General features: G+C 34.5%; 1 protein-coding gene across 1 annotated transcript; it reads right to left on the minus strand.

Annotated features, from left to right (window-relative positions):
• Positions 1-46,723: 46,723 nt before the first annotated feature.
• On the minus strand, positions 46,724-110,548 carry LOC129226926 (uncharacterized). Its single transcript, XM_054861554.1, has 2 exons — positions 109,281-110,548; positions 46,724-46,793 (listed from the first exon to the last, which is right to left on the minus strand). The coding sequence occupies exons 1-2, from the start codon at positions 110,546-110,548 to the stop codon at positions 46,724-46,726; spliced, it is 1,338 nt and encodes a 445-aa protein (XP_054717529.1).
• Between the last annotated feature and the right edge of the window lie 33,631 nt (positions 110,549-144,179).

Raw genomic sequence — 144,179 nt, forward strand, 5'->3', positions numbered from 1 at the left:
TCTGTTAAAATAAATAAGGTGTATAACAGGGGTGGTTGTGTTATGATTATTCACTTGAAATCCAGTAGTGTTCGTTTTTATGCTTTTACCTCCCTATATCTCCAATTTTCCCCCTTTTCCTCAAATGTTCAAAATTACTACTTTATTAAGGTTGTGGGTACTTGGAGCTTATACCCTGTTCGCACTGCAACATTTGATCCTGGTTACCGCTGATCCGAGTTAAAGTTAACCCATTTCCCTTTTCTCACTGTTCGCATTAGCTACCGCTAATCCGGGTTAAAAATACTCTAGAACCAGGTTTTAAGTGAGAAAACTGACTGGTGTCGAGAGCATTCTAAAGTTTGTTTTGGTTTTGCTTCTCGAAGTTTGCTGCTTAATACGATGCACTCGCTTAATTTGAGAAGTGTTAATTCTTTGGGCAAAAACGACAGTTCGTGGAGTATAATGTCTGATGAAGAGTGGGCGAAGAATTTTCGCATCGGGAAAAACTTGTTGCTTCCCTGTGCGAAAAACTTAAGTTTATTGGCCGCCAGGATACAAATTTTAAATACTGCATACCAGTTGAAAAAAAGATTCGTTATACTCTATTATTTTTCCCAATAAAGATGTGGAGTTAAGGAGTGGACATTTAAGGCTTTAAAAAATAGAAATGTAACAGTTTTTTACACATACACAGAATATGCACTTTCTGTTTTCCTAACACCGGTAAGATATTTTAATATGGACCTGAAAAAGTGTGATCATCAAGCATAGCTGCAAGAATTGCATTCATTTGAAATCAATACAAAAGATTTTAAATATCTATTTGCACTACAGAAAAAATGAGGAGAAATAAATTCCTCATTTTCATGTTAATTTTTTTTTTCATTGATAATAAAAAACTAGTTCGAATAAGCGTTTATATGTTATGCACGAACAAAAACAAAGAACTAAATAATTAGTAGCCCAATACTTAGCGAAAAAAAATAAATAACTAAATGCAAAAGTAAGATTTCCATACATGTTTCTTCGTTTTAAATGTGCAAAATAAAGTAGTAGTGTAATTGTTAGCCTAAATTTAAAAAAAAGTTTGCATACACAAAAGTTTATTTCTCCTCAATTACTCATGATTGATTATTTGCATCGCACGAAAGAGAGAAAAAAACAGAAATCACAGTCATGTTATAATGACTTATTAATACATGTGATTTAATAAATTAACACGTAAGAAACACAGATAAAAAACAAATATTGACACAAACCTGTAGAGTTTCATCAAGTTTTCAATTTTTGTTTTGATTTCCTCCGCACTGCGGATGATAAACAGTGACATTTCTTTGCTAATTTTTTCAAAAATCAACCGATTTCTTTTTGACTTATTCAAATCGGTTAAGTTTTCTTTCCACATTTGGATCAGGAGCTTTGCCCATTAACAAATGAAACTACTTGATTTTTTGTTGCATGCTTTGCTGTTTAAAGTTGATAGAATTTGTTGAAATCAGAAATAACAGTAGGTCTACAGCCAGGCTCTTGATAAACTTTAAAACTGTCTATCAATTCAAACTATCTTTTAAAAATATTCTGCAAAACCCCGCTGCACTTCTCCCAAGTCTCATATCATGGCCAACAGCAAAAATGTCAGTGAGTTAGAGTACCACAATGGCATGTTTTTTTAAATTACATTTGTTCCTTTTTCAACATTATTAGTTGAGAGAATCTCAAAATTTGTGAACAACGTTTGTTGCTCGACCAGAGGTTATGTACGCCTAGTCGGGAACTAGAGCCCCAGTTTGGAATCTGAGAAATTATTGAAGTTTTATTGGGACCTGGCGACCAAACTGACAAGGGCCCGCCTTGGCTCTCTGCGGCCAAAAAAGTAGTTATACAGAATTAGTTTCAATAATGTAAAACATTTTGCAAATTTAGAAAATTTCCTGTGAATGGCATTTGCCTCTTCGTATGTATTATCCAGAGCTGGCTAATTTCGCTCTTTTCTAACCAAGTCCATTTTCCTTGAATTTTACTTCCTAGTTAATGTTTAGCTTAAATTAGTTAAATTTTGCATACATTAAGGATAATGCAGCATCAATCGTTAAATATTCAATATTTCAGTTCCTGTATTCTATCTTATAGGCATATTCAACTAGATTGTGTTCGAATTGATCAAATTCTGTCGACCAGTAGTAGCCAGAAATTTACTTTTATGTGGGGAAAAATAAATTTCTGGCTGTGCTATTGGTAAGTACAATTTAATCGTATTTGATTTCATCTAATTCTGTTACAGTTGAGTATGCCCCTTAATCTAACATTTGAAAAATCGTTATCGATTTCGTTCATTGTGCCTTGTTTCGTTAGGCATTAAGGATAATAAGAGCCCCTATAGCAAAAAAAAAAGATTAAGAGGACTGAGACAGCACTGAATTAATTCCTGAAATAAAATGTAAAAAAGCTTTTCTAGCTGGTCCAGTAAATGCATCAGTAAGAGTCTAAAGCTGCTTCCCCCCCCCCTTATTCAGCAAGAATGTATCGCTGTCCCATTTCTACATTACAGAAAAAAGATATTGGAGAATATTCTCAAATCAATAAGTGATTAAAAATAAGTTGATACATAATGGTTTCCAACAAGTAACAAATAATACTTTTTCACGAAGAATCACTAATGATGATTAATTAAGGCAATTGCACTTGTTGCGATTTGCAAAGTAACGATTCTGTCTCGACACATGATATTATCCTTCCCTCTGCAACATCACCACCGTTAGTACTTAGCAGGAAAAGCTTTATCTTTCTACTTCTTTACTAATAATAAAGCTGAAAGTCTCTCTGTCCGGAGGATGTGACGCGCATAGCGCCTAGACCGTTTGGCCGATTTTCATGAAATTTGGCAGTTAGTTTGTAGCATTAGGATGTGCACCTCGAAGCGATTTTTAGAAAATTCGATGTGGTTCTTTTTTTATTCCAATTTTAAGAACAAAAATATCATAAGACAGTGTTCGCGCTCAACTATTCGTAACATGGGTCCCAGAGACCCATTAATGAAATAGATTTGGGTCCTTTGGTGGAAAAAATGAGTCCCTTAAATTTTAAACAGAAAATCTTAGTGTGTAAATGAATAATATAAAAATATTTATACTTGGGGGGGGGGGGGGGAGGCATGAAATAAAATAAGTTGGTTATTTTTGCCCTAATTTTTTTGTGATTTTATCATTGTAAAATTATTTTCAAATAATACACTTGCAAGACTCATTTATGTGAGAAACTATTTGGTCAGTTACAATGAGATTAACTCAAAATTTACTTTAAAAAATGGGTTTTACCATAAAATATAAAACAAGTGCCTCTGATTGATCAAGCAAAAAGCACTCTCTTAACTTTTGTTTTCCTGGAAATTTTTCTTAGTGAAAAAAGCAAACAGATCCCCCCCCTCCTTCCCAATTATCATTGCCAATTACATAATAATAATAATAAATCGCAAGCGAATGAACCCAACGCAAAAATCGCGATCGCAAAAAACGAAACATTTTCTCATATGAGTGTGAAAATTGCTCATTTGCAATCTTAAATCAGTATATTTGACTTTATTTTGACTTGTTCAAAATATCTGTTTTGATTTTTGTTCTATTTTTAAAATCGCGCCATTTTGAAAATGGAGCGCAAAAATGGCGCGATCGATTAATACCCGACTTTTGCAAGTCCAAATAAAAATAACCCATCAGAAAGAGATGAATTATTAGAAAAAGAACAAGGTTAAAGTGCTTTTGTATAAAATTCAAGTATTCATAAGCAATTTAACAAGAAAAATGTAAAAGTTCCGGACTCTTTGTGTTTAGCGCGATCTGGAAAATGTTCGCCATTTTTTTCTCCCCTCTTTTTATTGGGGATGCAAAATGATGATTTTCAAAAGTAATTCTGGTTACATGAATGCCAAATTTCAATATTTTTACTGTACAATTGTCTTGTATTAATCCTGAAGATTGCATTGAAAACCTCTCTCATTTTTAGTCTTCATTTCTGTTTTTAGGAATTTCCTCAAGATAAAAGTTGAGGGAAAGCTTATTCTTAGAATACAGCACAATGGGCTATTTGTGAACTTGCTCCCTGAGCTCTGCCCAGGAGGTCACTCTAAGCTCCAGTCTCATCACTAAAATTCCATTGACTGGTCCACAATTGGAGTGTGTTTGAATAGTTGATAAACAGATAGGGTCATTTTAATCCCTTTCTGTTGATTCTCCTGGTCATTTTGAAGCTTAAAAGCATTTACTAAATAGATCTTTAGCATTTTCTCCCATTTTTTTTTCTGGTTCTTAACTTTTGGGTTTTCTGGGTCCCTGGAACCCGATTTTTCGCGGAAGTTGCGTCCCTTTCCCGCGAATTTGCGTAAAAAACCCGCTATAGCGCGTAAACGCGAACCCTGTAAGATAGACGAGTAAATTACGAAATTATCATAACGTGGAACCGTAACACGGGCACAAGTCAATTGGAGAGATACGAAATTATCATAATATGGAACCGTAACATGGGTACAAGCCAACTGGCGAGAAAATTCACCATACATTATTTGTAAATATACAGACGAACCAAAAGACCTTTTAATTTTTCTATTACGGGCAAAGCCGTGCGGGTACCACTAGTGATTAAATAAAAGCTCTTTCTTTAAAAGTAGTTTTTCTGATTTTCAATATTTATACAGTAAGTAGATTAAAATACATCCCTTTTCAAAAAATCTCGCAATCCGAACGGGGTGTGGTTGATTCGGATAATTGTAGTTGTACTGTAATTTACAAGTTTTTTGATCTTCTAAATGAAGTATATGTTCATAAATTCTGGTATTAAACATTTTGTGTGATCCATATTTCTAATTACCGTCAGGGCCGTCGTTTGGGTGAGGATACCGGGCCTATAGTACCGGGGCCCGGAGCTTTGAGGGGCTCGCATGTCATAAAGCTGTTTTTCAAATAATAATGTTAATAATTCCATCAAAAAAGTTATGCTACTTTCTAAAAAAAATAAATAATAATAATAATTTGAATTTTGACATCTTGAATTCAAATTATGTTTTTCGCAATCACGAGTGTGTGTATGTAGGCGTGTGTGTTTGTGTGTGGTGGGTATGTGTGTGTAGGCATGTGTGTTTGTGTCTGTGTGCAGGCATGAATGTGTGGGTAGTTGTGTGTATGTTTTTGTGTGTGTATGTGTAGGTGTCTGTATGTATGCATGTGTGTGTGTGTGTAGGTGTGTATGTGTGTGTAGTTGTGTATGTATGCGCGTGTGTGTAGGACATGGATGCAGCCTGGAGACGGCTTTCGCTATAGGAGCAGCATTGTGAGGAGCCGGTCGACGGTGATGGTGCAGAGGGTGGCGGTGGGAAAATAAAATGATAGGACGCCAAAAACAGTCAAGTGAGAACAATAAGCAATCGTGATTGCTCAAAAAACTTGCATTACATTACCATTTATCGATAGTATAAATATAAATGAAATACTCTTCGGCAACGAAAAAATAGCAAAATTTTTTGAGTACAATGGAGGCATAATTTCTTAAAACTAGAGTCGCATATGGTATTCTACTTAGAACTGATCAAAGCGAAAACCAACCTGATAAACCTAAACCGCCAGAAGTGAATACAAAGGTGGTGGTGGGTAGAAAAAGACAAATGTAATATGTATGTGTGATAATAATTTCAACACTTCATTCAATGTGCCTGAGTCAAGTTTTATTTAACTTGATTTACTTTAATTTTTACAAAAAGAACTTTTTATTTCGAAATCAGATCTTTTTCCTTGGTCCGTCCAACTTCGCCTTACTGAAAATTCATAGTTACTTTGCTTACCTCAGACATGACAAATTATCCAATTTTTACACAATAAAGGTACACTATTTGTAAACATATTTTTATGCTAACTTCAAATTACAATTTTAAAATTTACATTAAAATTTAAATATTCAGTTATAGGCAAGTAAACAATGCAACGTCACATATGAATGCAATTTTAAACTATTCATTTTGAAGTTCTTAAGTGTGTGAGGGAGATTAAATTAAGCAGACGGGCATAAAATTATGCATTGGGGGGGATAGGGGCTCATGGAGGGGGAAGGATTAAAATTGGCATTGGGGAGCATTTCTGATAGCGGCAGCCCTGATTACCATCAAAGTTTCAAAGAGTCAAAAGAGATAATTTTTTTTTACCGCAAATGACTTGTTTTCAATTTAATACTGGAAAATGCAAAGGTGGTATGGTTTTGCAGTAAAACTTGGTTTGCTGCATCTTGCAGATTACGGAAAAGGTTATTCCGCTGATGGGTGTCCTTCATTACACTAAAAAATATTTAAGGGTCCTTGCATTCAGTTTCCGTCTAAAGCGACAAAAATCTGTCTTTTGAAATTGTTCAACGGTGGCATATAATAAAGATACTTTCAATCTAGGAATCATCCCCCAACTTGTATCTATGGATATACAGTGAAAAAAGTTTAACATGATAACTCTTAACAGAAAATATGGTTAACACGAAATGATATTGTAGTCTGGTCAGAGTACTGTGTAATTTAATTCAATTCTTTTAACATGAAAATATATTTTGGTCCTTTCTCTCTCAGTTTGTTAAACTTTTTCACTGTATTTCAAAATCTCGTTTTTCCCCCCGCCAGAAATTTTTATAGTCTAGCACGTCCAACTACTTTTTCATGTCACAGGAAAATGTAATAAAGTATAAATCCAGATCCTATTAAACTGAACTTCGTGTAATCCGAACAGTCATTTAGATGTACATACTGTATAAAAAAAGTGAAAAAATGTGCTATGTATGAGGCCTTTATTATGGTGTCAATAATAGCAAGTTGGGGGGTGATTGTAATTTTTACTGTGTACAGTAAAGGTATCTGGTTTCAATTTATAGTTCATTTTGTTTAACTATTACTATCATTAATTTGGACAACCTGTATCCTTTATTAGTCCAGATTAATGAGATTCTACTGTATATGCGGTAATAAAGTACTAAAAAAAATGATGGCAAGTAATATGTCAGCGTTTTGGCAAAAGTTATTACGTGCATTAAAAATAATTGGCGAATTATTGGAATAAATACATGTTTAACAGTTGTCAATAAGAAATTGGGGGGTTTGTAAAATGATTTTCGCTACTTTTAAAACTGGAAGAATATTGTAGTATTTGATGAAACTTTTCTTCAGAAAAAAACGAACAGAATTTTCTGTCAATATGTACAAAGAATGGAATTCAAAAAGAAATAAATGACATATGAAATTTCCATTTAGCTTGAAGCAAATAAAAATGAATCGTGTTCATGAACACCAACACACTAAAATACTTTTTCAACAATCTTAAATGCCGATCTGAAATGTGAAATTTCAAGTAGACATTTTGTCAGTAGTTGAAAAAAATTAAAATGATTTAAAATTTAAGACTGAAAATACACTTTTCCCATATTGCTCTAATGGCGCCTGGTCTCCATGCGCTTGGCGCGGCGGCCATGCAAAATGTAAACAAGTTTCGCGGCAGCTCGAGATCACGTGATCCGATTTAACTAAGATCAGAGGCTTGACCCTGTTTGCCAAAGTGGGTTAAGTTAACTCACTTTCCGACGAGGGTTAAGCGAAATCGTTGCCAAAGATAACTCACTAAACTTCTTAACCTGGGTTAACTTGTCAGTGCGAACAGGGTATTTTACTGAAAGAGGCTTTAATCAGCAAAGGGGTAGATAGCTTAAGGAGGGTCATTCATCTTCATTTGGATCTAATAAATTGACCAGTACCAGCCTAGCTAGGCCCAGTGCCTGTTGCTGGTTATCAACAGGCACTGGGCATGGTATTTCTATGCAGAATATTTTGACTTAATAAACTATTTTATGAATTGTACGCATAGCAAAAGTTATTGTTGTACATATGTATATTCAAGTAATAGGGGCCTTAGTTTTAAAAATTATTCCCCCCCCTCGCTCCATTTTGCTCTTTGAAACTTTCAGGTAATTTTTTATGAACTCACAAATCACAATTACACCTGAATATTATTGCCTTTCTAAATTTAAATTCTAATTTCAACAAAAACCCATTTTTTCCCAAAATAAAACTACTTTTTTCATAATATATGTCAACTTCTTGTGAATCTTTTCAATTTCGAAATATGGCTCTATAAATCTCAACTTGCACATTTATTGTCTATTGCAAGTTAATCAATGAAAGTTGAATATACTCAAGTTTGCATTCAGAGTATTTATCACTGCTTAAGCTGCTTTTGTATATTTTGAGGTGTAGGGACTGGACTGTGGACTTTCATAAACTTTTCTTACTTCCTAATTTTTAAATTTACTCGAGGACAGTTGAAATGCCTTATTGGCTGAACAGCTAATAAATACATATGAATAATTGATTTGCATACTTATAAATGATTTGCAAACCTAATATTTTTAGAACTTTATAGTGCATACTGAAATAACTTTCTGGGTTGTGTTTTTGTCCTAACCGCCCTTATATTGTACCACTGTATAGATATTGGAAATAAATGTTGAAACCGGGGGGGGGGGGGGGGAGTGACTTCAAAAACTCATCTATCTCTGGCAATGCCATTGAACTTGGGTATTTTAGTTTCTTCCCATAAAAGTTAAAAGCACTTATGAAAGGTTTTTTTTTTAAGTATTAATTTGCTGATACTAGAAAATATACAAACCTCTGACTGCTGCAACCTTTGAAAAACCTCAAAATTAAACCTCTTGGTATCTGCTTCTCTTTATGACCAAACTTTTCAAACATTTTCAGAAAAACTTTCAACGCAGTAGATCTTTCATCAAAGCGTCTCTCGTTGTAGGAAAAGCAATTTTGTTTTCCTATACTTTTTTGTATTATTGCCTTATTTCTATGTGTTTGTAGTAAATGAAATCTGCATACAATATTTTTAGTACAAATTTATGATATTGCCTTGAAAACAAAATTTTTTACCTTGAAAAGTACTTGAAAAGTGCTTGAATTTTTTTCTGCCTAAAGGGTATGAACCCTGATCAAGAATTTTTACCTTTTCTTAAATTGTCAAAAGTTTTCGCTATTTCTTTTTATCTTCACTAACTTTAGATGAAACAGCGTGCCTAGATGACACAATATTTCATTACCTTTCATAAAAATAAACGAAAAAGGTGTTATAATTTATGGTACACACTAACAAAGTAATGTAATTAGACTAGTGCAGTGAGAACTTGCACAGTCAGAGATACTAAAAGTACATGAATGTGTACATGAAACCAATATTTAGAAGTCAATAACGAAGCCGACACTGAGCACCACGAATCCTTTCCAAATATTTCCGTGTTGCGAGAGAGAAATTCGCTTTAGCTCTAAAATTCATTACTCATGAAAAACTCAAGTTTAGCCGTTTCGCGTAAGTCGAATCGCGTTGTAGCGGGAGTTGACTGTAGACCTTTGAGACCAATCTTGACATCATCAGCAAGGAGCCCCAATCAAAAGAGTTATTTGGTTTTTATAAGAAGATGCCTAACATTAAGGGAGTTAAAATCTTCATGATGAGAAATAATTAAAAATGAAGTGGAAAAAGCCCTATGATGTTATCACAAAACAAAGGACCTCATTGTTGAGCAAGGAACTCCCAATCATCAGAGTTGTTTTAGTGACACATTTTATTTTTCAGTAAGATTCTACTCCGTGTTACATCTCTAAATAGACTCATAGACTTTAAACCGAAAGGGGAATTTTTGTATTAAACTAATCAAGAAACTCTACCAATCTTGACACGATCAAGAATTTGTGGTACAGTCAAATCTAAAGAAAGCGGTTCAAGACCTGGTGCCCGCCAACAAAATTGAGCTCGTTGCTTCATTGAAGAGGGTATGGAAACAGTGTCAGAAACGATTAATGTAAACAGGTGGTAGAATGCGTGTGAGAAAGGATTAAAGCATTGAATCCAGCAAAAAATGACACATTCTAGCATTGATAGTTTCTTTTTAAAGTGTTGTTCCCCCTTTAATTTTAATATCCTAATTTTTTGACTCAATGTAAATCTTCATCACTATAAACTTTTGGATTATTCTGTCTAAGATTATTTTTAATTGAGTATATTTGAAATGAAATGCACACTTTAAGGTCTAAGAAAGGTGGCACATTCATTCAAATACCTGATTTGCACTTATATTTGGTTAAAATAAACTTGTTTCCGAAAAGTGGGAAGTATTCTATTATTTTGAATTTGGGTTGTATAATTATAGCTAAAGCAAGGGTGCCGACCCAGGGCAGGGGGGGGGGGGGAGTTCATGGAGGAGACTACAACATTGAAATTTTTGTAGGTGTTTCAAAAGGATATCATAATGGGTAAACTACTGGGCACTACTGGGGGATGCCAAGTAAAATGGGGGGGGGGGGGTCTTTTCACCATCACTCTTAGGAAACGTCTGTAGATTAACTATTAGCATATTTGTTTCTGTTATGTAGAAAATCAGTCTGCCATTTCGGTAAGTAAATATTTCAGCAATTTAATTTTAATTATTTTACTTAAGCGGGACAGGAGGAGGGGGTAAGGCTCTGTTTATGCCATACAAATTTTTACAATGGGTGCTATAAAAAGACAAAAGTCGCATTTTGGGGGATAACATTTTTGAGGGGTGGGGTGCTTCGTAAAATTTGGGGATGTGGATGGGTTGCACGTTTGCTCTTGGGGGGGGGGAGGCATCCATAACTAAACCATCTGCATTTTTCAAAACCTATCGGCTATTTGGAAAAGTAAATTTTCTAGTAAATAATTTTAATAATTCAAGTAAAGCTAAAACAGGGATGAAAAGGAGGGGGAGTGGGCGTGGTCAGGATGCAGGTTAAACCATCAAAACTTTTAGAGGCATTTAAAAATATTAAAGTGTCATTTAGAAACTTTTTTGGGTGCGGTGGGCTTCGAAAAATTTGGGAAGGGCGGAGTGCTCTGTCGTTCTTGGTGGGGGGGGGGGGGGGAGGACACCCCAAACTAAATCTGCAATAAAAGCTATCGGTCATCTCGATAAACCAGCGATTCGAGCAATTTACCCTTAGCTGCGCAGGGGTGCCGAGGAGGGGGGGGGGGGGGAGGGAGTTATGGTGTAGAGAGAACCATTGAACTTTTAAGAGAAAATCAAAGCTCCATTCCTTAAGTCAGTGGCGTCACTAGGGGGGGCGGTCTGGCCCGTGTGTCACCGTCTGGGGGGTGACACCCAAAGTGGAATTGCTAGTTTCTGAAAACATATGAAGCTAAAATACATTTTTAAAACTACAAATTTCAAATTTTTCCAGAGGTAAATCCTCCCGGGACCCCCCCCTCTTTCACCCCACATCATGGGGTGAATACTATACTCAGGAATTGGTTCATATTGTCAGTACTTGGTCTGAAAATTGTATGAATTTCATGCTTACAAAAAATACTAAAACCTTTTTTTTTTTTTTGGTTTTTGTCGAGGGGAGGGGGCGTGACACCACAAATTGGTGCCCCGGGTGTCATTGATGCTAAGTACGCCACTGCTTAAGTTTCTCCTCATCTTCAGTAACTTTGAAAAGCGAAACGTTTTCTTTGCCTGATCCGTAACCACTTTTGCACGCTGGTATAAAACAAGATGTAGCATTTTAACATTCCGTTCCACGTGTTTTCTTACAAGCTTCAGATAGTTTATAGTGTAATGTAATTTTGAATAGAAAAGAAAGCTTCCTACAAACACTATGATAAATTACTGTCATTCACTAATCTTCAAAGCAAGTTATAAGTTACAGCATTTGTTTGTTTTACCTTTTTCATCCGCCATTAAACAGTAGCTGCAGCGCCCCCTATAGTTTATTGGAGTTGCGAATTGTTTTGGTTCCTTCGTTTTCCTAAAATGAGTCTTACCAGTAAAACTGTTAAGTCGCCGGATCGAGTTCAGCCTTGTCACCATTAAGCTTTTCCATGCATATGAAACACTAGCAAAAATACCCGGCGTTGCCTGGGTCAGAAATAAATGTAAGAAACAATCACTACTTCCTTTCGTTTTCTGTTTTAACTGAAAGAACTCAAAACATATCACTTTGACGTGATTAAAAATGGAGCTTCTTCCTTACCCATTAAAGTAAAATAGCAATAAGTATAAAGAACGAACGAATATTCATTTAGAAACAAAAGCACGAGTTTAAGCATATAAAAATTTGAAGAATTTCCAAAATATGAACTAACAAAAACAAAGATCACTGAAACAACCGTGCGCTTTATTTAATTAAATAGTACACACTCAAAAGAAAAAAAAAAGCTCTCTACTATGTTTCTTTAAGGATGCAAAAAGTAGAGTTTCCAAATGTTTAAACGACTTTAAACTCATGTCTGCTCCGGAGAAGTCTTGATTCAAACTTTTCATTGTGATTACTTTTATTATTGCTGTTGTTAGGCAACGAATTTTTGTAACAATGAGTTTTATATACGCAACTTCAAAGCTCGAATACGCTACCTTGCGGTGATTACCAATACTAAAGAAAAAGGTAAAACATTCTATTCCACGAGTTTTCTTTGGGGTAAATTTCCGGCTTCGAGCAGTTTGTGGTGTAATGTAATTTCAGAAGAATAAAAAAGAAAGATTTACACAAATACGATGAAAAAGTACTGTCATTCGCTAAACGTCAAATCAAGTTATAAGTTATGGCATTTGTTTGTTTCACCTTTTTTCATCCGCCATTAGACAGAGGCTGCTGCGCCCTCTATAATTTGTTGGAGTTGCGAATTTAATTATTTAATGGGAAAATGAAATTTACTGTTTTCCACCATAACTTTTTACAACTAAGTTTTTAAGGAATAAATTACAGCCTAAGTTGCTCCCTCATAATGTATCTATCTATGGTGAAAAAATGGTTAAAATCCCTTCAGTAGTTTTAAAGTTTACCCCGGACATCCGGACAGAGATTAGCCCTTTATGTATAAAGATGAGGATGCAATTCCTAAGAAAGCAATGTCATGCTTGCTCCAAAGAGGCCTTGTTTCAAAATTTACATTATGATTACTTTTAATATTGCTGTTGTTAGGCAACGAATTTTCGAAACAATGGGTTTAATCTTTAATCATTTGATGTGGAAATTCTATGACATTTACTGTTTTCGATCACGACCTTCTTAGACTAAGTTTTTTAGTCCTAAATTATAGCCTAAGTTGTTCCCGGATTATAAAGCTATCTATGGTGAAAAAATGGTTAAAACCCCTCCAGTAGTTTTGAAGTTTACCCCGGACATCCGGACAGAGATTAGCCCTTTATGTATAAAGATTACCAGAACATATTATCAAATAATCATGCCATGGCGCGAGTTTCATTGTTGAAACACGCGGGCTACTTTATCATCGGCTATTATTTATATGAGGATTTAATTTTGCCTACAGGTTCTATACTGAAAATCGAACAACCTGACTAGTCTCGGACAGGGTGTCTGCTACTGGTCCAAAAGGGTGTCTGATACTCATGACATATTTTTTTGGAACCTTAGAATAGTGAATTCACCTCTTTTTTTTCAGTTTCAGGATGCCCCCCCCCCCTCACCCTTGCCAAGCAGCCTTATTCAATGCAAATAGTACTGGTATGAGTGTTGCCGCTTCAGCAAGGAAAAATAGAGTCCCACGAGTTACTTTTGAACAAAGTGAAAGGGCAAAATATTGCAGACACGTTATTGTTCTTAATAGAACTTTTAACACTAAGAATTTAGTTGTTCTGCCTTTCTTCCCTGGTATTAGTTTTCAGGCTGCTAAGATTCTGAAGCGATTCCAATTCCAAGTGGTATTTTCTCTTATTAATAAACTTTCCTTCTCTTCTCTTAAAGATTCTATTCATCCTCTTAATTGTTGTGGGATCTATAAAATTGTTTGCAATTGCGGACTCGGATACATCGGACAGACCCGTCGTTCTTTGAAATTTCGGTTAAAAGAACATCAAAGCTATGTGTATGTGAGGAAACAACAGCTGAATAAATCCAGTATTAACGAATAAATACCTTTGTGCTGAAAATTCAAAAAATCAGTAATCCAACGTCAGAAAGCACAAATATTGCAAAATATTGCAGACACGTGTTTCGGTGTTACAAGGAACACCTTTTTCAATGCAAAGAAATGTGAGCTTCTGGATGAAAAGTCATCCGAGAAAAGCAACACGGTGGAACAGGAGATAGTATAAATATCAAAAACTAGAAATTAAACAAAACAAAAAAGATAAAATGACACCTGGAGGCAAAATTTATTACATAATTCCATCAGGAAAAAACCCGTTAAGTAATAAATTTTCCAAGAAAACCCATAAACAATGCAAAAAGTCCAAAAATGAAACCACTCTGAATAAATTAGCAATAAATTTACCAGCGGGAAAAACTATGTATGAAAGCAATGTATCAAATGGAGAAATGCATTTAAGAACAAAGTGAAGGATAAACATATTGGAATTAATTAATCACAAAACGAAGTAAGAAAGCAAAAAATGAAAAAAATAAAAGTAAGAAATGTACGACGTTTACATAAAAAATAATATAAAAACTAAACCAATTTTAACAAAGGAGTCCACACAGAAGAAAAATAGGGAATTGCAGTAAGATCATTGACTAAATTAGAACGGTTCCTCAGGATGTGGAAAGATTCCCAAAAATCAAGATCCAACGAATTGGGGCATTTTTGGATAATTTGATAAGAGTTAAAATCAAAAGAATGATTTGATTCCCAACAGTGTTGGGCAATACTGGATTTATTCAGCTGTTGTTTCCTCACATAGTTTTGATGTTCTTTTAACTGAAATTTCAAAGAACGGCGGGTATGTCCGATGTATCCCAGTCCGCAATTGCAAACAATTTTACAGATCCCACAACAATTAAGAGGATGAATAGGATCTTTAAGAGAAGAGAAAGAAAGTTTATTAATAGGAGAAAATACCACTTGGAATTGGAATCGCTTCAGAATCTTAGCAACTTGAAAACTAATACCAGGGAAGAAAGGCAGAACAACTAAATTCTTAGTGTTATAAGTTCTATTAAGAGCAATATTTTGAGATTTTTTGCAAAGTTTTTTATAAATGGAATCAACTAAGGTGGGCGGATAGTCTCTATCAACAGCCACAGCTCTTAAATAGTTGCGTTCCGCATTAAGAAGCTCAGGTGAAGAACAAATATTCATTGCACGATAAACAAATGTGTTGAAAGCTGAATATTTTTGATTAGGAGGGTGAGACGAAAATCTATGTGGGGGTAATGAAACAGCAAAAGGTTTGCGATAAACTGTAGTTTCAAAACCGGACTCAGTTCGAGAAACGAGAACATCCAGAAATGGAAGGCAATTATTCTGTTCTTTTTCACAAGAGAATTGAATATGAGGATCAATGGAATTTAAAATAGATAAAGCATCATCAATGCTTAGTTGATCGTGATTCATAAGAACAAAACAGTCATCAACATAGCGAACATAGAATTGAAACTGTAGTTTCTGAAACAACTTGAGCTCAAAGTAATGCATGTAAATATCACTAAGGATGGGGCTAAGTGGGTTTCCCATTGCCAAACCATCCGACATTGTATAAAATTTAGCATTAAAAACAAAGGAACATTGCTTTAGACAAGTATGAGTAAGGAAAACTAAATCCTCAATTTCCTTAGAAGTAAAATGAAATTCAAACAGTCTATTCTGAAAGCATAACAATGAACCCTCGACCGGAACGTTCGTAAATAATGAGTTCACATCAAAAGAAGCCATAAAAGAATTATTTGGAACGTAATTCTGAATTTTTTTGACAAAATCGATAGAGTTTTTTTACAGTGAATACATTATGACTCATAAGAGGAGAAAACACAGAGACTAAATATTTTGCAAGTTTATAAGAAGCCGTACCAATATTGGAAACAATCGGCCTGAAAGGAATGCCAGCTTTATGTACCTTAGGTAAAGCATAAAATCTAGCGCAATTAGCAATAGAAGGAATAACAGAGCGTTTAACGTTTAATGGAATAGACTGAACAGACTTGACAGCAGAAGAAATAGCCTTTAACTCATTTTCACTCGGATCTTTAGAAATGTCTAAGTATGGACCAGAAGAAATCAAATCATTAGTTTTGTCAACATAAGATGATTTGTCAAGAACAACAATTTGACCACCCTTGTCAGCTTTGGTAACAACAATATCTGAATTAGAAATTAAATTCTTTACAATACGACTAACAGTATTAGTAAAGACGGGTTGGAAATTCTAGAATTAAAGTCCACATTAGAAGCAATAAGATGCCTAACGCAATCTTTTTGATTGGATGATAAGGCACTAAATTTAAAAGCTTTCTCAATCGGAGCAATAAGCTTAGAAAAAGAAGGTTTGCTGGCCAGAGCAAAGTTATCATTGCATTTCAGAGCATTAATTTGAGAACTGTTTAAAGGTACACTTGAAATATTAACGACAACATTTTTATTTACCACTGGTAAATTTTCCGAAGGAACAACTTTCGAATTTCTACAAAGTTTAGCTAATTTCTTTTTCTAAACAACTTGATGATTCTCCGAAGAACGAAGGGTTCTAGACCAAGAAGTTCTATTAACATAATCAAAATCAGAAATAGAATTTGAAATAGAGAGATGCAAATCATAGAGCTCACGTTCAATAAACGAGAGGCGTTTCCTAGTTTCTTGGATCGAAGCTCTAAGTAGAGCCAATTTCGACCGAAAAATAACTTTATCAATTTTTACAGACCGTGGTAAGTTACATTTCAAAGAAATAAAATTCGGAATAACCTTCCTGCGCCTACATTCTTGAAGAAATTTTAAGTGGTTCAAAAAGCGAAACTTCTTAATACGAATTTTGCAAAACCTATTAATTTGAGACATTCCAAAAACAAAATATCAAAGCACATAAGAACAAATTATTATCAAAAATACAAATCAAATTAAAACAGTAACAAGGCAAAATGTGAAAAAAGGCAATGGGTTTGGCAATGGGAAACCCACTTCGCCCCATCCCAGAGCATTTTTTAACATAGGGACTGCGCGACACTAATGTCGCCTAGTGAAAAAAATCTGTCGCCTAGAAGATGCGAAATCAAACCACTGGGCGACATTGGAAAATCTAAAATTGGTACACTCATTTTTGTAAACGGATTTCAAATCTTTGTAAAAATCTTAGGAAGACCCTTGCCTTCTTAAAAGAAAAAAAAAAAAAAAAAAAACCGTCGACTCGTACATGACGAAAGCCTTCTTTTTCTTCCCTTGGGTACCGGCCCACCACGCACTCGGCGCCAGATTAAGCAATCGATTAGCACCCCACCTCATTAACTCTGCAGGTGACCCTGCAGGGACACTACTTGGTGGGACGGGACGGCAATAAAAGCAGTTTGCGGAACGAAAACAGCTGTTTTTCATTCAAAGATGCAAAGAGAGAGGTATTTTTTCGAAAGAAAAGCCGAAGGCTGAAGGGTCGGGGTTGTTTCCCGGAATTCTTTTCAGTAATTTTTGCTTTAGGGTAACTGAGGATTATACCACAACTACCACACTTCCTTTTTTATGGCTTTTTGAATAAAAGGGATTCGCGCGTTGAAACTTGTAGGCACTGGCAATCTATTTATTTTTTCTCCAGTTTCGAGGCAACAGGACTGAAGAATGATGGAGTCATTTGTAACACGTTTTAGCTGTAATTAAAAATCCTTTTCAAGTTATAATGAAATTGAAACCCATTTTGATGATTCAAACAAAGGATTTTTAAGGGTAAGTTTGGTTCGTAAGAAAATTTACTTATTTCAAAAACTTTTACTTTAATTATCCATTACCGCTTTTAATTTGTAAAAATGTTTTTGAGACATTTGTTATTTATACTATCATTTCCAGGGCCCGGATTTACATTTTAGTTGAAAGCTATTGCTTATCACGAAAAGTTGTGTGAGTTGTCGTTCCTAAAAAAAATGAAAATACTTGAAAAAAAAAATGAATTTCATTTTCAAATGCTTGAAATTTTACAAAAATGTGGCTACAAGCCTTGAATTTTAAAATTTTTAACAAATTGGAGTTGATAAGGAGGAGTGCCAAAATATGTTAAATTCAGTGTGTGCTTCAATGGAATGCCGGACATCACATAACGTCCAGATCCAAAACGTCCATGGACATAACGTCCAGGTCCAAAACATCCGAGGGACATAACGTCCAACGGACACAATGTCCGACGGACAATAGGTCCAAAGACAGAACGTTCACATTTTTGGACCCAGCTAGGACATAACCTCCAGTTTTAGAAGTTTATTTCTTGAACTTCTCAATTAATTACATGATTTGCCACTGAACAATAGGTTTTATGGAAATTATACTCTTAGCATCGTTCATTATTCCGTCAAACTCTATTCCCTAGTGTGTGTGTGTGTGTGCGCGCGCGCGAGGGGGGGGGGGGTTGCTCCTAACATTGGATTAAAGTATATTCATAAAAAGAAGTATGCTTCAATTTTATTTCTTACTAAGCGTATAAATTATGAATTGTTCAAATGGGCAGTATGTTACTCTCTTGCTACCTATTTTCTAAGTGTGTACCCTATTTCTTTTAAAGCACTTTGTAGATGGGTTGCAGAGGTGATTAAAAACTAACTGTATCGAAAGTCCATGAGAGCAAGTAACAATGCATTATACTTTCTCCTCCCTCGCTCTATCTCTCTGTCGACTGCCTCATTCATGTGTCGACCCCTAAAAAAATGTTACTGTGTACTATCTCAACTTGCAAGAGTACATAATTTAAAAAAAAGTTTTGTTTGCCTATTTTTCTCCGAATATTTTCGATTCCAATCTTCCTTTATATGGCTTCAAACTGCAGAATTTTACTAGATTTTTTTTTTTCAAAATTCCCTCTGGGGGAACCCTCGGGACCCCTAAATTGGGAGCCCTGTATCATTCTCTCAATGCTGTTCCCCTTCTTAAGGGAAATCCAAAAAGGCAGGCAAATACACATTGAAAAACACACACAAAAAAAAAAAAGAAAGAAAGGAAGAAAGAAAAGAGAGCATATGTGTCTCAGGGGAAAAGACAAATATAGAGCAAAAAAAAAAAAACATTAATAATTTGCTTTTTTAAAAAAAATAGCAGTCTTTGTATTTGCGTATGTTCTATTGTAGCACCTAAACTATTTATCCGACTTTCATGAATAAGTGTCAATTGATTCGTTATTATGGCTCAAGTAACGTACGCTATCAAACGACTTCAACAATAGGAGGAGTTGATTTTACCTTGCAAAACTCGATTTTAAATGATTTTTTTAGCGTGGGTTTTAAATAAATTTTAATAACCCGACTAAGGGAACAAAGGGTAAGAAACAAGTTTGGTGTTGATTACTATTATAGTCTTATTAAGTAAAATCAATCTTTTATTGTTTAAATTTTCTATCAGCTTCATGTAATAGCAATAAATTAAGTTTACCTTTTAAGTTTTAAGTTAATGATATTCTTGTATATCAAACTTACCGTAAATTACTCACGCTATTATTTTTTGTCCATCTTAGATTAAAACGAAAAATATTTAAATAAAATAAAAGAATAAAAAACTGAAAACCGACTACGGCAAAAAATTAAAAAAAAACTAATTTGAATTTTGACATTTTGAATTCAAATTATGTTTTTCGCAATCACGAGTGTATGTATGTGCGTGTGTGTTTGTGTGTGGGGGTATGTGTTTGTGTGTACGGGTTATGTGTATGTGTGTGTGGGAGGGGGTATGTGTATGTGTGTGTAGGCATATGTGTTTGTGTCTGTGTGCAGGCATGAATGTGTGGGTAGTTGTGTGTATGTGTGTGTGTATGTTTTTGTGTATGTATGTGTAGGTGTCTGTGTGTATGTGTTTGTGTATGTGTGTGTAGGTGTGTGTGTGTGTGTGCGTGTGTGTGTAGCTGTGTATGTATGCGCGTGTGTATAGGACATGGATGCAACCTGGAGACGGCTTTCGCTATAGGAGCAGCATCGTGAGGAGCCCGTCGACGGTGATGGTGCGGAGGGTGGCAGGGGGAAAAATCAAAGGAACGTCAAAAACAGTCAAGTGAGAACAATAAGCAATCGTGATTGCTCAAAGAAAAAAAAAACCTAAAAGATAAGAAACAAGGTAGGTGCTGTTTAATACCATCGTCCTATTGAGTAAAACCAGTAATTTGATAGGTTAGATATTCCTGTTTATTTAGTTCTACACTGTAAAAAAAACCTGTAAATTTTGAAGAAGTTATCCGTATTTTTTACAGAAAAAAACTGTTCGTAATAAAATACAGGATTTCTCTGCTTTTTTTTAAATCTGGAACCGGTTATACTTTGTTTTTCTTCGAATCTTCAAAATTTCGCCCGCGTGTTTGGATTTTGGTTCTCGTGCTCGAGTTTTTGATCTTATATTTATTTAAAGCGAGTAAGTCTTAAATCGTTTGCAACTTCCATTTCATTGCATTCTAATCAATATTTTATTATTATGTTTTTTTTGTCATCCGTTACTGAGGCATATTCGGAAATTTACCTTTGTATACATGTATTTCGTAGTAGTATAGTAAATATTGAAATTTTCCTTTGATATGGGCCCTCAAATCTCCCCTCACTCTAACATCATCAAAAAGATCGTCTAAAACTGCATTCTTAGAGCTAGAAGTTCGAAAAATAGACAGGTGAGTGACACCGAACCTCTTCAATCCTAACATTACCAAAAATCGTCTAAAATGCGTTTTCAAGACTAAAAATTTCGAAAAATTTTCCGGGGGAGAAACCCCCGGACCCCCTTTACTTCGGAATATTCTTAAGGTTTGGTTCATATCGGCTTCCTTTTAAATCAGAAGATCTATACAGCCGCCACAGAACAAACAGTACTTACAGAAATACCACTTTGAGGCGACGATTATGCATACATTTGTTGAGAAAAAGGCTGTAACCTTCTCAATAATTTTTACTCTTATGATAAACTTGTGTCGCCTAGTAAAAATTCCTTAAAAAATGCTCTGCCCCATCCTTAGTGATATTTACATGCATTACTTTGAGCTCAAGTTGTTTCAGAAACTACAGTTTCAATTCTATGTTCGCTATGTTGATGACTGTTTTGTTCTTATGAATTACGATCAACTAAGCATTGATGATGCTTTATCTATTTTAAATTCCATTGATCCTCATATTCAATTCTCTTGTGAAAAAGAACAGAATAATTGCCTTCCATTTCTGGATGTTCTCGTTTCTCGAACTGAGTCCGGTTTTGAAACTACAGTTTATCGCAAACCTTTTGCTGTTTCATTACCCCCACATAGATTTTCGTCTCACCCTCTTAATCAAAAATATTCAGCTTTCAACACATTTGTTTATCGTGCAATGAATATTTGTTCTTCACCTGAGCTTCTTAATGCGGAACTCAACTATTTAAGAGCTGTGGCTGTTGATAGAGACTATCCGCCCACCTTAGTTGATTCCATTTATAAAAAACTTTGCAAAAAATCTCAAAATATTGCTCTTAATAGAACTTATAACACTAAGAATTTAGTTGTTCTGCCTTTCTTCCCTGGTATTAGTTTTCAGGTTGCTAAGATTCTGAAGCGATTCCAATTCCAAGTGGTATTTTCTCCTATTAATAAACTTTCTTTCTCTTCTCTTAAAGATCCTATTCATCCTCTTAATTGTTGTGGGATCTATAAAATTGTTTGCAATTGCGGACTCGGATACATCGGACAGACCCGCCGTTCTTTGAAATTTCGGTTAAAAGAACATCAAAACTATGTGAGGAAACAACAGCTGAATAAATCCAGTATTGCCCAACACTGTTGGGAATCAAATCATTCTTTTAATTTTAACTCTTATCAAATTATCCAAAAATGCCCCAATTCGTTGGATCTTGATTTTTAGGAATCTTTCCACATCCTGAGGAACCGTTCTAATTTAGTCAATGATCTTACTGCAATTCCCTGTTTTTCTTCTGTGTGGACTCCTTTGTTAAAATTGGTTTAGTTTTTATATTATTTTTTATGTAAACGTCGTACATTTCTTACTTTTATTTTTTTCATTTTTTGCTTTCTTATTTCGTTTTGTGATTAACTAATTCCAATATGTTTATCCTTCACTTTGTTCTTAAATGCATTTCTCCATTTGATACATTGCTTTCATACATAGTTTTTTCCCGCTGGTAAATTTATTGCTAATTTATTCAGAGTGGTTTCATTTTTGGACTTTTTGCATTGTTTATGGGTTTTCTTGGAGAATTTATTACTTAACAGGTTTTTTCCTGATGGAATTATATAATAAATTTTGCTTCCAGGTTCCATTTTATCTTTTTTGTTTTGTTTAATTTCTAGTTTTTGATATTTATACTATCTCCTGTTCCACCGTGTTGCTTTTCTCGGATGACTTTTCATCCAGAAGCTCACATTTCTTTGCATTGAAAAAGGTGTTCCTTGTAACACCGAAACACGTGTCTGCAATATTTTGCAATATTTGTGCTTTCTGACGTTGGATTACTGATTTTTTGAAATCCATTATCGCCCAGCACTGTTGGGAATCAAATCACTCTTTTGATTTTAACTCTTATCAAATTATCCAAAAATGCCCCAATTCGTTGGATCTTGATTTTTGGGAATCTTTCCACATCCTGAGGAACCGTTCTAATTTAGTTAATGATCTTACTGCAATTCCCTATTTTTCTTCTGTGTGGACTCCTTTGTTAAAATTGGTTTAGTTTTTCTATTATTTTTATGTAAACATCGTACATATCTTACTTTTATTTTTTTCATTTTTTGCTTTCTTATTTCGTTTTGTGATTAACTAATTCCAATATGTTTATCCTTCACTTTGTTCTTAAATGCATTTCTCCATTTGATACATTGCTTTCATACATAGTTTTTCCCGCTGGTAAATTTATTGCTAATTTATATACAGAGTGGTTTCATTTTTGGACTTTTTGCATTGTTTATGAGTTTTCTTGGAAAATTTATTACTTAACGGTTTTTTCCTGATGGAATTGTATAATAAATTTTGTCTCCAGGTGTCATTTTATCTTTTTTGTTTTGTTTAATTTCTATTTTTTGATATTTATACTATCTCCTGTTCCACCGTGTTGCTTTTCTCGGATGACTTTTCATCCAGAAGCTCACATTTCTTTGCATTGAAAAAGGTGTTCCTTGTAACACCAAAACACGTGTCTGCAATATTTTGCTATTTTTGTGCTTTATGACGTTGGATTACTGATTTTTTGAATCTTCAGCACAAAGGTATTTATTCGTTATTTAATTCCAATTTGCTTAACCTTCACTCTGTTTTTCTTCTGCATTTCTTCATTTGTTCCATTGCTTCTATACATAGTTTTTCCCGTCGGTAAATTTATTGCTAATTTATTCAGAATGGTTTCATTTTTGGACATATGCATTGTTTATGGGTTTTCTTGGAAATTTATTGCTTAACAAGGTTTCTTCCTGATCAAATTATATTTCTACTTTTTGGTATTTATAATGTCTCATATTTCACCGTGTTGCTTTTCTCGGATGACTTTTCATCCAGAAGCTCATATTTCTTTTGCATTGAAAAAGGTGTTCCTAATAACACCGAAACACGTGTCTGCAATATTTTGCAATTTTTGTGCTTTATGACGTTGGATTACTGATTTTTTGAATCTTCAGCACAAAGGTATTTATTCGTTATCAAGTGAAAGGGGTTTATCCTAGCATAAGCAGGATGGGTTCAGACTCAGTGCTTTCAGAGGACAAGGAGAAAATACTGGTACTCTGGATAGCCTCATCATCTAAAGCATGGTTTCCAATTTTAAAAGAAGAATTTTTAGACACTGTGCAGCTGCTCTTAAAGGAATTGGGGAGAAACAATTCTTTTACTGATGGAAGACCGGTACAATGGTTTTCTTAAACGGAATCCTTCAGTCGCTCATAGGATCAGTGAAAACATCACATTGTCCCGTTCAAAAGTAACCACAAAAAGCATAGGCAACTGGTTGAAGACCGTTTACGACTACTTAAAAGACAACAATCACCTTGCCATTTTAGAAAATCCAAATCGAATTTTTAATTGAGACGAAACTGCATTTTTTCTCAACCAAAAGGAATTCCAAGTGCTTGCAATTAAAGGAGACAAAAATGTATACCAAGTTGTGAACAATAAAGAAAAATAATGTGTCACAGTTTTATTCATTGCAAACGCTACTGGGCATCTTCTATCTCCAACCAGTGTTGCCAGATTGGGGGAAATTTTCCCATTTTGGGGAAATCTGGTGCTCTCTGGGGAAATTTTGGGGAAATGGGTTTTGAGGGGAATTCTTTGGGGAAAAATTTTTTCCTTGGGGAAAACCCAGGGAAAAAATATTTTTTTCGTATTTAAATTCGCGTCTTGACCTCTGGTAGTTATATTGTTTGTATCAAACAGTGTTGGTTTAGCTTTGCTCAACTTTATAGAATTCGCATTATGTGGAATATAATGCTACGGAATTCGCATTAATAGTTCTGCGTGAGTAACTAGTTGATACGTGAAACAGGCAAAAATAAGTGTGATGAAGAATGTTCTTAGATAAATATATACAAAAATCATAGTTTAAATGTACATACAGAAGCAGAGTAAGTAAATGCGAGTAGAAAAAAATATTTGGTTATTTCTTATCAATCAATCAGGCGCTTGTATTTATGACTAGTGTGGCACCCACACGGCTTTGCTCTTAGTAGAAAATTAAAAAGGTATTTTGGTTCCGCTCTATATATTTACAAATAATGCATGATGAATTTCTCGCCAATTGGTTTGCTCACGTCACTATTCCGCATTATGATAACTTGGTAATTTAGTCGTCCATTTTATGATAATTTTGCTCGGAAAACTGTTCTTAAAATTAGAATAGAAAAAGAACAAAATCGAATTTTCAAAATATCGCTTAAAGATGCACACCCCCGTGCTACAAACTAATTCTTTGCCGAATGTCATGAAAATCGGTCGAACGGTCTAGGTGCTATGCGCGTCTCAGAGATCCTGACAGAGAGAGAGAGTTCTGCACAGAGAGACTTTCAGCTTCATTATTAATAAAAATATAAAAAAGATAAAAGATAAAAAAGACAAAAAAAAAAAAAAAAAAAAAGCGAAAATGGGAAGAAAAAAAAGATGGGGAATTTTATAAGAAAATTTGGTTATTTGGGGAAAAAATGTTTTTTCAAGAGAAAAAAATTTCAGAGGAAATCGACTCATTTTATGAAAATATTAGTGGAAAAATAATTTTTGAATTTGGGGAATTTTGATAGAAAGCATCGCTTTTTGGGGAAAAGTTGGTAGGGAATTGGGGAAATCTGGATTTGACCATCTGGCAACACTGAGCCATAAATACGCAAGAATCCTAGGCAGCATTAAGTTCAGTATGCCCCGTGTTTGGCGATTAGAAAAGTCGGATTCAGGCTGGATGATAAGCAAGACGTAGTTTGAATTTCTGGCCGACGTATTTCAGACATGGCTAAAAACTCAAAGGCTGAATTCATAACCAATAATTCTATTTGTAGATGGACGTGTATCTTATTTAACACTTGAGACAAGCAGATTCTGTGAAAAAGGGAAAATAATTTTGACTGCTTTACCCTTCTTGCAACTCATAGTTTACAGTCATTGGACGTTTCGGTTTTCAAGCCCTTGAAAACAAAGTGGAAAAAAAGTGAATCGATGGAGATAAATCTCTTCAGATGGACCTATTTTTTAAAAGAATAATTTTCCTGTCCTGTTGAAACAGACAATAAGTAGATGCTCTAAGACCATAGGAGGATTTGAACATTGTCCTTAGAATCCTAAAAAATTAACAGCTGCTTCAGTTGAAAGAAAATTCAGTACATTGGAGAAGGAGATTCTCGAACAAAGCCAGTTGAAAACTACAGTAAACGTTATGGAGAAGTACATTCCTTCAGAAAAATTAGTGTCGTTTAAAGAAATGGGTGCCTTCCATTCTGGGGAAATTGAAGAAAAGTCCCTTTATGAACTGTGGAAATTAATTGAATCAGCGTCCAAAGTATCATGGGAGGAAATAAGTAGTAGAGTCAAGTGCTGAAACAAGCGATTCAGGAGATGATGCGGACATTTTGTAAACCAAAACAAATGCAACTGAAACGGGTAACATTGATTCTGTTCAAGAACATCTACCATCAAACAGAACTCAAGATCAGTTACTTGTAAGAGTGTCACCTTAAATCCTTCCCCTAATCATCCAGTAATTGGTCAGAACATTCAACAACCGAGAATGTCCAAAACAGAAAAAACCAATAACGAAACCACGAAATTACAGAAAGAGGAAAGTGTCATCATCTACAGAAGAAGAGGAGTACCATCCAGCTTCGAGTTTAAAAGGTGGTGAAGCATTATGAAGAAGACTTTTTACCTATGTATTTTTACTTCCTTTTACAAAAAAGGAAGTATTGTATTCGCGAAAAAATTTTCACTCAAAAATTGGCCCTAATTTCCATTTTTCTCACCCCCGAATGAATTTTGAGTTTTATTTTCGACCCGACCACACGTGGATACATGCCTAGGAACGTACAGACACCCGAAATATCCATTTTGACGACCCCCGAGTTAATTACAACGAATTTTCTCGTGACGTCCGTATGTACGTGTATGTGCGTATGTGTGTATGTATCTCGCATAACTCAAAAACGGTATGTCTTAGAAAGTTGAAATTTAGTACGTAGACTCCTAGTGGGACCTAGTTGTGCACCCTCTCTTTTTTTGCATTCGGATGTTCTTAAGGGGGTCTTTTGCCCCTTTTTGGGGAAAAATCATTGTTAATTTCGATGTAAACTCAAGTGGTGCTATAATTTGTTAGACAATTGGTGATATATCACCAGTCTTTTGGTCGCCAAGTTTTATCGCCAACTTGGCGACAAATTTCGCGATTTTTTTTATTAATTTGGTTCCAATTTGACCATTGTTGGTGATAATTAGAAAGTAAACAATTGAATTATAAAATTGCCAATAATGGGGAAATGACATTAAATTGGAGTAAAAGGAAATCATGTGATGCACACATCAGCTCGTTATTTTTACATTTGCATAGTTTAGTAAAGAGGCTGTTAGACAAGTTACCTTCCTACTTATATTACAAGTAAAATGTTTCCAATTTGGAAGTTGAAATCCAGATAATTGCACGAGTTTAAATCTAATTTTTGTTTGTAAAAACTATTATTGTTTATTTTGTACAAAAAGGCTTTTGTGCTAGAAATAAAGAACGTCTGCAAATTTTTTTAAGAGAAAAAGGGAATTTTGTCTATTACTCGTCACACACATCCTTTTAGCCTGTTTGTTACTGGGTATCATCAGATATTTCGGTGTCTGTTACTGGGGTTCGGAGCTTTCTTCGAAATTCTGCAAATAAAAATAGAATTGACTAATTCAGAGGATCCAAGAGCAGCCAAGCATTAGATGAGATGTTGTTGCATGGGAGAAAAATAGTTTTAAAAATTTAAAGGGTCAGAAAATTGAGTTAACCTGAGAGCGATGTCTTAAGCATGTCTGCTACTAGTGCCATTACTATAGTTTATTAAAAGTATAAAAGATACAAAAAGGAAAGAAAAAGAAAAAAGAATACATTTTCCTCGAAATTGAACGTTTTAGAAAGAACGTTGCAATAACACCCATTATACGATACGAAAATAATTTACTGAACATGACTCCGTAAAAACAGAGCGGCGGACAAAAAATAAAAGCGGACGATTTTTTTAATTTAATGATTGAAATGTTTCAATTTAATTCAATTTAATAAGATGATAGAGCTTGAAAAAAAAGTAAAAAAAAAATCTATTTAGAAAATGTTAAGGTAAAAAAAGAAACGAGCTGATGTGTGCATCACATGACTTCCTTTTACTCCAATTTAATGTCATTTCCACATTTTTGGCAATTTTAATGTGATTCAATTGTTTACTCTCTAAATATCACCAACAGTGGACAAAGAGAAACCAAATTAAAAAAAAAAAAAAAAAAAAAAAAAAAAACCGCCAAATTTGTCGCCAAGTTGGCGACAAAACTTGGCGACCAAAAGACTGGCGATGTATCGCCAAGTGTCCGACAAATTATAACACCACTTGAGTTAACATCGAAATTAACAATGATTTCCCCACAAAAAGGGGCAAAAGACCCCCTTAGGAACATCCGAATGCAACCAAAAGAGAAGGTGCAACCCTAGACCCCACTAGGAGTCTACGTGCCAAATTTCAGCTTTCTAGGACATACCGTTTTTGAGTTATGCGAGATACATACACACATACACACATACGCACATACGCACATACATACGTACATACGGACGTCACGAGAAAATTCGTTGTAATTAACTCGGGGGTCGTCAAAATGGATATTTCGGGTGTTTCTTCGTTTCTAGGCATATATCCACGTGTGGTTGGGTCGAAAAAAAAACTCAACATTAACTCGGGGGTGAGCAAAATGGAAATTAAGGCCGAATTTTGAGTGAAATTTTTTTCGCGAATACAATACTTCCTTTTTCGGAAAAAGAAGTTAAAAAAAAACCCACGAACGAGTGCTTCAATGCTTTAGCATGCGCTGACGCCAATAGCTGTCACGTGATCAACGTGACATCTATTGTGATCAATGAACGCAGGCAGACTAAAAGACTAGTGCAAGAATTTTAATTTCAAAAAAATAAAAATAAAATAACTTGAACTTTGAATTTTTGAGTTTAAATTATGTGTTTCGCAATCACGAGTTGCGACAGGGCCCTACTCATTGGGGGCTATTGTTTCTAGAAACAGCTCCCGTCTCCCCAAGCCTACCCCTCCTTCTGGGCGGTTACGTGTGTGTTGTGTGTGTGTGCAGGCGCGCGTGAGTGCATGTGTAGGCTTATGTGTGTGCCTAGACCTGTGTGTAAGCACGTATACGTGTGTGTATGTGTGTAAAGTCTTGCGTGTATGAGCGTGTGTGTGTGTGTGCGCGCGCGCGTGTGTGTGTAGGACAGGGACGCCATCGACCAGGAGAAACGGATTCCAGGAGGCTGTGCTCGGAGCCGCACCTGCAGAGGCCGGTGGGCGTTGGTGCTGGTGTCCTTGGTTCAAGCTGAAAAAGGAACCAGAACATCAAGGACGGTCAAATAAAAGCAATAAACAATCGTGATTGCTCAAAAAAAAAAAAAAAAAAAAAAAAATAAAAAAAAATAAAATAAATAAACTCTAATTTGAATTCCGAAACTTTGAATTCAAATTATGTTTTTCGCAATCACGAGTTGCGACAAAACTCTACTGGTTAGAGTTATTGTTTCTAGAATTGGCTCTCCCGCCCAAGCATGTCCCTCCTCCTGGGTGGTTACGTGTGTATAGTTGTATGCGTGTGTGTTTGTAGGCTTACGTGTGTGCACGTAGTCGTGTGCATGTGTGTAAAGGCGTGCGCGCGTAGGCGACTGTGTATGAGCATGCGTGTGTAGGACATGGACGCCACCGCGACGAGTTGCGACAAAACTCTACTGGTTAGAGTTATTGTTTCTAGAAATGGCTCTCCCGCCCAAGCATGTCCCTCCTCCTGGGTGGTTACGTGTGTATAGTTGTGTGCGTGTGTGTTTGCAGGCTTACGTGTGTGCACGTAGTCGTGTGCATGTGTGTAAAGGCGTGCGCGCGTAGGCGACTGTGTATGAGCATGCGTGTGTAGGACATGGACGCCAACGCCCAGCAAAAGTGGATTCCGGGGGACAGTGCTCGGGACCAGCCGCGCCGCCGCCGGTGGACGGTGGTGCTGCAGCCCTGGTCCAAGCTGAAAAAGGAACCGTAACGTCAAGGACTGTCAAGTGAGAACAATAAGCAATCGTGATTGCTCAAAAAAAAAAATTGAATTTTGACATCTTGAATTCAAATTATGTTTTTCGCAATCACGAGTGAGTGTATGTAGGCGTGTGTGTTTGTGTGTAGGGGTATGTGTATGTGTGTGTAGGCATGTGTGTTTGTGTCTGTGTGCTGGCATAAGCGTGTGGGTAGTTGTGTGTATGAATGTGTGTGTGGGGGGTATGTGTATGTGTGTGTAAGCATATGTATGTGTTTGTGTGTAGGCATGAATGTGTGTATGTGTGTGTGTATGTGTAGGTGTCTGTATGTATGCGTGTGTGTATGTGTTTGTGTGTGTATGTGTGTAGGTGTATGTGTGTGTAGGTGTATGATGTGTTTGTGTGTGTGTATGTGTGCGTGTGTGTGTGTATGTGTGCGTGTGTGTGTAGTTGTGTATGTATGCGCGTGTGTGTAGGACATGGATGCAACCTGGAGACGGCGCTTTCGCTATAGGAGCAGCATCGTGAGTACCCGGTCGACGGTGATGGTACGGAGTGTGGCGGTGGGAAAATAAAATGATAGCACGCCAAAAACAGTCAAATAAAAGGAATAAGCAATCGTGATTGCTCAAAAAAAAAAAAAAAAAAAAAAAGAATTTTGACATCTTGAATTCAAATTATGGTTTTCGCAATCACGAGTGTGTGTATGTAGGCGTGTGTATTTGTGTGTGGGGGGTATGTGTGTTTGTGTGTAGAGGGGTATGCGTATGTGTGTGTAGGCATGTGTGTTTGTGTCTGTGTGCTGGCATAAGAGTGTGGGTAGTTGTGTGTATGAATGTGTGTGTGTTTGGGTGGGGGGTACACAAAAGGGAACCCCGCTCTGCTACTACCATGTGTGTGTGTAGGCATATATGTTTGTGTCTGTGTGCAGGCATGAATGTGTGGGTAGTTGTATGTATGTGTGTGTGTGTGTGTATGTTTTTGTGTGTGTATGTGTAGGTGTCTGTATGCATGCGTGTGTGCATGTGTTTGTGCATGTATGCGTGTGTGTATGTGTGTGTATGTGTATGTGTGTGTATGTGTTTGTATGTGTGCGTGTGTAGTTGTGTATGTATGTGCGTGTGTGTAGGACATGGATGCAACCTGGAGACGGTTTTCGCTATAGGAGCAGCATTGTGAGGAGACGGTGCGGAGGGTGGCGGTGGGAGAATAAAATGATAGCACGCCAAAAACAGTCAAGTGAGAACAATAAGCAATCGTGATTGATCAAAAAAATCAAAATAATTAATTTGAACTTTGCGTAGACCTGTGTGTATGCACGTAGGCGCGTGTGTATGAGCGTGTATGTGTGTGTGTGTGTGTGTGTGTAGGACAGGGACGCCATCGAATAGGAGAAACGAATTCCAGGAGGCAGTGCTCGGAGCCGCGTCTGCAGAGGCCGGTGAGCGGTGGTGCTGGTGTCCCTGGTCCAAGCTGAAAAAGAAACTACAACATCAAGGACGGTTAAATAAAAGCAATAAGCAATCGTGATTGCTCAAAAAAAATGAAAAAAATTAATTTTAATTCTGAAATTTTGAATTCAAATTATATTTTTCGCAATCACGAGTTGCGAAGGGACCCTTCTCTTTGGGGGCTATTGTTTCTAGAAATGGCTCCTGTCCCCCCCCAAGCCTGCCCCTCCTCCTGGGCGGTTACGTCTGCATAGCTGTGTGTCTGTGTGTGTTGGTTTGTGTGTGTGTGTAGGCTTGCGTGTGTGCGTAGACCTGTGTGTATGCACGTAGGTGTGTGTGAGTGTATGTGCGTGAAGTCGTGTGATTGTATGTGTGTGAGTGTGTGAGCGTGCGTGTGTGTAGGTTTGTGTGTGTGTAGGTTTGTGCGTGCGCGTAGACCTGTGCGCACGTCACGTAGGTGTGTGTGAGTGTATGAAGTCGTGTTTGTATGTGTGTGAGTGTGTGTGTGTGTGTGTGTGTAAGACATGGACGCCTCCAACCAGGAGAGGCGGATAGCTCAGGACCGGGGGACAGCTGCGCCTGCAGAGGACGGCGGGCGGTGGTGCTGCAGAGCCCTAGTCCAAGCTGAAAAAGGAACCACAACATCAAGAACAGTCAAGTGAGAACAATAAGCAATCGTGATTGCTCAAAAAAGAAAAAAAAAGTTGAATTCTGAAATTTTGAATTCAAATTATGTTTTTCGCAATCACGAACTGCGACAGGACCCTACTCATTGGAGTTATTGTTTCTATAAACGGCTCCTGTCCCCCCAAGCCTGCCCCTCCTCCTGGGCGGTTAGGTGTGCATAGTTGTGTGTGTGTGTGCGTAGACCTGTGTGTATGCACGAAGGCATGTGTGAGTGTATGTGTGTGAAGTCGTGTGTTTGTATGTGTGTGAGCGTGCGTGTGTGTAGGACATGGACGCCTCCAACCAGGAGAGGCGGATAGCTCAGGACCGGGGGACAGCTGCGCCTGCAGAGGACGGCGGGCGGTGGTGCTGCAGAGCCCTAGTCCAAGCTGAAAAAGGAACCACAACATCAAGAACAGTCAAGTGAGAACAATAAGCAATCGTGATTGCTCAAAAAAGAAAAAAAAGTTGAATTCTGAAATTTTGAATTCAAATTATGTTTTTCGCAATCACGAACTGCGACAGGACCCTACTCATTGGAGTTATTGTTTCTATAAACGGCTCCTGTCCCCCCAAGCCTGCCCCTCCTCCTGGGCGGTTAGGTGTGCATAGTTGTGTGTGTGTGTGCGTAGACCTGTGTTTATGCACGAAGGCATGTGTGAGTGTATGTGTGTGAAGTCGTGTGTTTGTATGTGTGTGAGCGTGCGTGTGTGTAGGACATGGACGCCTCCGACCAGGAGAAGCGGATAGCTCAGGACCGGGGAACAGCCGCGCCTGCAGAGGCCGGTGGGCGGTGGTGCTGGTGTCCCTGGTCCAAGCTTTAAAAGGAACCACAACATCAAGAACAGTCAAGTGAGAACAATAAGATAAGATAAGATAAGATAAGATAAAATTTATTAACAAACAAAATACACATACATAACAGTAAGCAAAATTAAAAAAAGTAAAGTTAAAAAACTTACAAATTATAAAACATAAATTACAAACTTCATAACAAAACATTAAGAAAATCTTGACTATAGTTCAACACGAGTTAGTATTAAATTTAACACTAAAGAGCGCCAAAGGCACTGTCCGCAGTGTTTTTTAATTGATTTAGTATGGAGTACAAACACAAATATGTATTAACAGAAATATTTACAAATTAATTTTACACAAGTAGTAAAAATTTTACACAGAACAATTATTGGACTGTTTGACTCCAGAGAAAAAAAAAAACACAATAACTCGCATTGAAACATTCAATAGTATAAAAATTACAATACAATACCCCCCCCCCCCCCCGGTTGGCAAGTCAGTATATTTTATCAGCTAAAAGTTAATTGTTGATACAATGTCATTATTTTGTATATATTCATTGACACCTTTTTTATATTTTTTATTATAAGCAATCGTGATTGCTCAAAAAATTAACTCTAATTTGAATTCCGAAACTTTGAATTCAAATTATGCTTTTCGCAATCACGAGTTGCGACAAGACTCTACTGGTTAGAGTTATTGTTTCTAGAAATGGCTCCCCCGCCCAAGCATGTCCCTCCTCCTGGGTGCTTACGTGTATATAGTTGTGTGCGCGTGTGTAGGCTTACGTGTGTGCACGTAGGCATGTGTATGTGTGTAAAGGCGTGCGCGCGTAGGCGACTGTGTATGAGCATGCGTGTGTAGGACATGGACGCCACCGCCCAGCAAAAGTGGATTCCGGGGGACGGTGCTCAGGACCAGCCGCGCCGCCGCCGGTGGACGGTGGTGCTGCAGGCCTGGTCCAAGCTGAAAAAGGAACCGTAACGTCAAGGACTGTCAAGTGAGAACAATAAGCAATCGTGATTGCTCAACAAGCTGAAAAAGGAACCGGAACATCAAGGACTGTCAAGTGAGAACAATAAGCAATCGTGATTGCTCAAAAAAAAAAAAAAAAAAAAAAAAAAAAAATTGAATTTTTGGCATCTTGAATTCAAATTATGTTTTTCGCAATCACGAGCGTGTGTGTGTATGTATACGCGTGTGTGTTTGTGCAGGCGCATGTGTGTGGGTGCGTGCGTGTGTGTGTGTATGTATGCATGTGTGTGCATGTTGTGTACGCAGTGCTGTGTGTGTAGGCGTTTGTGTGTATGTGTGTATGTGCAGGTGTGTGAGTTTGTATGTGCGTGTGTATATGCGTGTGTGTGTAGGATATGGACGCAACCTGGAGACAGTTTTCGCTAGAGGAGCAGCATCGTGAGGAGCCGGTCGACGGTGGTGCTGGCAGAGGGTGCATGTGGGAAAATAAAATGATAGCACGCCAAAACAGTCAAATGAGAACAATAAGCAATCGAGATTGCTCAAAAAGGGTTTAAAACCATTTAATTTTTTCAATTTGGCTTTAAATTACGACAGACGATTTATTCCCTAATATCGGACGATTCGCGTAAAACTGTTGCTTTAAATGTGCTTTCTGCGCATAAGTTTGAGTAACTAATTTTAAATCAATAAAAATTAACTTGAATTCTGAAATTTTGAATTCAAATTACGTTTTTCGTTATCACGAGTTGCGACAGGGCCCTACTCATTGGGGGCTATTGTTTCTAGAAACAGCTCCTGTCCCCGCAAGTGTACCCCTCCTCCTGGGCGGTTACGTTTGTATAGTTGTATGTGTTTTTGCAGGTGTGTGTGTATGTGTAGGCGCGCGTGCATGCATGTTAGGCTTGTGTGTGTGCGTAGACCTGTGTGTATGCACGTACTGTCTGACCACGGATTGTATGGAAAGACAAACATCCGTTTTACAGCCGAAAATGGACAAATCTATTATTTTTAGCGATGTCAGCTTTAGCAGAAGCAGAGTCTCATTCAAATGAGCGGAATACGCTCATCAAATTTTTACTTTTCCCTCTCATTCAGATAGATTCGTCTCATCTGTACGTTTGAAAATTCCATACAATCCGTGGTTGGACAGTAGGCGTGTATGTATGTGTGTAAAGGCTTGTGTGTATGAGCGTGTGTCTGTATGTGTATGTGTGTGTATATGAACGCGCGTATGTGTAGGACATGGATGCGATCGACCAGGAGAAACGGATTCCAGGAGGCAGTGCTCGGAGCCGCGCCTGCAGAGGCCGGTGGGAGGTGGTGCTGGTGTCCCTGGTCCAAACTGAAAAAGGAACCACAACCTGCTGACCTCACTTTAGGAAACATCACGAAGAGTCTAGCTTTAGAGAAAGGCTGTCCTCAAGGATCTGTGATGGGACCTTTCGTGTTTAACATCATTATGAACGATTTGCTTCGTATCCTCTCAAACTTTCAAAATGTTTGCAAAATTGCCTTTGCTGACGATTTGCTTATTATTGTCCAGAGCAAAGATTTTAATGATGCTTGTGTTTTAGCTCAAGACATTCTCAGCCAAGTGTCTGAATGGTCTGAATTGCATAAGTTGGCTTTGATTCTTCAAAGTCTAAAGTTATGATGATACATAAAAAGTCTAGGCCAGATCAGAGCATTAACTTAACTATTGGTAATGAAGCAATTGAAGAAGTCCAGCAGATTAAGTATTTAGGGGTAGTTCTTGATTACAAGTTGCACTGGCAACAACATATTTCTCATGTCTCCAGTAAATGTGAAAAGGTTCTACTCGGCTTATTTCGTATTTCTAAAAACAAATTTGGTCTTAAATCTGATGTTCTCAAGCTCATTTATAAGCAAGGTATTGTTCCAATTGTTTTTTATGCTTCAAGAGCTTGGGGAAAGTCCTTATGTAAGAAAGTAAATTGTAAGTTTCTTAGGAGAATCCAAAGAAGATTTCTTCTGCGTATTGTCCGAGGATATAAAAACTGTCAGTTACTCCTGACAGTTCGATATATTCGGTCAGTCTCAGTACAGTCTGGTCTTCCGCCTTTAGACTTGCTTATATTGAACAATATTCAAGTTAAAGACGACTGTATAAAATCTAACGTTTATGACACCCTGGATGGGAAGCTTCCACTTTCATGTTTGCCTCACCCTTCATGTAGGAGACCAGTTTCGCTTATTTCTTATGGAAATGCCGATTTTCAGGACTATGAATTTATTTGCTTTACAGACGGTATCAAGTTAGAGGGAAGGGTTGGCCTTGCCTTTGTTGTCTGTGAGGATGAAGTGCAGAAAATTGCAGTTCAGCACCGAATACGGGATGAATGTTCTGTTTTCCAGGCTGAACTCTTAAGTTTAAACCTAGCTGTGAAGTGGATCCAGGATTATAGTCATGAGAATTTGGTGCGTAAGTTTCTTGTCTGTAGCGATTCACTTTCCTCCCTCTTTCTCTTACGTGACTTGGCTACTTCTGAGAGACTTGCAGTTGAAGTTCAGTACATTTTGCATGGTCTTGATGGGGCTACTGAGGTACATTTTTCCTATGTTCGAGGCCACAGTGGTAACTATGGGAATGAAGAGCGGATAGACTAGCGAAGGAGGCAACTTGTTTTGATGTTACTTTGGCGATGTCTGTGCCGCTTTCTCATTGGAAATACAGTGCGAGGGAAAGAACTGTTACGGACTGGAATGCGGAATATCTTGCCTCATCGAAAGCATTATGAACAAAGAGATTTTTCCCCACTATTTTTCATCGCATGAAGTGCAATTTTTTTTCCTCCGACTTCCTGTTAACCCAGGTTTTAACTGGACATGGTAGCTTCAATAGCTACTTGTTCCGCTTCAAGTTGGTAAATAGTGATATTTGCTTTTGTGGTGAAGCCAAGGAGGATATTGAACATTGTCTAATGAGCTGCAAGCTGCATCGTGAGGCCAGATGTTCCTTCAGGGAACGTTTTTATAGTCTGTTCTATTGTTGGTCTCCTGTTCTTTCAGATCTCGTTAAATGTTCAGAGAGACTTGATGTTCTTCGGAGTTTTGTTTTATGTCTTGGACTCTAGTTGTTTTTGTGTATTATATTTTTCTTGTTTGTGTTTTTTTGGTGTTTTATATTGTGTTTTTCCTTTTTCGATTGTTTGTGTCTTATGTTATTCTTGAACGTGTTTTTTTTTGTTTAAGCTTTTGTGATTTTTACTTACTTTTGTAAGCCTCATGTTATACTTTGTGGTGCATGAGGAGTTCTGAATAGCTCTTAAATAATAATAATAAAAAAAAAAACATCAAGGATGGTGAAATAAAAGCAATAAGCAATCGTGATTGCTCAAAAAAAAAAAAAAAAAAAAAAAAAAAAAATAATTTTGAACTTAAACGGAGGTATCTCCGGATCCAAGGGTATTAAATAATGATGCGGAAGAAATTTCTATTCTATAGTGCTGCCATCTATCAGCTGTTTTTGAAAGGTTGTCTTTAGTAGGTCCTAGGAACAGTTGGGGTTGATGCAATAAAAATAAGATTTCTACATTTATGATAAAAGTGACTATAGATATCAGATTCTTATTGCTTCTCCAGTATCAGGTAATTTTTTTTATAACTTTTTCACATTTTATTATTTAACACAGTTATCTTTTCAATTCAAGAGAGTGAAATGTAAAACTTCATAACAGAAAATTACAAAAATACTAAATACGACCTACAGATGTACATTATTGCTTTAACTCGCCTTTTACATAGCCTTGTCAGACGTCCCGATTTTCAGACAAAATTCCGGTGTCCCTTCCGGTTTACTTCATTTCCCGGTAAAAAATGAATTTGATTACAGATGATTAAAAAAGTCTAAAAGTAATTAACCGTGAAGGATTATTTAGGATTATTACTTTGTTATTTGTAAAATTGACTTGTAAAATTAATATATCGGATTAGTTTGTAAGGATTTTTAAATAAGATTAAATCCAAAAAAGAGTTCCTAGAAAAGTCCTAGCCAGGTTAAAGTACATGCAAATATTGTTCAAATTTTTATTCCGCATTCAAAGTGTTTCTTCTTACTAAAGTAACCTATAAGTACAGTGGACACCGGTTAATTGAATCAGTGGTTAATTGAGCCATCCACTTTCATGAATCAAATTGTCAAAAACAGAATAAAATCCAGCTTTATTGAATTAGCCGCTTTATTGAATCAGCCGCTTTATGGAATCAAAACTGATTAGAACGAATGTGGTTCATATAAACGGCGGCCATTGTAGTAATATGTAGCAAATAAAAGTTTATACTTCATCTGCTTACGTCATTTACTATTACCCCTGATTTAGGTCTCTTAACCATTTATTTACAGCATTGAGAATGAACTACAGGCGTCCCTCGTATAACACGGTTAATTCGTTCCGTGTAGTATCAAAACAGTGTTATACGAGACTTAAAAAAAAAAAAAAACTTTTAAACTTATTTTTCACACTAATCATATACATAGCAAAAATCATGTCAATATGTATAGTGTTGTATCGAAACCGTGTTATACGAGACTTATAAATAATGTGATTCAAGGGATGTGTACCGTGTTATATCGAAACCAAGTTTCAAAAAACGAAGTAAAACCTAATAAGAGTTATTATCAAAAATTGACAGCATTTATTAAACAAAAATGAAATTCCATCTTTTTTATAAATAACCTTCGTGTTGTATCAAAACCATGAAGCATTAAATTCAAGTTTCGTAACGTGTAATATCGAAACCGTGTAATACTAATCGCAAATTGGTACCGTGTAATATCGAAACCGTGTTATACTAATCGCAAATTGGTACCGTGTAGTATCGAAACCGTGTTGCACAAACACCGTGTTATACGAGGGACGCCTGTATACCATCCAAAAACACTCGAAAAACAGACAGGGGTATGTACACTTTTGATAGTCGCGACGCTGGTGAGGGGGGGGGGGGGGGAGGGGGGTACACCTAAATGGGCTGTCCGGAATAAGCAAATGCCGATTTAAAAGATTCCACAAATTGGTTTGGTTGTTTAAAATTGATTTTTTTTGTTAAAAAAATGTGTATACGTTTAAAAGGATCTTTCTCATATACTTAAATAAACTTCTAAATTGTCTACAATCACCAAAGAACCCAGGGGCGGCAAATAGGGGGGGCAAGAGGGGGCGATCGCACCCCCAAATTGTTTGAGCAGAATGATAAAAAATAGGTAAATTCAATCTTTGTAAATTCCAAATCAACGTTCATTAAAAAAAATCTCTCTCGTTCTCAGTAGTAGTTGATGAAACTTGACACATTTCCAGGCACAAGCATGTGTTCTCCGTTGAATTCATGGAGCACTTTCTGGCCTTTTCAGCACAGAAAAACTGACGTAGAACCATGGTGAGCTTTAACTAAAGAAGTAATTTTCCTATATATAGGCTAAATTCTTCATTTTGTGTGTCCAATGGGATACACAAAACACCCATCAGGCCCGGATCTATAAATTTCGGATCCCCTGCAATAAAATCTGTAGGGGCTCTCCCCAAAGGCCATCAGTGTATATTTGCAACGTTAATAAGCCTTAGTGTTAGTTTCTTTTCTTTTCTTTTTTTTTCAATATCTTGGGCCGTTGGGCCCCTTAAGGACTTGCCCCACCCCTCGTTGCGGGATCTATGGGAACGCAGATCCGGGCCTGGATCTGGACCGATGGTATGTACAGTATGAGCGGCTCGTGCAAGTAAGTGGTATGCATGATTTTCAAATGAAAATTCTTTGGGACTTCACATTGATTGTTACCCTTATATTTTAAGTGTATGTTTATTTATTGAGTATGTATTGCTTTCTTCAAGTAGAAACATTACAGCTACTCAACGTATAGCCTTCTTTTGCAGAAACTTCTAAAAATACATGCTATTTTTGAAAAAAAAAAAAAAAAAAAATATCGCGCATCAAAAAATTTCTCTTTTGGGGTTCTTTAACTGTGACTTGAGTGAAACTGTGACTTCAATAGTTATTGATTGTGACTTCAATAGTTAAACCATAAAGTATTTCTCGACAATTTCAAAGCAGTGATTTGACGCCTGGCAGAATTATTGCAAAACGATTCTTTCAGTGGTGAGAAAGGTGGTGCCCTCTAAACATAAATGGCTGCGTTTAAATTTTATTTAATTTATTTATAGCGTGGAAAGTTTTTGAATGATGAAAAATGAACCCCCTTACAATTTTTAAAGTTGCCTGGGTGGTTTTGAAGAATAAGATCTGAAAAGTATATTTTTAAGCATAACTTTGTTCCCTCAATTATTTGCTTAACCATTCCAACCAGCTCCGCTAGTTGAGCAAGATCATTTTTATGTCTCAGGTGCTTAGAGAATTACTTTCGAAGCACCATGGGTCAAAATGTTTTTTATCTTATCTCTAATGGCAAAGGAGCATGGCATGATGGATTAGTGCATGTTATCCTGTTCTTCTGAATTCTGAAAAGTATGCAGTAAAAATTCACTAAAAGGTAAAAACTGTTGTATCAAGGTGTTTCATAAAAAACGAATTAAAATTTTGTCATAAATTTTAATTCATTTTATAAGTTATCATGTTTTTTAAACATTATTTTTTGTTAATATTAGACCCATTTTATGACCACCTCTTGTTAGTGTGTGTTTTGTACCCTACCATACTGAGGTAACTCATATTTAAAAAACTCGACCCCCCAAATGAAATGCTGAAGTGCCGCCCCTGAAAGAACCCAATCAGTTTTCTTTTGTTACGTATGTTGGTTTAGAATTTTCTGTAACCTGTAATATTTTTATGCGCATTATCATTCTCTCCGTCGACGCAGCAGTTTACTACCCTTAACTATTTTTCATTATTTACTATTTTTCTTCGTTCAATGTTTTTCAAAAAGTTCTCATTGTTGTCTACACTTACATTTGTGCACACCTAAAATAGTGAGACATTTATAGACAACAACATATATTTAAAATACATTTTATGCACTAGCTGCATTTTGCGCTGGTTAACATGCAGGACATTTTATATTTTCATCCTTCCTATGTATTATATAAAAATGAAAAATTAAACCTTCATTTTGCTTTATTTGCAGAGGAAAATCCAAATAGAATTTTACAGAATTCAATTATTCAATTTTAAGTCACATTTTAGAAAACTCAAAATAGTCGGATCTCGATTTAACGAAATCATAGGGACCGAAACTTTTATACGTTAAATCGGGGTTATTCGTAATATCGGGGTACGAAAAAATTTCACTTGTTTTATCTGATACGCAAGTACATAAAAATAGCTATAATTAGAAAGTGTAAACTTTTTATTCAGCATTCTGTGACTTATTACACACTAGTTCACTCGAAATTTTAAAGTACTACTGAGTAATAGGTGTTTGACAATTTCCTTGATAATTGACTCGAAATAGTTCTCTTTCAACTCTATGGAGCGAAAAAAAAACTGTGTTATTTACAGCCTGCTGCACGATATATGATTTTACAGTTTCCAGGCCATGCAAAGCATTAGAAAAAGTAACAGCGCCATGCCCCCCCCCCCAGGTGGGCCCCCTGTAGTTTTAATGGGAGTTTCATTTTCGCTTTCTGCATCATAACCGCTATTCATTGGTAGTCACCTCCCCCTTTGCCCTTCAAAAATTGCTGATTCCAAAAAAAGACTTTTTCTGCTTCGGACAAGATGGATATGTACCATTTCGAAAACAACCCAGTATTTCCAAACTCAAATTAATAAAAAAATTTTGTTTTCGGCTGTTAAAATAGTTCGTTAATTCGGGGTTTATTATTCGTTAAATAGAGGTTTTTGCCTTCATTAAACTAGGGGAAAAAGAAAAATTCGGTGAATTGCGAAATTCGTTAAATAGAGGTTCGTTAAATCGGGGTCCGACTGTATTTTCAACAGGCAATACGCTGCGAAAACATAGCATTTGAAATAAATAAATACCTCTATGCTGAACAGTAAAGTAAGAAAAAACAACGTCAGAAAAGCACAAATTCGCAGATTACTGCAAATTGCAGTAATTGCAGTAATCTGCGAATTTGTGCTTTTCTGACGTTGGTTTTTCTTACTTTACATAGTGTTTCGTTTCTTTTATCTTCCCTAGATGGCATTACGTACTGTATTAGCTATTACGCTATTACAAACGAGGATCGTAGTCTTCGGTTTAAGCATCTACGAATAAGAAAGAAGGTTGGAGGGAAAAAAATTAAAAATAAATAAATAAATGAATTTGAAAAAAAAAAAAAAAACTGAATTCATTTCTGTTTCTGAAAATATAAAGTTTTTGCAGTCAAGAATTGTCGCTGGATGATTTTTTTTTTTGGTTCTTTAATTTCATAATTTCATCTTGCTTTGTATAAATCGCAGTTTACCTTTTCAATTATTTTATTCATTCCGAAATCTGAATATGATGCAAAAAGAGCGCTGAACACTAAATGAACTACAGGGGTGCCAGTGGAAAAACCACTGGTGATTATAGTTTAACTTGTACTTGATCAGTTATAATAACAATAATAATAATTGTTATTATTATTATTATTACTATCACATACATTATTTCTCAAAGGTGTTCCTTCGTGGGAACGCCTTCGTATTTTATGAAACTTAATAATTAAGGCATCATTTTAAAGATATTCTTCACAACTTTCGGCGAAATATAAACACATAGTATATATTTGGTTGTTTCCTCGAAAAAACCGATTTATTCACCTTGTTATTGCGCATTGCTTTAATGTATTGCATCCCGCAATGGTTTACCCATTGGTTAGAGTGTCGAGCTGATAATGCTAAGTTTGTAAGTTCGAATCATCGCGAGGGTCTAAAAATGTCGTTTTTATAACCGTGTTCACAACACACTTTCGTTCACACACAATGCGTTCAATGCACATTTCCTCGGCAAATAACCGGAAAGCGGTGAAAAGCAGGTTACATTATGGCATTTACAGTATGACATTATTTCAAATCGTTTTTCACCGCTATCAGTGAAAAATAGTTCTAAAGTTCATTTAAAATATAAAACTTCGGCCTAAGAAATCAATGGGATCGTTTCCAAAATTTTAAAAGTACTTTTTTCTGAAAGAGCATGCTTAAAAAATTAGTATCTGACCATTTTTTAAATAATTTATTTAAGTTTAATACTTTAAAAAAAATACTTAAACCGTTGCGCTTTCATTGTTTACACTTCTATCGTGTGACATCACAAATGATGAAATGCGATTCAATGTTGCCATTTTCACAGAACAAAATATTTAATTCGCATCTTTACTCACGTGTATTGGCAACGATATGGTTGATAGCAAGCGTAGGGCGCAATTTTAATTCGCTGCTTGATTATCATAACGTGGAAACGTAGTAGAAAGATGCGCCAAATTGCATCATTTGTGACGTCATAAAGACCACGCCTTGTTTGAAAAATCGGACATTTAAAAAATTAATTAAAAAAAAACTGTTGGGAAAATCAAAGTATTTTCTGGGTTCATGTAATTTTTTTTTGCTCATTCTATCCATTTCAATGACTAAAAGTAGTACTTTTGACTGAAGAATGCCACAGGACATTATGCCACAACCCCCTCCCCCCAACTGAGGGTTTATGGCCTAGAGCAGGAATTATATATAGAAGGAGCAAGTCCAATCATTGGCTTAGCAAAAGCTTGGGCAAAGATCTCAAGTCACGTTACTCAGCAACGACGAATGGTTAACACGTTTTGCGGGAACTAACGAAAAAAACCCGATTTCTCCTAATGCTTCGTTTTAAAATGTATCACGTGACTTGACTTGGTGTCTCTCTTTCACGAATGAAAGTCTTCACTGCCTCCATTTTATCATTTCTCGATGGTTTAATTACATTTTAAGATAATTCGCCAAATAAATAAATTATAAAATTGCATTAAAAGCTCCACTAAAGAGGAAAATAGTTCGGCAATTCCATTATTTATCTTCAATCTCGTGAAAACATCGCGTTTGCTGTTACCTTGCCTCATTCATAATTGCCGTATCTAAGCGTTTAAAACGGTGCACTTTCGAAGGATACAAATTCTTTGCATAATTTCTTAAAACTTGGATTTATTGATAATCGTATGCCAAAAGATTTCAAATTTTTTGTGTTATATTTATCTTTGGTTAGTTTTATGGAGAAAAGATAGTATAGAGGAAAGTTTATCCTTGCTTTGATAGCGCTGTAGATGTAACGTATTTGCTTGGGTCAAAGTTTAATAAAAAAAAAGTTAATTTTTGAAAATCCCTGAAGTTTTTAAAAGAATGTAAAATTTTTATGTCAAAAATAGGACTAATTTTTCAATGAATTTTAACCATGAAGATCAGGTTTGTGTGATTATTTTTGCAAGAGTTATCCAACGAACCGAAAAGAATCATGTGATTTGTAACCACCAATCACGAAGGCAAGAAAGGCGCGTAGAATAAGCAAACATAAATTGTTAAACGTATGTATGTTTGCATGCTACTTCCTCAAGAACAGCAGCGAGTTACGGGTCAAGTATGGTATAAAAAAATTAAGGATTTTTCAAGGAACTCCATTATTTCTATCTCATTTTTATGATATTGTCATTAACGAAGACATTAATTGAAAAAGTCATTAACATTCTTTCACGAGTTCGGGGATAAAAAGATACTCGCATAATTAACATTTTGATACCGATGGAATCAGTGAATTTCCTGCAAAAGATGGAATTTGCTTAGAGCTTCTACGATCATTGGAATTAAAGTTATGTGTGCTTTCACGCGAAAGGTTCCCCTCAAAAAAAATAATTAATTAGCTCTTTTCCTTCTTCTGCTTTTTAAAAATTGGATTTTATCGTCTGCGAGAGATTCAACTAAATAAATAAAATAATTCGCAACTCTTATAAACTATAGGGGGCGCTGCAGCGACTGTCTAATAGCGGATGAAAAAGGTTAAACAAACAAATGCCGTAACTTATAACTTGCTTTGAAGCTTAATGAATGACAGTAATCATCCATCGTGTTTGTGGTAAGCTGTCTTTTCTGTTCTTCTGAAATTACATTACACCACAAACTGTCCGAAGCCTGTAATTTACCCCAAAGAAATCACGTGGAACGGAATGTTTTACCTTTTTTGGTAGTATTGTTGACCACCGCAAGGTAACGTATTCGAGCTCTGGAGTTGCGAATTTGCAATATTTTGCCAGTTATTAAAGAGCTGTTTTGTATAATGAACTCCTCAGTGTTTACTGTTTATATTTAACTCCACTGAATCCATAACTATACCAAATGTGTTTCGCATTCAAAATCATGTAATGGCTGAACAAATTTGCAAAACTTAGATCTCTCAATTCATCCAAGAAAAAAAAAAAGGTTGGTCTGTCGGTATTTAAATAGTTTGAATTTTTCAGAAGTTCGCCATTTTACTATTTAATTTTAAACGCTTTGATACAGCAATTATAAATGATGCTTGGTTACGCTAATGGGGCCACTTGGCGATATGTGATAGAGTTGGAGGATTTATTTTCAATTTAAATTGAAATTTTAATGTAATTAAATGGCTTTGTTTATGTTATTTGGCGCATCATTTTCAGTTTCAATGGTGCTTTTAACTGTTTTTCCTTTATTTTTTTTGAATGTTCATATTTTAATAAATCTTTTGGAATGATGTGGTGCCAAGATTTTTTTAAACTCGACGTTGCCTCGCTACCGTAACTCTGCCAAATATTACGATTACGCACATATTTTTACCCATTTATTTCTTTATGATTGTTTTATGTATTGTGGCATCATTTTTAAAATACTGCGATTCACGAGTGTTCTTTTTGTGTGATATTCAATATCAGTAAAAAATCAGAAAAGAGAACCTGAAATGTATGCAAAATTATCAATTATAGAAGCACGGATTGCACTTGAATGCAATCCTTGATTGTATAAACTCTAATTTGTCAGAAGCGAATTCAAGTTTCTTACTATCCCCACCATCATCATAACCACCGTCACAAACCACCACCAACATTATTATTTTTTTTAATTTTTACTATTATATTATTATCGTTATTATTTTAATAACTTCAATTTGTGAAGAGCAATTTCAAGTTGTGATTGTTATTGGTAATACCATCATTACCAACAACAACAAAAATAATGATTGTTATTATTATCATTCGTTTAATAACTTCAATTTGTCAGAAGCTATTTTAAGTTGTTATTATTATTGTTGATATCATCATCATTACCACTATTAATATCATCATCATCATTACTATAATACTATCATCATCATCATAGTCCTTGTTGTTGCTATTATATTATTATTATTACTATAATTATTATTATTATTATTATTATATCTTCAATTTGTAAGAAGTTTTTATTATTATTTTAAATATCATCATCAAATTATTATTACTCTTAATATCATTCTTATTATTATTACCATTATTATTGTTTTAATAACTTCAATTTCTCAGAAGCTATTTCAAGTTATTGTTATTATTGTTAATAGCATCATCACCACCAACAATAATAATAATGATTATTGTTATTACAGTGACCGCCGCTTATTAAAACCACATTCGTTCTCAGGACATTTGATTTCATAAAGCGGCTGATTTTATTAACCGGCATAACTACATTTTAAAAAATGAACGGTTTTGAAGTTTAAATACTTTAAAAAAACGAAATGCATTACGTCCTTTATTTTTGTATTAAGTATTTCAAAATACAGTTTTCATTTTTACTGAAAATTTTTTTTTTCTTTAACACAAGGGTCTTAAAATATTGGCGTATTGCAGTTTGATTAACAGAATTGGAGAGTAAAGGTTCAATATCGTTTACGAGTTTACTAATTCTTTTGTAACGTTCAACATTATATTTTCTTCTTTGCTCTAAAGTGCATTGTATGTCATTAAAGCGCTTTTCTGACATCCATCGAAGAGGCAAATTTGGCACTGAGATTTCCTCATCTTCTAAGACCAATTCCTTCACTTTATGATTCTTTTTTTTATCAATTTTTTACGTACGATGTCCAAAGTTTTGACTTTATAAAACGGCGATAGTGATTTTATTAAAGGTTGGTTTTAACATGTTTTGGTATTGCAATGATTCTGTTCCTCTAGATTTGATTTTAAAAAGCGGCTGATTTTATAATCCAGTGATTTTATTAGTGGCGGGTGCTGTATTATCATTCGTTTAATAACTTCAATTTGTCAGAAGCTATTTCAAGTTGTTATTATTGTTGATATCATCATCATCATTACGACTATTAATATCATCATCATCATTACTATAATACCATCATCATCATCATAGTCGTTGTTGTTGTTATTGTTATTATTAGTATTACTATAATAATAATAATTATTATTATATCTTCAATTTGTAAGAAGTTTTTATTATTATTTTAAATATCATCATCAAATTATTATTACTCTTAATATCATTATTGTTATTATTACCATTATTATTATTTTAATAACTTCAATTTCTCAGAAGCTATTTCAAGTTATTATTATTATTGTTATTAGCATCATCACCAACAACGATAATAATAATGATTATTGTTATTATTATCATTCGTTTAATAACTTCAATTTGTCAGAAGCTATTTCAAGTTGTTATTATTATTGTTGACATCATCATCATCATTACGACAATTAATATCATCATCATCATTACTATAATACTATCATCATCATCATAGTCGTTGTTGTTGTTATTGTTATTATTAGTATTACTATAATAATAATTATTATTATTATGTCTTCAATTTGTGAGAAGTTTTTATTATTATTTTAAATATCATGATCAAATTATTATTACTCTAATATCATTATTATTATTATTACCATTATTATTATTTTAATAACTTCAATTTCTCAGAAGCTCTTTCAAGTTATTATTGTTAATAGCATCATCATCATTATTATTATTATTAATATTTATAACGAGTACGTTATTTTATTGCTAACTATTACTCTTTCTTCTTATTATTATTATTCTGATTATTATTTATTTCTATTATTTTAATTACATTAATTTGTTGTTGCTGTTTATCTTCGTTCAATTCGACCGGTACAATTCTGTATTTCGGTCATCAATAGAAGAAACGAAGTTGCACCGGTTTTTTTTTTCCTGCATCGCACATTGGAAATTTATTGCTTTCGCCCGGCATTTTCCATGTCGGCAACGTTTTATCTGTAGCGCACGTTGTAGCAACAAACAAATTCACGGGCACAAATTCAGGTTTGACCTAATTTTTCTCGCATTTTAAGTGCACCAATCTTTAATTTCATTTGGAACGTTTTTACAAAAAGAAACCCTGCCGCGGGTGGCGACGAGATTAACAGGGGGTCACGCGCAATAATTGCTCCATGAGTTTTACCGAAATGCCCTCACGTGGGGTGCTTAATGGAGATCGTGAGCGAACAATAACGGTCTTGTACTAGTATCTGCTTTTTGATCTAGGGGATGTAAAGTTATGTTTTTTGATGTCAGTAAGCCACGGTGGAAAAGAGAAATTGAAAATATCACATGTTCTTGTGGATTAGTTCGGCCCGAGAAGCAATTTGATGGTGTGGTGGATTGATTTCCTTGAAAAACATTTTGCTGTTTTAAGAAGGTGATCATGTTCCACGAAAATTTGGGACAGTCCCGATTTTACCAGGAGAGTCCTGAATTTTGGTCCCTGTCTCACTTTTATCATGTTTTTTGATCCAGAATTTCGGACACCAATTCCGAATTTTCCTAAAAAGTAGTCATTTTACTGATGGCTATAAATACCAGTGGTACAACTCAGCGAGTGTTTAGAATTACGAAGAGCTTTTAGACTAGTCATAAGAAACAGTTGAGAATGGAACCTTTGAAGAGGTTACGTAAATCACCAAAATAAATTTGGATGAAAATTTCACCAACTTTTTGAGAAGACTTAAAAAGAAAAAAAATGAAAAAGATATTCAAGAAATATTTATGCTTTGGAGAAACATAGCATTCAAAAGTTTTTAGGTCAAAGTTTCAAAAATAGTGATATTTTCAAATTCCTGACAATTAACTTCTCTCACAATCTCAGCTTTTATATTGTGAAAAATAGGAGTCCAGCCTATTACATTTGATTTAATCTGTTAAAACACATTATTTTTTTATTTTTGTTATATTTTTACAGATTAAATCAAATTTGTACACTCTTTTTGCGGATGTTACTCAATGAGATTAAAAAAGAGGTAAAGGCGGAGGTTAATTTTCAAACCATTTGACACATTCGTCATGCAATTTACATTTTTAGTAGATATGTATGCGCGTAAGAACTTGATGTATATGCACACTTTTTTCAATCATGCACGAGCCCAACTTCGCTTAAAAGAGATACTATTAAATTGGTATCAAGAAACAAGATGTTCTCTCTTTGTTTTACTATATTTCGCAAATGCCACCAGGTTCACTTTGATAAATACCGCAATGAGCACGCAGCCACACAGAAGTGTAAATACAATTTTATAAAATCTTGAAATAAATGACTAATGGAAAAGTCCCAATGACTAGGATATAAATGAATTGTAGCTCTTAATGACTGATGGAACACTCTCAATGACTAGAAAATAAATGAAGCATTATTTTTAATGAACAATGGAAAACTCCCAATGAGTAGGAAATAAATAAACTGTGACTTCGTATGACTGACGGGAAACTCCCAATGACTAGGAAATAAAGAAAGTGTCGCTCTTAATGACTGATGGAAAGTCCCAATGACTATGAAATAAATAATTTATAACTCCTAATGACTGATGGAAAACTCTCAACTACTTGGAAATAAATGAAGTATTACTTTTGATGAACAGTGGAAAACTCCCAATGACTGGTGATTAAATAAGCTATAGCTCCTTATGACTGATGGAAAACTGCTATGGTTGAGGAAGTAAAGGAAGTATTACTCTTAACGGCTAATGGAACACTCTTAATGATCAGGAAATAAAGGAACTATTGCTCTTAATGACTAATGGAAAAGTCCCAATGACTAGAAAATAAATAAATTATAGCTCATAATTACTGATGGAACACTACTAATGATCAGAAAATAAATGAAGTATTGCTCTTAATGGCTAATGGAAAAGTCCCAATGACTACGAAATAAATAAATTATTACTTAAACGACTGATGGAGCACTCCCAATGATTAGAAAATAAAAGAAATATTACTCTCAATGACTATTGGAAAAGTCCCAAACACTTGAAAATGATTAAATTATACCTCCTAAAGACTGATGGAAAACTCCTAATGACTAGGAAGGAAATAAAGGTGGTATTTCTCTTAATGAAGAACGGAAAACTCCAAATGACTAAGAAAAAAAATAAAGCATAATTCTGAATGACTAATGCCATTCCACCAGTTATCCCCCAATAACCGGGAGAGGAATTGATAGTTAAGAGGAGACCTAAGTCTTATTCTACATTTTAATTTGCATGTAGCTTTTTTTTATTGCATGTAGGAAAAAGACTTATTATAGCTCAAATTTTAGTTCGCCATTATTTTATAACGACAAACACGACGCGCGACGGAGAGAAAGTCATTAATGACTTCAATCATAATATTGCTGTTTTTATAAGTGGCCACGAATAGACATTTTGACAAAATGTAATTTTATAATTTTTCGCAATGCATGGTACGGTTATTACGTAATGCAAAATGCGTTGTGTCATCAATATGTTATAATTTAACGATTTAACGATTTTATTTATGAATGCATAAAATGTGACATTAGAAAATAGAAGCAAATAACAGATTTTTTAAAAAAAATACTAAGTACTTTTCATAATGCACTCAAAATGACTAAATAACTTTTCTGGGTCAGAAAGGACAATTTAAGTATTCCTGTAGTTTTCAATTATTCCAAGAAAAAGACTTCTCAAACGAAGAAAAGTGCGGCTGAAGTGATGTAGAGAATGTTTTATCATTATCTAGCTTACAATGATAAAGTTGAGTGTTGAAACATGCATATTTTTCTTAATGGGAAAGTTTAGTTTGAAATGACTTGAGTGCACTTTTCTTCGTTTGAGAAGTCTTTTTCTTGGAATAATTGAAAACTACAGGAATACTTAAATTGTCTTTTCTAACCCAGAATAGTTGTTTTGTCATTTTGAGTGCATTATGAAAAGTGCTTAGTATTTTAAAAAAAAAATCTGTTATTTTAAAGTTTTTTGTTTTCAAACAAAATTTTTATGTCCAGAGAAGCTTTCATTTAAAATTTTCATTATGATATTACTATTAATATTACTGTCGCAAGCCAACAAAAGTTGTGACAATGGGTTTTATGTTTAAACATTTAATGGATAAATTAAATGAAATTTTCTGTTTTCTGTCCTAACCGAAATAATAATTTTGTTTCAGAATTTAAATTTTTCATCGTTAAGTTGTATCTTGCGAGTAAGCAAATCATTTAGTGAAGTCCCGAAGTCTGTAAGTGGTCTAGTTTCTGAGATATAAGCAAAACTAGGCCTCAGATTACTCCGTGACAAACAGGCCAATTATAATAAAAATGCTTAAAAAGAAAAAAAATCTCATTGAAAGTCAAAACATGAATAAGAAAAAATAATCTCCATTTTTGTTTCACTGCTAAAGTTACTTTTATATTTTCTGTAAATTAAACAAGGAAAACAGAAGAGAAGTAACGCTTGGTGTAGATCACTGATAAAAAATGAACCAATTTTCATATTGCACAAATGTTGCTCTAGTTTAGTGTTGATGATTAGTGAAGAAAGTAAGTTACATGTGCAACCAGTGATTTAAACAGAATTTCTTTTAAGGGGGCTCATAAAGATATGTACAGTGCTGGCCAAATTATTAGACTAAAGAGTTTTTTTTGTTTTTTGTACACTATTTGTACTAAAATACTATTTATTTTACTGTTAAAGTACAGTGCATACTGTACTAGGGGTGCGACATCGATATCGATGTTTTGGAAACATCGATGTTTTTGTTAAAACATCGACGTTTTTAACATCGATGTTTTACTTTCGATGTTTTCGGACCATCGATGTTTCGGTTTCAATGTTTTTTCGATGTTGATGTTTTTGCATTTTAATTGAAAATTATCATAAAAGTTGCTCCAATTTTCTCGCTTGGTAATTAAGTTTACTTATAGAGTTGCCAAAAAAAAAAAAATCTTTTTTTTTTCACCCATTTTATAAGATCAATTTTTCAGTGTAGAGGACAATTTTTGGGAAGATCACTACAAGGTAGTAGAAGACTAACTAGAGAATGAGGAAGAGGTCAAAGCTATGGGAAGAACCTGACATTGGTAGTCTGGTGCCAGAACTTGCAGTCTATTTCAAGGCCCCAGTTATTAAACTATAGGAAAATCGTATATGTTACTACGGTGAAAATTATAACTTGAAAAATTCAGAGCTGGTAAGAGTTGCTTTAAAGTATTTGATAGTGATGGCACTTTCTGTTCCATCGGAAAGAGATATTTTTCTGACTGGTGGGATAGTCTGCGAAAAGAGAAATGCACTTCTGGGGGACAAAGTAAACAAACTACTTTTTCTCAAAACTGTCAACACCAATATTCGGGGTTACTTATCGACTTTCCCCAACAAGTCGTCCCTCTATTCATTATAATTTGTGTTTAATTATTAACTAATAATACAACACATATTTCTTGTTCTTAAAAATAATTGTTAGAATTAATTTTGTATTTTTAAAATAATTAGCACAACTTTTTCTCGTCATTAAACTGACGGTAAGTGCTATGATACATTTTTCTTAGATTCTTTTTTGATGTAAATTTACTTTTAGTTTCATTCAGTTTGAAAATAATTCCTCATTACTATAACTAGTTGTATTAATCTGTGCTTCTCTTATTATCAATTTTTGCCCTACTATAATACCAAGATGTTGCGAAATTATTCTTATTAAATTATATTCATGATTTGAGGTTCAGTATTTTCAATATATTCGTCGGATACGTATTCTTTTGTATTGCTTAAATTAGTGTAGTATGTTCAAAAATGTATGTTATACATTGATAAAAAGATCGATGTTTTAAAACATCGATGTTTGGAAATATCGATGTTTTTTGGTCGATGTATCAATACCATCGATGTTTTAATTTCTAACATCGATGTCGCACCTCTATACTGTACACTGATTATTACGTTATTTTAGCATAATTTAATGTTTGCAGGTGGCAGCACTGTCTGCTTTGTTTGTGTTCTTTGTTTATCTACCTACCAGGAACTTAACCTCAATCAGCTTAAACAGTTCACTAGTTCTTTTAATTAGTGTGTTCTGTTATATTTAAAGTTAGTTTTAGGTAATTAGTGAGTATGTGAATGTGAGAATATATAATAGTGAGTATAAGCAATTTTTTACCTCCTTTTTTAAAAAGTTAAGAAATGGTGTAAACCTTGTGAAAAGTATGCCAAAAAGACTTAAAATGCTCATCAAGAACAAGGGAATGCATGCTAAACATTACATAATTATTTCACTGTTCTTTAATGTGTCTATAGTTATGTAATCAATAAAGAATTTACTTTTAAAACAGTCTTAGTCTAATAATTTGACCAGCACTGTATGCGTATACTTACATTCTAGGATTTGGAATATGGTTCTAGATCTACTTGCGGGGGTGATGTCACGACATTCTTTTTTTCGCGAAACCCTCGAAAATAAAACTAATTTGATTCCTGCAGGGAACGGTAAATATCAGCCAGCAGAACAGTTGCTTGTTTATTCTACGAGCGGAACGGAAGATAACTATCAGGGTGCCCTATGCGTTATCAGTTGACCGCCAAAATTAGGTTAATTTATTGGTGACTTACGTGTTATGGTGATTGGGGGAAGTTGAAGAAGATGAAATGATTACACAATAAAATGAAAAGGAGGAAATTATTGTTATTTTTCTGCCTCTTGTTTGAAATTAATCTCGACAGTTCGCCAAAACCGGCCGTGAAATTGCTTGTGGATTTCCAGCAATTATAATAGCATATAGAACAGCGATTGTGCGATTGCCGAATAGCGTTATGATCTGAGTCTAAATGGGGTTGTTCAGTCAAAAGTACTACTTTTAGTCACTGATATTGATAGAATGAGCAAAAAAAAAAAAAAAAAGAAAGAAAAGCATGCAGCGAGAAAAAAACTTTCATTTTTTCCAAACGTTTGATTTTTAATTAATTTTTTAAAATGTCCGATTTTTCAAATAAAGTGTGGTCTTTATGACGTCACAAGTGATGCACTTTGGCGCGCATTCCACTGGCACGCTGAATGTTTACGCTTGCTGCCTACCGCTTTTCCACCATATGATAATTAAGAAGATAATGCATAAAAAATGAAATTAAATCTGCACACCGATTAAAATTAAAGAAAAATATTAAACTTTGTCAATTTAAAAATGGTCAAATCCTATTTTTTAGCATGCTCTTTCAGAAAACAATACTTTTAACGACCTCATTGCTCAATGTAGTAAAGAAAACGTTTTGGATGATTGTAATAATATTTATAATCAAGTCAAACAGGGGTAATGAAATTTGTTTTGCAGCATTTTTAATTCTCTGTTCCACTTTTATTTATTTATTTTTTGTTTCCTGTTATATTCATATTGTAACTGTTCATAATCTGACATTGGGAAAATTTTTTTCTTGTCAATAAACTTCAACTACAGTAAGGGGGGGGGGAGGAGACTACAGTTGGAACTACTTGTAAAATTGATTACACTTCAGATAGTTTAAACGCACGCGTATACTTCGGATAATTCAATACGCCAAAAGGATAGATATTTTTAAAGGTTAAAATAAATTTTTTACTGCAATTACTTGAGCTTTTTTCAGTCCTTGAAAGAAAAGAAAAGAAAAGGAAAATAAATTCAAAAAAAAAAAAAGGAAAAGAAAAGGAAAATAAATTAAAAAAATAAAAAGAAAAGAAAAGAAAAGAAAAAGTGTGCAGTAAAGACAAACAGTAGAAGTGAAACATTTTAACTGTTCATCAATTACTTTTGCAAAGCAAAGATTGTGTTTATTATTCATTTAAATACACGAAATTCTATACATATGCGTCACTTTTAATTACTGTGCAATAGTTCCTCACAGAGCACATACTGTATTGATTTTTTTTTTCATTTTTCCTATACTTTCTGTAAACAAGGAGAGGTACGTTTTGTCAAAAAGTATAATTACCTATTGTTGCGTTATGTATTGTATTGCATGCGATGTTCTTGTTCATACATATTGTATAACCACTTCATTTGATTAAATGGCATAGTATTTTCCAAAAAGGTATTTTCTTGATTATTTTCAAAAATCTGGGCAGTTTGAAAATCCGAACTACATATGGTCCTATTTAGTTCGGATTTTTGACGCGTTACTGTAAATATAGTATTTCAATTTCATAAGTGTTCTGGTCTGACAAATTGTATAAGCACTTCATTTGATTAAATGGCATATTATTTTTCTTTAAGGTATTTTCGAAAATCCGAACAATTTGAAAATCCAAACAACACGTGGTCCCAATTAGTTCGGATTTTTGACCCTCTACTGTAAATATATTTAAATTTTATAAGTGTTCTGGTCCGACATATTGTATGTTCACTTTATTTGATTAAATGGCATATTCTTCTAATAAATGTATTTTCTTGGTTATTTTCGAAAGTCTGAACTACCTATGGTCCCAATTAGTTCAGGTTTTTGACGCTCAACTGTAAATATATTTAAATCTTATAAGCGTTCTGGTCCGACATATTGTGCAACCACTTCATTTGATTGAATGGCATACTATTTTCCTAAAAGGTATTTTCTTGGTTATTTTCAAAAATCCAAACCATTTGAAAATCCAAACTACCAATGCTCCCATTAGTTCGGTACTCTCTACTGTAAATATATGTAAATTTTATAAGTGCTCTGGTCGACATATTACATAACCACTTTAGTTGATTCAAAGTCAGATTTAATATTTTCCCGAAAGGGATTTTCTTGGCTATTTTTGAAAATCCAAACAATCTGAAAATCCGAACTACGTATAGTCCCAATTAGTTCAGATTTTTCACGATCTACTGTAAATACGTTTAAATTTTATAAGTGTTCCTGCCCGACACATTATGGTAACCACTTTATTTGATTCAATGACATACTATTTTCACCCCAAAGGCTTTTTTTTTTGTTATTTTCGAAAGTCGGAACAAGTTGAAAATCCGAACTAAATATGGTCTCAATTAGTTCGGACTGTCGACGGTCTACTGCAAATTTATTTGAATTTTTTAAGTGTTCTGGTCCATGAGATTCGTTTCAACATGAGGCGTGACCCTCAGGTAAAAAATGGTTGGGTACCACTGTACTACATAAAACTATAAAACTGCGACTACCGATTTTAACTCCTTATTAGTTCGCCGCGAAGAAAAGTGTCCCTAAATATTTCCTAAGCACTCACTTCAAAAAGATTACCCAGCCACGTATATATGCCCCATGAATTAAACATTTTAAACAGGCTGGATTTCCTGTCATGAATTAAGGGAACGTGTTAATCTGCAACTTAGCAGGAAATCTCGAAACTCAAGTGGAGGATTAGAAAAGTGCTCAAGTGGATATCTTTTGCGGCGATATAGAAGTTGAATGAGTATTACAAATGCTTTCTGTCATGGGATGTTGTGCGATTGTATTTGATAGAATATAAATTTGTAGCGATAGGACATCCAGGATTTCGTTGATGTTTGAGTGGCTGTAAGAGTTGTAAAAGAAAATTCAAAGACTTCTTGGTGTTTACTGCGCCTAAAAAATGGTGACACGATTTCCTTTATGTTAGGTCCACAGGGAAGTTCTGTCCGTTTACGGAGAAGAAGAACATGATGCCTTTTTAATGCATTTAATAATATTTGTTGTGTGATATGATTTGTGTATTACAAATGTGCCTCACCAAGGGATGCTGCGCAATTATATTTTATCGAATGTAAATTTGTGACGATGGGACATCCATAGAGTTTCTACGACGTTTGAGGGGCTATAAGAGTTGCAAAGGAATATTCGAAATCATTATATAAATGGTGGTAATCTGCGTGTAAAAAATGGTGACACGATTTCCTTTATGTTAGGTCCAACAGAAAGTTCCGTCCGTTGATGAAAAAAATGATGCCCGTTTTAATACATTTACCAGCATTTGCTTGTGCGATGTGGTTTGTATATTATAAATGTGCTTTACCATGGGATGTTGTGCAATTGCATTTCATTGAATGTAAATTTGTAACAATAGGACATCTACGGTGTTTCTTCGACGTTTGAGTGACTATAGGAGTTTTAAAGGAATCGCCGAAATCTTTATGTAAATGGTGGTAATTTGCGCCTAAAAAATGGTATCAAGATTGTATTTTATGTTAGGTCTACTGGAAAGTTCTGTCCGTTTATGAAGAAAAAGAAAACGATACCCTTTTCAATACATTTAACGATATTTGCTGTAGTATATAATTTCCATAGGTTGAATGTGTGTTATAATGCTTCCTGTTAAGGGATGTTCTGCAATTATATTTGATACAGTGTAAATTTGTATCGGTACGGTATCCAAGATTTCGACAACGTTAGAGTGACTCTAAGAGTTGTAAAAGAAAATTCAGAATCCTTATGGTGCTTACTACGTTTAAAAAAGGGTGACACGATTTCCTTTATGAAAAGTTTATCGGAAGGTTTTGTTCATTTGTTCAGTATATTGCACGATATATGCTCAACAAGAGTATGTCACACATTGACAATCGGTACTACGCCCCAAAAATTAAATCAAACGTATTTTCACGCTTCATATTTGAAATGGAATTTTCGCACCTACAATTTCATCTTTAGTAAGGTTTTTTTTTAAATTGATTATCATCGTATATTTATGCAAGCTCTATTTAACATGAAATTTCCCTTCTACATCGGTAATATTTCTGAACATAATATTAATTTTTAAAAAAAAGTCCCAAGAAAGTGTTAGATTGCTTTCCTTTAGTGGAGTATTAATGGAAAACAAAATCGGGAAATCCTGTTATTCTGTCGGAGGCAAACAAAAAACTTGCCTAAATATTGCCATTTTATTTCTTGAGCCCCTGAAGCATCATGAAAATGTAACATGTATTGGACGATTGAAATAAAACTAGTGTTATTCTGCATGCTGTCAACGTTTTGCAGAGATGCTTTCATTACAGCAAAGCTGTAATAGAAGTAAAAGCGCCGAAATGCAGAATTTCAACTCGATGGAAAAAAACTTTTGCTGCCTAAAAACAGAGTAGATAAAATACTCTGATGAGACTGAGAGCAGGAATTTTCTGTTCGCCCACACCTTCTTCGGTGAATTGTTACACACCTAGCATCTAAAATGCATCACATGTGACAGTTGATATATAGCTATTTCAGGTAAATAAGGCGAAAACAGGATTTTAACGTTTGGCCAAAATTTATAAAAAAAAAAAAAAAAACAGGAAATTGCCAAGATTTCTACGCATTTGCGGCAAGGGATCAGTCATACCGCACACTTCAAAGTTTTTACGGAATTTCGTGCCACCAGCGGCACCTTTTCCGCACTACTCATCATTGAGAATATAAAAAAAAGTTTTTTGAAGTGAAAACTTCTTTAGGCGCATTGAGCACTTTTGAGGTGGGGAAAAAACCATCCATTTCACGACACTGAACAGCCGTCACCTCACCAACACCGGAATACAGCGCATGCGCGGCTTCTCTCTGCTCCTTTACGATTCTTGGTTTGAGCTACAAAGAGGACAGTTGGGACTCTCGACAATTCTCAAACGGTGAAGATGCTTTGATAAACAGTCATGGCGAGTTAAGAGCATGGCTACTGACTCTGCTGTAGGTGCTAATGGGATAAAATCACGGTTTATAAACCAAACTTCGATTGCTTCTACATTTTAAGTCTTGCCAAAAAACCTTCTTTGATTTCTTCCTGATAATATATAATTTTATTGCATTAATCGAGACTGGCTCATTTGATATTTGAACAACAGCAGACTCCTTCTTCGCTAGCGCATCAGTGAACAATAAAAGATATTATAAGCAGAAGACTATTATCAGTCAGTCAGTATATTTCCTACTCACTGATCCAGGTTATTGGCTTCTCCTAGCTACGTGCCTATTCTTAAGTGATAGGAGCGCCCAATAATAAAAACATAGGGTAGGAGAACCGCAACCGCATCTCAAGGTGTTAAACGAGGGGTTAAAGACGAAGTGAAGAATAAAATGCATCCTTGTCAAGTATTTGACGAATTTGACTGTAAACATCCTTTCGGCTTGCCAAAGATGATTGGCACTGGGTAAACTTCTCCCTGAGCCCTTTCTCCCTTCACTTCACCTCAAAGAGAAGTGGCCCGGTCAGCAGTCAACAGGAAAGGCGTCACGGGGCTGAAAAATAGGCGCCCTCTTATTTCGCTGAAGCAGCGGTTAAATCGAGGTGATTGGCACCTATAGGAGTCAGCGATCAAGCGTAACGGGTTAGGTGTTTACAACTTGTTGCTTTTTTCGTTTTGGAAGGCGTGATATTGGGGTGGAAGATGTTTTTATTTTTTTATATTTTTGCTGTGTGGTGAAGAGGAGGAGATAGGGTGGGGAGGGGGTGAGTGAGGCGAAATTCTTCTTGGCACATTAAAGATTGTTTTAAGAAAATAATCGTTCTGTAATAGCTGTTATGGTACTGATTAAATCGGCTATAGGCTATTTGTTTTCCTAATTTGTTTTTCATCTAAAATTGAATGGGAATGTGATTACACTCTGATTCCGTCACGATGAACTTCAAAGGACCGTACATTTTGTTCTTCATAACGGGGATTTCGCTGTTACGCAATTCAAGTATTGTAATGACAATTAAAGTGGGACTGAAATTTTATTTCGTTGGAACGGATATTTTGTTGCGTTGGTGTTCGCTATAAAGAGATTTTACCGCATTTCTCATTTTATGCCATGTTTCGGCTGTAAAAAAGTGATTATACAGTGGATTGTATACCACTGGACAATCGCTTTCGTCTATTCACTAAGTATCTCACTGAAGTTGTATTGAATATGGCATTTCTGTCGTCAACGTGTACGTGTTTATCCCTTTTATTTCTCTCGCAATGATCATTAATACGCTGTACAGAAAATCTTTTTTTGTCTGGAATGCGATTCCTACACATAAAATATTTTTTAGAAATTTAACAACGATATTTTGCATTGTTGTCAAGAAATTAATATAATACTAATGGAATCATGTACGTATTTAAGGTTGGATTTATCAAGGTTCAAGCCCGCTCCGATGAACTGATGACTTGACTTAAATCAAGGAAACCTGCATTATGCGAAATGGTAAAATCCACAAATATATGCCTGCTTAAGTTCAGCCTTGAAATTATTTTGTTAAGTTTATTAACAAAACTAACTTTATAATTGCCGATATTTTTCATTGTTTTTGGCAACAATGAAAAAACAACTACGTCACACAAAAAGTTTGCCGATCAGAACTTCAAAGTCGTCGCATAAAAAGTTCGTTTTCAAAAAAAAAAAAATAAATAAAAATAATAATTTGAATTTTGACTTCTTGAATTCAAATTATGTTTTTCGCAATCACGAGTGTGTGTGTGTGTGTATGTAGGCATGTGTGTTTATGTGTGTGTAGGGGGTATTTGTATGTGTGTGTAGGCATGTGTGTTTGTGTCTGTGTGTGCAGGTATGAGTGTGTGGGTAGTTGTGTGTATGAGTGTTTGTGTGTGGTGGGGAATGTGTATGTGTGTGTAGGCATATGTGTTTGTGTCTGTGTGCAGGCATGAGTGTGATGAGTGTGTGGGTAGTTGTGCGTAGGTGTCTGTATGCATGTGTACGTGTCTGTATGTATGCGTGTGTGTGTGTATGTGTTTGTGTGTGTGTATGTGTTTGTGTGTGTGTATGTGTTTGTGTGTGCGCGTGTGTGTGTGTGTGTGTAGGTGTTTGTAGGTGTATGTATTTGTGTGTGCGCGTGTGTGTGTGTGTGTGTAGGTGTTTGTAGGTGTATGTATTTGTGTGTGCGCGTGTGTGTGTGTAGGTGTGTATGCATGCGCGTGTGTGTAGCATATGGATGCAACCTGGAGACAGTTTTCTCTATAGGAGCAGCATCGTGAGGAGCCGGTCAACGGTGATGCTGCAGGGGCTGCTGGCGGGAAAATAAAATGATAGCACACCAAAACAGTCAAGTGAGAACAATAAGCAATCGTGATTGCTCAAAAAAAATCCCTTTCGAATTTTTGAAATTAATTTGAATTCTGACACTTTGAATTCGAATTATGGTTTTCGCAATCACGAATTGCGACAGGACCCTACTTATTGGAGGCTATTGTTTCTAGAAACGGCTCATATCCTTCCAAGCCTGCCTCTCCTCCTGGGCGGTTACGTGCGTGTATGTGTGCAAGGACTTGTTTGTGTGTAGACGTGTGTGTATGCAGGTTATGGACGCCACCGCCTAGGAGGAGGGGATTCCGGTGCACAGTGCTGCTACTGGAAGCTAGGACCAGAGGAGCAGCTCCGTCCTCCGGTGGACGGCGGTGTTGCAGAAGCCCCTGATCCATTCTGAAAAAGGAACCGGACATCAAGGACGGTCAAATAAAAGCAATAAGCGAACGTGATTGCTCAAAAAAAAAAAAAAAAAGGAGAAGAAGAAAGTGATTGCTTATAACTGTCAAACAAAATAAGACGGCTTCTCCCGCCTTTTCATCCATAAACTCTTTTTTTTTTTTTTGCATTGAAAAAGGTGTTCCTTGTAACGCCGAAACATGTGACTGCAGTAATCAGCAATTTGTGCTATTTGACGTTGTTATTTCTTATTTTTCAGCCTAAAAGTCTGTCACGTCGTTGAAGACTTTCAGTTGGGCACATACGCACTCGAGAATTAAAGACCTTGTATCAACTGGAGCCGGTATCCTTTCAAAAATATTCAAATGTTGCGACTAATTTGGGACAAAATTTTTGACCTAAGTAAACGACAGACAGTCTTGGAATGGAGGGAGTAAAACTTATGTTGCAATTATTTTCTTTCGTTTACCATTAAAATAACCTTTTGGTTGATGAGACTTTCAGTGCTGGGCACATACACACTCAAGAATTAATGAATTTGTATCAACTTAACCCTGTATCAAGGACCCGCAAAAATATTCAAATGTAGCAACTAATTCGGGGCAAAATATTCGACCTTTGTACGCAAGCTTGGAACGGGAGGAAGTAAAAATTATGTTGTAATTATTTTCTTTCGTTTACCATTAAAATAACCTTTTGATTGTTGAGACTTTCAGTTCTGGGCACGTACGCACTCGAGAATTAATGGCCTTGCATCAACTTAGCCCTGTATCAACTGAACCCGATATCCCTTACAAAAATATTCAAATGTAGCAACTAATTTTGGACAAAATATTCGACCTAAGTGTACGACAAGCTTGAGACGGAGGGAATAAAAATTATAGTATAATTATTTTCTTTCCTTTATTCTTAAAATAACCTTTTGGTTGATGATTAAAGACCAATGGTGAAAAATGTCGGTTTTTTTTCTGTCCCATGCTTACACTAGTAATTAACATTTTTGCTTTTTTTTTAGGTTTGACAAATATATATTGGTAGTTGAACAGCTTCAAAACTAACCGCTTGCGCAAGTGACGCTAAAATTGTCCACGCGTTTTGTTATTCCCTCACCTTTTCCTGTTTATTTGTTTATAGAAAACGCATTGACCCCTAAAGCTGTAATTAGGGGTGCCACGCACCGTGGATAATTTATTAGCAGCCGGGAGTGTTTTATGAACAAAATATAGATATCGAGGAAACGCAGTGCTGTTTTAGTGATCACTCTGCGCAGGTAGAAAATTGAGAAATGAAATAATTTATGGTTAGGAAGTAGCGAAACTGATGTCTTGTTGAGTGGCAAAATATAGAGGGATGATGTGAGATGTTGAGTCTGGTGTCGTGAAAGAAAATAAGTAAGGCGTTAGGTGATCACTTTATCAGTCATTGCATGATTAATGGATTTTTTGTTTGTGCCATTGCAGTACATATCCCGTCTTAATGAGCGTAAAATAATAAAACTGGAAACGATTCATAGAACCACAGCTGTGGTATGTTTAGGTTTATTGCATGTATATAAATACAGAATAAAGTCTCAAATCTCGGCTTTCGCGTTTCATAATTCAATAAAACCACCGTTTTGTGTTTGAAAGATAAATCTTACGACTATTATATATGCGAAAGTTTGTCTGTATGGATGTATGGATGTATGGATGTTTGTTATTCTTTCACGCAAAAACTCCTGAATGGATTTTGATGAAACTTTACAATAATATAGCTTATGCATCAGAATAACACATAGGGTAGTTTTCGTCCCATTATGGGAGGCAAAACCCTCTTGGGGGGGGGGGGGGCAATAAAACACAATTTTCGTATAAATTCTCTAATATGGGGATGAAAAAATACTTGCACATATTAACATTATATGTCCATCGAAAGCTCTGATTTTTCTGCTGAAGATGGTACCTGTTCGAAATTTCTAAGTAGAATAAAAAACGAGTTATGAGCTTTTTAGTTCCATGTTCGAAGGCTTTCCTTAACTCAATACAGTATTTAGTGTATCATCTCAACTCCCTGTCGAGAGCGATTAGTTGTATTGTTGACTATCTTTGGTTTTCGTGACTGTTCAAGGCTTTTCTCAAGTCAAATCTTGAAGTAAGATTTTTGCACAAGATTGGCAAATAATACATGGATTTGGCTGATTTTTTTTCCATTTTAATGCAACTTTGAGGCAATTAATGGTATTTTTTATTTATTTCTATTGACTGGGTATTTAATCGATCAGCTGGAATCTAGCCAAACTTTTTTTGTGGAATCATTTCAATAGCTAAGGCATTTGGCATTTTTTTCAACTGTCGCTGTTTTTGAAGCTAAAGACTACGCAATACTGTTTCTCGGTTTTCACCATGTAACCAAATATCGCCATTTCTTTAATATTTCTTTCTTTAAATTTGTTAACACGTAAAATATTTCGCCAACTAATTCGCAAATTCATAAACAGCGCAAAAACTTCTATTACTTTGTCTTTGCACACAATTTCAAACAATTGGCAAATTTTTACTGTTTATTGGAATTATTTCGGGTAGCATCATTGTTCACCCTATTTTGGGACGATTTCTACGGTAAGAAGTTACACATTATACAATAATTTAGATCGCCGGTGTAGCGCTGGATATTATGTATTTGATGGAGATCGGGATTATAAGGGAACTGTTTCACTTTATTTAAGAATAATTGACCTCACTCGAATTGGATTTTTTGGGAATTACCCGAACGGACTTCTTTACAACTCCTGAACGTTTTCGTGATTTATTTTTTGTGATTTTTGGGTTTCTTCTCAGTTTTGCCAACATTTCATTTACTCCCTTTCCCCCTAATTTTCAGTTTTAATCATACCTTTTGATACATTTAAGGTGGCAGGCAATTTGAAATGTCGGCGGAACTAGAGACAAACAATGTTTTGGTAACTATTTGACCTCTGCCTGTAATGACCATTAACTTGAATCAATTGAAAAAAAAACTACATCAACGTGAGCGAAGCCGCGGGCAAAAGCTAGTAAATAAATTAATTAATTAATCAATAAATAAAATAAATAAGTGAATGAATAAGTAAATATTGATAAAATAAATAAATGAATGAATAAGTAAATTAATAAAATAAACGAATGAAAGTTTATTAATAAAATAAATAAAGAAAGAAATCAATGAGTAAGTAAATCAATAAAATGAATAAATATAAAATTAAATAAACAAATAAAAAAGTAAAAATTGTATGTTGAAAAAAAGAAAGTAAATGTAATGTAATTTCTTTCTTTTTGTATATAGGTCATAGCAACTTTCAGAGTTCCCATATTTGTCACTCCTTTGCTTAAGCGCTAATCCCATGGGATTATCCTCCGTAGTTATTACCACGAAACCTCCCAAAGCACCACCATTTTTTAAAAACTATTAAAAAGAAAAGAACTTCTTATTTTGATTAGCTATCTAATGAATAAAATGATCATCTAACACCTTGAAAAACAAAAATTTTATTATTTTTATTTTTTTGCTAGGTTTTCGTCTAATTCTCAGAGTTTATGGTTGAGAACGGTCAAACACCTGTTCTATTAAAAGGAGAAGAAAAAGACCTCACTCCGGCAGATTAGCGTTTCCGTATTGGCCATAACTTCAGGAGAATAACACAGGACCGTTTAAAAAAATATGAAAAAACGAAAAAAGGCAAAAAGGAATAGTCTTCCCAACGGCGCGTGCTCCAATAATCGATAGGCGACAGTATTGTTCAAAAATGGCGGATAGAACTGTGACCGTGATTGCAACACGTTGTAAGTCATGCAGCATGACGATATATGAGTCCTTCGGCGGGGCGTTTTTTTAAATTTTTTTCTTCATCGGGTTAAGGTCTTTTCTGATGCGAAAAAATGTTTTAGAATAGACCTTGCAGAAGGGGTTATAAATATTTTTGAACCTTTTACGAAAAGCAGGAAGCTTTTTAAAACCTTAGAAGCTTCTTCCTTTTGTGTAAAAGCCGTTTTTGTTCTCAATGTTATTTATTTATGCATATGTTTTGAGCTTATTCACTGGTATCTCATATCTTATCAGTATGATTCTCAAAACGTTTGGGAAGAATTTCTTTTCAGAGTTCATATACCTCGAGGAATTGCTTACAGGTAAATGACTCAAAAGGCAGAATTTTCAGCTCCCATGTTTACGTTTCAAACTTTAAACATCCTTTAAAAGACCATAAGAACCTAAGAACGATTTCAGGTTCTTAAAAAGGATCTGAAATAATCAAAATCATCATAAAATGAAAATGATCTGAAATCATCATAAAAAAAGCAAAAATGTTAATTTTAAGCATTTGAAAAATGATTTCAAATACTTAAACAGCATTTTAAACAATATAAAGTTCTAAAAGTGCTAAAGTGTTTGGATAGAAAGAAATATCTAAAATTCCTTCAGAATATTGAGAGAAGCTGTTTATAATCTTGGTATGTGTCGAGAATGATTTTATGTCTCAAAAGAAATTAAGAATTTGGAAAACGCAATCAAACTCATTTAAAGTGTTTAATTTTAATAGTTTTTAAGTTTTCGAAAAGGAATTAAAGTTTTAAAAAAGTTCTTAAGTATTTCGGAAATAACTTAAAGTAGACTATGGGTCAAGCAAACTTATCGTTCAAGTTCGTTTACCAATCTTGGAGACTACGAGAACTTGCTTGAAATCTATTACTATTATTGATGAACTCAATAGGAAAATGCAATGTTCGCACGCGGAAACTGTCTCATTAAGTTTTAATTAGAAATTGAAATAGGAGCTATGTTCCGTGGCCAGCTGGCGCTTTCGCAAAAGATGTTGTCTCTAGGTGGCGCTATTACGCAAAATATTTGTAATCTAAAAATTTAAGAAACCGTTTTTAAACAGTAATTTTACTGTTTTACTCAATTTTTTGCTGTAAAATATGTTAATACGTTTGAAATTACTTATTTTTTTTAAGGAATTTTGTAACAAAAAGAAAATCAAAAATTGTATCAACCCGCAGTTCTGCAAGATCGTAATCTCGTAAGACTTCGTTTATTACACTAGAGCCAGCGCAGATATACATTGTTAAGTGCAAAAAATCTCACCTACAAAATCTTCAGAACATAAACAACTCTAACAGATGCGAATACATGTTTAAAAAAAAAAAGATCTGTGTCCCACTTCCCCCAATTAACTCTAATTTGAATTCCGAAACTTTGAATTCAAATTATGTTTTCGCAATCACGAGTTGCGACAAGACCCTACTGATTAGAGTTATTGTTTCTAGAAATGGCTCCCCCTCCAAGCATGTCCCTCCTCCTGGGTGGTTACGTGTGTATAGTTGTGTGTGTAGGCTTACGTGTGTGCACGTAGGCGTGTGTATGTGTGTAAAGGCGTTCGCGCGTAGGGGAGTGTGTATGAGTATGCGTGTGTAGGATATATGGACGCCACCGCCCACCAAAAGTGGATTCCGGTGGACAGTGCTCAGGACCAGCCGCGCCGCCGCCGGTGGACGGTGGTGCTGCAGGCCTGGTCCAAGCTGAAAAAGGAACCACAACGTCAAGGACTGTCAAATGAGAACAATAAGCAATCGTGATTGCTCAAAAATATTATAAAATTAAACATTAGCAGACGATAAACTATAAATTAAAAAGATATTTCACTTTCATATCACGATGTTTTTTCTTCTTTAATAATATTGCTTTTTGATTACAGACGCTATTTTGAGAAACGAAAGGAGGTTTAATGGGTTTCTCGCAAAAATATCGCTTAGTACAAAAAAAAAAAAAGGAAAGTAAGGTTTTGAGATGGGGAAATTGTGTGTCTGTCAGTCCACCTGCCTGCCCCCCCCCCCCTCCTAATAACTTTTGAACGAATAGTACGATTCAAACAAATTTTTTTCTTTTTTTGAAAGATCTTGCCAACGACACCTTATTCCCGTATTTCATTTTTTGATTTGAAAAATTTTTCGTTCAATTTTGAACAGTTCAAGAAAACTTAATACTTGCTCGTATAGATAAATTTTAGACCAATATAAATTGCGAACTTAGGCGGATTTGTTTAAGAAAAAAATTATATTGAAAAAAGCTCTTGATGAAGAACATTTTTGCGAACGTTTTTTTTTTTTTCTTTTCGAATTAGCTATTTTAAGGGCATTTTTTCGAAACTTATTTTTTTTTCCATTAACAACAACGCGAAAAGTTATTTTTTGGCACCAAAAATTGAAGAAATTGTACTGATTCGGAATACATGCTCAGTTTTGGGTGACAAGAAATAGAAAAAAAAAAGTTATTAATAAATTTTGAAATACCGTATCTCGTAAACTTAACATTGACGAAAGTCAGAGATCACGACTGAATCAAAATGAAGTGAATTTAAAACGTAAATGTTTTTACAAGGTCTGCGGAATCAGATGGAAAAAGGACCAATTCTTGAATGACTCCTACCCTATCCCACTTGTTTTTGCACTAACTATTAAGCAAATATTCATTGCCGATGCTTGAATAATTTAATCCAAGGTTGAAAGGTTGAATACCTTTTTTTTTTTTTTTGAACCCGTGCCACAACTTACATTAACAGGAATCTTGTGGGCCAGTACAAATATGAAATTTATTTTTATGAGTTACATTTTTACTTCATTTTACAAAAAAAAGGAAGTATTGTATTCGCAAAAAATTTTTCACTTAAAATTCTGCCTTAATTTCCATTTTGCTCACCCCTGAATTAATGTTGAGTTTTTTTTTTTCAACCCGATCACACGCGGATAAGTGCCTAAGAACATATAAACACTCGAAATATCCATTTTGACATTCCCCGAGTTAATTACAACGATTTTTCTCGTGATGTACGTATGTATGTAGGTGCATATGTGCGGATGTGCGTATGTCGCATAACTCAAGAACGATATGTCCCAGAAAATTGAAATTTGGTAGTAGACTCCTAGTTGGGTCTGGTTGTGCATCTCCCATTTTGGTTGCATTCGGGTTTTTCTAAAGGAGTCTTTTGCCCCTTTTTGGGGGGAAATCATTGTTAATTTCGATGTATACTCAAGTGGTGTTATAATTTGGCGGACACTTGACGATATATCACCAGTCTTTTGGTCGCCAAGTTGTCGACAAATTTGCCGACCTTTTTTTAAAAATCTAGTTTCAATTTGGCCACTGGTGGTGATATTTAGAGAGTAAACTATTGAATCACACACTGTTAAAAAAATTTCCTGAAAATAACGGAGAAAGTACCGGCAGCAAAGTTGCCGTAAATATTACGTTTACGTTCAATGACTTTCCGTGATTTAACAGAAGTTCCATTTCTTATTTCTCCGTAGTTGTAGTTTTCCGTTTATAAATTTCCCGTGACTAAACGAAAATTCCATTTCTTATTTTTCCGTTCATTTACGATCTTTCTGTGTTTTAACAGAATTTACGTTCCTTATTTTTTCATTGTGATATTTTTTCCATTTCTCACTTTCCCGTATTTAAGTAAAAAGATTTTATTTTCAAAAAAATATTTAAAAAGTTATGCCAAGTATTGACTTTTCATTTCATCAAAAATTTAGTTCTTTAAAATGATATGCAATACAGATATAGTTAACTTTCTAAAATTATTACTTTTTTTTATTTGCATTTGTTACTCAAAGATTTTTTTAATTAACAACTGGACAGAGAACTTACCTATATTAAAACTGCCAATAATGGGAAAATGACATTCCAATGGGAGTAAAAGGAAGTCATATGATGCACACATCAGCTCGTTCTAGATAGCATAAGAGAACAAGGGAAAGGAAAAACATTTTCAAACCGAAATTACTGTCATCATTACTACATGCTTATTTTATTGCATCTGTAGAAATCAATTTATGACTTCTTGGCTTCAAAATTCATGACACCGGAAGAAGATGATTAGTAGTTTCGGAAGGTTTCAGAATATATTTTTCGTTTTGTAACACTGAACACAACGACGGGTCACATGGATCAGCTTCAAGGACTGCATTTGTCCCGCGGGATGTAGGTTGAGCACCACTGATTTAATCAATGCTCCTAGTTCATTAGAACATTGGATGGATTATAAATGCATTGAAATACAATCGAACTCTATTCCTATTGCACCAGATAATGTACAAAAACTAATCTCCTGTGCATGCCATAAAACTCTGTTTTTCGAAGAGATAGATGTACATGAAAAATGTAAAATTGTTCATTGTTCATGCACAGAATTTTGCTCTCGTTACAGTAGCTGTGTAAACTGTCAGAAAGAAAATAACCCTGTACAGTGAAACCTGTCTAAGTTGACTACTTGCGGTGCACTAGTTTAGTGGTCAACTTAAACAGTTGGTCAACTTACAAAGGTGATCAACTTCACAGGTTTTACTGAAAACTTGATAGATGAATTCAACGATTCTGACGATGATACTTCAGAATAAAATGTTTGCTTCTTGGGATTTTTTTTTTTTTGATGCACATGCATAATGTTTTTAACGTACATGAATAATATTTTTGATGCACTTAAAATTTATCGCCCCTTGCTTGTGATTTTTACTCCTTTTCATGTATCTCTAATGGCCTGTAAAAAATATATGAGACAGTTTTTTTTTTTGGAACATAGTGTTTTTTTTTTCATTTGTAGACAGTCACGACTCAGAAAAATATCACTTTTTGAAGTCCCCGAAACAGGGAAACGAAAACATTTTCTAAGTACCTTTTATGCTTTCGTCCCAAAACCTAAAGTATTGAAAAGTATTTAAAAAACGATTTCAGATCTAAAAAAATTACTTGAGAATTTGGAGATTGAAGTTTGTTAAATGTTTGGAAAAATATTAAAGATCTTTAAATCCCGTAAGTATTTCAAAGTGGTTAAGATCCTTATTCTCAAGTCCTTATTTAGCACATGAATTTAAACATAACTTACATTTTTAAATCACTGGAAAGTATTTAAAAAAATATTTTTCTTTTACAATTTTACAAAATATCCAACTGAAATATTGTGCTGATAAAATCAACTTGATTTTTTTAAAACTGTTACAAATGGTCTATTTTTTATGCTTTCAAAAACCATTGATTACACGTTACCATTTTGTCTGAAATTCAATAGATTTTCAATGACGAAACGTAGTGTAATACCGATGGGAAAAAAAATAAAACTTACAAGTTTTTTTTTAAAGCAATTGATGGAATAAAATTATCCGTTACCAAGTTAAGCTGAGAAACAATGCACTATTTTTCACACATTTCAGCTTGTAACATAATAATTTGTAGTATGTGTTTTCAAATATGTCAAGATTGATTGCTCGAGCTTTAATTATTAGAATTTATAAATTAGCAATATCAACGTGGAAAACAAAAAATCTAATATTGAAAATCAACCTTTTTTTCCAAGTTTCACAAATTAGTGGGATGCTTTTTTTCCAAGCAGCATCCCACTAATTTGTAACAATATTTGCTTTCTCTATATACACAAAAAAAAAAAAAAAAAAAAAAAATCATACATTTAAATGCAATGTGTTCAAACATCTGAATTTATAGCATAGCATGGAAAACCCCAAACATCAACATCTATAAACCATAATTTTTAGAGAGTACCTCTTTTAGGTCATGCCATTCACTTTCTGGCTAAAAATGAAACAATGAATAATTTTTCAAATATTATGCCCTTCATTTTTTTGTCGAAGGCAGACTTACTTCAGTTTTCTCGTTTTAATTTTTATTTCCTTTTACACACATTTTGATTACACGCGAAATATCCATTTTGACAATTCCCGAGTTAGTTACAACGAGTTTTCTCGTGACGTCTGTATGTACGTATGTATGTATGTGTGTATGTATGTCACATAACTCAAGAACGGTATGTCCTAGAAAGTAGAAATTTGATATGTAGGCTTCTAGTGATGGGGTCTAGTGCACCTTCTCTTTTGGTCGCATTCGGGTGTTTCTAAGGGGTATTTTGTCCTTTTTTTGGGGGGAAATCATTGTTAATTTCGATGTAAGCTCAAGTGGTGTTACAATTTGGCGGAAATTTGGCGATATATCGCCAATCTTTTGGTCGCCAAGTTTTGTCGCCAAATTGGCGACAATTAGCGAATTTTTTTTTTGGCTAATTTGGCGATTTTTTTTAAAAATCTGGTTTCAATTTGGCCACAGTTGGTGATATTTAGAGAGTAAACTTTTGAATCACATTAAAATTAACCAATAATGGAAACAAGACATTAAATTGGAGTAAAAGGAAGTCATGTGAGGCACACATCAACTCGTTTCTTTTTTCAAAGTTAGCAGTATTTAGAAGCCTTAGGCAGTTTATTGAGCTGAAGGATGGCATTTGAAGCTATGTTCATTCTGGAAACATACTGAAGACAATGTAATAAGACGACAAAAGTTAAAACGGGTGGACACTTAGGGAAAATCCAGTAATTAGGGAAAAACAGAGTATTCTGACCAGTGAACGAGTACTAAAGTACAATTTCATTCTCCTCAGAATTTTTTATATCATTTAAAGGTGCAGTATTTGTGTAACTATTAGCAAAAAACTAATAGAATTTTCATGACTCTGGGTCAGATTTTTTGGAAGGTTCAAATGAAAAAAAGTTCACCAACCCAATGAATGAATAAACACCCTATTAGTATACAAACACACATTTTACGGTCGTTTTTTTTATGGAAGTGCGTAGAAGAAAGTTATTGTCGCCAATTCGTCAAAAAAAAAAAAAAAAAAAAAAAAAAAAAAAAAAAACTGACATTTTGAATTCAAATTATGTGTTTCGCAATCCCGAGTTGCGACAAGAATGTTTTTAGAAACGGCTCCCATCCTCCTGGGCAGTTACGTGTGTGTAATTGTGTGTGCATAGGCTCGTGTGTGTGTAGGCTTGCGTGTGTGCGCACATAGGCGTGTGTGTGTGTATGTGAGCCTGTGTGGGCATAGGACATGGACGCCCCCGCCCAAGAGAAGCGGATTCCGGGGGACAGTGCTCAGCACCAGAGGAGCTGCACCTGCAGAGGTCCCTGGTCCAAGCTGAAAGAGAAACCAAACATGAAGCACGGTCAAATGAAAACAATTAGCAGTCGTGTTTACTCAAAAAGAAAAAAAAAACTTTTGAAAGTCTACTTTTCAAAACAAATTACGAGCTGTTCTTTCACTGGGATGTGTTTCTTCACTGCTCGGTCTACCCTAATGCAGAGTAACAAGGAATAATTTGGACACACTTGATACATTATAATTTTAATGCTAATGAAAACTCTCTTATATATGTAGTGAAGTGAAGTCACTGATTCCTGCGAGCGAGCAACTCAACTCGAGCGGAGAGCAGGAGTGGAACGAAAACAATTCGGCGATCGAACAGACGCGTTTGATTTGGTGTGTATCATTGTAAGATTAATAAATAATATGGAGTCAGATGATAGTGTTTACTGAATCAACCACAACACTAAAGCTACAGTGGTGACCTCCGGACTATTTTGTGCATTGAAAATGAGTACTGATAAAGAAATTCCGAAACAAAGCGTTTCAACGGACGTTCTTTCTGAAACCGAAAGCACTGAGCAAGCCTGCTTTGTGGGTCATGTTGGAGTGAAAGTTCCACCGTTTTGGAAGCCTGATCCCAGGATTTGGTTTCTGCAGTTAGAAGCACAGTTCCGCCGTGCAAAAATCACAAGTGACGAAACAAAATTCGACCTAGTCGTCAGTTCCATAGAGGCGGAAATCCTAGCGCAAGTTACGGACATTTTAGTTACCCCACCACCCAACAACAAATATGACGCAATAAAAGATCGCCTGATTTCGACTTTCGCAGACAGTGATTCCCAAAGGACACAAAAATTGTTGACCCAAATTGAACTTGGGGATCGTAAACCTTCAATTTTACTCTGTGAAATGAGAAATCTTGCCAACCAAAAGGTTAGTGAAAATTTTCTAAAAACCTTGTTTTTGCAACGCCTCCCAATGGACATGCGCAGCATTCTATCAGTCAGCAACGATGATTTAAATAAACTGGCCACCATGGCTGATAAAATTTGGGACCTTCGATCACCCAATAATTACAATTTGGCTTCGGTGTCACATACTAATGTGTCGATGGTTACTTTGGAATCCCTCCAAAAACAGATAACAGATCTCCGAATACTGGTGGAAAATTTAAACAAAAGGGGACGTCCCTCAGCTCGTCGTCAGCATAGTGGGAAGAGCCACAGCAAATCTGGCAGCCGCAAACCCTCCGATCAGCACGGAATATGCTACTTCCATTCAAAGTTTGGTGATAAAGCGTATAAATGCTTACAACCATGCAGTATGTCTCTTCAACTACGGCGTGAGGTCCCCGACGTGCAGGAAAACTGATACCCCGGCTTTCCACGGCGACAGGGAGCCTAGGGGCGGAGCTGAGTCGCCTCTTCATTAGTGACAAAGCATCAGCAGCCCTTTTCCTGGTAGATTCAGGGGCGGAGATTTCTGTAATTCCTCCAACGCTCACGGAAAGAAAAAATGTACATAAGTTTGAACTATTTGCAGCAAACCATTCGAAAATTAAAACTTTTGGGCAGAAACTGTTACGACTCGATCTTGGCCTCAGACGAGACTTTGTATGGCCGTTCATAATAGCCGATGTCGACAAGCCAATCATCGGGATAGATTTTCTGGCAAACTTCAACCTTTTAATCGACAGCAAAAATCAAATGCTCATAGATGGAAATACAAAACTGTCAACAAAGGGAACGTTTTTTTCAACGAGAAGACCAGTCATCACCGAAATAGAAACGCAACAGCCATATATGTACATAGTCTCAAAATTCCCTGATCTGCTAAGACCTAATATTGTAAATACTAAAATTGTAAATCATAATATTGAACATTTCATCACCACACAGGGACCACCGGTATATAGTAAAGCGCGCAGACTTTCCGCAGAAAAATTAAAGGCCGCTCGAAAAGAGTTTGACTACATGCTACAGCAAGGTTTGTGCCGCCCTTCCAAGAGCAGTTGGGCCAGCCCACTACACCTAACCCATAAAAAATCAGGTGATTGGAGACCTTGCGGGGACTACAGGGCCCTTAACAACGTTACGGTTCCAGATCGTTATCCGATACCATTTCTAACGGATTGTAGCTATATACTGCATGGAGCTAAGATTTTTTCATCCATTGACTTACTGCGAGCGTACCAGCAAATACCGGTGCATGAAGCGGACATCCAAAAGACCGCCATAACCACGCCTTTTGGGCTATTCGAGTTCCCCTTCATGCCGTATGGCCTTTGCAATGCAGCACAGACTTTCCAACGTCTGATAAACACTGTGTTGCAGGGATTAGACTTTCTTTTCTGTTATTTAGATGACATATTGATTGCTTCGAAGGATGAAGAGACACATCAAAAGCATCTGTTCCTTCTCTTCGAGCGACTGAACGAGTATGGTCTACGCATTAACCTTTCTAAATCTATATTTGGTGTAACACACATCCAATTTCTCGGATATGAAATCAGCTCTGAGGGAATGAAGCCTTGTACATCCAAAGTCGATGTCATTAAAAATTATCCCGAACCTAGCTCTGCCACTAGCCTGAGACGGTTCCTGGGAATGGTAAATTTTTACCACAGATTCATTCCTAAATGCGCTGGCATACAGCAACCACTCACCAAGTTACTTGCTGGCCATAAAAAGAATAGCACCAAACCTCTTCAGTGGACTGACGAAAGTCGTGAATCGTTTTCCAGGCTCAAGGATGCCTTATGTTCGGTGACTCTCTTATCACATCCAGATCCAGAGGCTCAACTGAGTTTGGTAACGGACGCTTCAGACATAAGCATCGGAGCCGTCCTTCAACAAGAAATCGCTGGATTAAAAAAACCTCTTAGTTTCTTTTCAAGAACTCTATCCCCGGCACAGAGGAAATACAGCACGTACGATCGTGAACTTCTGGCCATTTACAGTGCAGTTAAGCATTTTAGATACTTACTAGAGGGAAGGCCTTTCGAAATCTATACGGACCACGAACCCTTCACATACGCTTTTCGACAAGACTTGGACAAAGCCTCTCCCAGACAAGCAAGACAATTGAGTTATATTGCTCAATTTTCAACGGATATTCGCTACATCAAAGGAGAAGAAAACATTATTGCTGATACCCTTTCCAGAATCGATATAATATCCGCACCATCTCCAATCGATTACGCAGCTATTGCAAAACTTCAAGATGATCACGATTTAACAATTTTGAAGAATAACCCAAGGCTGAGAATGGTTAAAATATCCATTCCAGAAGCTGACGAATCCATTTATTGTGATGTCTCCACCAAGAGTAATCGACCCTACATCCCTCCAAACTTCCGACGACAGTTATTTTCTTCTATTCATAACCTATCTCATACAGGAATTAGAAGCACAAGAAAATTAATTACAAAAAGATTCATATGGCCAAATATCAATAAAGATTGTCAGTTATGGTGCAGGGAATGCGTGGAATGCCAAAAATCCAAGGTACAAAGACATACCAAATCAGCTCTTATGGACTTCAAGGTTCCTACCGAACGTTTCCAGCACGTTCACATTGATATCGTTGGACCCCTGCCACCATGTCAAGGTTTTAGATACTTACTAACGATGATTGATCGTTTTTCGAGATGGGTTGAAGCTGTTCCTATGGCAGATCAATCAGCAGAAACAGTTGCAACAGGCATGATCTCAACCTGGATTTCACGCTTTGGAATACCGCAACGTATTACGTCTGACCAAGGACGTCAGTTCGAAAGTCAAATCTTCTCATCTTTGAGCAAATACTTCGGGTTTCAAAAATCCAGAACCACAGCCTACCACCCACAATCGAACGGACTGCTTGAGCGACAGCACAGGACTATTAAGGCAAGCTTGAGATGTCATTTACAACAAAGCAAATCTTGGGTTGACGCTTTACCTTTGGTTCTCCTCGGATTGCGTTCTGCACTGAAAGAAGACATAGGATACTCTTCGGCCGAGCTCCTTTACGGAAGTCCTCTACGTTTACCCGGAGAGTTTGTTGACACCATTCCTAATGTCACGCATTCAGAGTTTGTACAAAGGCTACAAAGTATTATCCGCAACCTAAAACCTGCAGCAACGACTACCCATGGTAATACGAACGTGTTCGTTTCAAAACAGCTTTTGAATTGCTCACACGTTTTCGTCTACAATAATGCCGTCACTTCATCTTTGCAACCAGTTTATCTTGGGCCTTATGTTGTGAAACATCGGTCACCAAAGTATTTTGACATTGAAATCAATGGAACTGTCAAAAGAATTTCAATTGACCGACTGAAACCATGCTTTATCGTAAAGGACAACGACGAGAAAACCCTCGAAAACCAAAGACACAGGGATTTCACGGATCAACCCACCCAAGGTGCATTTCGAGAGGAAATTTCTCCGCCGAGCAATCGCACTCATACCACACGCAGCGGAAGGATTGTCAGGTTCCCCCCTCATTTAAAGGATTATGATTCCTAATCGTTTGCTCTAGGGAGGGAGTGTGTAGTGAAGTGAAGTCACTGATTCCTGCGAGCGAGCAACTCAACTCGAGCGGAGAGCAGGAGTGGAACGAAAACAATTCGGCGATCGAACAGACGCGTTTGATTTGGTGTGTATCATTGTAAGATTAATAAATAATATGGAGTCAGATGATAGTGTTTATATACACATATATAATAGCCGATGATAGAGTAACTCGCGCGTTTCAACAATGAAATTAGCGCCACAGCATGATAATTTGATATGATGTTTTGGTAATACTTAACATGCAGGGAAAGGCTTTATCGTGACAAGGCTGAACTAGATCTGGATTGGAGTTGAGGGTTAATCCACTGGAGTTAGGGTTACAATTTCAATTATCAAAATTTCACCAAACAGGAAATGGCTTCGTTCAAATATAGAAGCACTTGTCACCCGTCATACATTGACGGGCGATTTTCTAGCATTCCTATAAACTTCGAAATATATCTGAATACGTTATTTCGTCTAATATATTTACAAATTTTCGAAGTGGCTACATTTAGCCTTAATACAGAGCGTTAAACGTGTCACAAAACTTTCGGTTATGGGCAGTAACTCACTTACTGATATTTTATCACATTCCTTGCAGAAGGATTTCTTTAGGGATGCGAAACTTTTATGAGGTTTAGCGCACACTCTTATCTCCTAGATAGATGAAACAGAATATTCCATTGGGTTCACATCTGGGGGATACGGTGACCATTCTTGAGCTCCAATGAAGTGCGCAAAATGTGTCTTGCTATCTTGCCCAATCTTGAGTGCCTTTAGCTCTGTGTGCAGGTGCGGAGTCCTTTTGGAAGTCCATTGTTTGTTTCCAAAGAACTTTTGTGACTAAAGTAAGCCAACATCTTCCAAAATGAGTAGGCGATAAGTTTTTTTGATTAATCTTTATCCCTTGGTCAACAAAAACAAGTGGTGTTTTCCCACTGACATATATCCCACCTTAAACGATTACAGATTGGGGTCGTTGATGCCGTTCAACAATGCAAAAAGGTCTTGGAGAAAAGGGTGTGTGCTAAACCTCGTAAAACGTTGACGACCTTAATGATATTCTATTGCAAGGAATGGGATAAAATACCAGTAAGTGAATTGCGGCCCCAATGCCGAAAGTTTTGTGACACGTTCAAAGCTCTGTATAAATACTAAAGGTAGTCACATTGAAAATTTGTAAATATATTAGACGAAATAATGTATTCATGTATATTTTGAAGTTTAGTCGCAATATTTTCATTAGCATTAAAATTATAATGTATCAAGTGTGTCCAAATTATTTCTCGTCACACTGTACAATTAAAAAAAAAAAAAATCCTTATCGAATATGCGACCATCAATGCATGAACTTGCCATTAGGCATGATGACTTAACGATAGAATTGCGTAGATTACTGAGTACAAATTAAATCATCTTACCGTTTTAAAAAATGGCTTTTGCGAAGAAATTAAAACGATGTATTTTTAAAGCATTCCAACAATGTCTTGGAACTTGAAAAAGACTTCCGCATTTGCCGAGGTTGAATGGCGAATCTTCAATCATTGGAAAATGTGACTCCATCACACAATGGCGTGTGAAACTGAAACAAAATTTCGAAATCCTCTCGATTTCCGAGGAAGAGTAGCACCTCTTAGCAATGCATTTCGCTTTCTAAATAAGATGCGAAACGTGACAGAATCACAATCCATCACCTTCATCCTGATACACACTCCATCATGCTTAGACGGCATTACACGTGTATTTAAAAACATTAACTGAGCGCCAAGGCTAAACATTGTCCCAGAATAGGCATTCAGTATCTTCCAGAAGACAGAAAGGATGCTGGGATTTCCCCCTAATAAAAGACGAGGGAAAATAACAACAAATTAAAAAAAAGTCTTCAAAGGAGGCGAAATTCACCAGGGATTAGTATTGACAAGCAGTGAAAGGAAATCAAGAACCTCTGAGTATAGTTCCCCCCACTGCCCGAGAAACTGTCAGTGGTGAGGGCAATCGATGGATTCATATTTAAATTTATGGGTTGCTTTTTACTGCAGATGGAAGAATGCGGGGTTCGCAACGGAGCGCCGATAAGATCGGTCAAATCTTTTTCAGTTGAGTCGAGGTGACGAAAGTTGGAAAAGTTTCATGGTGGTTGGAGCGATCAGTTCTGGAGAAGTATTGTACATGGTGTTACCTGTCTTAATATGAAACAAACAAACGAAACAAATCAACGGCACGCTGATAAGATCGGTCAAATTTTTCCAGTTGAGACGAGGTGACGAAAGTTGCCGGATAGTTGGAGTGATCACTTCTGGAAAAGAATTATACATGGTGCTATCTGCCTTAATAAGAAACAAATAAACAAAACAAGTAATTCGAAACGGAGTGCAGAAAAGAACGGTCAAATCATTTTCAGTTGAGTCGAGGTGACGAAAGTTGGAAAAGTTGCCGGATAGTTCGTGTGATCACTTCTGGAGAAGAATTGAACTACATGTCTTAATATGAAACAACAAACGAAACAAATAACTCTCATCGGAACGCTGATAATATCGGTCATATCTTTTTCAGTTGAGTCGAGGTGACGAAAGTTGGAAAAGTTGCCGGATGGTTGGAGTCTGGAAAAAAAATTATACATGGTTATTCTTTTCTTCTATGTCTGTCCGCACCTGTCTTTCAAAGCTAAGTGAGCCTACATTTCGGCATATGAACAAAATTTTATGAAACAATTTTTGACTTATTTTTCGGTTACAAGCAATGCTTAATTTAAACTGAAACTCACCGGGCACTTATTTTTCTTTGAAACGCATTTTCGAAAATTAAATGTTAAACAGCTAGCTCAACAATATTGGGTTTCAGAGCCACCAGTGCATCTATTCCATATGCTGAAACTGATGAACTATCATTTACTTCTTGCGTAATGCGGGCCGTTCTTTTCTTACCCTAGAAAAATGTTCACACATGTGACGTGACTAGACACTCATTTTGTACTCTCTGGAGTAAATGAAAAGCACAACTTTTTATTTTTCCTATTTTTTTTTTGGAAAATTAAATTTTGATACAAATTACACTATTTGAGTGTATTTTACATAAATTCAGAGCATAATTTAATTTTTGTATGTGTTTCTTGTAAAATGATCTAAGATTACATTTGGAGGATTCAGAGTGTGTGTGTCGTATGTGGCCCATAGGCCACAAATTGAGTATGGTTAGGGTAGAACTTTCCAAGCTTCTGAACTGATTGTGTATATAGCAATTATCTACTTGCATCGATCTCATGTATAAATAAATGAGTTGTTTCCATTTACCCCCCTTCCCTCACCTAGTCTATGGGGTGAAAGAAAGCATGATTTCAATCGCTAACAAACAAACATTAAAGTCGAATTTTTCACACCCAGCGACTCTCAGAGTAGACTTGAACACAATGCACAAAATTGAATCGCTAAGCTGATCCAAAAGTAAGGGAAGAATCTTAATTTAAAAAATTAATTCTGTTTCCTTTTATCCTAGTCGACCCTACTTATTTTTATACTATTGCAAAATGCACATCGTGCGTTATATGATATGCAATGTAAAAATACATAAATAAGTACAACCAAACAAACAACCGCAAATTTGAATTAGTGTTTTAAAATGAAAGAGAAAGGTAAATTTTCAAAGTCTCAAGTGCTAGGTTTAAAAATTTTGCGAAAGGTTTAAAACTAGACTACAGTGGAGCCCCGATTTTACATCGTCTTTTTCACACTTGATCTCGCTCTCAACATCGCTTTCTGTTAGTTCGTGAAAATTGCTAGACAACAATATTCAAATATTCTAGAGTTTACGTTCTTCCTTTTCGGAAAATCCGCTAAATACGTTTTTTAGTAAACAGATCAAACTCATACTCCCTCTACAAGACTCGCATACTTTTTTCTTGCTCTTTTTTTTTCCAGAAAATTTGCTTCTCAGCCGTTTGAAGCCGTTCTGGCACTCGTTCCATTTCGTCTTATTGTCTTAACTGTCAAAGCACAAGAACCGAAGATAATTTTTATCTGCAAATGTAAACAAAGAAGTAAATTTGCAAAAACTTGCTTATATGGAATGTGCTATGAATGAAAATGTGTAAAAAAACAAATAACATAAACACACCAGTAGTGGCCAGTGCTTTACTAGTGGCCTGTTCAAGGTTTAAATGCACACAAATAGTGGCTACAGTGAAAAGCATATTTTTAAACTGCGGATCTCAATATTAATTACCCCTCTTAAAACTCAATGAGCGCAGTATAGCCCAACGCTTTCTAAATCGTCCCAATTTCTAAAAATGCCATAATTTCAATTTGTTCAATTTTTATCAACATTTTTCCTAAACCTCAAATTCTATTCAGGAGTGGCTACTCCAAAATCTGAAAGTTTCAGCAGCGGTCATTTGACAGTCTCTGATCCGAAGAATTTGCAGTGCTTACTTTAAATTCAAATAACTGATGAAGAAAAAATGATTCAATATGATAGTTACATTAAGTACCAACAGAAAAAACACATTATTATTGTTCATTTCTTTCTTCTAAGCAAATAAGTAAATTTGAAGTGGCCACTACTGAAGCACTGGCCACTACTGGTGTGTTTTCCTTAATCATTACAGATTTCTTTCTCTAGTCCAATGGGGTACTGTGTCAATTTCTAAACAACATGCCGCTTAGGTTTTTACCCTCCGCCCCCTTTTTACGTTTTCCCGCTTAATGCGTTTTTAATCACTAGTTCGACGGAATTCGTAACATAGGAGTTCCACTGTACTATTTTTCCTTTCACTTTTCAACCGACTTCAAAAAAGGAGGTTATGATTTTGTCTTGTTATGTATGTTTTCGTATTGCTCCAAGAATACTGGACCGATTTTAAGAATTCTTTTTTTGTTTGGAAGGGTATACTTTCCAGATGGTCCCATGTTAATTTTGTCTGGATATGATGAGGGATCTCGGAGAAATCTAAGAAACTTTAAATTTCATACGTTGTAGCTACGTAGACCAGCTTTCGTCACCTGCGGGAAACGTTACAGGTCACGTGGTTTTGGCTTGAGCGGTGCATTTTTTCGACGGAGAAATCATGTCTTGAACAATATTTAATTCTCACGCATTGGAATGTTTGATTTTCACGGCGCCGCCTGTTAATTTTAACTCTAGTCTTACTAATGTATTTATTACTCATATAACAAATCACTAAATTAAATGGATTTTGCTACGAAAATAGTTGAATTAGTTAATTTAGTATAAAACATTTTTTGCTAATAAATAACTTCATTTAGTCATTAAAGTTTTTTTTTTAACATTTCAGTTTTGAAATATAGTTCGTGTTCAATTCAAGGGATATGGAAGACAAAAATCCCCCCCCCCCCCTTCTTTCCCGACGATTAAATTTATATTCCTTGTTAAATGTATCGTAACTGGTGTCCGATTTCTGAAGTTTGACAAATAATCTAGATTTAATATTTCATAACGCCGTCAGTTTAATTTATAGTTATGGCATTGCTAATTAACAGACTTCGTTGGAACTTTTTTATGTTCTATGCTTCCCGATTACTAGAAGATACCAGGACCGATTAGGAAACTTCTTTTTCTGTTTGAATGGTATACTTCTCCCGGTCGTCTAATGGTCTTCAAGTCCGGGTATGAGGAATCCTGCGGTAATCGAGGGAACTCTTCAGATTTCATACTCACGCTTTGTTGTTTGTAAATTCATAGCGTCTCACTTAGTGAAGGATTTTTATGGTTTTTTTGTTTAATGGATAGGAGTGATCTAACTTAGGTCCCAAACCTTTGCTTCACCATATTTGTTCTTTAGAAAAAAATTATGGGTCAAAAACAATAAACTTCATTTAATTTCAACATTAAACGATTAAATATAAAATCCATTGTTAAAACGTGCCATAAAACAAAGGTACTTTCTTTACTCAGTGTTAAAAAAGTACCAAAAAACATTAATATTAATCAGGAGTGCCCCCTTAAGGACAAGGAGGGGTATTTTTCTTTTCTAGGGGGGCTCTTGCTTTGGAGGAGTACCTCCCCCCCTAAATATTTCCCCTGAATCAATCATTAGTAGTCACATCGCTAATTTTTAATATCGATTCCTCTGGAGCAAACTGGAAATTCCTTTAGTATCATTGCTCTAGTAGTATTTTGATCTTCATATATACAACACCACAACAGATACTCTGTCTCTAGTGTGGTATTGATCTATAACGGGGCCAAGTAAAGATAAATGTGACATTTTCACGAGTTACGTGACACGTATTATTGTGAAATGTAAAATAAATAGGAAAACCATTGACAATTAAATGGTTCTAATTAAATTAGCGAAGAAATAAATTCTGGAGAGGAACAAAGATCAGTTTTTAGTGCCAATCGTATAAAATGTTATGCGCATTAAGATTTTACCCTTTTTAACCGACTTAAAAAAAGACGTTCTCAATTCGTCGGAATCTTTTTATGTATGTTCCCCGTAAACTCAAACACGCATAGACGAATTTGGAAAATTTCTTTTTTTTTCTCGTTTGAAAAGGTATATACTTCCCAAGTGATTCCATAGTCATCAGGTCAGTATATCTGAAGATGAAATTCTTGAAAAATCATGAAAACTCTTCAAATTCTATGGGCATTTAAGCAATTTCTGTTGTTTTTCAGTGACTCGTGAATTTTTTTCGAAAGCATATTTTGATAAAGTCAAACTGATGATGGAGGCAATTTTCTTTCCTAATAATTGCGCATTTGAAAAAGCCTTTCTTCACAATCTTCGAAAGTCTCCAAGACGCTGTGCTCTATTTCTTTCTCTATTTTGCTCATCTTAGCTGTTTTCAGACTCTTGTGCTCGACGCTTTCTCACTCGAGATGTACGTAAGGAGTGTACCACATACTCTACCCTACGTACTAATTTTATATTTTCATCACTAAAAGAAAAAAATAAATCATTTTCAATTAAAAAAAGAACCGACTTCAAAAAGCAAAGAGGAACTAAAAAGTAAAAAATAATTGGTCATACTTACATGTGATTTCCTACCCAAACGTATACATCAACTTTATTTTACAATTCCAGTACAAAGATCAACTGAACTAAACACTCAGTTATAAAATAAACAATGATTTTAATCACTATACGATGAATTATTTTAATACCTAAATAATTATATACGATCTCTTAATTCTAAATAACCATTTGAAATCGGGACCTCCAATAAACTACTACCTAAAGTAACTGAGTAGGTTTAGTTTTAAAGACTTTCGCTTTATGTTAAATTAGTGTTTAGCTCAAGATTTGGTGGGTTCTCAGTTCCGTTACGTAGTAGTTTATAAGACGCCCTGACTTCAAATGGGTATTAAAAATTAAGAGATCGTATATATTTATTTAGATATTAAAATAATTTATCGTATATTAATTAAAATTAGTCTTTATTTTATAATTGGGTGTTTAGTTTAGTTGATTTTTGTACTCGAATTGTAAAATAAATTTGATGTATACGTTTGGGTAGGAAATCGTATGTAAGTATGACCAATTATTTTTTACTTTTTAGTTCCTCTTTGTTTTTTGAAGTCGGTTCTTTTTTTATTTAAAAATAATTTATTTCTTCTGTTTACTTTTTTGTAAGAAGAGCCCAGTATCCTCGTTTAGAGGAGTTGTGAAGCACAACAACACACTCGTCGCCACCCCTGATAGGTACAATAAAGCTATTCTACTGCTAAATTATGATTACTTGTGATTTATGATTAGTATTGCAACTGCAGGAATGTGTAGAGACTTTTCATCTTTTCGCTCTTCACTTAGAACAGAGGTCTTTCCCCTGAGTTTCGAGGAACTGTAGAGTATGTACCCGATTCAGACGTTTGTATTGTGATAAAGCAAAGATACAATTATATTTTTGTAAATCTGAGTGGAATGAAGCTTTTATATCCTACCTTCAGTGTTGCCAGATGGTTAAATCCAGATTTCCTCAATTCCCTTCCAACTTTTCCCCAAAAAGCGATGCTTTCTATCAAAATTCCCCAAATTCAAAATTTTTTTCTACTAATATTTTCATAAAATGAATCGATTTCCTCTTTTATTTTTGTCTCTTGAAAAATTTTTTTCCTCCCCAAATAGCCAAATTTTCTTACCGAATTCCCCAACTATTTTTTTCTTCCCATTTTCGCTTTTTTTTTTGTCTTCTTTATCTTTATCTTTCTTTATCTTTACTAATAATAAAGCTGAAAATCTCTCTGTCTGGGTATCTCTCTGTCAGGATCTCTGTGACGCGCATAGCGCCTAGACCGTTCGGCTGATTTTCATGAAATTTGACAAAGAATTTGTTTGTAGCATGGAGGTATGCACCTTTAAGCGATTTTTCGAAAATTCGATTTTGTTCTTTTTCTATTCCAATTTTAAGAACATTTTTCCGAGCAAAATTATCATAAGATGGACGAAGTAAATTACCAAGTTATCTTAACGTGGAATAGTAACGTGGGCAAGAAATTCATCATGCATTATTTGTAAATATACAGGGGGACCAAAAGATCTTTTAATTTTCTACTACGGGCAAAGCCGTGCGGGTGCCACTAGTCACAAATACAAGCGCCTGACCGAGAGATAAGAAATAGCCAAATATATTTTTTTTTCTGCTCGCATTTACTACTCTGCTTCTGTATGTACATTTAAACTAAGATTTTTGTATATATTTATCCAAGAACACTCTTCATCACACTTATTTTTACCTGTTTCACGTATCACCTAGTTACTCATGCAGGACATTAATGCGAATTCCGTAGCATAATATTCCACATAATATGAAATGCGAATTCCATAAAGTTGAGCAAAGCTAACCCAACGCTGTTTGATACAAACAATGTTCCCTCTACTTCTTGACGCGAATTTAGGTACGAAAAAAATTCTTTTTCCCGTGAGGTTTCCTCCCCCCCCCCCAGGTTTTCCCCAAGGAAAAAAACTTTTTTGGTTCAACTTATCGCTGCAGCTTCAATTTCGCTCAGAGGTGTTCAAAATATTTACCGTGCAATTGTCATAAAATCTACTATAATTCAGTAACTGTTACTATAAAATCTACAGTAATAAGAATTAAACAATTTTACAGTTGATGCCTATTAATAAAAGTGAAAATACTGTAAAAGCTGCTTTTTACCATTGAATTTGTGGTAAAATCGACTAATTTAGTCAATGTTGCTGTAAAATCTTTAATGAGTTCTACGTATTTTCTAGTAGAAACCTATAAATTAGAGAAGTTACTGTAAAAATCTTGAATGTTTTACTGTAGAATTTGCAGTAAAATCTACTGTAGTTCAGTCAATGTTACTGTAAAATCTTCAGTAAGAAGTACCTTATATTTTACAGTAGAAACCCACATGGTAGACTTTATCGTAACAAATACTGTAAATTGTAGCATAGAATTTAAGACAGAATATGCTGTAGTTCATTAATGTTACTGCAAAGTGTACGGTATAGTTTTTAAAAACTTTTTGTAAAATGTACAGGAAAATAGGCTTTTACGGTAAAAAGTACGTTAAAATGTACAGTGTATTTTTTTGTTTTTTAACGTAAAATTTTACAGTAACATTGGATTTTACGGTAATAGTAACTGGCAACATGGATGCCAGTAACTATTATCTGTTCTGAACAGTTTCGGTCGTTCTGAGAGGTGTCCTTGGAATACGGGTGGCCGAGTTGTGAGGTACGTCACAAAATAGAGAGAAAATGCTAAGGTTCTCTTTTATAGTTCCGAGTCTATTTCTGCCCACATTAAAAGGGCGGGGAGGGGGGGACTTTGACGTCGAAATTCGGCACCCCTTGCCATTTCATAATCCGGCGGTAAATGTTGAAAATTGAAACATGTCATAACTGTTGGCGAGGAAGGGAGGGGAGACGCGCGCAAATGTCACTCTCTTACTCCCTTAGACCTTTTCATGGATTTCGCTTTTTAGGAAGAGAAAGAAAGGGAAGAGAACGAAAACCTTATAAAAAGTGAAACTTTAACAAAGGAAAAAATCCTTGAAAAAATTGCAATGAGATAAAGAAGAGAGAAAAAAAAAGGTTAAAAGAATGGCCGTTCGCCTTTTTTGCTTCTGTCTTCTGAACTGACAGCGCTGATTTCTTGACATGAAATTTTGCAAGGGAGTGAGCAGAGACACAGAGGGGCCTAAGCCTCACCCTTTGAATAGATTCGGCCGCGTTCGAAAGAAGCTGCCAGAATCCATGCGAATCGGTCACCACAGATATAATAGAACGGTGAATGAAATTATCCTTTTCACGGTGGTTTCTCAGTATCAATAGCCTTTATTGGATTTGTTGATTTTTATTCACCCCCCTGGGGTAGGTGAAAGGCAGTGCTGGCACGTGTAGCAAATGTTGACACTGTGGTTAACGGTGAGTTTTGAGGTCCTTTGGAGGCGTAGCACGTCTCAAGCTAAAGCATTATCATGAATATTTGCGATCTGCTACTGTTCGTGGCTGTAAAATGCTGTATAACAATTTGTCACCGTTGTTGGAAAATTTTAAAATGGCATTATTGATGACGCATACATATACCAATATAGAACTTACACACACACATGTATATATATATATATATATATATATATATATATATATATATATATATATATATATATATATATATATATATATATATATATATATATATATATATATATATATATATATATATATATATGATGAACCTAATCGTAGAATGAACTTTTTTTATTACTTTTATTGGAAATACAAAACGAATTTCGTATTTATGGAATGAAGTTTGAATTTAGACATCCCTGATGTATGGACAAAATTACAAAGACAGGTAGTTTTGAGTGTTCTAAAAAGCAAAATTTGTTTGTTTCTTGTTTTGGACATTGCATTACATAACGATACAAATGCTTAGTAAGCGATTCGGAACGTCACATTAAATTTTTAGTCATGACATTAGGTACAAAACTTAAAAAAAGAATTTGGGAAAATGAAAGTTGTTGCTCAAAAAACTTCACGATTTACTGTACGTTAAATAACAACAAGTCTGAAGTCATAAAAGTCTGAAGCGACAGATATTGATCATTTAGAGTTTTCTCAAAAAAGAGACCACAAAAATGAACAGGTAGGAAATCTTCTGTTTCTGTATGTGTGAAACACATGATAATAAGGCGAGCCTGCTCACGAAAAAAACAAAAAGAAAAAAAAAACAACAAGAGATATTAGATGGGAATTCAAATTACGATGCAACTCTCGAACTGTTTGTTCAACATGATTTACAGAAAGAGAAAAAGTTTCATGATGTGAAGCTAATTTCACGCGACCGACTCTTAAAAAAGTTCATAAGAGACCAAGGGTTGAGAGGGCCAAAAATGAGCTGTGACGGGTAAAAAATAAGATAATGTATTTCTTTCTGTTGAGAAAAAATTTAGTTAGAATGGAGTAAATGGTTTTGCTACTTCTGGTACGCGCGATCTCTGTGAAAGAAAAAAAAAAAAAAATCTCAAACCGTACATTTGAGGCGGCTTAGTAATGGTCTAAGGAAGTTTCACTACGGACAACAATATCAATATTTTTTTGTGCAGGGCAGAACAATTTCTGAGAGTAATGTTGTGGTCGTATTGTGCAATATTTAAAAAAAATTAAAAACACTGTTAGTTACAAGTTGAAACACTTTGTTTCAACAGGAGAATGCCTAGAAGTCCGGGGGTTTAAAAGCAAACTTTATCTCCGAGTATGTTAGAAAGATGGACGTTCTGGGAAAGTCCCCTGTTTCGAAATTGCAGCTCTTAAAACGCAGTTTTAGACAAACTTTGACGATTTTACGGGAAGGTGAGGTTCGAGGGCCCTCCCCCGGAATTTTTTCTAATTTGTAGTCTTAAAAAGGCATTCAAGATCTAGTCTATCTATGGTCTAGACCGGCGCGTCCCAAACTTTATAGCCAGCGGACCCCTTTCATGGACCAATGCTCAGTGCAGATCCCTGTCATTAGAGAGCATAGATACTTGTAAAATTAGAAGGTAATTGAATTTAATTAAATCAGCCATTATTAATTAGAGGAGGATATCACTCTTTAAAAAAAGTTAGGGTAGTTTACAATGCTTAACTTTTTTTTTAAACAAATTCTGAAGTGAAATAAAATAATAGTTTAAAAAACTAAAAACTAAAAACTAAAAAAAAAAAGAAAAGAAAAAAAAACCCTCGCTTTTGTAGCAAAATGAACAAAAAAGTAAAAAAATAATCTTTGGATGATAAGTATATCCCTTAATTAATAAACACTTAACACTTAATCAATAAACATTAAGAAACACTTAATCAATAAACACTTTATTTTAATGTTATACAAAAAAGCGTGGGGGTTGTCAATTTACATTTTTGCATGGACATCAAATGGAAGAAATTCAAGACAACTGATAAGAAGCCCCACGCTTTTTTGCGTTACATCAAAATTAAATGTTTGGTCAATTACTTTATATACTTATCATCAAAAGAAATTTTTTTACTTCATTTTGATTCAAAAACCTTTTTTTAAAATTTTTTTTTAAAGCTATTATTATTTATTTCTTATTTTTTCTGTTTAATTTGACTTGTTTACGAAAATATTTTCATTTCAACATAATTCAAAAACTTTTATATTCATGAAATTTGCTCGAAAAAAAAGTTACTAAAACTCTCGAGCAGCATTCGAATAGCGGTCTCTTGAAATCCAAAAAGAGTAATTATGCTCCTTAATGTGTAATAGCCGAGCACTAAAAACATTTAACTGCCCCAATAAATTGTCTGTAGAATAATTGTCTAATCCAGCTAATCCATCTCAGTCATGTGTGCGGAAATCATATTTATATTACTCTGAAAATTTGAGATGCATTAAATTTTTTTTTTTTGTTCAACAATGGTCTGATCAGCAATGAATTTCCAATTGAAGGCTCGCCTAAATTTCAGCATAAAATTAGTTAAAAACAATTATAACTCATGTTTTGATCACCTTGGAACATTGAAGCAAATGTTGTCTGATACAGAAGATGCAAAGGTTTTAGATATTTTTAAATAATTTTTCTGCGAGCATTTTTTAACATTAAAAAAAATTATTTCTTCTTCACATTGTTGGATTTATGACAAAAAAGAGTAAAATTGGAATAAACTAAAAATTAGTAATTAATTAGTTAATTAATAGGTAACAATTATTTAATTTGATTATAGAATATTGCATTGCCATCGGGTCTGAGGTCGCGTGCCAAATTTCAAAAGAATCCAATCGAAGGGAGTGGGCGAAATTTGAGTTGCAAGATTCCATTACAAGATACATACAGTGGCTCCCAAAGTGTTCGTACACTTTGAAATTTTTTAGTAAAACCAAAATAACGCAAAACTGAATTCGAACATGAAGTCCAATATTTTTTCACATCATTCCTATGTCATTCTAAATAAAACCCAGTAGTTTTTCAAAACATTCATGGAGCTTCTTTTGTAAATGGATAAAAAAACGAAGAGACAGAGAAAAAACAGGCCACAAAAGTCATCGTACACTCAAATATTTTCGAATAAATCCATGATTAAAATTATAATATGTCATTTTTTATTATTTTTGCATTGTGTTGACCCTTAAAAGTCATTTGGCATTAATTTTTTGTTTATTTATTCCCTAATATTTTGCTTATTACTTTAAAATGACTGGTATTTGTAAAAAACAACAAACGCCATTCGAAATATGAATTTTTTCCTCGCAGTAGCGGTAAATTGGTTTGAAATGTCTCAAAATTAGTTAATTTATTCCATTCTATAAAAAAGTGTTTGATAAAATGCTTTAAAGAAAAGAATCGGACCAAAAACAAGGTCAGAAAAGGTCAACCAGCGAAGTTAACAAAGCGTGATCGGAAGTTTACAGTTAAAAAAATTATGAAAAATACACATTTGAGTGCTGTAAAAGTTTCTGCAGAGTTTAATGAAACATTTTACATTTAATTTTCACCTAAAATAGTTCGCCAAGTTCTCTGATTAGCTGGATTGAATGGGACCTCTTCCGTCAGAAATTTTCTTGTTCGTACGAAAAACAGAAAGCTTACGCTTTGCGTCGCAAAATCATTGATAAATAAGTTCAAAACGTTTTGGAATAACGTCACACTTACAGATGAAAATAAATTCTACGTTTTTGGTTAAATTGTTGTATAGTTGTAAATAGAAGAAAAAATTAGGAACTTAATCTTAAGAACTTAGTTTGATCAGTTAATCAGGAAGGTGAAGGTGTTCTTGTGTGAGGGTGCATATCAGCATCAGGACTTGTTAGATTGAAATTTTTTGATGAAATATTGAACCATGCTGTTCATTTAAATATTTTAAAAAGCAATTTTAAACTAGTAGCCCAAAATTTGGTTATCGGAAACAACTTTATTTTTTTTTATCAAGATAACGATAAGAAGCACACGGTTGTCAACGTTTGCGTCTAATTCCTCGAAAATTGTCCTAAATTTTAGAAAATAGCCTTTCAATCTCCAAATTTGAACTTAATGTAACATATTTAGAGATATTTGGAGGCTAGATTACGAAAATACGACTTTGAATCGAAAAGAGAGTTACACTGTTAAAAAAAAACTGAAAATTCAGGTGGTTTTCTCACTGATTTTAACAGAATATTTCCGTAATGCTTCAAAACATATTTTTTCCTTATAATAACAGAAACATCACGAAAAGAAGTAACGAAAACAGAATTTTTCCATCTCTAGGGTTGCCGCTGTGCTGTACTTCGCTCTGATTAGCCTTCAAGTCATGATAAACATCACTTTTGATAGTGCTTATAATTCGCACTGTTACATTTTGCTAATTAAAAGCATATTTAGAATAACAACTCCGTTGCTGTAGACAAAATAGATAGCTTGCTATTTCATGTCTGGAGAGTAATAGTACTCGTATGTCAAAATTGTTTATACGCTTTTGAGCTTTGTAGGTTTGGAAAAATGTCGGCGCCATTTTTAGACTGGCAGATGTGTTTTGATCGTCTTGGTGATTTGATATGGGTTTTACTGAGTCAGTATTAGAATATCCGTGTGGTTTTAATATTTTGCTCACTACTTAGAACAATTCTATTCGTTAGTCATATTGTGTGTTCTAGAGCGGTGAGAATAGTTTTAGGATCTCGTGTTATCCATTTCAAATAAAGGCTATTTATTGGATTACTTGTATCCAGATGCAATGGAGATACTTAAATTTAGCACCGCTGGTCACATGTAAGTATTGTTGAATATCTTTGTACATGTTAATATACAAGTGTATTTTTCTTGTTAATCTGCATTTGATAGAATTCCGATGTTAGCTTATTTAGAATTTATAGAACTATTATAAAGTTATTTTTTATTGCTCTAACGCATTGCATTCTTGAAAGTCATCAACGCTAAATGCCGTATCTACCGGAGAGGTGTGCGAGAAAGATAGGAAAAAATCAATTAGTTTTTTTTTTTTTGGGGGGGGGGGGATTTCGCTTCACAGTTTGGAATACTGAAAGTCACTATTTTAAAACTCTAAATAAAGGTGTATTAATGATCTTTGAAAATACAATGAAAGTTTTGGCAACAATAAGTACTTAATTCAATTTGTTAGGCCCTTATCCAACAACTTATTTGAGATTATTGCAAGTTTCTTGGAAAAACAGTTCAGGTAAAACGAACTGATTGATATGGATATGCTTAAGTATGATGATTATGTACTAAAAATCTATGTTGCGATTCCAACGAGCGAAAAATTGGGATACCGTTGGGGGGGGGGGGGGGGGAGGCATGCAGCATCTGAATCAAAAATTCTTCACGTGCATGTCAATGATTCTGTTTTTAAATACTATTAGTGATGTAAAATACCCCTGTATTTATTTTCAGGGGTAAATACCCAGGGTATATACCGGGGTATTTATTTCAAAAATTTATATTCAACTTAAATACTTTTCTGTATGTATTCCACTATATATATATATATATATATATATATATATATATATATATATATATATATCTTATACATATAAAATCTGAGTATCTATCTATCTATCTAAGTCCAAGCTTCTTCTCCCGAACGACAGTGAACTGACCATCGAACCAGGTATCGATGGATTCGTCATCTTCCCGTCTTCATGTTTGGCTATTTAACATAATCCTCCGATAATAATTAGCGGAGATATCAATTAAAAATTATTAATTATAACTCTTAGATTTCAAAATAAAATCCATATTTTTCGAAGGCTTTCCTCCATTCAAATTATTATTCAGTGCTTCAACTCAACTTTCCGGATGAACGCTTTTATTAAAATTTACAGCGTGAAGAAAATCATTGAAAAGAAACATCTGTTGCAATTTTTTTTCTCGAATATAAAGAAATAAAATTAGGCTTTTGTTTTAAGGCTTTTCCTGTAATCAGGGTGTTTAAGTTGTTTACTTTTCGATTATTTTGCCGTAATCTGCAGCAAAATTTTGCTGTTTTTTTTTTTTTGTTCAAGCCTGATTGTTAAATACGCGTCACATGACATAACTTTCATTTTCGAGGAGGACCGTGCACGTCGTGAAGTAAATGAGTGATTTACAAGTTATTTGAGTTCTTTGAGGGTTTGTACCTGGAAAACGGATTGATGTAATTCTTGTACGACCACGTGGATAGAATCCATCCAAATATTTATCTGAGTGGTATGTTGCATTAATAAACACCCGGGCAACGCCGGGTAGTAGACTATTTTATGTAAAAAGCGGATTGTTATTGTGCATAAATATTTCCGATATAGTCTATCAGATGTAATTCAGTTTAACGTGAGTAAAGATTATAGTTGATAATGCATATATTTTCCCCTTTTGTGCTGACTGAAAATGTACTCATAACTTGTATAATTGATAACGATTATTAACGTTGATGAGGTGTTTTGGGAAAAATATGTTTTACTGGTGTTTTGCAAACCTTGCTTTACGCGCATTTATTTATTCCTTAACGCGTTAGAAACTAGTGTCAGTGTACTACAAAAGTATCAACTGGACTGCTCTTACATTTTTTAGGTAGCCCGTGCAACGCCGGGCACGCAGCTAGTCTTATACATATAAAATCTGAGTATCTATCTATCTATGTCCAAGCTTCTTCTCCCGAACGACAGTGAACTGACCATCGAACCAGGTATCGATGGATTCGTAATCTTCCCGTCTTCATGTTTGGCTATTTAACATAATCCTCTGATAATAATTAGCGGAGATATCAATTAAAAACTATTAATTATGACTCTTAGATTTCAAAATCAAATCCCTATTTTTCGAAGGCTTTCCTCCATTCAAATTATTATTCAGTGCTTCATCTCAACTTTCCGCAACAACGCTTTTATTAAAATGTATAGCGGTGAAGAAAATCATTGAGATGAAAGATCTGTTGCCATTTTTTTTTCTCGAATAAGAACAGGTAAAACTCTTGTTTTTGTTTTGAGGCTTTTCCTGTAATCACAGGGGATTTAAAATGTTTACTTTTTGGGAGTTTTCCGCAATCTGCCGCAAAATTTCGCTGGCCTTTTTTTTTTTGGTTCAAGTCCGAGTATTGAACTCGCGTCACTTGACATAACTTATATTTTCGAGGTGGACCGTGCAAAGCCGGGCGACGCAGCTAGTATATATATATATATATATAACCTGCCCAAAAATTATTTTTGATCACATATTTAAAGAATTATTGTGTGAAACAACTTAGCAATCTAATATGATATTCACATTAAATGTGTTGGATATGCCTAATCAATGCTCATAGCCAAATTTCAGATATAAAAAGCCATTCTACAAAAAGTAAAAAGCAAACATCAATTTTTTAAGGTCCTAGTATTTTATAACCCAGTAATATATCCCTACCCGTCGCACCCAGCCGTGCGGGGGGCCCGCTACGCGGACCCCCCCGGGCGGTGGAACCTAAGGCTCACAGCTAAGTGGTGGGGTGTGTGCGGAGAAAAGTAATATATCCTTACATGACATCAAAATGTAAGGAAATATCGCTCAATTTATTCTAACTATTTATTTACCTATATCTTCTGCAGAAATTTCCTCTAAACCTAGTTCAAGTGTTCAGGCGTATTCTGCAATTCTGCATCTCATATATATATATATATATATATATATATATATAAACATAATACACAGACATATTAAAAATACAAAAACAGAAAGAAACAAACCAAATATGTTCTGAAGAATGGAACTTGCTAACTAAGTGACTGGTCTACCCCGTGATAACGTATCAGTCCTTAGTTCGCTTATTTCATTTCAATATTTTGACTTTCTCTCTTTATTGTATTTCAAGCATATGTATTGAGTGTGAGAAAAAAAGAGACGTTACAGCTGTTTTACAATGTTTCAATTTAAAAAACAAACAATTTAATACTAAAAATAAATGCAGTACAACATAAATGTTAGCATAAAAATACTTGACCAATCCCTTTTCAGTAAAATGTGTTTGAAAATGTTTAAATTTTTTTTAAAATTAATTTTAAAGGAAAGAAACTGCTGAGGTTTGCTTCAAAATGATAAAGAACTGATAATGAAAAAGAAAAATTAAAGGTAGCTGCACTTGCAGCAGTAAAGACTTTTGATAGTGTCTCAAAAATCCTGTGTTATTCATGGAATGACTCTTAAAATAAAATCACAAAATAGTATTAAAAAAAAAAAAGAGAAATTGTCTAAAATAGTTCATTCTAAATTCTGACAGTTTTTTTTGATAAGATTTCATTAAGCCTTAAATTAAAAAAATTATAATGTATAAATTTTTCTATTTTTAATCTTTCATTTTACAGTTTATGTTTTAAAAAGAAAATCTAGAAATTACTAATTAAGAAAATTACTAGGGGATTTACCCTGCCTTTGGATAAATACCCAAAGATAAATACCTTCCATCCTACATCACTAATTGCATGAATTAAAAATAGTTTGAACAAATTTTCATCATGAAGTACAGGGAGCAAATGCAAATGAGCAAGGCAACAGAAAACAATATTTTTTTTCTTTCTTTTTTTTGCTTATTAATGTGAAAACTGTTTCTATATTTGCCATATTATCACTTAAACAGTAATAAAATAAATAAATAACATCATAGTCTTAATAACTTCTGAGTTTATTCTTCCAAACATCCCTCGTGCTTCCTTTGTTTTTGTTTTTTTTTTTTTTTCATTTTGGATTGGATATGACTAACCTAGACTGTGATTTTGAAATCCTGAAGTTCATCATTGAATTGCTTATACTTCTCCAATTATGACATTGAAAAAAAAAAGATTCACGATACGTTTCTTTCAAAATTTCATCAAGTCTTTCAATAAAAATTATTACAAACTGTGTAATAAATATGTATGTATCAGTTTTACCAATTATTCCATATTTAGATTTAAAAAAAAAAACCCCATTCACTTTTTGCATTTTTTCGCAAAATACCCAGTTTTTGGGTATTTACCCAGGCCTTGGGTAAATACCCGGGTAAATACCCAAAAAATATTTACCTACCCGCTGGGTATTTACCCGGTCCACATCACTAAATACAATAGATATGCGGTACTCTCTATCAGGTATATTATTAAATGATAACGTCAACCTGCTTTTAATAGTATTTTATTTGACATATTCTGCAAATAAAAATATCATATTTTTCATGTATGTTTTTCCATGCCACCCCAGACACTGTACGAGGAAGGGAATATCGAACAGTATCAGCAGGGATAATTGGTGTCATATTCAAATCCATCAATTTTTCTGCTAGTACTATTTGATTAATTTGATTCATCTGAAGTTGATATAAAAAGTTTTTGGTCACGGATGCTCGGAGTAAAAATTATGTTAGGTAAGTTCTCTGTCCAGTTGTTAATTTAAAAATTCTTTGAGTAACAAATGCAAATAAAAAAAAGTAATAATTTTAGAAAGTTAACTATATCTGTATTATATATCATTTTAAAGAACTAAATTTTTGATGAAATGAAAAGTCAATACTTGACATAACTTTTTAAATATTTTTTTGAAAATAAAATCTTTTTACTTAAATACGGGAAAGTGAGAAATGGAAAAAATATCACAATGAAAAAATAAGGAACGTAAAATTCTGTTAAAACACAGAAAGATCGTAAATGAACGGAAAAATAAGAAATGGAATTTTCGTTTAGTCACGGGAAATTTATAAACGGAAAACTACAACTACGGAGAAATAAGAAATGGAACTTCTGTTAAATCACGGAAAGTCATTGAACGTAAACGTAATATTTACGGCAACTTTGCTGCCGGTACTTTCTCCGTTATTTTCAGGAAATTTTTTTAACAGTGTAGAAACAGTAAGACTCGAAGAAAGGTTGAACACTTACTCGAAAATTATGCAAAAAAAAAAAAAAAAAAAAAAAAAAAAAAAAAAAAAAAAAAAAAAAAAAAAAAAAAAAAAAAAAGGAAGAAAGAAAGAAAAAAACAATGAAATATATTCTCTAACGTTTAGGAGCTGTTGCTGATACTGCATGATATTCTACTAAATAATAACTTCGTAAAAAGTTAGATTGTTCAATAATATATAGACATTTTGTAAAGTGTACGAAGACTTTTGTGAGATAAAATTTCCGGCACTTTTTGTTTTTTGACTTTAAAAAAAAATAAGTTTCAATATTTTATTAAAAATTTTCATGCAGCTTCGTTGAAAATTGATCATAGATCTTGTAAATAAATACCTATTCCGAAATATAAATTCTAACCAATGGATAAGGGCCTATTTCATTGGAAGTCGTATGTGTACGAACACTTTTGGGAGCCACTGTACATAACGTTGAAGCTAATAAAAGCGTGTTAAAAATCAAGTTGAAGAGACAGAAATTAGTAGGTAACAAATCAATAAAAATTCAAAATTGAAAATCGATTTAAGACAACTAAAGACAACACTTCCACTTCTCCCCCGAATGGTAACAAGATCTTCTCGGTTTTGGTGAGAGATGTGGAGTGACTTTTCAACGCCATCCAACCAAGAAACCCGGAACAACCGTTGGCTTGATTGAAATTTTGACAAAATACAGTAACAGCATCAAAGTTAACATTTTGTGTACATAATTAAGGTTGATTGCAATTTGGAAAAAAAAAAAATTAATTTGAATTTTGACCTCTTGAAATCAAATTATGTTTTTCGGAATCACGAGTGTGTGTGTGTGTGTGTGTGTGTGTGTATGTAGGCGTGTGTGTGGGGGTATGTGTGTTTGTGTGTAGGGGGTATGTGTATGTGTGTGTAGGCATGTGTGTTTGTGTCTGTGTGCAGGTATGAGTGTGTGGGTAGTTGTGTGTATGAGGGTATGTGTGTGTAGGCATAGGTGTTTGGGTCTGTGTGCAGGCATGAGTGTGTGGGTAGTTGTGTGTAGGTGTGTGTATGTGTAGGCGTCTGTATGTATGCGTGTGTATGTGTTTGTGTGTGTTTATGTGTACGTGCGTGTATGTATGCGTGTATGTGCAGGATATTGACTCAACCTGGAGTCGGTTTTCGCAATAGGAGCAGCATCGTGAGGAGCCGGTCGACGGTGATGCTGCATAGGGTGCTGTTGGGAAAATAAAATGATAGCAAGCCAAAAACAGTCAAATGAAAGCAATAAACAATCGTAATTGCTCAAAAAAAAAAAAAAAAAAAGAATTTTTTTTCTAAGTCCAATTTTGAAGAGAAAATGATGTTACTTTCAAAAACATAAATGATAAGAAGAATTAATTACAAAATGATTAAAAGTGTTATTTAACATTTTAGAAACAACATATTCTTCAAAAACAGTCTTGATTAAAGATAAGAATGATTAAAAATATACTGGTGTAGTAACAAAGTCATGATCAGTAGAATATCACAATTGGTAATATGGTCATAATCAGTAAATTGCTGGCTTTAGTAAATTAGTGGAAAACGTAACTCAGTTTTTTTTTTTTGAATTTCATTAAAGTAAGAGTTTAAGAAGAAAACAAAAATGATAATACCTGTTCACAAAACATTTAAACATCGATTTAAGGGGAAAGGTAAGGTTGTTTTAACTGACGCAATTTTTATATACAGTAAATTTACGATTATCCGCGGAATATGCTGGTACGGTAACCACGGATAAGCGAAAACCACGGATAATCCGAATAATAGGTAAACAACGATACTACTGTACAATCGCTAAAAATATGAATAACACTCATACATACATTTAAATTCTAGCTAAAAACATTGCTACCTTGCATCTACTAACATTGAATGTAAAAAATAGGGGAGGGTGGCCCAAAGCGGGTAGGCCTTCGCATTGCCCACGCATGGTGTGTCAGCGACGATGTATACGTATGTCCTGTTTACCCAAACACCCCCGAATTTTAATCAGTCCCAGTGAAGCAGCAGTGAAGCGGCATGGTGCAACCAGGCTTAAAATGAAAACAATAGTACATTTCTAAAAAAAAAAAAATGAAGTTTTGTAACTCGTGATTAGTCGAAGACCAGTTTTTTTTTTTTAAATTGTCAATAGTATTACGTTATTCTAACACCATCCACCTACAAACTACGATGGTCATTCCGTTTTTTTAATTATTAATTTATGGTTATAATTATAGAAATAAAAAACGTGCTTTTGGGCAAAGCGGGTATAAGATTTAATCATGTATTTATTTATAATTTCTTGACTTGTGTGCTGACTTAGATTTCTATTTCAATTGTATAAGTATAACTTTAAAAAAGTATTTTTTATGATAGCAGTTAATTAGTCTATTAAGTTAATCAGTTATTTCTTTATGCTTTATAAACAAATGTACTGACTTTAAATTGGATAAGTATAACTTTTTTATGTATATTTTTTTCCATTGGCAGATAGCTGGTCAACTAATTTAATCATTTATAACTTCATATTTGATTGACAAGTGTACCAAATCACAATTAGTTAAGCTTATCCGCTTTGGACCCCCTTGTAGGGCAAAGCGAGTTTCTCAAGTGTTTGTAATGTTTGATAATAAATAAATATTGGTTTTAAAATAATACGAAAATCACTTTTTATTTTGAAGTTCAAAAACCCTGCTAGGAAATAAAACCGAAATTGTTGCGATAAAAATCCAAAAACTACAATTTTCGAGCGTTCTTTGAAAACCTACCTGCTTTGGGAAACTCTCCCCTATATATGTAAAAAGTAAAAACGAACAATAACACAATCATAAGTTTAAAAAACATTTAATGACAGCTAAAAAAAAAAAAAAAAATGTGAAAAGATCCGCGGATAATCCGACCGCCGACAATCGAGAGTTTACTGAATTGGGTTTAGTTGTTAATAGCTGAAGTCGAATATTAGGATCAGCATAGACAGCTTCAGTATTTAATTTTTTGGCTACATAGATTGAAAATCCGGATTCGCATCGGTAAGTTGCAGAAAATTAGAAAAATGGATTTTACTTTTTCAACGATTGGTGTTTTTAGTTTTCCAGTTAAACCGAAAATGGGGATAAACACATACTGACAAAAATGGTAAAATCTTAAAATTTAGTGTAACATGATTTCTAAAATAATTTCTATTTAAAAGAACTAATCGTCAAGTTTCCAAGGTATTTCTTTTTTAGTCGGACCTTCGAGGTGAATATTCTGAAAGGTGGATTTTAAGGTGCAGTTTGAAGTTATGTCCATCAAGCATTCATATTCACATGTTGACAGACTGCACAGTTTTGCGAAAACAGAAAATAGTTCGACCACCTATTCGTGATCTTGCAACATTGTACCTTTAGATTTCGAAGAGTCAACTTCTCACTTCGAAAGTGAGAATGTTAGTTTTCAAATGCCAAATTTAAGTATCATTTATTTTTTTTACCTTTTTCTTTTTAGAAGAACCCCCTTTTTTTAACCTTTTTGCCAAGGACCCCTACTAAGGTCTGGCGGACCCTCAAGTGATACGCGGACCACAATTTTGAGAAGCCCTGGTCTGCAGAATGTTAAGGGTTGAAAAGGTTCGGGATTCAGTAAAGGAGTACAAGGTTAGTGAGTTAAAGTTGACCTTAGTTAATCTCTGATGAATTTTCAAAGTTTTCTGGTTAGGTTTTTGGCTGATATTATTCATTTTACACTGATCTGTATAAAATTCACTGATCTGTAACACATAAACACATATTAAGTACAGTTTTTTCTGAAAGATAAAATTTAGTTATTTAAAAAATAGATTTTAAAAATTGTAGCTTGTGGTTCTTCACTTTGGAGCATAGCACTAGCGCAGTCAGAAGTACCTTCTGGAGGTTTTTTTTTTTGGATGAAAAATACCTTCTGGAGGGTTTGTTTTGACGTAAAATACCTTCAGGAGGGGTTTATTTTAATTAAAAATACTCTCTAGAGGGTGTTTTTTGATCAAAAATGCCTTTTGGAGGGCGTTTTTTGACAGAAAACCTTCTGAAGGGGATTTTTTGAGCAAAAATACCTTCCGAAGGGTGTTTTTGGATCAAAACAGCCCTTTCATATGCATGAACTACTGCATTAGAATTTGCATTTATGTTAAAACCAATGGCTTTGGGGGGTGTTTTCACCCATCAAACTCCCCCCCTTCGCTGCGCCACTGTAGCAGAGTGCTTCGAAGGTGTCCAGTGTGTCAAAGTTACTCTTAAACTGCAAAAACAAATTATTGGTAAGCTATTTTTACTTCTAATAAGAGGAGTACGATGTTGAATAAGAAGCAAACTTTTTAAAAAGGAACTTACAAAGAAAAAATTACAATAAACTTTTTTTCGGTCCTACGCTCTCATTTCGATCCTGCATATACTTCCCTAAAACCGAAATCACTGCATACAATGGTAATCGATCACGTTATTCTCTTTAAATTCAGCCATTTGCACTTCTAATATATGTTTTGCAGTGCAGTTTAGCAGTTTATGATAAAAAATGAAATTAGTTCTCAGGCGGGCTGATGAGATGTCACGGGAGGTCACTGTGACCTTTCAAAAATTTTCTTATTCGGCGAATTTTGTCTGATCATTCGCCAAAATTATCATCATTTGGCAAACTTTGGAGTTTTATTCTGCAAACTGAGAATTTCCGCGTTCCCGAAAATAGGGTTGTTTCCTTCAGTCAATAGTAGTACTTTTTGTCACTGAAATTAATCGAATAAGAAAAAAAAAAAAAAATGGTTGGGAAAATAAAAATACTTTTATTTTCCCAACAGTTATTTTTTTAATTAATTTTTTTAAATGTCCGATTCTTCAAACAAGGCGTGGTCTTTATGACGTCACAAATGATGCACTATGGCGCATGTTTCTACAGCATTTCCTCGATATGATAATCAAAAAGCGAATTACAATTGCATTCTACGCTTGCTATCAACCATATCGTTGCCAATACACGTGAGTAAAGATGCGAATTAAATATTTTGAACCGTGAATGGCAACACTGAAGGGCATTTCATCATTTGTGATGTCATCGGCAGAAGCGTTAAACGATGAAAGAGCACCGATTTAAGTATTTTTGAAAAAATATTAAACTTAAAGAAATTATTTAAAAAATGGTCAGATTCTATGTTTTTAAGGATGCTCTTTCAGAAAAAAATACTTTTAAAATTTTGGAAACGACCCCATTCAAGTTCGGAGCATCTCTTTTAGTGCCACTTTTGTGAGTGTTCTGCCTCAGGAACACTGGCCATTTTCGGCTCACCTACCTTACATCAAAATTATATTGGATCAGACGTTTTTAATAATGTGTACGAACCGGATAAAATTTCTGTATTTTTAGTGAGCAGTAGCTTCTACTAGACTCTTTTTGAGCCTGTTTACATTGACCAAAAAGCCGGCTCATTGGAGGGACTTTTACGATAACAAAATTCCATTAGAAAAAAAAGGGTAAAATATACGGATCAATGTTGGTAGAATTTTAGACCTGCTCCTTACCAGGAGGAAAGCGGAGAGTATGAGGAGGTATTGGTCAACTGCTGGTTGTAATGTAAACGGTTGCTATTGGAATCCCGACTCCCGGTAATAATCCGGTCATTGCATTTCCTTTGTAAAAGTGCTTTTTATGTCATTTTATATCGGCCACTTCCTGTAATTTGATATAACTGTTTTTTACAGTACTTAATGGCAGTGTTTCCACAATTTTTCAGCAAAGTAAAATTGTGAAGAGAGTGATCGACTAGTTATCCTTGGAAGAGCTTTCTCATAAGTTTGTCCTGACAAAACAATGCCAGTAAAAAAATCAAACAATACAGTTTAGTTTTAAACGTTAGCTACCAAAAATTAAATAAGGAAATAATAATGGATAAATATAAAAATTAAAATATTGTATGCATTGAATGACACATCATTTGAAAATGATGTTCACATATAAAATTTACTTAATTAAAACATACTATGAAATACAACGAAATTGAATTACAACGTGCAATTCAATTACATGACAGGGGAAAACATCCAAGCTCAAAGGGAAAAGCAGTGTCATGCGTTTAAAACAATTTACTATTATTTACTACTATTTTTATTTCGCGCTTTGGTTGTCATTGGTGACTGTTGTCCCAGAATTTTTGGATCATACCTCGTATGATTACTTTTATACATAAGTATAGGTACACTAAAATCAAAACGCAAAACTCACCTACAGTTTGAGAATTTAAAAAACCCATCTGTTTTATGAGAAAGTAATCAATTGAAGATGGTAGTAAGAGGTAACCAAATAGATTGCCAAAAGAAAAGACATTATAGCCAATGATCCAACTTCTAACAAAAGAAGTGAAGGAGCCCTATTATAGACTTCAGAACTTATTTTAATGCTTAAGTGGCGTGAATTCGGCCAAAAATACAAAAATTTGAGTGAAATAAGCAATGAATATCATAACAATTAAGCCCTAATCAGCAGAAAAATATTTATATAATGAAGTCAGATGGTCACCAAAGGCTCTTCTATGATTACGCACAGTCATACAAAAAGACAAATGCACTGGGTCATCAAAAGCGGTTTGTTACACGTATATTATTAAAAGTCAGTAAGATTTTCATTGTTGCTGATAAAGTACACCATTTTTTTAGCTATTAGGCATTAATATAATCAAAATTTCAGTGAATGATATTATTAGATATTTTTATTTTACATGCACGCCATGGTCACTTTCAAAAAATCATGAAACATTTTCTCGGAAAAAATACGGGATGCGTTGTACATCCACTTGTTAAGCATTAAAAGGGGTTCAAATGAGCCAATTTTTATATTTAAAAAAAAAAAATGGGTTTTTTGAGTAATCTCACTTCAAAAATCGTTGATTTTTGAAAATTTTCAAAGTTTTAAAATTTATTTCCAAGACGGTATGTATCTAAGGATTATAATAAAATATGCTATAAAACTGTCATGTAAGGGCTTTAGTTTAGTAAAAATAACTTTTTTTTCCATGGAGAAAAAAAATCCTAAAATGGGTAAAAATGCAGTTTTTTTTCGCCACAGCAATATTTTTTTTCGAAATCAAAAAATCTAACTAAATTTTTAAAAACAATGTCTAGTTGTAAAATGGGTCCTTATTTATTTTTAGAAAAAAATTATTCAAATAGGTTAAATACTTTTGAAATAGTATCCATTTCAAATCGAGTGTTATGTTGGTTTTTTCCAAAATAGTCAATTTTGTGCAGAATTTTAGTGGGCTGTAACTGAAGAAAAAAAAAAAATTCTTGCAAAATCCTTTTGGGATTTTTTATATGTTCCTTAATTGTAACTAGTGTAATTTTTCAAAAAAATCGGTGATGGTCATGTAACACGCCCTGCCTGATCTGAAATGGAATAGTTCAATATTTAACACAAAAAAAAAAAAAGTAAATTAAGGGGCCAGTGTTGGTAATGCCATTTATTATACAAATATTTTTGAGTTGAAAAAAAAAAAAAAAAAAAAAAAAAGCCAATAAATTTTTTAGAAAATAGTTGTAGCTTTGCATCTCTAATGATTCATACAGATATATCTCGCATGCATTTACACAAAATATGCTGAAAGAACTGAGGTAGTGAGAAGCAAAGGGGTGTAGGTGAACATTTTGAGTAAATCGTGTTTAAAAATCAAGTCCTGGTTAAAGGTTGATTTTTTTTTCTAAATCATGCTGCACAGCAGCACCCACCAGGGCTACTAGTACAATCTCTTGTCCCAAAAGAGAAGACAGGTTCACCTACCATTTGTACTGGTTATCTCCAATTTTTTAATTTTGCCACTTACATGCCTTTACTTCTCACTACCTCAATTGTTTCACAAATAAGCTTTTTTTTTGTTTGAAAGGTGTCTGGATCGGGAATGTTCCAAGCCACTTTTGCCCAAATTATGACCAGCGGGTCATATGGGACTACGAATCTGCTCCATGCGGTATGGTGTTATTGTTTGAAATGTGACTTGATATAGCGTGTTCTTAGGCAGTGGTGCCCAACTTACAACCCGCGTATCAAATGGGGCTCGCAAAACTGATCTATGTGACCCGATATCTTCAATGTTACGATTCGAAAACTATGTTTTGAAATCTTCCAAAACAACCAATCCTCTTCGTCTTGTATTAAGAATGAATTCTGCATGTTTGGAACTAAATAGTCAGAAATTGGTTTTTGAAAAGCAGATGGAAATTTTATATTATAATTGGCATGCAGTTATGATAACGACAATTCTTGGTGATCAATTTTCACAAAACTTGGCATACATTTTATTTATGCCATGACTTAAAAGTTACGTGCAAAAAATTTCCATACTCTACCGCAAACTTGTAGTCCCCAAAGGGTCAAAGAATAAATTTTACGGGGGGAATTTAGGTGCTTTCGCTGCCAACCATGTAAAACTATCAGGAAAAAGGAGTCAACTTTTTTGTCCGATTATTCGTATCGTTCGAGCTTCAATTCGCTGCAATTTCGATTCCACTATTTGGCAAAAAAGCACGTCGCCAAAAAATTAAGCCATCATAACAAGTAACAGTCGCAGTCGTGTCTGGCATATCCATTTCAATAAGATGGCGTAGTAAAAATGGATTACCCCGCCTCCTCTTGTGGTACCGCAACACGCAGGTAACACAAAGGAGGAAACAAGAAAGCCACCTCTATAAGAGGGTTAAAAAAAGTACACGGCATGCACATACATATCTGTGTGTAGGGTCATCTAAAAAAATAATCCCTTATCGTCTGAAGTGGGTGACGGACAGGTAGGCTAAGCCTTTCGTTCGCGACAAAAACATGGAAACTATTTCGGCTCCTCCCCATTCGCTAAATCTTTTTCAAAACCCCAACGTACAGAGTTTTGAGTGTATTCTTTTTAACCATTCTTCTCTTGTTGCATTGATCCCCGTTTTGAGGTCCTTTTCAACTGTTTCTCACGGACTTGGTTCCTTCGGATGCCGAAAGCTTCGATGCCCAAGACCTCACGCTCTGTGTTGTTTCCCATGAGGGCACACGGTAGGGGTTTTTTGTCTCCATGACGGTAGGTTGACTCACAAACGAATAATAGATTTAAATGATAATTTCTTTAACTCTTACCCTCCCCCCCCTCCATATCGAGTTCGTAAAACTACCGAAATCTGGAAGAATCACTTTGCCGAAGGTAACAGTAGATTATAGATTACAAACGTTTCATATCAAGATTATGTAAAACTGCTGACATCTAAAAGAGTCATTTTGTGTAGCGTAACGAGAGATTTTAGATAACAAACTCTTTATGCATAGTTTATTAAATTACAGAAATCTAGAAGCATACTTTTGTCGAGTGTAGCGTAATAAGAGGTTTTAGATTAAAAGTTCTTCATATCGAGTTTGTAAAATTACTGAAATCTTGAAGAGTCACTTTGACGAGAGTGGTGTAATACGACACGTTAGATGCATAACAAATTCTTCATATCGAGATTTAAAACTTCTGATATCTTAAAGAGTTATTTTGTCGGGTATAATATTTATAATAAGAGATTTTATGCTACAAATTCATATCGAGTTTAGAATTACTGAAATCTAGAAGAGTCTTTCTGTCTAGTGTATTGTAATAAGATATTTTAGATTATAAACTCTTGAAATCGAGGAGGAACACTCGTAATGTATTGTATAGTTATCAAAAATTGAGAAATAATAATTTTGAAATCTAATGAAAATAATTATTATCCTAATTCAAAGTTGACTTGAAATTTAGGTTAACTTTGAGCCGTGTCAGAGATGGGACTGGAAATTAATTATTGTAATAAAAGTTGTGCAACTTTAAATTAGAAAAATAGAATTTCTAAATTTTTAAAACTTCGTTTTTACTTCACCACATCTTAAAATTACAAATTATTATAATACTGCATAGAATATTACATCATAGGAAGAGCGATTTCAACAATTCCAAAAGTAGCTTCCAAACAGTCACCTCAGAACTACTGAGTGATGCAAGGTCCTGTGTACGTTATTATCAACTTCTTTTCTAAATCAATAAGTAGAAAACCTATTTCATACCTTTAATTGTCGAGTACAGCAATGGGCGTTCTAATTTTTTTTTTAAATTTAAGTACACTTAAAAGTTATAAAACGTTATCCTAAATGACTGTAGTGCAACTTCGAACTAGAAAAGTGAAATTTAAATGCCTAAAACTTCTTCATTTTCATTTCTTAGTTTCACAAAATTCCTATAATCAACCGTATTGCATAAATATATTATTATAATGTAGGAGGCATGCGATTTCAAAATTTTGAAATCAGCATTCAAGAGTAGAGTAGCATGCAAACACAACTCATCTAATAACATTCAGAGTTACTAGATGAGTAGTGTATAGTGTTTTAAACTTTTTTTATGAAATAATAAGTAAAAAACTGATATTTATAACCTAGCCAGTAACTTAGAGTGCAACATTTGGCCTTCTAGAATTTCCTTTAAAAGTTAAAATTTTTACCTTCATAGCATCACAAATATAAGATTTCTGTAATTTATTAAATTGCATAGAACATTAGAATGTTGGACGGCAGATTTTGATAACTTCAAATGAGCAATAAGAGGTAGATTCTAAACAATAACAACTTCAGAATTATTGGGTTACGCAGGATGGGTCACAATTCTCTCCGGGGTTTGAAAGGGGTTAACAAAACAAACATATTATCAAAACAGCGACAACGTAGACTTTACTGGAGAAAGGATCTCTACAAATTTTGTTTCACAAATGTTCGAAAAGTGAATCTTTCGTGACGCAGCAGATAGATCGATAGACAGTTTTTTAAAGTAAAAAAAAAACTATTCATGGAAGTAAATAGCTTGTTTTGTATGTTTTATTAAAATATTGAAACAAAGTTTTAGCTACCACAAAATTTTACACCGCAAGACTTGACTTCGATATAACACGGTAGACACTCCCTTGATTTACATTATTTCTAAGTTAAAGAGCTGATGTGTGCATAACATGACTTCCTTTTACTCCAATTTAATGTCATTTTACCACCATTGACAATTTTAATGTGATTCAATTGTTTACTCTCTAAATATCACCAACAGTGGCCAAACTGAAACCAAATTTAAAAAAAAAAAATCCTCCAAATTTGTCGCCAAAACTTGGCAACCAAAAGACTGGCGATATATCGCCAAGTGTCCGACAAATTATAACACAACTTGAGTTTACATCGAAATTAACAACGATTTCTCCCCAAAAACGGGCAAAAGACCCCCTTAGGAACATCCGAACGCAACCAAAATTAAAGGTGCACAACTAGACCCCACTAGGAGTCCACGTACCGAATTTAAACTTTCTAGGACATAACGTTTTTGAGTTATGCGAGATACATATACGCATACGCACATACATACGTACATACAGACGTCGCGAGAAAATTCGTTGTAATTAGCTCGGGGGTTGTCAAAATGGATATATCTGGTGTCTGTACGTTCCTAGGCATATATCCAAGTGTGGTCGGGTCGAAAAAAAAAAAAAAAAAAAACCTCAACATTTATTCGGGGGTGAGAAAAATGGAAATTAAGGCCGATTTTTGAGTGAAAATTTTTTCGCGAATACAATACTTCCTTTTTTGTAAAAGGAAGTAAAAATAACTTAAAAGTTAAATTCCTAACTAACTAACTTTATTAAGTTACTTAACTTATCAAGTTAAATTCCTAAAATATGCATGGAAGTAAATAGCTTGTTTTGTTTGTTTTATTGAAACATTGAAACAAGTTTTAGCTACCATGAAGTTTTATACCGCAAGACTTGACTTTGATATAACACGGTAGACACTCCCTTGATTTACATTATTTCTAAGTTTCGCAGAACACGGTTTTGATATAACACGAAGCACGGTTTTGATACAAAACGGTATATATTGCCCTGATTTATGTTATGTACATACGTGATTAATTTAAAAAAAAAATAATGTAAATAAATATTCTAAAAACATTTCGTATAACACCACGGTATGAGTTTACTGTGTTGTACGAGGGACGTTTGTGCACTAAAAAATATAAAGTTGTGCAAAGTTAACCCATAGGGTAAACCTACCCAATTTCGTGATATTAAGGATTCAAACAGTATAATCGATAATTTCTTCTGAATTTATTGACTTGATATTTTTTCCATAGACATAGTAAACTTTATTCTTAATTATTAAACCATCAAACAGAATTAATACATGATAATATAATGTAATTTAATTATTTTCCAAAAAAGTATCACATGTACCTAAATTCGTGATAGTCTACCTTATTCCGTGAGTCAGTGTACCTAACTTCGTGGTAATGACTTAATCACTGTCACTGTCATTTTCTTCATTACGTGCACATACACTACACATGAACACTGTTGGTGGATTTTTTAAGTCAACTGCCTGGCAACTTTCATGATACCAATTTAAACAAAAACAACATTGGATCCATGGGCTCTTGTTATGTCCTTTGTAGTAACTTTCATTACAGTTGGGGCATAACCATTCATCTTCAGCTTCACCTTTGCTCTTATTGGTGTTCTTTTTGGCTTTAACCAAACTGCTGGTACTGGCACTGACACAGGATTTGGTAGTGTCACTAGTACTGGAACTGGTACTGGCGGTGGAAGTATTACCACATGATTTCTCCCCTGGAAGATGAACTGCAGCTGATGGATCACGCCTCTTCCTTGCAGGTTTTGGAGCACGTGCTGTAAAATCAGGTAGTTTTAACACATCATCGATGCCTTCCTTTGTAGCAGGTGCATTGCTGACTGACAGGGAATTTTCATCCATACACCTGTTATCCACGTTTGTTGTCAGGGCTTCATCAGGAATTTTCATCTTGTTTAGTGGGAAAACACCAGCCTTGCAGAATGCAGAAATGATATTTTCTCTGATGAATGCTTCCAGAAAAGCGGGACTGAACATCCCATGGAAATCGAATCTTCCTGGTCTTCTCAGCGGATTACCTTCTTGAAACTGCCTCAGGTGTTTCTGCCAAGCCAATTTCAAAGGCCGGTATACTGCTACATCCAAAGGCTGTAGCAAATGACTTGTGTGGCTTGGAAATGTTACAATTATGATATCATTCTCTGAAGCCATTGCAATGACTTCAGGAGTTATGTGACTCGCATGTGAATCCATTAATAGCACCACAGGCCTTGCTGAGGAAATCCCCTGGACAAATTTTTGAAACCACATCAGAAATAACTCTGAGTTTAACCAGCCACTCTGAGACACTGCAACTGTTACATTTGGAAGCGCCCCAATTTTCAAACCATCAATCATTCTAGCGCCTTTGAAGATCAGTAGAGTAGGTCCAAATTCACCTGCGGCATTGATGCAAGGTAAAACGGTGTGAGTTTCAGCCTTGTCAGCAATTACTCGATTATAGACGAACCTCTTGCCTATTCTTGTAACAACTCGTCCAGACTTCACAACGTAGCACAGCCCCGTTTCGTCGCAGTTCCAAATTTGTTGAGGTTTGATGCCTTCTGGAAACTTTCCATAAACCTCAGAGAGTTTGTCATAGAAATCATTGAGTAACACCCTATTAGAATTGTTTGCCCGATATTGGGACAAATTTTCGGGTGTTCTTAGGCCTAAATTGTATCTGCGACGAAACTCACGCCACCACTTCCAACTGGCACATTTTTTCTTGTCGCTGAATGGAAACGGTTTGTTGTTTGAAGCACACTCCTTCTCAGCAAGGGAGTATGCTATGTGCCTGATTCGACTGACCGTCAAACCAAACTCAAGCTCCTGCATATTAATGACAAATTTCACTAACGAAGTTTCAGTTGCTGGGCCTAGAGCGAACGGTCTCCCCACTTTTCTCACATCCACACTGTCACTGTCACCTTCACAGCGTGTTATGTAGTCTTTCAAGGTGCTCCATGGGATGAAAAAATTTTTTGCAGACTTGTACACTGACCAATTTTCATCCACTTCCTTCCTCACTGCGAGTTGAAGTGTTTCTTTTGAGTATTTCTTCCGTTTGTTCCCACCTTTCTCTTTTTTCCCACCGGCTAGCTTGCTGTAAATAGGCGCCATCTGTCTGAAAATAGCAAAATTTCATAAGAAATAACTGTGTTTTTGTAAGCCTCCGTTACGATTATTACACACAAAAACAAGAAACTAATATAAATACCACATTCATTATAGTATTAATTTAAATATTAGTGTAAGAAATATTAATTTTCTTAAGAGATTACATATAAAAACTTACATTAATTATTGCAAGGAGTCACACCACGTGCACACTGTTCTCTTCTAACTGACAAAATGGCTACACAATAAACCAGTTGCCGGAGACCTCCAAAGCTTTGCCTGGGTTTGGACAACACCCTGCCATCTATGAGGAACATGTCAAATTAAGTGTACACAACCTACCTAACTCCGTGGTAAAATAAATGTTTCGTATCACAGAGTAAGGTATGTCACGAAATAAGGTAGGTTCACCCTATAGTTTCAGCAAGTCTCGTAACATAATGGGGCGTTTCCGAAATTTAAAAAGTATTTTTTTCTGAAAGAGCATGCTTAATAACATAGGATTTGACCATTTTTTAAAAAAATAATTTGACAAAGTTTACTAATTAAAAAAAATATTTAAACCGGTGCGCAGACTCATCTTCTGCGCATGACATCACAAATGATGAGCTGCCATTCACTATTGCCATTAGTAAGGCCGACGCATCAGCTTAAGTTTAGCCATTTTGGATCGGATTTTTCATTATTGCGCTGCTAGAGTTGCCACAGTAAACTTTCGGATTTCGCCAAATTTGCTGGAAATAATACCTTATTTCATAAACAATTCACGTGCCGCTAATAATCGCTCGCAGTGAACAATCACCAAACGCGATTACTCGCCGGAAAAGACAACCACTCAAACACGCGCTCCGATCCAAAATGGCTTATCTTAAGCTGATGCGCCGGATAATATATATATAGGGGTTTTAGCCATTAGGGCAGAGCGCAATACTTAATTCACTTCTTTACTCACATGTAGTGGTAACGATATGGTTGACAGCAAGTGTGAAGTGCAATATTTAATTCGCTTCTGAATTATCTTAACCTGGAAATGCGGTAGACAGCAAGCGTCAACATTCAGTGCGTCAGTTTAATGCGCCAAAGTGCATGATTTGTGACGTCATAAAGGCCGTGCCTTGTTTGAAAAATCGGACATTTTAAAAAATGAATTGAAGAATAACAGTTGGGAAAATGAAAGTATTTTCTGGGTCCATTATTTATTTATTAATTTTGCTCATTCTATCAACTTCAGTGACTAAAAGTAGTACTTTTGACTGAAGTAAGCAACCCGACTGCTTAGTACGGCACATTGTGCGACTCTGGACATCAACTGTCTATTATTCTTTGCTTCTTTACATCGCAAAGTCCATGAATACAGGGCTGCGAAGTCGGAAGGAAAATGGCCGACTCCGACCCCGACTCCGACTCCTGGATTTTGAAATGCCCGACTCCGACTCCAACTCCGACTCCGACTCCGGATTTTTTTTATTATTTTTTTTAATTGTATTTTTTCAACTCCCTCTCTCCCTTCAGGGGAAGGGTTGAAACCTCTAAACAGAGATTTAAATATTAATTCCTTTTTATGAAAATTTCGCATTTTGTTTTTTATTGTAAACCCAAGACGCATACAACGTTAGAAATTCAATTTAAAAATCAAATTTTCCAATAGTTACGAGTAAAAAAGTGAGATAACTTAAAAATCCCTTTTAAAAAATTTGAAAAGGATTATCTGTAATTTGCCCCCCTTTAATGTTTAACAAATTGATATTGATCAAATCGTGTGCTTTCAATTTTTGAAAGCTGTAACTTGAGAGAAAAATGCTTTTTTTCTAAATCCAAGTTCTTGAGAGGGGGTGGTTGCTCCGGGTGACACCCATCTGGTAGATGACACCAAAAGGTAATTTCAGAGTTTATAAAAAAATAGAAATATTTTAATTCTGAAAATTTTCGCGAATATATTTTAAATTATATTTCATCAATAAAATTTCAGCGAAAATAGGGCACATATACGTCAGGAGCTAATTTTACACAAAATGCGGGGTTATATAAATTTGTACGAATAGCTTTTGCTATACCTATATTTCTTCTTCGCTAAATTTTTAATTTAAATTTTATTGGCTGCTTTAAAATTAACCTTAATATGAAGATTTTAAGATTAACTGCAATTATTGAGTGTTGTAATCAAGAAATCATTTACACTTATTTTGTTCCATACTTTTTAGTGAGAACCAAGCTTATAGAAATAGTCTTAATAAAGAAAAAAAAAACATTTGATTATTTCATCGGATCTTTTGGATTCGTGCTTTCGCGCCATAACTTTTTTGAATTTGCCGATCACCCTTAAACGTTTCAACCTTAGCTACGGGCCTCGACTTACTATTTTTTTTACATTTCTTTTACTATTTTATAACCGAGATCGAACAAAACACTATATTTCTATTTTTATTTGAAGGTGATTACTTGAAAATGTTAGGCAACAAAATCGTTTGCTGACAGTTGCTATTAGTTAAGTTCAAAAGCAAGCAAACTAGGGGACGGCTACAGAAAATTCGGTAAGCACTCAAGCTAGCTGATTGCCATAATGGCTGTTATTTTCTCATTATTATCTTTTTATACATGTAATCGAACCAATTGGTAATCAGTTTTTAAAAAATGCAAGGAGAATCAGTGAAAAGGATAGAAAAAAAAGAAGCTCGGAGTCGGAGTCGGAGTCGGCATGTTTTTGAACAACTCCGACTCCGACTCCTTTACCCCAACATCTATCCGACTCCGACTCCACAGCCCTGCATGAATACCCCAAATAGCCCGGTCAAAATAGACATTCGAGTTCGGAAAAATTCCCATAAAGCTGAAAATTGGTACAGACCTTAAGAACATCATTATAAGTGAAATGTCAAAAGTCCTCATCGATCCGAGTGGAGCTAAAAATTTTATGCAAGGTCAAAAGTCAAAATTGAAATTTTTTTTTTAAATTGAAAACATTCGTACAGTGCTGAAAATTGGTACAGGCTTTAAATGCATCATTGTGATTGATATATGAAAAATTCCCATCGATTCCACTTGAACTAAAAGTTTTATGGAAGGTCAAAGGTCAAAATAAAAAAAAAAAAACTTAAAAAATCGGAAAAATTCACATAGAGCTGAAAATTGGCAGAGACACAAAATACACAATTATAAATGAAATATAAAAAATCCCCATCGATCCCACTTAATATAAACATTTTATGCACGGTCAAGGGTCCAAAAATGTTTTTTTTTTATTTTGCAATTATTTCAAAAACATAACTGTTATTATAAAAAGCGCATATTAATTTGTAAATTATACAATATGTTGAAAAGACGTTTTTATATAAAGTTCAACTTTTTCTGGTTCAAATTAGGTGAAAATGGTGAAACAAGTACAACATTATCCCTTATTTAACGGATATAAGATGCCTCTCAGTACCTATTATCCCTAATCAGATTCTTCAGGTACAGCAGCAACAATTTCTCTAGCCTTTGCATACAAAGGTTGATCAAAAGTAACAAGTAATGTTTTGTATTCTCCAAAGCACAAAGTAAAGTAGTGTATATACTATTGTAGAATTTTTTTTCAGGTTGGTGAATAAATGGTAAGAACAAAATTCTAGACATTGAAAAATCCATATTATTCTTTGTCAAACCTTCAATATAACCGTTCCAACCTGATAGCGATAAATTATTCCTTTTCCCATACAACCATAACAAATATATTTTCCGGAGTAAGAAAGAAGTTGTATCACTTTCATAAGCAAAGTTCTGAACAGTTATTTTACTATATCCTACTACACCATTATTGTGGTACTCTTGTGTTGGCACATGAGCTTTTTCTGCAAAATCTTTCGCTGAAATAATTTGTTTCATTCGCGATAAAGGATCTTCTGCTAAAACTGAACTTCTAGGAGTAATAATTTGGCTTATGCTCATTATGTGTAGAGTGTTATGGCCATCTAAAGTGTGTACGTTAATACCAGCATTGTCTGCTGCGTATTGAATAAATGTCCCGGTTTCTGGTGGTAAAATATGTGGCTGATGGTTAAAAACTGTAGCCGCCTCATACGCCATAGTATCATTATACGAAGCACTTAAACCAAAAGATGAGAAAATTTGTATCAAACGTTTAGATCCAAATCGTCTATGAAAAAAAACTGAGAGTCCCAATTGTAATCTCGAGATGAAAGATCTAGGACGAACAGCAGCCATAATACAGTGGCTGACACTAGTACATATTAATTTCAAATGTTCCAATTTAGATCGTTTTCTTTTTAAGATAATTTGCTCCAAAAAATAAGTCAATGACTCCGGAATGTCACTATTAATATTTTCAAACATTTGACATGGCGGGAGATAATTGTTAGTGTCGCACACGACAGATTGAATATCTTTTTGAATAATTTCTGCCGCAGTCTTTTGTACCCTAAATCTTTCCTCTTTTGCTGTTTTTTTTTTAATTTTCGTACCAAGCTTTGTTCAGTATAGTATCGTGCTGAGTGTAAACAAATCATTGCTAAACTTGCACGTTTCTCGGTTATAATCAGTCTATTGCCATACCTTAACTTTAATCTGTTTTTGATTGTTTTATCATCTGAGATTTCAGTTTTACAAATATTTTTTAGTTCTTACAGTGAAAACTGACAATCATCATTATTTTCAATATAATCAAATATTTCTGTCATCGCCATAGTAACAGCGGGATTTTTAGGACGACCTGCTTAAAGATCTACAGAACGCTTTAGAAATGAAGTGTAGCAATTAGAATGGTACTCCGCTTCAGCAGCAACTAAATCGTATTCATATTGTATGCGTGCAATAACAATTTTTGCTACGTCATCTGAATGATTATGTGCAATCTTTAGAATATTATCTTTAAAGGAAAGAGTAGCAACTTGACAAATTCTACGCCGTATATTCTGCTGTTTTTTCTTTTCAGTCTCTTCATTTGCTTCATCACCACAAAATATGCAACAGTTTTTAAAACAAAATGTTGTCTCACCTGATAGGACTCTAGTACGAGGTGGACTACTCAGAGATGTACTGGCCTCTGTCTCTTGTTGTCTTTTTGCTGCCGCAATGCCCACTTTCGGTTGTACATTTTGCGACACTACATGAACTGATCCACCGACTGCTTGTCTTTCAGGTATTCAACAAACCCATCGTTCCTTGCACTACTTGAATCAATAAAGATTTTATTCCGCGTTCAACAGTAACAATTTCACCGTCAGTCAAAGATTTATTGGAAATGAAGCAATCTTGCGGCATCTTTGAAGAATTATTTGTTAAGGGTCATATCAAAAAGAGTATCAATAAACCCGACTTTTCACAACAAAGAATCACTCCCTGTTAATAGGAGCACTTGTGCGACTGACTTTGCTCATACAAAGGAATCTAAGCGCATCCACTCTCCCCTGAATGTAATTTGATCTTTTCAATTTGAAGGGGGTGTGTGAATCGTAAGAGGGGATAGGCATAGGGGTCAAGTGTAGTTTCTCAAGGTCACTCGAAAGAAAGAAAAGGAGCTTCAGTACTATTTCCAAGTTTCAAAAACTGCGATACCTTATGAATGTTATCATTTATTGGGGGGGGGGGGCACAAATATTGGGCTTTTTTAACACCTAGGGAAGATCCAGCTTCTGGTTTTGGAAGTACTCGTTATCAGAAAGGGATCAAAGTCATTTTAGGGCACAAATAGGGGGTTTAAAGTCAACGAAATATGTCATCAAAATGCAGCTTTAATTTTGTCGCTTACGGGGGGGGGGAGGGCTGGGGGGGGGGGGGGGTAAGACCACCAAGGCACAGCCTCTAAATCTCCGCTTGTATGTACATAAGTGCATAGTTTTCAAACTTTGTATCCCTATTTTAAGACACTTACCGTTTAAGAGATATTTGTGAAAAATTGATTTTCTGAGCTTCGACCTTGAATAAAACGTTTAGCTCCACTGGGATTCGTTCTGAACGTTTGAAATTTCGTTTATAATGATGTCTGTAATTACTTCAATGGTAATTTCATAGTCACAGTGCAATATTTGGACAAAAATTGGGATTTTAGGGTGAATTTTTAGAAATTTGAGTCCCTGAACTGCAGTTTTAGACTTTATTTTATCGCTTTAAGGAGAGGGGGGTATGACCCCTTGACCCATCCACTGAATCCCCTCCCGTTTGTGCATAATTATCTATTAATTATTTATTAATTATCTATTAATTTTCAATCTTTGTATCCCCTACTTTTACAATAACACTTACCGTTTAAGAGATAGTTGCGAAAAATCGGTTTTTGATCTTTGACCTTGAATAAAATTTTTAGCTCCACCGGGATCGATGGGGACTTCTGACACTTCACTTTAGTGTTGTCCTTAACTATATTTGTGTTAATTTCATAGCCAAAGTACCAAATAGGGGTACAAATAAGGGGTCTAAGGGAATTTTTTTTTTAATATGTCTCCAATGCCATTTTAACCTATATTTAGTAGCTTTAGGGTGGAAGGTATGACCCCCATTACCCATCCTCGAAATCCCCACTTGTTTGTACACAATTGCATACCTTTCAAACTTTCTAACCTCCATTTTTTCGCTAACAATTATCGTTTAAGAGACATATATGAAAAATTGATTTTTTGACCTTTGACCTTGCATAAAATTTTTAGCTCCACTCGGATCGATGAGGACTTTTGACATTTCATGTATAATGATGTTCTTAAGGTCTCTACCAATTTTCAGCTTTATGGGAATTTTTCCGAACTTTCGCTTTTTTTTGGTCTATTTTGACCGGCCTAAAACATGCAGCACGGTGGCACGGATCGTCACCCTCACTAGCCTTCTTCCCTCACTCGTTCTTACTGCACTGTCAATGGAATAGTTAACGCTCTATGAGCGAAGAAATACTTTACGAGAAACCCAATTTCTTTTATCAACTTTTTTTTTTCATAGTGTCAGTACAAAACAGGAAATATTCATAAAAATGAAGATGTAATTTAGTAATATAGCATTAACTTTACAAACTCGTTTATTTGGTTTCCGCTTAAAAAAAGGCGCAAAAAAGACGTCTAATTCCAACATTTTCCTAATATAGTTAGTATTGAATCCAAAACGTGTTTCTTCAAATATCTCGAAAACTCATTTCTGCAGATACTGCCGTTTACCTGCAAACGGCAGTATATCTAGCTTCTTAGTTTTGGCATTCCAAGACGCATACAACTTTGACGTTCTTAATTGCCGTGAAAGAATGTAGTTTTTAATAAAGGTGCGCAAGTATTTCACATAGGGAATTATTTTTATAAAAGTTTTCTAACTCTCTGTGGTTAAAAAAAATATTGATGCAGTATGAGAGACAAGTGGCAAATGCAAAATGGCACTCTAAGTCAGGGATTCTTCAACACTGTTCTGACAGGGAAAAACAATAACCAGTCCTCGGAGACTTTTACCGGTCCATATAAACAAATTATAATTTTTTTCATAGAAAGTATTACTTTTCACGTTAATTTTACGATTAATTTCCAAACTTCTCTGATTTTTCCACAATGTTAATAATGGGGTCATTTCCTAAAACTTAAAAGAATTTTTTTTATGAAAGAGTATGCTTTAAAAACATAGGATTTGACCATGTTTTAAGTAATTTGACAAAGTTTGGTATTTTTTAACAATTATTTTAATTGGTGCGCAGATTCAATTTAATTTTTAACGCTTCTGCATATGGCATCACAAGTGATGAAATGCCATTCACTGATGACATTAGCGCGGAGAGCAATATTTAATTCGCATCGAAATTATCATAACCTTGAAACGCGGTAGACAGCAAGCGTAAAGGAAATAACCCCATTACCTGTTTTTATACTTAAATGCTGTTGCGAGTAAATCAGAACAAACTGTCACGATGAGCGTATGTTACAGTTTTAAATCCACAATTCAAATAAAATTTTGAGCCGCTGCAGTATCTGGCTAATAGCGGCTGAAAGAAAAGACCGACCCACTACAAAAGATATGACCTGTCTGGCTAATTTCTTACTTCACCACAAGGTGGAGTGATCAAGCTCTAGAGCTGCGAATACTTAGCAAAATGCTTTGTTAAAAAAAAAAAAAAAAAAAAAAACTCACCATTCAAAGAACGCAGCCAATGACAACGCGTAATTAAAGTAATTCATAAAATAAATGAAGTGAAGCGAAGACAAACATGGCAACTGCTACTCGACGTTAAATTCCGGTTATCACAAATTTGCCATTTCAACTGCGCTTGCGCGCGGACTTAGCTGATTTCAAAACTCTTGCTAAATTAATTACAAACATTTTAAATTTGGTAATAAATATGAGATGGCAAGAGATAAAAATTAGAAATCACAAAGTTTTTTCTGATTTAGTTTTTAGGCCTCGGTAAAAATTGAATTTTGCGTCTTAATTATTAATGGATTCGGTGTTTGAATCGTCTGTCCTTTTTCAGGACCAAATTTTTAACCTCAGAAGAGCGTACTAGAATTTCAGCATCACTTCTAATACAAAGCCGAACCCTCAACCTAAATAAAAATGTATAATACTAAGCTGTTTACGCCTAACGTAAAATATCCGCAAAAGACGGATTTCTGTACTAATATTCCAATCATTTTTGAAGTACACAACGTGTTTTACACTTATGTTAAATAAATATTTCCAAACTAATAAATATTGAAGTGCCATTTTTCTCTTAAGATCATCAATTATTCATATCCGTAGTTTCATATAAGAAATATATCACGAAGTCGCTCTGAAAATATTCTAATCGCATTCATTAATTTGGTGGGACTCTCGCTCAGCTTAAATATAAACAAGCAACACGAAATCTTAAAACAGAAAGCCCAAAAAGCTAAGTCCGCGCGCAGCGCAGTTGAAATGGCAAATTTGTGATAACCGGGATTTAACGTCAAGTGCAACTGCTCTGTTGAAATTAAAAATAAAAATTCTTCAGATTCGATTTGACTTTTGCAATGGATGGTATCTGAGCTGTCACTGGTGAGTTTTGTACACATTTTACATGTAAAATTAATGTTTTAAGTATGTTTTGTCAAAATCTTTTTTTAATGAGATGTGAATATGAAGCATAGATATTTTATCGGAGTCCGACTGATAAGATTTTGAAGTATCTAAGCAATGGATGATAAGGGGAAAGGGGAAGGTATTTTATCGCAACATTGAAGCTTGCAATTTGAAATTTGATCCTAAATTATTTTAATTGGAGCTAAAAATGAAAACTTTTTGAAAAAAAAAAGTTTGAAATTTTATTTCGTAAAAAAGAAATGTTTTGATTATTGATTATTGAAAATGGGTACAGAGACATTCAAAAAGTTAAAGAATTCACTTACTGCATTGTATTCTATTGCAACTACGTTGTTTACCTACTAAAACCAAAATTGTTGTTGACGAATCTTGTAAACGTGATACAAAATGTAAAATAAATTAGCATTATATCTTAAATGAACAACTAATGTATAATCATTAATTAACTAATGTATACTAATGTAAAAACTTTAAAGCTGAAATCGAAGAACGTTCCACCTTCGACAGATATTGAAGTACGAAACGTCCGACAGTTACAATGGGGTTGTTTCCTTCAGTCAAAAGTACTACTTTTAGTCACTGAAACTGAAGGAATAAGCAAAAAAAAAAAAAAAATTGAAATTTGACATCTTGAATTCAAATTATGTTTTTCGCAATCACGAGTGTGTGTATGTAGGCGTGTGTGTTTGTGTGTGGGGGTATGTGTGTTTCTGTGTAGAGGGTATGTGTATGTGTGTGTGGGCATGTGTGTTTGTGTCTGTGTGCTGGCATAAGTGCGTGGGTAGTTGTGTGTATGAATGTGTGTGTGGGGGATATGTGTATGTGTGTGTAGGCATATGTGTTTGTGTGTGTGCAGGCATGAATGTGTGGGTAGTTGTGTATATGTGTGTGTATGTTTGTGTGTGTGTGTATGTGTAGGTGTCTGTATGTATGCATGAATGTGTGAGTAGTTGTGTGTGTGTATGTGTAGGTGTCTGTATGTATGGTGTGTGTATGTGTATGTGTGTAGGTGCATGTGTGTGTATGTATGCGCGTGTGTGTGTAGTTGTGTATGTATGCGTGTGTGTGTGTAGTTGTGTATGTATGCGCGTGTGTGTAGTTGTGTATGTATGCGCGTGTGTGTGTAGTTGTGTATGTATGCGCGTGTGTGTAGGACATGGATGCAACCTGGAGACGACTTTCGCTATGGGAGCAGCATCGTGAGGACCCGGTCGACGGTGATGCTTCAGAGGGTGGCGGTGGGAAAATAAAATCAAAGGACATTAAAACAGTCAAGTGAGAACAATAAGCAATCGTGATTGCTCAAAAAAAAAACACACATAGACCCAGAAAATATTTTTATTTTAACAACGGGTTTTTTTTTTAATTCATTTTTTAAAATGTCCGATTTTTCAAACAAGGCGTGGTGTTGATGACGCCACAAATGATGCATTTTGGCGCATCTTTCTACCACGGTTCCACGTTATGATAATCAACAAGCGAATTAAAATTGCGCTCTACGCTTGCTATCAACCATATCGTTGCCAATACACGTGATTAAAGATGCGAATTAAATATTTCGGCCTGTGAATGGCAACACTGAATGGCATTTCATTATTTGTGATGTCAACTGGCAGAAACATAAGCAATAAAAGCGCACCGATTTAAGTAATTTTTTAAAAATATTAAACTTAAACAAATTATTTAAAAAATGGTTAGATCCCATGTTTTTAAGCATGCTCTTTCAGAAAAAAATACTTTTAAAATTTTGGAAACGACCTCATTATAAATAATAGGTACTATAAAAGTTGCTTTTGAGAGAAAAATCTACGAATTCACACAAAAGAAAAATAAAATAAAAACGAAATGCAAATTTGTCTCACTGTTCCCCCAGTGAGTGAGAACAGTAGGAATCAGTAAGTGGGAACAGTGAGGCACACATTTATCGAGCTAGTAAGCATTGAAAGCATCAATATTGACCTGAAAACATTTGGATGACTGTCAGAATCAGGTTTTCCTTTTAGGTTCTACGATGCACATGATAAAATTAGAAGGTCCTCGACCCGAGGACCGCAGTTTGGGAAAACCTAAGTAAAAACACTATCGATAAAGTACCTATCAAACAAAGATAAATTATTTTCAAATAAAAAAAGAACCGACTTCAAAAAACAAAAAGGAACTGAAAAGTAAAAAATAATGGATCATACTTACATACGATTTTTTACCCAAACGTATAAATCAAATTTATTTTACAATTCCTGTACAAAAATCAACTAAACTAAACACCCAATTATAAATTAAACACTGATTTTTATTACCGTACGATGAATTATTTTAATACCTAACTAATTATATACGATCTCTTAATTTTTAATAACCTTTTGAAGTCGGAGCCTCCTATAAACTACTACCTAACGTAACTGACAACCCACGTGAGTTGAACACTAATTTAACTAAACCCGAAATTACTCTTTAAATCTATCCTCGATTTTTTACTTTTCAGTTCCTTTTTGTTTTTTGAAGTGGGTTCTTTTTTTATTTGAAAATAATTTATTTTTTGCTTTTTAGTGGTGGAAAAAATATAAAATAAGTACGTAGGGTACACTGTTAAAAAAAAACTGAAAATTCAGGTGGTTTTCTCACTGATTTTAACAGAATATTTCTGTAATGCTTCAAAACGTATTTTTTCCTTATAATAACAGAAACATCACGAAAAGAAGTAACGAAAACAGAATTTTTCCATCTCTAGGGTTGCCGCTGTGCTGTACTTCGCTCTGATTAGCCTTCAAGTCATGATAAACATCACTTTTGATAGTGCTTATAATTCGCACTGTTACATTTTGCTAATTAAAAGCATATTTAGAATAACAACTCCGTTGCTGTAGACAAAATAGATAGCTTGCTATTTCATGTCTGGAGAGTAATAGTACTCGTATGTCAAAATTGTTTATACGCTTTTGAGCTTTGTAGGTTTGGAAAAATGTCGGCGTCACTTTTAGACTGGCAGATGTGTTTTGATCGTCTTGGTTATTTGATATGGGTTTTATTGAGTCAGTATTAGAATATCCTTGTGGTTTTAATATTTTGCTCACTACTTAGAACAATTCTATTCGTTAGTCATCTTGTGTGTTCTAGAGCGGTGAGAATAGTTTTAGGATCTCGTGTTATCCATTTCAAATAAAGGCTATTTATTGGATTACTTGTATCCAGATGCAATGGAGATACTTAAATTTAGCACCGCTGGTCACATGTAAGTATTGTTGAATATCTTTGTACATGTTAATATACAAGTGTATTTTTCTTGTTAATCTGCATTTGATAGAATTCCGATGTTAGCTTATTTAGAATTTATAGAACTATTATAAAGTTATTTTTTATTGCTCTAACGCATTGCATTCTTGAAAGTCATCAACGCTAAATGCCGTATCTACCGGAGAGGTGTGCGAGAAAGATAGGAAAAAATCAATTAGTTTTTTTGGGGGGGGGGGGGGGGTTTCGCTTCACAGTTTGGAATACTGAAAGTCACTATTTTAAAACTCTAAATAAAGGTGTATTAATGATCTTTGAAAATACAATGAAAGTTTTGGCAACAATAAGTACTTAATTCAATTTGTTAGGCCCTTATCCAACAACTTATTTGAGATTATTGCAAGTTTCTTGGAAAAACAGTTCAGGTAAAACGAACTGATTGATATTGATATGCTTAAGTATGATGATTATGTACTAAAAATCTATGTTGCGATTCCAATGAGCGAAAAATTGGGATATCGTTGGGGGGGGGGGGAGGCATGCAGCATCTGAATCAAAACTTCTTCACGTGCATGTCAATGATTCTGTTTTTAAATACAATTAGTGATGTAAAATACCCGGGTATTTATTTTCAGGGGTAAATACCCAGGGTATATACCGGGTAAATACCTAAAATGGGTATTTAACGGGGTATTTATATCAAAAATTTATATTCAACTTAAAAACTTTTCTGTATGTATTCCACTATATATATATATATATATATATATAACCTGCCCAAATATTCTTTTTGATCACATATTTAAAGAATTATTGTGTGAAACAACTTAGCAATCTAATATGATATTCACATTAAATGTGTTGGATATGCCTAATCAATGTTGACAGCCAAATTTCAGATATAAAAAGCCATTCTACAAAAAGTAAAAAGCAAACATCAATTTTTTAAGGTCCTAGTATTTTATAACCCAGTAATATATCCCTACCCGTCGCACCCAGCCGTGCGGGGGGCCCGCTACGCGGATCCCCGGGCGGTGGAACCTAAGGCTCACAGCTAAGTGGTGGGGTGTGTGCGGAGAAAAGTAATATATCCTTACATGATATCAAAATGTAAGGAAATATCGCTCAATTTATTCTAACTATTTATTTACCTTTATCTTCTGCAGAAATTTCCTCTAAACCTAGTTCAAGTGTTCAGGCGTATTCTGCAATTCTGCATCTCATATATATATATATATATATATATATATATATATATATATATATATATATATATATATATATATATATATATATATATATATATAAACATAACACACAGACATATTAAAAATACAAAAACAGAAAGAAACAAACCAAATATGTTCTGAAGAATGGAACTTGCTAACTAAGTGGCTGGTCTAACCCGTGATAACGTATCAGTCCTTAGTTCGCTTATTTCATTTCAATATTTTGACTTTCTCTCTTTATTGTATTTCAAGCATATGTATTGAGTGTGAGAAAAAAAGAGACGATACAGCTGTTTTACAATGTTTCAATTTAAAAAACAAACAATTTAATACTAAAAATAAATGCAGTACAACATAAATGTTAGCATAAAAATACTTGACCAATCCCTTTTCAGTAAAATGTGTTTGAAAATGTTTAAAATTTTTTTTTAAATTAATTTTAAAGGAAAGAACCTGCTGAGGTTTGCTTCAAAATGATAAAGAACTGATAATGAAAAAGAAAAATTAAAGGTAGCTGCACTTGCAGCAGTAAAGACTTTTGATACTGTCTCAAAAATTGTGTGTTATTGATGGAATGACTCTTAAAATAAAATCCCAAAATAGTATTTAAAAAAAAAGAGAAATTGTCTAAAATAGTTCATTCTAAATTCTGACAGTTTTTTTTTGATAAGATTTCTTTAAGCCTTAAATTAAAAAAATTATAATGTATAAATTTTTCTATTTTTAATCTTTCATTTTACAGTTTATGTTTTAAAAAGAAAATCTAGAAATTACTAATTAAGAAAATTACTAGGGGATTTACCCTGCCTTTGGATAAATACCCAAAGTTAAATACCTTCCATCCTACATCACTAATTGCATGAATTAAAAATAGTTTGAACAAATTTTCATCATGAAGTACAGGGAGCAAATATAAATGAGCAAGGCAACAGAAAACAATATTTTTTTTCTTTCTTTTTTTGGTTAATAATGTGAAAACTGTTTCTATATTTGCCATATTATCACTTAAACAGTAATAAAATAAATAAATAACATCATAGTCTTAATAACTTCTCAGTTTATTCTTCCAAACATCCCTCGTGCTTCCTTTGTTTTTTTTTCATTTTGGATTGGATATGACTAACCTAGACTGTGATTTTGAAATCCTGAAGTTCATCATTGAATTGCTTATACTTCTCCAATTATGACATTGAAAAAAAAAAAAAAAAAAAAAAAAAAAAAGATTCACGATACGTTTCTTTCAAAATTTCATCAAGTCTTTCAATAAAAATTATTACAAACTGTGTAATAAATATGTATGTATCAGTTTTACCAATTATTTCATATTTAGATTAAAAAAAAAATTCCATTCACTTTTTGCATTTTTTCGCAAAATACCCAGTTTTTGCGTATTTACCCAAGCCTTGGGTAAATACCCGGGTAAACACCCAAAAAATATTTACCTACCCGCTGGGTATTTACCCGATCCACATCACTAAATACAATAGATATGCGGTACTCTCTATCAGGTATATTATTAAATGATAACGTCAACCTGCTTTTAATAGTATTTTATTTGACATATTCTGCAAATAAAAATATCATATTTTTCATGTATGTTTTTCCATGCCACCCCAGACACTGTACGAAGAAGGGAATATCGAACAGTATCAGCAGAGATAATTGGTGTCATATTCAAATCCATCAATTTTTCTGCTAGTACCATTTGATTAATTTGATTCATCTGAAGTTGATATAAAAAGTTTTGGTCACGGATGCTCGGAGTAAAAATTATGTTAGGTAAGTTCTCTGTCCAGTAGTTAATTTAAAAAATCTTTGAGTAACAAATGCAAATAAAAAAAGTAATAATTTTAGAAAGTTAACTATATCTGTATTATATATCATTTTAAAGAACTAAATTTTTGATGAAATGAAAAGTCAATACTTCACATAACTTTTTAAATATTTTTTTGAAAATAAAATCTTTTTACTTAAATACGGGAAAGTGAGAAATGGAAAAAATATCACAATGAAAAAATAAGGAACGTAAATTCTGTTAAAACACAGAAAGATCGTAAATGAACGGAAAAATAAGAAATGGAATTTTCGTTTAGTCACATGAAATTTATAAACGGAAAACTACAACTACGGAGAAATAAGAAATGGAACTTCTGTTAAATCACGGAAAGTCATTGAACGTAAACGTAATATTTACGGCAACTTTGCTGCCGGTACTTTCTCCGTTATTTTCAGGAAATTTTTTTAACAGTGTAGAGCATGTGTTCACGCTTTACGTACATCTCGAGTGAGAAAGCACAGGAATTTGAAAACAGCTAAGATGAACAAAATAGAGAAAGAAAAAGAGCTCAGCGTCTCGGAGACTTCCGAAGACTGTGAAGAAATGCTTTTTCAAATGCGCAATTATTTACAAAGAAAATTGGCTTCATCATCAGTTTGACTTTATTAAAGTATGCTTTCCGAAAACCATTCACGAGTCACTAAAAAACAACCTAAATCGCTTTGACTTTGCCCATAGAATTTGAAGAGTTTTCTTGATTTTCCAGCTTCAGATACTGATTTGATGACCATGGGATCACCTGGGAAGTATATACCTTTTCAAACGAGAGAAAAAAAAAAGAATTTTCCAAATTGGTCTATGCGTGTTTGAGTTTACAGGGGACATACATAAAAAGAATTTGACGAATTGAGAACGCCCTTTTTGAAGTCGGTTAAAAAAAGGAAAATTCTTAATGCGCATAACATTTTATACGATTGGCACTAAAAACTGATCTTTGTTCCTCTACAGGATTTATTTGTGCGTTAATCTAGTTAGAGCCATTTTAAATGTCAATGATTTTCTTAACTATTTTATATTTCACAATAATACGTGTCACGTAACTAGTGAAAAAAATCACATTTCTCTTTACTAGGCTCCGGTGTAGATCAATACCACACTAGAAACAAAGTATCTACTGTGATGTTGTATATATGAAGATCAAAATACTACTAGAACAATGATACGTAATGAATTTCCTGTTTGCTTCAGAGGAGTCTTTATTCAAAAATTGCGATATGACTACGAATGATTAATGCAGGGGAAATAGTTAGGGAGGAGGGTACTCCCCCAAAGGAAGAGCCCTCCTAAAAAGAAAAAATACCCTGCAAAACACCCTCCCTCGCCCATAAGGGGGCGATCCTGACTAGTATTAATGTTTTATGGTATTTTCTTTAACACTGAGTAATGAAAGTACCTTTGTTTTATGGAGGGCACTTTCTTTAACAATGGATTTTATATTTAATCGTTTGATATTGAAATTGAATGAAGTTTATTGTTATTTGCCCATAACTTTTTTCTAAAGAACAAATATGGTGAAGCAAAGGTTTGGGTCTTAAGTTAGATCCCTTCTATGCATTAAAAAAAAACAACATAAAAATCGTTTCTTTAAGTGAGACGCTATGAGTTTACAAACAACAAAGCGCGAGTATGAAATTTATTTTATAATAAAATTATTATATAATATAATTTTATTTTTATATAGAGATTTTAATTACTATACGATGAATTATTTTAATACCTAACTAATTATATACGATCTCTTAATTTTTTTATAACCTTTTGAAGTCGGGGCCTCTTATAAATTACTACATAACGTAACTGACAACCCACTTGAGTTGAACAATAATTTAACTAAACCCGAAATTAGTCTTTAAATCTATCCTCTCCTTTGATTTCCCCAGGATCCCTTATACCCGGACTCGAAGACCATTAGACGACAGGGAGAAGTACACCGTTTCAAACAGAAAAAGAATTTTCCTAACCTGTACAGGATTCTTCTAGTAATCGGGGAGCATAGTACATAAAGATATTGCAACTAAGTCGGTAAATTAATATTTCCCTAACTGTAAATTAAGCTGACGGCGTCATGAAATATTAAATCTAGAATACTAATCAAACTTCAGAAATCGGACGCCAGTTACGATATATTTATTAAGCAACATAAATTTAATTTTCGGAGGGAGCGGCGGGGGGGGGGGGGGATTTTTGTTTTAAATTCCCCTTGAATTTAACACTAAATATATTTCAAAACTGAAATATTGAAAAAAAAAAACTTTGATGACTAAATGAAATTTTTTATTAGCAATGATGACTAAATAAAGTTATTTATTAACAAAAAAATTATAATAAATAAACTAATTCAACTATTTTCGTAGCAAAATGCATTTTATTTACTGATTTGCTACATGAGTAAGAAATACATTAGTAAGACAAAGTTGAAATTAGCAGGCGGCACCGTGAAAATCAAACCCCGATGCGAGAGAATTATATACGTATTGTTCAAAACCAGATACCTCCGTCGAAAAAATGCACCGTTCACGCCAAAACCACGTGACCTCCTGTGAAAGCTGGTCTACGTAGCCATCACAACGTGTGAAATTTAAAGTTTCTTAGATTTTTCCGGGACTGCTCAACAGATCCGGACAATATTAACATGGGACCATCTGGGAAGCATTACCTTCCAAGCAAAAAAGAATTTTTCAAATCGGTCCAATATTCTTAAAGTAATACGAAAACACACATAAAAAGCCGCAAGCCGAAATCATAACCTCCTTTTTTGAAGTCGGTCAAAAAGAAATCAACATCGGTTCATTCGTTAGGGTCCTGCTGTGCCAAACACACACACACACCACACACGTCGCATCCATAATCCAATTCCTCTTTGCATTGGGGTTAAAAACGGAAGCTATATAAATTAAATATGAAATCGGAATAAATTCGCCATACAATTTATGTAAAATCTACCAAATACATCGAGATTATTTCGATATAATGGCCATTACTCCATTCAACGCCGTTGTTCTGTTGGTACAGGGTTTTCAAACTTATCTTGTTACTATTTTCGTCAACAGCTTATAGCTGTAATTAAATTCCATTCACCACATAATTTTTCTATTTCTTGTATAGAAGTACCATGGGAACAGTGCGACACGAGCTCATGTTGTTTCACTGTTCCCTCATTGCTATGTATCTGAACTAAGTAATTTTCATACAAAGTTTCTTTGTATGAATAACCATTTTCATACAAAGAAAAATAACAAAATCATTTAGTGCTAAAATAAAATTTAAATAATAGGCTAATAAAAGATTATTAACACTAGTTTTTAAGGTATATCAAACAAGGCTAGAAACTATAACAACAAGCAATGTAAAAAATTGACTTTGATGGGGTTAAATTAAGATGACGTGATTATTTTTCTCGCCTTAGATCTGAACGAGCCTTTCTTTCTGATATTATGTTCACAGCATGTTAATGACTTTACAAAAGTGTTGAAAGTCAGGAAATAGAACAGAAAATGAACTGTACCTACTCTTCCCCTACGACGATGATACTAGTTTATGGCTCGAGTTTTGGAACCGATTTTTAAACACCGTACATGAAAATCGTTTAAACTATTTGTCCCATACAGATAAATTTTGTCATTTAAAGTCATTGTTGGAAGAAAATACAGCAAGCGAAGTTTCTGCGTTTACAATGACAGAAGAAAACTATGAAAATGAAATTGAATAATTGCAAATGCGTTTTAGCAGAACGCGATTTGTAAAAAAAAAGTAATAACTTTCATAGGATTAAATTATTTTTATGATTTAATCCTATGAATGTAACAATTGGCTTATGGTAGCTATAATAAGCAACGGAATTTTTGCATTGTATGTTATCTAAAAATCTTGCAAAGGCTGCATCAAGTACAGTTCCGTGACTTGTAGTGGCTTCTTCTGGCTTACTAATCAGTTGTAATTGTAATTTGGATTGTAGAAACGATACTAAATTTTTAGCTCGATCAGAAGCAAAACTAACATTAAAATCTCCGGTCAAAACTAAAAGAATTGTATAATAATCTTCATTAACTAAAGCAGAACCTTCTTGTGTATAATTTAAAAGCTGTTTATGAACCAATTGAATAATACTTGAAATACTTTTGTTGGACATAAAAATATGTTGGCAATAACAATTTGTTTCTTTGCTTTATTGAGACATTCCACTATACACATTTCACCAATATCGTTTTGTGTATTCGTATTAAAGCTTGTAACATTATTAACATATAATGAAGTGACAATATTTATGCAATCAAGATCATTCTGATAAACTGCTACGCTACGCCTCCTGCTCTTATATTTTGACGCTTTAATTGTACAATACGTTTTAAAGATGGAATAATTTTAGTATCACCATTTTTGCCCCCCCCCCCTGCAAAAATCACCAGGGACCCTAACCGCACAATTTATTGAATCCCCCGCCCCGAATAACTAACTTTTTAACCAGTGATTATTTTCAAGTTAAAGTCAGTTTAGATTTTATTTTGTGATGCATAATTTAAATGTTTATTTATTATTTTTTGTTTTCTCGGTCGCCCCCAATCACCGCGTTGCGGAGTCTGCGGGGATGAAGTTCGTTTAAAATATGTGCACCTTATTATATCTCAAAACCCTAAATGAAGCGAGATATTTTTAGTACAACTAATCGCAAAAATATTTTTGTTTTGAAAATAAATTTAAATATTAAATGCTGTTTTGAATATATATTATTTACAATCTTATTGGTATTATGTTGTATTATTAAACTCACCTTTCGTTAAGAGATTGCGTTATGTTGCGATGATCATCCATCTTCTGTTAGTTTCATTACTTTTTCTACTATCACTTAACGCTTAAAGCTGACCCAAAGAGTAAAGAAACAAAATTTCTCCGACCATGCGCGCTTTTGTCGTATGCGCGAACGAAAATAATGCCAGACGAGAGTTGCGCCGTTACGCGCGTTATGTCACAAATCGGTTTACCCTCCCATAAGAAATTATCGCTCAAAAATAGCCTATAGCCTGCCTCAATAAATGGGCTATTTAACACAAAAATAATTTTTCAATTCGAATCAGTAGTTCCTGAGATTAGCGAGGTGAAACAAACTAACTCTTCAGCTTTATGTTATTAGTTAAATATTAAGAAAAATGAGACAATGATACGTATATACGTTTTCTACGAACCCTTTTTAGCATCGTTTAGGATTTTCTCTGAAAAGTACTCTCGAGACTTGCCTCATCGCTGACTCGAACCTACGCCCACTGAATCGCAAAGTCCGCACTTTTAGGTCAAGCCACCATGGCTACACATATTCTGCGTTCCATACATTTTATATTATAATGTAAATTCTCCTATTTTCATAACATTTTTTATTGCTGCTCCACTCCTATTAGTCATATCGTGATGTTATATAGCCTATAACCTTCCTCAATGAATGGACTATTCAACTGAAAAAGAATATTTCAATTCGAACCAGTAGTTCCAGAGATTAGCGCGTTTAAACAAACAAACAAACTCTACTGCTTTATATTATTAGTATAAATAGACTATGCTTAGTTATCTGAACGGAGTCGAAACTTAAAAAAAAAGAATGAACACCCTTCAATTAAGGTTTTGCTGCAGCAAGGGGCGTTTCCGAAAAATTGATTTTTAGACCGTAGGTCTATTTTTCGTCATGAGCCGGCCCGGTAAGCTTTAATACAGAGGTGGAATTTCTTCAAGAAAGAAGAAAGATCTCGCATACCGACAAAGAAATAATCCACAGAAATAATATCTAAGATAAGATATTGAAGAGAAGTGTTTTTATTTTTGAAAATTTATGCAATTTTTGTTATCGCAGGCTGCTTGAACTGTTATGCTGTGCCCGATTAAGATATCAGGAGCTCTAGGCTGTACGCTTTTTTGGGGCCCCTTAGTAGTCAACATTCACAATTTTAGGCATTCTCGAAAACTGTTTTAGTTATTGATTTAAAAAATGGCCATTTGGGGGCCCCTGAAAATTTGGAGCCCTAGGCCACGGTCTAGTTGACCTATTCAGTAATCAGGCCCTGCTGTTATGGCTTAGATGGCAACACGTGTTTATCATTTAACAGCACGGTTTAATACAGAATCAATTGAACTAAGTTCGTTTTTTAAGCGTAACTTTTCGAATGTAGCAAAAATGTGACTGGCTATTTGTTTTTTCCGAAAGAGAGAGAAAAAAAATATTTTACCCATCGAGTTGTTTGTAATTTTAATGTTTTGCTTCGTATTCTAATAAATATTCATAGGTTAACTAAATTAAAAGCATAATTTATGTTTGGGGTAGTAATTATTTTATTTGTACAAAGGGTCAAAAATTGTCATCGGAAGAATCTACATTTCAGTATACAATTTTTTTTTCTGAGCAAAAATTATTCTATTGCAGTCTGAAATCTTAAACCTGATATACTTATATTTTCGCTTATATTATGCTTCAGTTTTCTGATCAGAGTCCTAAGTGTCAAAAACAGAAGAGAAAAAAAATCCTTACAATTAAGCAACAATTTAGCGACAAGTTGCATCAAGTTTTCGTAACAGCAAGAAGCATTCCAATCTCATTTATTTCATTGCCTAACTTGTGTTATTTATTGTAATACTTGATTTGTCTGGTTTTTCGATACAGATATTCCGGGCTGCGCCCGAACACCAGGGTTGCCAGACGTACCGGATTTCAAGGGACAGTCCCGTATTTTGAAAAATTGTCCCGCGTCCCGGGGAACTTCCATACGGGACGGCTAAAGTCCCGTATAACAATATTGTACAAAACGTGACACTATTTTAAAGGAAAAAATATAAAAAACAAAAAATGTGTTAAATAAAGAGTAGTAAGAAAATCCAAGAGCAAAAAGTTCCGAGACGGCTGACTCTATAGTAAACTGCTTGACTCTTTCTAAAGCTTTGATTAAGTCAGACTTGGATTTACAATCAGTTTTATCATTTTCAACCGACAATACCAACGTTAATTTTGAAATAAAGCGGTCAACTTAGAAAGCAAAACAAAAATTTACGTCAGGGTGTTTAGCTCATATAGTTGACACTGCATTTCGCCGTGCTGTTGATGTTTTAGAAATTGATGTCAAAACTATTTTTTAAAAATTTATTCACATTTTTCTCGATCTGCAACTAAACGGAATGACCTGGAGGAGGTTTTTTGTGTTTGCTAACCTAGAGTTTAAAGAGCAACTAAAACATATCCCGACCCAATGGCTAAGTTTAGCTCCTACTGTAGATCGACTCATTAAATCTTGGCCTTCTCTCATGAATTATTTTATAAGCGAGGGAGAATCCATCCCTAAGCCTATCAGAAAATTATTGCTTTTAAGTGAAGAAAGTACAGTTGAAACATGTGAAACCAATAAGGTTGCATTAGTTTTCCATTTTCTTTGTCCCCCGTTTTTGAAGTTACCCGTAAAAACTTCAAAGTGAATCTACAACTGCAGCTGATAACGTTCTGATATTATGACACATTTGGTGAAATAGCTAGAGAGCATATTTGAAGATAAGTTTTATGAATTGATCGTCACTAAAATTTTAAAACATCTAGACAGTAGAAAAATACAATGTCTGACTGAGGGATACCAGAATTTTTTTGAAACATCTCTGAATTGCATGAGAAAGTAATTTGATTTCATAGATAAAACCCCCCTTTTTGTTTTGAGACGAATGGCTTTAATGGATAAAGTAAAGTAGTTTTCTGACTTGACAGCTATTATAGAACAGTTACATATTGAAAATGAATTATCAGTAGATGATCTATACGATAAGTTTTCAACAATAAAGGAAATTCTTAATAGCTTAGTTGCATTAAAAAAAAAAAAAAAATGAATGTAAGCGATAAGTGGCGAATGGTGCATTAAAATTATTTTATCTATTCAGATTTCTCCATTGGCAGGTATATCATTAAAAAACAAGTTTTGCTATACGATTTCTTGCATTACTATTTTAGATAAAGTAGTCATATTTAACAAGAAAATTTTTCGATTGCACCGTTTAACTTATAGCGAACGCAAGTTAAAAACTAATTAGCACCCGTTTCTATCAACGTCGATATGTTTACTGAACTTCCTTCTATTGCTTGCTCTATTATTTGAGTTTGAGTTCCTTCAAAAATGTGCTCACCCATAAACATACTGAGAGAAATCTTCCGAAAGCTATTAAAACATGGTTGTTTATCACCCATTAAAAATACATAACTACTGATTGCTCTCAATCTCAAAAATACCCCCCCCCCTTCACTCCTCGATGTCTGTCCCGTATTTACTGTTCTTAAATCTGGCAACCCTGCCGAACACTCATTCTTCTGGTTACCAGTCGAACGCTCTGCCGATCGAGCCATTCAGCTCTGTCAGTCACAGCCTAAGTTAAACTGATAAAATTAACCGAAAACCTCAGTGCTTTAAAACCGGTTTTTTTTAAGAAAAAAAAGAACGTGGGTGTATTTTTCGTCAATAGCCTGCACGATAAGTTTTAAAATGAGGGGTAAATCAAAGAAATCGATCAAGAAATAAGGAAGTGTAGGAACAAAAAACAAGTTTCAGAAATAATACATAAGGATTATTGGTTAATTTATAAGAAAAATATGTTATTATTTATTTATGTTAAATTTTTTTTTTTTTTTTTTTTTACAAATCATTTTTAACAACGTTTAGGATTTTCTCCGAAAAGTACTTTTGAGATTTGCCTCATGGATGACTCGAACCTACGCCCACTGAATCGCGACGCGGTTCGCGATGCCCACGTGTTCCGGTCAAGCCACCGTGGCTACGCATATCCTGCGTTCCTAGCATTCTATACTATAATACAATTTACCCCGTTACGCTCGTTACGTCACAAATCGGTTTACTCTCCCATAAGAAGTTATCAAAAAAAAAAAAAAAAAACCGGTTTGGGAAAGGGTTGACTCTTTATTATAAGGTATTTTTACTTTCATTCTCTGAAAAATCTAGCGAACTTGAGTGATTTTAAATGTTTTAGTTGCTATTGAGCATTTTGCTGGAGTTTTTAGATCAAAATAATCATCATAAATAAAATCCTTTGTATGTGTCACTCAGTAAATTATTATTTTGTTCCGTGCATCCAATGAAAAGTCATGGGGGAGAGTGTTGTTCCTTGGGACACTGCTAATTTTTAAGAATCTATTTTCAGCAGCCCTGCTTTTTATAATCTGGTAATAATAACACTTACCACTAAATGGCGCCATACTAACAATCAGCATCAAACGAGTTAAATTAATGATTTTGTGAAGAGAGTGTATGTAAAGAATAGTACATATGAGGCAGTGAGAAACAAAGGGATGTAAGTGGACATTTTCAAGTTTTGAGTAAAAAGCGTTTAAAGATAACATCCTAGGTAGGCTTTCTTAGAAAGTTTTTTTTAAAGCAACTACCAGGGCTACTAGTATCATCCCTTGCCCCAAGACAGAGGAGAGGTCACCTACCATTTGCACTGATTATCTCCAAATTTTTAATTTACCACTTACATCCCTTTGCTTCTCACTGCTTCATATGTAAAGAAGAGATAGAGAGCAAATTTGTAATCCTCAAGACTTCATTACATCAAATGTACCAAAATTTTTAAATCGAAATTAAGTCTCAATGCTAAAAAAATTAAAAAAATTCCAGAAACTGAGAAAGTTTAAAAAAATCCCTTAAAAAGTTTTTAAAGATCTTTTTCCTGCTTGAATAACTTACGCCCGTGTTTTGCGCTTTGAGTATTTTCTTGTGTAGTTTATTGTTTTGTAATACTGAAAAGTATTTGCATACACAGTTTATCGATGTCATAATTATATCATAATTATAATGAAGTGTAAACCCTTAAAATTATTACCCGACTAAAATATGATTCCACGTATCTTTAATAAAGTCTTTTAAACTTTTTGAGACAATTAATCATTTGAAATTTTCAATGTCTGACTTAAATATAAATGTTTTACAATGTTCCTCTACGCACAAAGACTATTGCATGTTAAATTTTCGGAAAAGACCAAAGAAACTATTCAAAGTAGGGAGACTGTGTTTAATGCATTTCCAGAATAAAGGAGCACTTGAACTACATAATTACGTTAACGCAATCAATATTTATAATTTTTTTTCATATACATATTGATACGGATGCCAATTATTAAAAAAAAAAAAAAAAAAAAAAAAAAAAAAGAAAATAAAAAAAAGAAAAAAATAATCATTTTGTAACATGTACAAGGAAAATAAAACTTTCCACGATAATAGGAAATGATTAAGATTTTTGAATTTGTCATTGCAGTCAAATGTCAAATACGTGATAAACCTTTAAAACGTGACAACATCACGACAATATATATTTCTTTCAAGTTTGAACTAAATAATTGGAAAAAGCTTTCTGGTTACCAACTTTTAACATAGAAGCGGTTAAAAGGAGATTTAATATTATCAGCAAAAACATTAACACAACCATTAATTAAGGCACTTTTGAATAAAAAATGCGGGAAACTACAGAAAACACTAAAGAAATTTTTTTTCTGGTTTATTTATCACAAATCGAGTGACAAGGTGCACATCGTTGGCATAAACTACATCTGTGTACTATATTTCATGTTTCTAGGCCTTACCTTTTTTCAGGAAGTGTGGCACACACACGCACACCTCATTTTATTTTATGTATAGATTAGCGGTACTCGCACGGCTATGCCCGTAGTAGAAAATTAAAAGGCCATTTGGCTCGCCTGTATATTTACAAATAATGGATAATGAATTTCTCGCCAATATGCTATGTCAATTGGCTCGCCCATGTTATAGTAATTCGCCCGTGCATGTTATGGTAATTCAAATATGTTGTGGTAATTCGTTCAGTATTGCTGCAGAGGAATTGAATAAACTAAAGGTCGCTTGAAATTGGAATAGAAAAAAAACAAAGTCTATTTTTCAAAAAATCGCTTCAAGGTGCTCACCCCTATGCTACGAACTAATTTTATGCAAAATTTCATGAAAATCGGTCGAACGGTCTAGGTGCTATACGCGTAACAGACAACCAGAGACAGACTTTAAGCTTTATTACTAGTGAAAATAAAGATAAATTCATTTCTCGATATACCCAAGATGAAAATGGATTTCAGAAAACTTCTTCTAAGCCCACAACATAAAACTATCAACAGGAATTTTGATGAAAAAGATTTTCGCGTCATAAAGGATTCAAGGATATGATGTGGACTTCTTTCAAACAAAATTATACAATTTCAAAAAAAAAAAAAAAAATCAAAATAAGCTGGAATTCTTTACAGTAAATATTTTTCTGGAGTGAAAATAGAATAAATATTGGGAAAGTCGGAAAAAAACATCATTACTAATATTCGAAAATAATTGACTGGACGTAATGTTCAGTGAACTTTTTTTTTTGATCGAGAAAGTATGCAAGGGGGAAAAAAAGACAGCAGATGTTTTTTTCTCTACCTCTATTCACAAGCAATTCCTCCTGGAAATTTCATTAGCTAAGGGGACCACTTTAGTGATGAATTTTTCTAAAGTTGTATTGTGAAACGTACTTAGTCACGAAAATTCGTCACTAAATTGGCACTTCACAGCATAAAACAACTACATTGAACACGTAGCACTGTTGTTTCCGGGTTCTGAAAATCGTGTCACCCGTAGATAACAGCGTAGCAACGCAAAGAATTGTTCATTTTAAAAATGATTTTATTTTTTATATATTTGAACTTGTGAACTTTTACCGTATAAACAATAGCTTAGCTTTTTTATGGATGTAATTGAAACATGAGATACTTGCTGAAAATCATTTTTTTTTGCGAATGAATATTGCTTTTAGAATCACAGATGTGCAACTCATGTTTAAGAACTAGGCACAATATTTATCTCGCAGGCTAAAATCAAAGAAAATATTGCTGTTTAGAGGAAACGCCAAGCCGCGTTTTTATCAGCCATAGCAGGAAACTCGCCATTTTCATAAAAAAATGCTAATTTTGATGCAAATTACACGAGCAGAGAAGTTTTTCCATGAGCCTGAAACGGAAGGAGAAATTGCCTTGAAAATCCTTTCTATAAACCCTATCATGAAGAAACTTCCTTGTCAACTGTCTGTCACGGTTTGATATCGTGGTACTTCTTCATTAAAATCACATTGGGCACGAAATCAAAACGGGAACAAAAAGTTCAACAAAAACCTTCGCTGCTATCGGAACGAAAAACGATGATAAATGATTGTTTGAAGGGCCACCACTACCACAGAAATGGAATAAAAAAATCCCTGTGTTGATTTCCCCCTTACCTGAGCTGCCCATTTTTTTGCGTGTTTGTATTCTGTGCGTCCCCCTCCTAAGTTGTCACTTCAGCAAATAATAGCTCCAAGTTGCCCAAATTCGAGTAACCTTTCTTGGGGAAGGTGGATGATATCATTTATAACCCACAGAGTGGAAAACCGCCAACAAGTCAGACTAATTTCTTTTTCTGCAATGCGGGAAGTCTCAGGGGCACAGAGAAACCAGGAGAGGGGCTTTAGTAGGAAGACCAACTTAACATCCACACACGTATGCTTTCAAGGAATCTTGTATAGCGATTCTTACAAGAAGGGCGTGGGATTCTGGTTACCGGGCGGGCTTTAGGCTGTCAGCGGCTCAACGGTTTGAAAAATGGTGCGTGCGGCCCAAGAAATCCGAGAGATTTTTGTGTCTCAGCCCCCTCTATTCTGTACTATAGCTACCACACTGACTAACTTTTATCATTAAGTATTGGTGTTCCGCTGACTCCTCCCCCAGTCTAGACTTTTTTTACTCATATGCGAAAAAGTACAATTCCTGTTTTTTTTCAGAACAAAAATTTCGTTTTTTTGGGGGGAGACTTACCCGGTCAAATTTAGAACTGTTATGCCGTTTCGGGTCTGACAGCTCCGGATTTGGTTCTGTTACAAATGATGCTGCGTACAATATGTAAGACCAGGTGCCTACAAATATATAGAGTTGTCTATTAGAACTGGATCTATATCTGACTGTATTACGTACAAGTGTATTCTGATATTTCCTCTTCCTGTTTAATAATGTTATTTCCTGCTTTTTCTTTACGGAAATTTGCCGTTATATGGACCACGAATAACATAATCGTGGTGAGAATGTTACATGTGGCATAGATTACGTGGTTGGATTTCAAACGAAAAAAAAAAAGTTACCTATTAACGGACAAGGATTGACACTTGTTCAAGGGAAATGGTGTTACTGACCTTATAAAACCCAATTTTTCTTTAGATCTGTTAGTTTTTGTAAAAAAAAAAAATCTATCAAACATAAATGTAATATATTTTGTTGAAAGGAATACTAATGCGAAAATTAGCTACACATTTTTTTACTTGCGTAGAATGTGTGTGTAAATTTTGAGAACTGAATGAAGATTGAATTTTAATTTTATGAATTAAAATTTCCTGTCAGAAATATTCGCCTCTTTATCTAATTTAGCAGTTGTGTTTTGAATGTGAAACGAAACTTTTCGAAACAAAGTAAATTTTAATTCTTAACGTGGATGGAATAGCAGCAGAAGCTTTTTTAATTGTGTTTGTAATTGACATCTAGTGAAAACTTTTGCCGGATGCCTTTACATCCAAAAGCTCACTATTTTGTATTGAAAAAGGGTTCTCTGAAACCTTGAAACACGTGTATGCAGTAATCTGAAAATTTGGTCGATAAAACGCTGTTGATTTCCTTTCAATACGTTCGTATAGTTTCATCGACACCTAGGTTTTGTCTACGACTCTGCTACCAAGATAACCACTCTAGCAGTGAAACAAAAATAATTTTTTTTTAGAGAAGGGGGAGGAAGTGAGTAACAATCCTTAAATTTATAAGAACTAACTGACACCAAGGACGCTGGTTAGGTAAAAATCTTTATGTAGACACATGTAAAGATTTTTGTTCTAGACTCTGCTAATTTCTTGATGCAAACAAGTTTTCTTTTTAATTTTTGCTTTTATATATTTTTGTTTTTTTAGATAAAAATGTTTGATTTTCTCACCTAGATAAAAAGCTAAAAATTTTTGAATGGTTCAAAAATACCCTTTAAATGATCTAATCCAGAAATCCTTTTTATTACATGTTGTGAATTAAAAAAAAAAATCATTTACCTCTTAAGTTTGGTCAATGGCATTTTATCTGTTTGATCAGGATTTATGAAAAGTTCAGAGTACCCCAAAACAGTTTTATGTTGCGACCTTTTAAACTACTAAGATTTGAAAAACTATTTAAATTAGAAAAAAAATTGAAACAGGTGAATGAGGTGATCTGGGCAAGATTTTGAGAGCATGAATTGTTATTTCGGAAGTGCAGAATAGTTATGAAAGGGGGAAGACGGATGGAGAGAAATCGCGACAAACGGATATTTCCACCATATCATATCTCTCATTTCAAAATTTTTGTCGTCAACTGTTTATTGAAATCATTAATTTTGTTTTCTGTTACATTATTGTTTATAGGAGCTAGTTTTAAGAAACATTGAGCTTTGTTTTAGACTTCGATTTATTCATTAATTTTTACTTTAGTGTGAAGAAAAAGGAAGCTAAATAATATAGCTTTTGTATTAGTTATATGGTGTTAGTGCAGCTTGCAATTTTCTTGAAAACAGTTTGTTGCGAAATTATCTTGCGTATGTTTCTTTGCCACTTTGCCATGCTTAATTATAAAGCAAAATGAAAAAAAATACTCGTCAAAACAACCCCCTAAACATTTCAATGGCGCAGTCTGCGCCATGATCCCACCCTCAGGTAGGCACCCCAGTAGTAATTTAAAACCACTGGTAGTCAATCTTTTTTTTCCTCTTTTCTTTAAACTAAATTAATTTCTTCTCTTAGAACATTAATGCTTTCTCTAATAATAAAAATATTAATTAAGTTAAATTATTAGAAAAAACATCCAAATCATCAAAGTATAAACATTTTTAATATCGGGCATGGAATTTTACAATATGTACAGTAATACATTAGTATTTAGCTAACTATGAGTTAACTAACTATTGTAACAGTGTATAAGTGTTGTGATTACTGTAAAATGTGAAGCCAGGAGGTGAAGAAACTTCTGAACATTGGTTATTTAGCATTGATGAGAAATAAATTTATTTTCTTGGTTTTATTATTGAAATTCGAGCATAAAAGTCTATAGCAGTATCAAAGTTAATATTTATTTATTCAATTTTTTAATCATAACTTTCTGAAGGACTGTCGTATCAGAACCAGTTTAATCCCTTTTTTAAAATTTTTCCGGACAAACAAAAAACATTAACGGTTTAAGCTGTTTCTCAAAGAAAACCGGATTTTGACGGTAGTAGTTAGTAGTTTTCGATCTGATTGATGTTTTCACGATGCTTTCCAACTTGCTTTCTAGGTGGATAGTATGCAACAAGAACTATCAAGTTATGAAATACTAGTGGTACCCGCACGGCTTTGCCCGTAATAGAAAATTTAAAAGGTCTTTTGTTTCGCCTGTATATTTACAAATAATGTATGGTGAATTTTCTCGCCAATTGGCTTGTACCCATGTTACGGTTCCACCTTATGATAATTTCGTATCTCGCCAATTAGCTTGTGCCCATGTTACGGTTCCACGTTATGATAATTTCGTAATTTACTCGTCCATCTTATGATATTTTTGTTCTTAAAATTGGAGTAGAAAAAGAACCACATCGAATTTTCAAAAACTCGCTTCGAGGAGCACACCCCCATGCTACAAACTAACTTTGTGCCAAATTTCATGAAAATTGGCCGAAAGGTCTTGGCGCTATGCGCGTCACAGAGATCCATACATCCAGAGATCCTCCGGACAGAGAGAATTTCAGCTTTATTATTAGTAAAGAAGAGCTTTAGAAAATTCATAAATTGAGTTGGTTTTAGTTCTAAATACCAGATTTTTAAATTATCATTGTACTAAAATTTGACATATTTGACTAACATTGCATTAATAAAGACAAAGGCATACCTTTAAAAAGAAATACATAAATAAAGAGATTTAATACGGGAATAAAAATAACTGAATAAAATAAAAAAATTATAGGTTGTTTGATTTGAAAGAGACATTGCAACTTTTATGTGACCTTGAGAAATAAAAATCCCGGCAAATACAACCTTGCCACATTTAGAATTCCTTCGGAAAGAAAAAGTCTACCTGAAATCCCGACAAAAAATAACAATAATAAAAAAAAACTCAATCACCAGAATAGGAAGAAGCAGAGAGGAGTATCAGATGACAGTGACTGTTTAGTCACCTATTCTTCGACCGCCAGGAAACTAGGACTCTCCAAGTCTCTTCTCCACACAAGACATGGAGTGTGTTTTGCTCATCTTCTCTCTGTGCGCGAGCGGCACAATGCCGAAACTTTTTTTTGAAAAAAATTCTTTATTCGGCACAAAAGAAGACAAAAGTCAAAAGATGTAACTTTAGCTGAGGTAGGAAAATGTTTTGGTGTTTCGTCGGATGGTAGTACGACCGGAACTATTACTTGTGTTGACTTTGCTCTTTTGAAGACTGGGTGCTGGTTAATAGTTCCTGTCCATAAGAATCATGGTGAATTATTTTGGATGAACTCCGAAATTTCCTGCGTGCTTTATTGTGTTGTTTCAACGTTTTCATCAAATAGCAGTCCCCTCCCCCCCCCCAAAAAAAGAAAAACTAAACCGGAATATTTTAAGGAGTCACTATAATAAGATCCATTTTTTGACAAATTTCTCAACATACAGTGGCTCCCAAAAGTGTTCGTACACTTTGAAATGTTTTTGTAAAACCAAAATAACGCGAAACTGAATTCGAATATGAAGTCCAATATTTTTTTACATCATTCCTATGTCATTCTAAATAAAACCCTGTAGGTTTTAAAAAATATTGACGGATCTTCTTTTTGAAATGAGTCAAAAAACGAAAAGACAGAGAAATAATACACCACAAAAGTCATCGTACACTCGAATATTTTCGAATGAATTCGTGATTAAAACTATCATATGCTGTTTTTTTATTATTTTCGCATTGTGTTAACCCTTAAAAATCATTTGGTTTGAATTTTTTGTTTATTTATTTATTAATATTGTGCTTATTACTTTAAAATGGCTGGTATTCGTAAAAAAATACAAACACCATTCGAAATTTGAATTTTTTCCTCACAGTAGCGCTAAATTGGTTTGAAAGATCTCTAAATTAGTTATTTTATTCCATTCTATAGTAAAGTGCTTGATAAAATGCTTTAAAGAAAAGAATCGGCCGAAAATAAGGTAAGAAAAGGTCAACCGGCAAAGTTGACAAAGCGTGATCGGAGATTTACAGTTAAAAAATTTATGAAAAATACACATTTGAGTGCTGTAAAAGTTTCTGCACAGTTAAATGAAAATTTTTACATTTAATTTTCCCCTAAAATTGTTCGCCAAGTTCTCTGATTAGCTGGATTAAAAGGGACTTCTTATCGCAGAAATTTTCTTGGCCGTGCGAAAAACAGAAAGCTTACGCTTTTCGTCGCAAAATCAATGATAAATAAGCTCAAATTGTTTGGGAATAACGTCTTATTTTCAGATAAAAATAAATTCAACATTTTTGGTTAAATTGTTGTATAATTGTAAGTAGAAAAAAAAATTAGGAACTTAATCTTAAGAACTTAATTGGACCAGTTAATCAGGACGGTGAAGTTGTTCTTATGTGAGGATGCATATCAGCATTAGGACTCGGTAGTTTGGAGTTTCTTGATAAACTAATGATTAATGCTGTTCTTTTAAATGTTTTAAAAACCAATTTTAAACTCTTAGCCAAAAATTTGGTTATCGGAAACAACTTTGTTTTTTATCAAGATACCGATAAAAAGCACTCGGTTTTCAACATTTGCGTCTAGTGCCTCAAAAATTGTCCTAAAGTTTAGAAAATACCCCTTCAATCTCCAGATTTGAACTTAATGTAACATATTCAGAGATATCTGGAGGCTAGATTACGAAAATATGGCTTTGAAACGAAAATAGAGCTAGAAACAGTAAGACTCAAAGTGTGGTTGAACACTTACTCAGAAATTACACAAAAAAAAAGACATAAAAA

Source organism: Uloborus diversus, chromosome 7 (assembly GCF_026930045.1).
Source record: "Uloborus diversus isolate 005 chromosome 7, Udiv.v.3.1, whole genome shotgun sequence".
Classification (NCBI taxonomy): domain Eukaryota; kingdom Metazoa; phylum Arthropoda; class Arachnida; order Araneae; family Uloboridae; genus Uloborus; species Uloborus diversus.

Excerpts from the sequence above, each read along its gene's own strand:
- LOC129226926 (XM_054861554.1), bottom strand. The coding sequence starts at position 110,548 with ATGCAGGAGCTTGAGTTTGGTTTGACGGTCAGTCGAATCAGGCACATA. Across the intron at positions 46,794-109,280 it reads GGTGAAGCTGAAGATGAATG|TAATGATGATGATGATATTA; the intron begins GTTATGCCCCAA and ends ATGGTATTATAG.